This window comes from Falco punctatus, assembly GCF_963210335.1.
Source record: "Falco punctatus genome assembly, chromosome: 15".
NCBI lineage: Eukaryota > Metazoa > Chordata > Aves > Falconiformes > Falconidae > Falco > Falco punctatus.
Window position 1 is genome coordinate 8,642,287 of NC_137595.1, and position 110,247 is coordinate 8,752,533.

Here is a 110,247-nt window from a genome sequence, read left to right on the forward strand (position 1 = left end):
CCCGATTATGTTGTCCACCCACACCGGCATAGTACTGTGCATTATATTTAATATTGAGTTCAGCAACTGTAGCAGATTGTGACAGCTTAATGTCAGATAGTTATATAAAATGTTTAGATTTCCTGTATAGGAGAAGTAGGGTATCACCAAACAATTGGGAATCAACTGCTCTCCACCAGGTGTTGAATACTCCAGGGTGGCATCTGAGTGAAACATCAGGTGTTGAGCTGAAACTGGAATTTAGCTGAAAGAAACCCGTTACTTGCCTTGAATTGCACTAGAGGTGAGGAGTTGATGCACCAAAGTTCAGCTAGCAGCATAGATCCCAAGGGATTAGAGCTGACAACATGAAATCTGAGGCTCGGTTTATTCTGTCACTGGATCATTTTGTATGGCAGGATAGAGGACCTGAACTGATACCCCTCTGTGTAAGAGAGAATCCAGAGGACTGGAGGCTCTTGAGCTATGAGATGCTCCCAACAGTTGGTTTGAGGGATGATTCAGGTACAAAGGGCAAAACAACAGACCTCCCAAACCATATTCAAACCTCCTGAGCCAACATGTGCCCCAGATGAAAGCGACCTCAGCAAGTGACAAGAGCTTAAAATTCTGTTTGCTCCTGGTACTTCATATGCTGTTTATTCCAAACTGGACATGGATTCATATATCTCAACCTGAATGCTCGGTCTGATGCTTCACACTTTAGAAGCCCAAATTACCTGGAAACACAGACACGTTTCCCCTTCTCTCTAATAGGCACAGTACATACGTCTAACCCAGCTCACAGCAGCATGAAATTCTCCTTGGTTTTCTCTTTCTACTGAGAGATTGTATTTTTCCCAGCTTTCTGCCTTCTTGGGAGAATCTGGAAGAAGGCAGCTCCTTTGTTTCTCCCAGTTCTTCCTACAGTCCTTGTATTACTGCAGGTTTTAGCTAGTTGGCCAGGTCCTCTCTTCATGGATCATAAGATTATGTCTTAGTCAGTCGTTAGGAGGTGAAAAATAATTTGAAAAAGCACAAAAATAACATTCTTTAGACCCAATAAACCCCTGAAGGACAGATAGTATGTTTCAAATACGCAATTTGTTTAGGATGGTAGCGTTTCAGTGTTTCTGTTCATCAGGTTTGTGTGCTCTCATTAGTATCGTGGGTAGAAACCAGGCAAGAGAAAACACACTGTGTTTTTAACACACATTCCGATAGTTTTCAGTTGTGCAAATCCAGCTGAAAAGGAGGAGAATGGCATCATTATTCCAAACAGTAAACAACTCTAAAGCGTTATTTTAGAGCTCTGTCTTCTGGTGCAAAGAGAAAAGCAATTTGGGTAATTCTGACTATTGTTTCAAGTACCAAGCTTCACAGAAAATGTTTCTTCTGAACTCCATGTTGAAAAAAAAAAAAAAAAAGCTAGTACAATACTCAAGAGCCTATCATTTAGCTGTATTTTTAATGCAAATTTTCTGTCTTAATGCAGTGTGACTGCTGACTTAAGTCATTTCCATGTGCTGCATAGTGTCACCCACTCAGGAAGATCTCTTTTGGAATCATTTGCTCTGCACCAAGCCAAAATATGTAGAAAACAGCCAAAATCTTAACTGCCTTTAAAGAAATCGACTTGCCAGAATTGTCATTATTTTCTGTAGCATATTTTTGTGATTTCAGTATGCATTGGTCATAAAGCTTTGTAGCTAGAGTGCTAGGAACACAAAACTGATCTACACTGAACTACAGCTATAGTAGCTAGCCTGGGTTTTGGGGGATTGTTTTAACCCACTTTCTTAAGTCATTATTTGTATAATTTCTGCATAGAACTATTTAGTTGTCTTTATTCTTCTTTTATGTCTCAAACCAATTTTCGACCCTTGCTTTGATTGTCTCTCTCAGCAATTTCGCCATCTGTTTATTGCTGACTGATCTATCTTTCTGTCTCTCCATTGAGCGAACTGACGTTGATGTTCCTCGGGTGTTATCGGTAGAGGGATACCGAAGAGCTTGTCTATCCTAGTCCTTAATTTTGGTAGACTTTGTTGCGTTATCTTCTCTTATGAAAGGCTTTTATCAGATTAAGATTCCTTCTATGGATGAGCTTGATTGCTCTCCACGTGCCCAAACTGTTCAGCACAAAGCAGGACTCTGCGGTGGGGTCACCACGGGTACATTCCTCTTCTCCCTGGGGGCAGAAAACAGTTTTTAAGTCGAACGGTCTGCCCAGATCAATGCAAATCTTTCCCTTCCAGCAAATCTCAGTAGCCTTCCTTTTAGGTTGTCTTCTTTTGACATGAAGATGAAGGAAGGCTTTTTGTTCCTCCATCAAGAAGTCCTTTAACAATTCTGGCTTATAAACTAGACACTGCAGTTATAACTAGGATTACGTTATCTGAAATATCTTTTTTTTTTTTCTTTTCCCCTAGTGTTTTTTGAACTGGCTTTGCCACCTTTGTGTTGGGAAGAGGACTTACTGCTCTGGAGACAACATTCTTAGGGATGGGTGTGCGTAATTGCCTTGTTTCTGACTTGCACCTGTGTTGCAGCTTTAGTGTCCTCTCTTTAAACCGAAATTGCCAATAGCATGACAAATAATGGCAAGAGGAGGGGACAAAGAGCATCACAGCTCATGTCAATGAAATAGTAAGAATGAAACTTTTATCTGACAGCCATTTAATCGGCTGTAGGCCTTGTGTGAGTGTTCCCAATCCATTTTCAAGTTCTTAGGAAGGCAAGTATGAAATGGGAAAGCCTGAATGCGCACCTGGAGTGAGCGTCGGTGGCAGAGACAGTGCTCTATGTTTAGAGCAAATTACTAGCGCATCCAGGGCTGTTTCCAGTTCTGCTCTGTCCTACTGAGAGAACAAGAATGAGTCATTTTTATGGGCTACATCTGAGTCCCTGCTTAAACAGAGAGACCACCACCTGCCCACCTCGCCAGGCATCCATTCCAGAGCCGTGTCAGGCAATGGGAGGGAGGCTGCGTGAGGCACTGCCCACGCTGGATTTCTTCACTCATGAGTACAAGAGCTTGGTTTTGGTGTCTGCCAATCTGATGTTTTTCACCACTGAATGGGAACGTCTTCCCTATCCTGTATTTTGATTTTTTACCATTGCCCAGTGTCCTTCTGTTGGAGACAAAATAACTACTGAGCTGCTAAAAGGGAAGATACCTTTTTAGGACAGTTTAATGAGAACTTTCTTGGCTGTGTCACATTCATAGCAGAGTGTAACCATTCATTGTCAAAGACTACCCATTTAGGAGAAAAAACTACATGAGCTTATTACGGTTTTATCTCTCTATCACCTGTGTGGAGCTGATTCTACAGCGGGGGCAGAGGGAGTTCTGCAGGCACTCGGACTCAGGGCATCGGATCTTGCAGTGATGTTTGATTGGAACTGCATCCCTGTGTTTTGGAACTGAAGATGAGCTATCCAGTTACACTTTCAGATGCTACAAGACTTACCAGCATGTCTGGGAGCAAAAATAACACCATCCCAGCCCTCAGTGGTACCAAGGTGAGATGGAAGGTCAGCTTGGATGAGCTGTCAGGAGCAGCATTTGGTGATACAGCAACAAGATAGGTATCTTGGTTAAAATCTAGGAAAATAGTTTCTGATTTTGTTACAATGCCTAAATCCAGACTATTCAGTGGAGTTGGTGGGACTCGGTCTGTCTGTGATGGGATCTCAAATGCTGTCATTAATCAGTGGCTCCAAATACCTTTTATCCTGTTTCTCCATTCTTGTGTCCTTTCCAGCCTCCTTTTCCAAGGGTTTCCTCAGCCAGCTTCAGTATGGGAATGGCCAGTGAAACTGGTGTCATTTCTCGGAAAAGAGAGAAGAATAAACACTGGAATGTATCCTTGAATTTCTTCTGTTAAAGGAACAATCAGGCAATGAAATAATATAGCAAGCATAATTCTTTTGGGTATCCTTGAAACTCTCAATGATACATTTAATTTAGAACCATTAGAGTGCCATTACATGCTAAATACTTTCTGATACCTAAAAGCACAGAGTATTGTGCATTAAGACTTAACAATCATCTTATGCAATAGGTAATTATCTTCCCAGTATTTTGATTTTCAATCTCAAATAATTTTCCATAATGATGTTTCTTTCATTGTGCCAATAATAACTGCCTGCTAAATTTAGAAAGAATTATGCATGTTGGGTGTCAGTATTGCTAACATGTATTGCTAACCACTCTTGTAGATTCATAAACTGTCAGAAGAAAACTTAAACAAGATGACCTTAAATAAGATGTCCAAGAGGACAAACTGTCATCCTCTGTAATATTTATCTATCACATGGTTATCAAAGCGCTGTACGTACACTGAGCTAGAAGGCAGCTTTAGTCACTTGTCCATGCAGAGACATGAAGAGTCCCCAGGGATCCTTGAGTGAGCTGCCCAGACCTTGAATCTGCATCCACTGACCTGGTACAAAAGGTGGTGGAGCTTTGTGCCAGTCTAAATAGCAAGATGGGAGTGGGGAGGATTTTGCCCGAGTCACCACAGCTGCTGCAGTGATTTTACTATCACTTTTTATTTCTTTTGCATCATCTAACCCATTGTTAACAACCCACTGAGACCTGACATTGAATAATTGTCTTTGTAGATAAATATACTCTCAGAAATCCTTCTTTCACTGGTTTAAAAAAGAGCACGCATTTCCTGGTGTATGTATTCCTAAAAATAAGCAATCTAGGAGTAAATGAGAACGACTTAGAAATCAAAGGAGCCTAGAGATTGCTGCTTTCTCAGAGGGCGAGCAGAGTCAACTGATACAATCAAAGCCGTGGGGAGGAGGATGCGTTTGCACCGGCAACACACCGCTGCCCATCAGGTCACGTTCAAGCCGGAGCCGTGGAAGCTGTTCCCATCACTTAAAATTATTAGGATGTGACTCAGAAGCGCATAGCAATTTTTTATTAGATTTGTCTTTGTGTGTGTCCTCTCCCTGTGAAAACCATCAATGCACAATTCTGTGACAGAACGTCAGCAGAGATAGTGTTGGAGAAGAGCAAATGTAATGGTGCCGGCGTGGAAGATATTATTTCAGCCGAAAGAAAATTACATGTCTTCATTCTGGCTGACAGCCTAAACAATGCCATGCTTGAAACATAAATGATACACTGTTTAGCTGGAAAAGCCATTAGGCCTTCTCAAAACAAATAGCGCTTTGCATTTTACGTAAGTCAGTTGACAGGTCTTTAAAAATTTACTTCCAGATTTTGCTTTCTGAAAAAAAAAATCAATAGCAAGAACGGCAACCTGGCATTGCTCTGCACTGTGCAGCTTGCTCTTCTTCCCGCTGCTACACCTCTGAAGCAGGAAACACACTGACAGATTTGCCCAAGAAATGGCATTTCCAGCCATTTCTCGGCAGCCTGAGAAGTCTTAATTTTTCCAGCACTTTCCTGACTGCTTGTTCAGCTTTTATCCAAATCTTTGTTGCCTCTAATCACTTTATAATGTTATGAGAGCTTTAGCAACAACTTTAGAAGATCAGGGTACATTTTGTCTTTTATCAGGAATGTAATAAAATAATTACAGCATGCAAGGGACAAGGCCAGGCCTGTGTTGCTCTCGTATTGATCCTCTTTTGCTGCCTTTTCATTTTAAATTAGAGTAATAGAAAACAGAGTTGGGAAGACTTTCAGCAGGTCTTCCAGTCCATCCTTTACCCTAAGGCAAAATCAACTTTACTTATACCAGTGCTGGCAGATATTTGTCTTATCACTATGGGTGTTTTTCAAGACCTGCAGCGATGGCAATTCCATGTGCTGTGTGGACCACTTATTCCTTAAAATTAGAAATTGTTACCTAATGTCTAAATTTAAGCCTATTACCTTCTGTCCTGTAAAGCCTATGCAGAAAGAATGACCGCATGAAGGACAGCGAGGTTCAAAGCGGTGCGGTACAGAAAGAGGCAGGGTCAGGCTGGCCATCCACGTAGACTTAGCAATGCCACAGCAGAGACAAAGTGGTGTAAAATGCACTCAGGGGAGGACTAAAGCTCCAGTTCCTCTAAAAACCTCTGCAACCTCCTTCTTTACCCTGCTGGGGTGTGCAGCAGCCAGGTTGGGGGTGCAGGGGGGGTGTCAGGCATAGCTTTGGCATGCTGCACCATGGCACAGCATGGCATGCTGCTCATTGCAAAGCAGGGAAAAATTATATTCAGCAGCAGATTATGGAACAGAGAGTTTGCTAATGAAAATAAAGAATACAAGCAGAAGATGATAGTTCAAGTGTCCAACATACAGAACTGTATATTAAATTTCTTTCTTATTGAAAGCAATTTCAAGTTAGAAACAAGTGGGTATGAAGTGGAACTTGTTTGCATATTTTTAATGCCAACATTTCTCCCCAAAAGCCAAGGAACTGAAGGTGATCTGTCTAACTTCAAGTAATCTGGCTGTAGCTACTGTACATTGAAATATTAATCTTTTTCCACTAATTGCTGTGTGGGAGTTATTCACAGAATGAAAGAACCTTTTGTATTTGCTATTGTACATACCAGTTCCGTTATATTTTTTTACTTCTCTGTCATCTGTACAGGTTAGTATTTCACTATATTAGCAATCACAAAAAATCTTTACTTGAATGATACAGAGAAAGGCATTCAAAACTGAAACTAGGATTCAGTTGAGCAGGCAAGTTACCTATTCAAACACATTTGCTGAAAGCAAGCCCCTCTTTAGTAGGAAAGTCTCTCTTGAGTTAGGAAATGGAGTTTACCTCCTGCTGTATTCACAGCAAAGTATTACTAAAGGGCAGGCTTCTTAATCGCCACCCCCAAAGTTGGTAGGATCTTATCTGCTGTTTTTTTGCTGTGGATTTTTTTTTTTTTTTTTTGCAGGACGGATAATCTGAAACGTATATTGCATACACAGATACCCATTAGAGGTAGGGGTTTCAGTTTTCTTGTTTCCACATTCCATTTGAAAGTACTGGGCAATATTTTCAAACATTTAGATAAACATCTACATCTCTTTAGAGATCTAAATCCAAATCAGCAGTGCCAGCATGTCTGAAAATAAAAACATACAACTGAAAGGAACATCTTGGAAAGCCGAGACCAATTTCTTAATCTGTAAGTTGATCAAAGTCCATCTCAGAAAAAGTAAGGGAAGATACTGATTGAGGAACCTAGACATCCATGCCTGAGACGGTCACCCAGCAGGCTCAAAAATATGACCTGAAACTCAATATTATGGGTGTGTTAGGTTCTGAGGATAAGTATAAGATTAAGAAGGGAGCAGAGGGCTGGCAGGAAGGTGTAAAGAGGAAAAAAAGAGGACAAACTATGAGAAGGACTAATGATGGGGAAGAGAATGTTTCCAGTCTCTGTTAAACGTGAGGGCTAGTCTTGGAATCACAGGGGGACTGAATCCTTACGTGACCAGTACTGCCACTCCAGTGAAGCCTAGAGAGCTGAATCTTGGGACATTTTAGCTGCGTAATTGTGTTCAGAGTGGCGATTGTAACATTAGAAGTAAGTATTTAGATCAATGTTTATTTCTACATGCCACAAAAGAGAACAAACATTATCTAATCAGAAGAAAACAAATTCAGTATCAATGAAAGAATCTTGCTTGCTGTGGATAGTGCAGCCCCGTGTCCATGGGTAGTATTCTTTGCGAACAAGGATGTTTGGTCTCACCATCTTCTGGAGGTACAGCACTGGGGTTGTAATGAACTTCAGCTATGGAAAAGAATTAGGAAAAAGATTCCATTATAATAATATCAGTTAATATATTTAGAAAGAAACTTGTCTGTGCAGAACTCACTGATTTAACGTCTTTGGGGAAATAACAGAAATCAGTCTGTTTCTGACCGCAAGCAGGAATGTTTGGTGCTTAGGTCAGGATTCCTATAAAGACATTCCTTTTTCAGAACATGGGTCTGCAACAATTTCTCCATCTTAGAAGGCAAAACATCCTGCTGGGATTCTTCTGGATTAAACAGGCTGAAGCAGGTCCTGTTCATCTTTCTGTAATCCTCAAGACCTCTTCTCTTTTGGGAATGCAGGAGAGAGACTATGGTGCTCCCTAACTGGAAGCAGGTCCCTGAGAATGACAGCCAGCCAGCCCAGGCAGGGCATCTCGCAGGTGCCTAAGGTGGGAGCTGAGCAGGGTCCCCTTCCTGCCAGAGAAGAGCCGTACCAGGATCTTAAGGGCTTTCTTACTTCCCTTAGTACAGCAACAGCCATCTGCAGTGTGGTCATTAACCCCAAACTGGAGGCTGGCACAGACAAAGCAGCAAAAAGTTTCCCATTTCTCTCCACTGGTTGGGATTTGACAATCGCCGTATGGAACCCATGCATTCTAGCCCATGCAGCGCATGCTGTTTTTCTTACTGATCCTAAAATGTATATCCGGACAAGTCCTGGGATGGAAATCTGAACCACTGAAAGTTGAACTTGTTCCATTAGAATTTAGACTCCACGAGGCCTGGGATGGTGATATGTGGTTTAAAGGCTTTGGTGTAGATCCAACAGTTGCACCTGACCCACTCCAGTCTGAAATCAGAACGGAAGGCACAGGAATGAAGTTCTGTATGGGTGTCACATCTCAAACCACTAGGAAGCAGGGAAGAGAAGGGTCTGTGCTTGCTTCTTGTGTTGTCCTTGTACCTACCCTGAAGCCGTGGGTCTCCGTGCAGCACAATACACAGTTCCTGCTGGTAATTTTGACACTGGCTCTGTCCCAGTTGTGCCAGTGGGGCTGGATACCAGCAATTCAGTCTTCTGTTTCCCCTTTTGGGACCCAGTCTAGTAATACTAACTTGGATAAGGTCACAGCGAAGAAGACAGGAGGTACACAGAGGAGCAGTGTGGCAGCCTTACCTTTATTTTTTTTATATTACCCTTATTGTACCATACAGCATCGCGCTGGCTCATGGTCAAGGGGGGATACTCTATGTGCTACTTGGAACATTCTTGCTGAATTCCCCCTGTGCAAATGGAAAGCTACATATTCCCCAGCAGTACACAATGCACAGGACTACTGTGTGCAGGACACAGGTGTTAACACAGCATTTTTAGTCTGGTTTCCTAAAAAGATTAAACCAACGGATCTAGCTTCTCCTTTGTTATACCCATTCATAATGTCAACTAATTTTGATAGCCATGCAGAGGTACTGAAGTTATTAATTTCTTCCACGTTTCTGTGAAAAATCAACATCACTGGGTAGCCCAGAATAAGCCATAGCACATGTTATTTCTTGCTGAGCTGGTAGACAGCAGAATCTTAGAGTAATTCAGGTTGGAAGGGACTTTTGGCAGTCTTCACTCCAACCTGCTGCCTAGAGTTGGATCAGGTTGGCCAGGCATCTGTCCAGCTGAATTTCGACTCTCCAAGGAGAGAGACTTTCCCCACTGCCTCTCTGGACCAGTATTTAGCTACCCTCATTGCTAAAAAAAAATATTTCCTTATAATAATGGGAATTTCCATAGCTGCAACTTGTGTCCATTGCCTCTTGTTTTCTTGCCATGCGCCTCTGAGAAGAGTCTGTCTTTTCTCTATAATCACCCCTCAGATAGTCAAAACCAGTGATTACACCTCCCTTCTTCCCAGGCTGAGCAAACCCGGGTCTTGTGCATAAAAAATAGATACTAGTATGTCCAATATCCTGCATAAATTTCTGAATCTCAGCTTTATGAAGACTGGAAGGCCACCAAAAATATAGCTCACATAAGGGAACACAGAATGGCACGTGAGAACTGAATTAGAGACCAAACTGAAATATTTTTTAGAAATCTACATTTTCTACTGCAGGCTGTCACCCCATCATCGTATCATATAAGCAATTAATGGAAGAGGATAAAGACCTGTTAAAGAACAGTACAGAAGGGGCATTGAGGGGAGTATTATTTCTTTACTGTAGAAAAAAATGTAACACCAGCAGCAGGCAAAGACCTAGGAGCCAAGCTACGCAAAACCTCTCAGTGCTTACCAGAATAATTACTCAGATGAAATCTTCCCCAGAAAAAGTGCACTCGGCACTGCTTCACTACTTCTTCCTTCATTAGGCAGTGAAACACAAAGATGAAGAGCCCTAAAGAAGAAAGAATTTATATTCACAGGTTTTCTGGTCAATTCTCCGACCTGTTATCCCTTTTCTAAACCCGTATGCCTCTCCGTTACCGGTACGTTAGTGTGGGCAGAGGGTGGTCCCTGGGCTGCTGTCGCCTTGGCCCAGAATTGCACTGAGCCCGTTGTGCATACGGAAGGGTAAGAGCTTTCTGCAGATTTTCTCTAAGAATAATCTGCAAGTCACCGTAGATGCTATCAACCATTTTTATGCCCCGGTGAAAAGGATTGTGCCGGCTGCAGAAAAGATGCATTTATTGGGACCCATGTTCCAAAGGCATGAATTCGTGTCTTTAATAGCGCATCTATCACAGCAACGCTATCCAAGCAACACTGTTACCCCACTGTAATGGAGCTTTCCCATTAAAATAGTTAAACACTTAAAATAGTTAACACGACAGCTGTATGAGCACTCCTCTTCCCCCATGTTTCAATTACACGATGTTACAAATTTATTTCTATTCCACGGCCCAAAACTCTTGTATTTATAGCAGTACTCCATTCAGAAATTACCTTGCAAGGTGTTAAAAATGCTGAAGAGATACAAGAAAAATATCCTCACTGCTCCCCAGGCAAAAAAGGCAAAGCCCCAAGTTAAGCCCAAAAGGAACATCAAGCTGAAAGCACTTTTGAGATCTTGGAGAAAACCCCCTCTCCAGAGCCTGGATCTCTTGTGTGTCCTTGATTTCATGGAGCGGATTTGGAGGAGAACAGTGATGAACATGGCTGTATTCATCAAAAACACTAAGACGACATAGGCTACGACGGAGATGTAAAACACTATGTTCTCCTGAATCCAGCAACTGCAAGAAAGGGAGGTATATATTCCATAAGGAGTTTTGCGAGCAGTGAAGCTAATGAAGTCTGGTTTCCAAAACAGGTGTCCCGTATGGTTCTCCAGTACCTAGTAAGGGGCATTCCCTAATGTCCATTACTTTCCCTCAGTGAGGACATTCATAGAATCTGTCCACTTGCCTTTTTTATGGATGTTATAGAAATTCAGTAACTTTGAGACTTTAATATCTCTGTCAAATTCAGATAAACTCGACAATTGTTTCACAACTTAATAATGTATACACACAAAGACACACTGCCTTAGGAAAACCAAGTTAAATACAACATAATTAGGAATCTAAGTAACAGTATAGCACAGAGATGAACACTGGTTAGCTTTTCCTCAGACATAAATTAGTGAGTTCTACTGCCTTTTTGCTAAAGGTGAGTAACAATTTTCCCACTGAGGTGTGTTTTGCCTCTCTGATGGGACAGAATTCAAATTTTGCAGGTAATCTTCACCAGCAAGTCATCAGATTGCAGAAAGCAGGTGAAAAAATGGAAGCATTCGTTGCTATAAAACCCTTTTTAAAAAGGATAAAGGAATGCAGTGTTTTCCCACTGGAAAAGAGAGGAGGTTGAGATGATTTAAATAAAAGAATTTGAAACGATGAAGACAGTTATCAGAATTTACATTAAAAAAAACAATATGAAAAATACTAGAGCAATTATTCTGCCTTTCGGTTTTACCAGAAGTCTAGAACATGCAGGAGCATATACAATTGGACTGAGTTAATGTCATGTAAAGAAAGAGGTTTTCCAGAAGGTAAAAATTGAGTTGACTGGCAGAAGCTTTCCCTGCCCTCAAGCCTGGTCCACTGATGTGAGAGTTACTCCATGTAGTAGTCATACATCCAAAATAATCCAGTGAACCAGAACCACTAAACAGAGGGTTTAAGATGGGGGAGAAAAGATAAAAGCAAGAGAGAAGTTGTTGCCTTCTGGTTATTTCTTGTATCTTTGAGATACTCTGGTGACCATCAAAAAGCTTAAGGTATTATACTTACAAATTGGTGAATGGATTGCTCTCAGAACGTGATCTATTGCCATAGAAGTCTTTATTTATGAGGAGCACAATAGTAATTACAATAGCTGGTATTCCTAATATGGAAGGCAAGAGAAAAATAAATATTTAGATTAAAAAGAAAAAACGGAGAATATGGAAAGATGTCAGATAATCTCTGATGAGTGATTACAACAGGCATGTACATTTTAGGGTCAGACTCTAACCCCTAGAGCTCCTTCTGAAATGAATGTAACGAAATGTGTGGCATGGCAGGTTTAATCTCCTTATTTATGTAAATTACAAATGAGTAGGCATAAAAATATCTGTGTTTGCAAAATGTTTGTGAGTGTTCAAACATCTCCAGAAGGGATCCAATCTGGTAAAATAAAACCAGCTGATTATTACAAAAAGCAGAGTGTCAAAAGATAAGCAGACCACAGCATTTTGTGTTAAGACCTGATAGAGAAAGACTTTTGCAGAGTATTTTAGCAGTCTTCCCTTCCATTCATTTCCCATTTCCCATATTTCTTTCAGTTCTGGCTTTTCTGTTGAACGGCTGCTGCCAACACCACCATCACGGATGGCTGCCCCGGGTACAGTTGTGTGCGCCATCAGATATAAGGACAGAGATAATGATATATGCTGCATACCACTCAAAAGCCTAACCCCCCCCCCCCCTTGAAACAGCACCTAATGGTGACCCAAAAAACACAGACCAAATTCTGCTCTGGGTCAGTGCCTCTGATAACACCTTTTCTAACATCTGAGCCAGCATTTGGGATCTTTTTTGTTACATTTCTCCCAAACAAGAAGAAATCTACTTACCCCAGCCAGCAATACAGCATTTTAGCACGTACATTGGGATGTAAACATTGAACACTTTTACAAGAGCCAAGTAAAAGTGAACAGACTCCAGCCACATCCACGTGAAAGCTGCAAGAAGGAAATAGTGAAGGAGCACGGCCACAGCGATACAGACACCTGGCTGGTTGTATGAGGACAGCCAGGAGTTGGTGAGGAAGACCATGTTCAGCATCAGCAGTGCGGTACAGAGATTGAGCAGGATTTTTGAAGGATTGTCTCTCCGCAGCTTTCTAAAAAGATGAGGAAAGGCCACAAGGTTATCATTGCATGAGTTGCTCACTAAAGCAAAGCAGCACAAATACGTATTTGTCATATTATAAATTGGCTTCTTGTGTTTTGAGTTGTGTCTACATTAGTGTTTTATATCACATCCCTAGTGTGTTTTTGAAGCAGATCTCCCAGCCTGAAAAAGCAGAGCTTCTACATACACAGAGACCTGCAAAGTTTTTCACGTTTGGTGGAGGAAAGACAGAGTTCACATCATCTTTTTACTACTGCATCAACTATTATTGTTGTTGCGATATTACTGGATTATGGAAGCACCCACAGTTACCTGAGTCTAGGACCCCATCGTGCCAGGAGCTACTGGCACATACAGTATAAAATGAAACCTTTCCAAAAGGACAAAACACAAGACCAAGAGAAAAGTTTTTCTATTTTACTGTTGATATCATCCAATGTACAGCCTATATACAGGGAATATTGCAGATTCTTGAAATGATACCTTACCCATGTCTATGGGTAAATTTATGAAATGACAGAAATTTAGGAACACTGAAGTTGCTGAGCGGTTCAGACTTGTGCTTGTATTGAAGCCTGAGCATTTGAATCCCTCTTACTTCACCACGCTCACAGGTCACAAAATAAAGCACCGTTTGTCACTGTCAGGTCTCAGTCTTCCCTCCTGTGCATCACAGCATCAAATACTACCAGCCATTCTGACAGCTGCTGCGATTTCATTATTGGGAAAATATTAAAAGCAGTATAAGAAAAACAGTCAGACTTACTCAAGGGTTAGGTATGTCGCCAGTGTTATACCCAAAAATAGGGAAGAAGCACCACATCCTGCGTAGCTTATCAGAGTTAATACACGATCATGTGTGATGTCTATCTCTGTCTGGGACAGGTCCTATGTTACAAGATAAAGAATCACAGTTATCTGCCATAGCAGGTAAAGAAAATTGCATCCCACATTTTCACACTGATAAATAAATTGATTCCTGTTCGGCTTACTGCTACTTTTGGAGGGTTTCCATTAATATTTTTGTGTGTTTCTTACTGTATAGTCCTACAGAATAACCAGTGAAAATGCGCAATATTTAAAGTACCCAGTGATAAGTTGTGAAGCCAGAAAAGCTGTACTTTGGAAACCACAAATTCAACAAGGATTCCAGGATCTTGCCAGAATTATTCCACTGGGAACTCACTTTGTAGAAGAAAGTCTACTTTGTTTCAATGGCAGCTGCCACACTTGGGAGCTGCACAAACCTGCTAAATATCTTGGAGCGTGGGAGGATCCGCCACATCCAGAAAGCATCCCTCTGCAAAAATCAGCTGGGAGGATGGGCCCTGCTTCTCCACAGCTGCTGCCAGCCGGAATACCGAGAGAATTTTGTTGTTCTCTGCCACAGTTTCTCTTCTATTTGATGAAACTTCGAAGCTCAGACTAGTAACCTACATCGCTGATGTACTATTGATGGTGCTGTTGTACTCATAACTGGGGTGATCACTGAAGTGGCGGTGCAGAAAAGGTGCGAGCCTGAATTCAGACCGAATTCTCTTTGCTTGAATGGAAACATTAACAAGTTGTCTGAAATCTCTAGCATCTAAATTCCTTCCTGCCAAAGTCCCATCTTTACTCCCAGGGAGGGCTCGCGTGCCTCGCTGGAGCGGGGTAGTGCTGGCCTCCTGGGGAGGCTGCACCAGCATCCCGGGGCAAATGGATGGCTCTGTCCCATCGTGCCGGTTGTATCCTGCTGGGATTAGACAGCTTTAATCTACTCCGTTTGCTTTGAATTTGCCTATCGCCTTGCATTTGTTGCAGCCCAGTCTCAGGCAGTCATCTCATTTTTTAACATACGACTTTTAGAGGCAGTTTTCTCTGTATTACAGAGAAATCAGAGATGATAGCTAATGACATCTCCCATATTTATATAAAACTTCCCTCTCTGATGAAGCGTAGATAAAACTTTCAAAAAGATGTAATGTCATTAGTTGCCACTGGCAGGTAATAAATTTAACACAGTATTTCCAGCACAGCAAATAACACATTAATTTTGATTAAGTTACATTGCAAAGAAGTACAAACTACATCTGTAAAATGAATTTGCCTTGAAGCAAGTGACATTTAGAGGACTTTATACCATAAAAATTATTATAACTGTTATGTTTGTTATTACTGGTTTTGGCAAAATTGCAGCTATCTAACAGCTTGCATAGATGTGAATTTCCCATCTCTCCCCAAAACCAGTGATGACTTTGTTTAGTGCCACGGGACATTTTTGGAGATGATTCACAGAGCACTTACCAGTAGGACTCCAAAATGGGTAAGATGGTTACAAAAACAGATTGTGTAATTCATATCTGTATATTCCATTTCACACCCCGATGTATTCCAACCACCCAATCCATCTGTGTAATAGAGAAAAAGGGATTTTTAAGCAGAGTTAGTCATGCTCAGTCATTTATAGCTCTGCAGCATGCAGGATGTGTGAACATGAGCTCAAGTTAGCACAGATTGCAGGGTCATTTAGCAGCACACAAGCGAAATTTCACACAGGAACACATCTTACATGGTTGCCTGAGAACCTCAAAACTTGGATAAAAGCCTTTGGTGGAATGAAGAAATATTTAAAGTCATTTACATGCCTGCACACAGAGAAAGCAAGAAGGTAAGGAAGAGTGCGCTGGACTAGATTACACTGCAGGATGTGGAAACACAGAAGGCAAGAAATATTTACAAGGCAGAGGATTTGTTTAGGCAGAGTGTAGCACTGAAAAAGCCAGATCTTCCCTGGTAAGATTAGATTTATGACCCTATTTATGTGGTGTGCATGACACATTCAGAAGCTAAGATCCTGATTTTGTTTTTTAAAAAAATTCTAACACTTTAATTGCAGAGAAATCCTCTCCTACGTGTTCCAAGTTAACCCAATACACAATTGTCTTTCTGTGTCTGTTGACTACCTGAGCCATATTCAAGACTTGGCCACAGCAAAGCCCCCACTGACTTCCCTGAAGTAGCTGTGAGAAGTCATCTGACATTTCATTGCATTCCTGCTTTTTTCTTAGCCTAAACCTTCTTATTCATGTAGATGCCCCACTGTACAGCGCCACACATCTATCCCCTAGTGAAAACACCGATTGCTGAGGTATCAACATCAACAAAAATCAGTAACACAGACTCAACAGGACAGCCTCAATTTTCAAGCTGCAATGCCCAGGACCCAAAGGCTCTGTGGTGCTGGTGATAGAGAAGCGTGGCAGCTCTGTAAATAACACTTACTGTTCTTCCAAAAGTCCCAAAAGACGCAGTGCACTGCTGCATTACCCTGCAAGCAGACAAAAAGGAGGCTGTGACATTTGTTCAGTATGTCTGTATGCTGTCTGCACTTGCAGACGGTGCATCTTGCTTGTAATCGGGGTTTTATAGCTGTGGCAGTTTGATTTGATTTCCTCTGTGCTGCTGGACCAGAAAGCCCATGAACGTCTGCGATTACTGCATGGTGGTGTGGTGCCGCAGAGGGTCTGCGGGTCACTGGAGGTGTCAGCAGTTCAAGGGCAGCTGGGCACCAGATGTGGTACTGGCCATCTCATCCATGGCACTGAAAACCAGCAGAGGTTCCCAATTTTTACTTCCCCTTTACCAAGAGAAATCCTGGAAGTCAGTGAGTTTCCCAGTTTTACCAGTCTTTTTTGTAGTCTTTTAAGGAGAGCAGAGAATCTGACACATTGTCCAGCCTAGACCAATTCCTATGTCTGATCTCATTGGCTTCATGTGGTACCTGAGAGGTCACGCCAAATGACTGGTGAAATTCAGAAGTTATGACTAAGACCTAGAATAACAACCTGAGATTTTATACAGTAAAAAACCCTACAATTCTCAACACAAGACAACCTTTATTTTACAATTTCAGTGTTTCCTCTGCATCTCTGAAACCAGGCAGGGAAGACACCTAAGAGATGAACAGATTTAAGTAAGTATTCAATGCAGTGTTTTCTCTTGGGGACATTATAGTTTATTACTCATAATGCTGCAGCAAACTTTCCTAAGGCATAGATTCATCTTCTTTTATTATTATTGTATTACTAATGAAGTTTAATAAAGTGCAGAGTTTACAGAAAGCCACCCTAACAGATAAGCTGTTAAGATATGTGATCTGTAGACTGTCAAATATAATTAGGCAGAGAGTCAAAGATGTAGGTTAGGATGATATCTCATTAAATATTTAATTAGGATATTCTTAAAAGGTCAAGGAGAAAAATCTGAGAGGTGCCAGATGGTCTGGTGGAGTAAAAATGACAGAAGAGAGGCGCAATCTAGAAGAAATTTCTGGGTATATATTATTTGCTAGAACTGCATGGAAAGAGCATATTCCCATAAAAGCAGCATTTTCAAGCTCTCATTAACTTGAACTTTAATTATATTCATCTCAGTGAATAATTTTGTTCTGCCCAAGGTTTGAAATATATTGGTGTGGAGGCTGGACCATAAATATTGGCAGCACAAAAATGCTAAGGTGGCACTCTGTGGACAACATTGACCCATGCCCATTTAAAAATAATTTAAGGTAGATTTTAGTTTTGAAACATAACTTTGAAACAAAACAAAGGAGTTTTGAAAACATCTGTGCAATGTTTTGATTTTTTTTTTTTGAAATCTACCTCTTTTGGTGACTAAAACAATTTGCTGAGTTTGGAGCAACTACAAATCATTTCACTCGCATCCAAAACCTGCCATTTTTAAGCAAATAAACTATTCCTTGAAAAAAAATTGTCCAGACCAAAACAAGGAAACAAAGAAAATGAACTTTGCTGCTAAGCACGGATTTAGAGTGGAGGCCCAAGCTTTTCTAACCTGCAGGAATTAAACACTGAGATCTGTGTGGTCTGTCAATGTTTTGGTTGATATGTCTTCGAGAGGTCAGACAGGAAAATGTTTTAATCTTATTTATGCTGTTGCCGGTTTATTGTCAGGCTAAGTGAAACAGGCTGTACTTCAACACATCTCTGATGAAATGAACACATCCTACCGTATTTTGGTCTATGTGCTGAAGAGTAATTGTCACAGGCTCGTTAAGGTTCTGAACTGATGCATTCTCAATGCTGGCACTCACAACGTAAGTATTCAACCTCCCCTTTGTTAAACTGTCATCCTGCAGTGGAAAAATACACACATGCAAAAAGACTCCAAGCTCTTCTTCCCTGCTTCCCTTTTTTAAAATTGTATTTATCTGAAAAAACGATCAGCTAAACACCATGGGATGCCTCGTGTAATTTAGCTACTTGCTACTTCATTAGAAAATGTAGTTAGCTGCAAATTCAGCGACAGTCTCCACATCAGCTGAAGCAGAACAGTTTCAGATGCATCAGCTGGATTGAGAAAGCTCTATAATCGTTTCAGTACATCAAAACATCCAGTTGTACATCATTAAGCTCATTAGACAGTAGACACAATTGTGAATGCTTCTTCTGCGTGAAAAGCATTGCTCAGCACACTGTATGCTTCGTCACACCAAAAGAAATGTCTCTTTTAAATTACACTCACCCACCCCCCAAGTAAAGAAAATATAGCAAGCACTAGAATAGTCCTAAATGCTGCGTATCAGTGCTGCTATTGTTTTAATGGAGACATAAATCTTGAAATTATTTTCATGATATTTGACACGTACTATGCATGTTCCTTAAGTGAGAGCTTACTATCAGAGGAAGACTAGGGTGCGTTCTTTTCCTACAGAACAGAAGTATTAGAACGTCTGCTACAGAAAATGAACAAAAAGTCTAAGGTCCACAGGCACCTCTCAGAGCATCCTTGCTACAGAGAAGGTTTTGCTGCCTGGGTACATTTTCCCTGCACATGCCTTAGTGCTCCATCAGTCTGATGCTAAATGTGCCCAGAACCGATGACACTATTGGGATTTTTCTTCTGTACACACTAAGAACAGCCGAACTGATAATTGCTGTGTTAGCATTCGTTAGGAGTTGTAGTTACCACAAAGAGTGAAGTAGCGCCAAAAAACTTAAACTGGATCTTTGAATGCTTGTCTGGGTCAGCGTGCTCGATCCCTAGGAATTTCTTCAGTGATTTTGGCAAAAACACCGAGGCCATGGCCTTTTTGAATGGGTTTTCTTGAACACTGATCTGCAGGAGAAAGAGATGGCATGCTCAGAGCTGCCTTCCTCGGTCAAAGACACAACAGCACAAAAATAACAGAAGGATTGTCTGGTTCAGTCATACTTTGCTCTCACCTTGAGATCCATGCCTCTGTTGTAGGAGGTAACGCCAAAGGCCAGCCCTCCAAACACGTTGGGATCTGGGTGCATCACCAGCAAAGCCAAGGAGGTGGTTATAACAGACGCCTGTCTTTCTGTGTAGGTCACCTTGTAGCCTATCTCTTCAGTTGTCTTCAGGATACTTTACCAAGAGCAGCATCGAGAAAGAAAAAAGAAAAAGAAACATCTCTTGAAACGCTCTCCTAGCTTCATAATATGCATCCAGGAGATAACCAGCTAAAAACCTCTGCTCTGATTTATGATCATAAGAAGTAATCACTGGAGTGGAATCTGTCCATTTTGGGGTAGATAGCATTTTTTCTGGCAATTGTTCTCTTGTCAAGTGATGGCAAGCAGTTGAGTTAGCATGTTTCAGTAGGCTGGAAGCCTGGCAGGTGGGAGAAACCCTCCTGCGGGGACAGCACAAGGTGGTTCTGGGAAGACCTGAGGCAATATTCACACCCAGTCAAATACGGTATTTCATCTGGAAGGCAGTAGCGTGTAAAACCTACTAATTTGCTTATTTGCAATCATCTAATTGTACCCTCAGGTAAAATATCAGAGCCAAAATAATTCACTCTGCAAGGGACCTCTGGAGGTCTGTCCTCCCACTCCCCACCTCCTCCGGGCAGGGCACGCTTTAAAGCTAGGTCAGTTGCTCAGGGTCTTCTTATCCAGTAAAGCTCTGAATACCTCTGAGGATGGAGATTTCACAGGCTTTCTGGGCCCTGCTTTCGGTGGGGTTTTAGTCTAAGTAGAGAGAAAAGGCTCCAATGTAAAGAAAGCAGCAAATTAGGGTTGTTTAATGCTCACGGGTATTAAGAGTCAGAGACAGCTCTGTGTCTTGCCTGGCCTCCCGGCAGGCTACTCAGCAGCATGCAAGAATGGGTAATACTTTGCTGAAAATGTGCAAGACAGCTGGCCCCAACAGGCTAAAGGAAAACCTTCCCGGCCTTCTTTGGGCCGGTGTTATCTTCATGCATCGTCATCGTCAGCTGCCCTAGAGCCACCAAGTCTGGAGTTCAACTTTCCCAAATTATCTGGGATCCCAAATCTCTACTGAGGCCTGAAAGAAGGAGCATAATAGCTCTTGTGAGGATGTCATTCTAGCACTTGTCAGGTATCACCACAGCGGCTGTGCTCTCCTCGGTTTTAAAGTAGGGTCTGATTTACAGAAAAGTTTAAATACCCAAGACTCTCTGCCCACTAAAGTTGTGAAGACATCGTTATTACAACTTGTACATTCCAACTCCATCTCCGTTAAGGATCAGGAATCCAGGGCCTATGAGAATATCATCCTTGTCCCTAAAACCTTACATTTCACAGGAGGAGCTTTCAAAGTAATGGATATTTCACTTAAAAAACCCCACAGCCTATTTGGGAAGGCAGAGGTGTTGAGTGCTGGCAGCTATCACAGCCCCCACTCCCCACGCTGCAGTGCAGTAGACTTTGAAGAGGGAGCACACAGCCAGAAGGATCACGATGCTTTCTCCCTGACAGATTTGCTAAGCTATTTCTGTCTACTCCTCCTTGCGGACTCCTGACTTCGGAAAGGCAATGCAGAGTTGTTCAGTGCAAAGAACTGGGCCATTGCATAGGCTGCGCCCCACCTAGAACTTCAGTGGAAAGCTTTTCTCGCTTTTAATATTTCTTATTTTAATAGTTCTTATTAAAATATCGTTTGACGTTACGTGAAACAGAAAATTGCAGATGGGCACAGTCTTTCAGATGAGAGATGCCGAAAGGCTTTTCAATATGATGAACACAGCATCTCTCACGCTGCTGGCTAGCGTTGGTCCGTGCAAAGCAGAATAATCTTTCCCCTTTGGAGCCTCAGGCCGTGTGGTGAGAAGTGGGTGAGCTGTCAGGCCCAAATCAGAACTGGGCAAACCCCGTGTACTTGCATTTGCCTTTGTAAAGGCTGGCAGTAGTTTTCTGAGCAGTGCTCTGCTCAGCAACAGAAGCCAGGCATTTCAAAAACAGGTAGTTGAGTTACCTTTAAGATCTCAAAGGAGAGAGATGCTTTTAAAGTTATCTGGCAACCTCGATTTTACCATGTGTGAGAACTGCATAATGGATGTAGGATCCTAAACGTAGATTTTGAAGTCTAACACTGAATAGCTATGTTTGAAAAATCTGTATCAGCACAGGTACAGCACCCCAGCCTGGTGTGCTGGCAGAAGCTGGTGGGTCTCCAGGCTGACCTGCCAACAGATCTTACTGCTGAGCTGCAAAGATCACCTCTGAGATGAGACGGCATCTAGGCAGCCTGCCCGCTCTGCCTCCAGGCTGCAGTGCCCACAGAGAACAACTCTCTGATGGTGACTTCTGCAGGACTGGGACTGCTAAAAGCACCTTTGACAGCACAAAAAACAATTTCTACTGCCAAGAACCTCAAACATGTTTAAGGTCCAAGCACAGAAATTGCTAACTCTTGTGGTGATAGTTTAATAGACTGAATGAATTACTCCATGGTGCCGTTTTAGCTTAGGAAGCCACTTCTGGGCAAGTTATCTTACTTACCTATTGGTCATTTTTCTAATGTTCTGATCTTTTTCTTGCAGCAAAATATAGTTTAGTATAGACAATATAGTCTCTGCAAGTGTCATGCTCATATCTGCAAGCCTTGTGATATCAGAAATTTTACTTGCAATGATTTCTAATTCTTCCATATGCAGTGTTGCATCTGGCAAGAGGTATAAAATATGCTGTACAACATCTTGTGCATTCTCTAAAAAAAAAAAAATAGATTATTTATGTGGCATAGCTATATAGCTACATGTCTCTATTGTAAAGCAAGGAGTTAGTTTGCTTCTCCTCTCTTCCTATATAGTCATAATGCTTCTAATCTATTTCAAAATTATGTCTTAAAAATAAGTCAATAAGCCCTCAAAATGTCAATGAAACGGGCAAAAACTTCAAAATAAAATCTGGATATTTCAGATTGTATTTTAAAGGAAGAAATAAACGTACCTCTCATAAGAATATTAACACCTGCGTTTGAGTTACAAAGGTTATCTGTAAATAATATTTAGTTTTAACTTTGGTCATGTTTACAAGCATTTGTGAATTCAAAATTCCGTAAGATCTGTCCTTGTCCCCAAATGCTGCTTAACTGGTATAGCAGCAGAAGCAAATTCTGAATGGTATAGTTTGAAAGATTGTATTTGCCATTCATTGTCTCATCATCCTTCTATAATTTTTTTATAGACACAGAGTTTTACACCCTGGGAGTCAGACAGACTGTATGCAACTGCAGATATCCTTCAATGATCTATTATTTGATGCCACTGCTGAGTAGGTGGAGTATTGGTTTTGTTCACCATTCAAACCACTGGCACTATTTGGCATAGCTTAAAACAGATACAATCAGGTGGTAAACATCCCCTTCGAGCTTATATGGTACAGCACAAACTTTTTAATTCCATACACTGATTTGTGCTTCTTTGTATGAGATATTATGAACTACTTCGATGTGGTAACAGAGTATAGACAAGCAAAACCTGTCACATCATTCATTGGTTATTTACTTAGTTCTAAATCTAAGTGTAGAATTTAAGATAAGCCTTCAAAGAGAAAGCTAGAGAATTTTGAAGTTCATTCAGAATTAATCTACATTAAAAACACTTTAAGATGACTGGTCAAGTAGGATGCATATAAAATAACTGTATCACTTCAGTTCTTCACATGTCCAACATAAGCATTACCCAAATATAGCTATTTTTACTTTGATTCACTGTATCACTAAAGTATCTGGTGCCTTACCTTCTGTTATTGTGATATCATGGAAGTCTAAAATATTATTTGGAAGTTCTTCCAGTAATTTACATTCGGTCATATTTGGTTTCTTCCAAAAAGCTTGCTCGAGTTCAATATTAATTGCACTGAAAAATGAAAACAGTCTACATTGTTACAAGAAAAAAAGATATAATGCTCCTCATATTTTCCATTCAGTAGCTAAGAACGTAATTAATTAGCCCAATTTTGAAAACTGCAAGTCAGATCTGACTTAGACTCATTTAGCAGAGTGGGGGCAGAGCCCAAGTGCCAGAGCAACCTGAAGTGCATCTAGAGGTACTGGAGGGCAGAGCCATGAAGGGATTGCACAAAAAGCTATGGCAAATCTGTTTCCCCTCCCTGCGCAAGTCGGCTTCCTGTTGTGCTGCCTTGCACTTGCGGCAGGTGATGGAAACGATGCAACATTCCTGTTCCCTGCAGCCCATGCTGGACGGGCTCTGTATACTCTGCATCCTCCTTGGCACGGCACTGCTGTGTGCCACGACAGTCTACCATCTGGTTTCCCATCACACAAAGCCTGGCACTCCCTCCTGTTTCCCCTGCAAGAACCAAAACGCGATGATCTCATCCCTCACCAGCTCCTCTGAGCAGACTGCGCGGGGTTTTTCCTGCAGCTGACCTCCACTTTGGTAGCTGGGCTTGTTAGCGGCCAGGAATAATTCCCCTTGGAGGCTGTGTGTGAAAAGCTTTCTGGACAATCCATTAGTGCTGAGGAAGAAATACATAAGCTCTTTAAAAAGATTTAATAGTCAAAAAAAAAAAAAAAAAAAAAAAAGAAAAAAAGACACACCCACCCCCCAACACCCAGGGACCGGGCTGTTCTCTGGACCTCCCTTTCTGATGGGAATAAGCTGTAAATTGCAGACTGGATAGGAATATTTTACCAGTTTACTGGCTGCAAGAAAACTTTTTGTTTAAATATTTCATCAAACAAAAGAGGAAAAGATTGTAGAAAAGCAGACAAGATCAGGTAAAGTGTTAGCTTCCCAGAATCACAAGCTGTTCTTAAGGACAGGCTCCTCTAATCTATCTGAAGGTGCTTTCACCCTGCCCCTCATTATTCCATCAGTGTTTTTCCTCCAGGCTTGTAGTTTTCTTGTCTGCAGCTGATCTTTTGTAAGTCTTTGGTATAAAATGTGGTTTTGAATTTCAGGTACAGGCTGTTAGCTCTTCTCTCTGGCTTACTTCTGTATTTTAAGGAGCGACAGAGACTATAACCGAGCCAATGAAGAGATTAGTTGCCATTTGAGCCAACGTGCACTGGTGTTAAGCGAATGTCAGCAGTGGGTTTGGGGCTGGTGCTTGGATCCAGTCTCCCTCGACAGCCAGGCTCTGGGGCACCGGCTGTGAGCAGGGACTCTGGGGTTTGCAGCCGTGTCAGCCTGACCTTGCCATCACTGCAAGCCTTGGGATTCAACTTTTTGATCTGGCTGTCACTGCATGACGTTCTACAGCTTGTGCATCAGATGAGGTCAGGCTGGCTGCCTGTGAGGATGTTTTCTAGCCCAGCATCCCCACAAAATTTAAATTTGATAAAACACTTGCAGCCAGAATTACAAAACATGTCATTTCCAATGAGGTTTTAATGAAGGATTACCTATGGACCTGACAGCCACATCTTCAGGTTTCACATGTAAAGATAACAGTCCCTCTTCATAAGTGTCATTCAACAACTGTTTGATCTTGAAACTTAGCCCTTCTTGTGTTTCAAGTGATGTGGCCTTTATAATGGCCTTACAGATGCAGCTACAAATATAATAGATACACAAACAAGGCTGCCATATTAGTTACATTTCACAATTTTAAGTGGCTACAAAATTAAGGAGTAAGCCAGAAAATTATATTGAATTGGATAATTGATGTTGGTATTTTCTTCACCATAAAGTGCAGTCCTATGGCAAATGTCACTAAATGCCACTTGTTATAGCTGGAAATGTTTTCTAAAGTAAAATTATTGGGAATACATTTAAAATACATAAATAAAAAAAATATTATAGTTTCATAGTAAATACCTCGGAAGGTTTCCTAATAATTTTATCTTAGCAAAGGAACATCTCTGTCACAAGTAAGCATTTTCAACCACTTTTTAAAGTTTGAAGCGAGCTAGTCATAGAACGATGAGGTAGGTGCTTGAGTACCCCTGTGTCCACACAGCAGTGACAGACTCCAAGGCTCCCTGGAAAACTGAGATTTAACTAACTGCATTCAGTATCTCCACTGGATTCCAGCTCTTTCTTCTCAAAATAACTGTTCTTCTGGATAACTATGTTTGCTGACTTTAGGAGGTTTGGAAAGAATGTATCATTCTTGGTGTGGCTTCAGACATGGCAGAAAGGTGCAAGAAGCCAGGTCTTGGTTGTGGGTGGAGCACCTCAACGGACCTCTAATTTAATTTCCTTGGGGCTGTGATGTTTCAAGTGTTTCCAGCTCACTCCTGTCTCTGCCAATTTGTTGCCCACTCAGCATTGCCTTTGTAAACCATTTGCAACCCCTTGAAGGTGATGGGAACCCAGGTCCCCCTCCTTTTCTGGCCTGAGGTCGGAAGGCAGTTAGGATTCCCTGCAGAAGAGGTGCAGGATTCATCCTGGCAGCCTTCTCGGGCACTGTCCGCTCACTGTTCTGGCCCCAGTGAGGGATACTGCTCACAGCCAGCTCTTCTAGTGCAGCACAAACCTCCTGGTTTGCCGTGGAAGCACTCTGAGCTTCCCAAGATATGGGGGATGAGAGGGAAGCCTTGCATGCTCAAATACTTTCCCCAAATCAAGCATTATTGTGGCTTTAACTCCACGTGTGCTTTTCTGATTTACACAACTAAAGGTTCCGCAGTGATTCTGAAACTAAAACAGCTGAGGAGGGATACAATTCCTCCTTATCCTGTAAGTGACATCAACTATGGAAACCCAGAACATAACCATGGGTCTTACCGCTGTGACATCTGCTTTACTTTCATCTTCAGTTCACATGGAAAGACACAAAAAGTCAGAAGCTGGTTAGAATCAACTGGCACAAGTTGGATTTTAAGGAAAGCAAACAGCAGAAACTCATTGCGCTCATTAAAATAGAGCCTATTGCCTTAAATGTTATTGGGACCTGACTCTCTCCGTTTCACAGTACTTCCAGGGGTACATCATGGTAAAACAGAACATCATGGTGCATTGATGCTGCCTCATGCAGAGAGCAGAGCGGATCTGTACAGTCAATGAGTGTGCTCACCAGAAGGCTACTGCAAAGTAGACTGCCTGCAGATGGTGCTGGGCACATCCAGCACTCCTTTGTCTGCACAGAACACACCAATATCTATGGGGACACAGTGGCTCTGCAGCCCAACTGTTTACATGGGACACACCTACCAGACTGTAGGTCAAAATTTAATCATGTCAACAAAACATAAAAGTATCAAGCATTTAGATTGTGCAACTACTATACCCTCTATGCAGAGATAAGGAAAAGTAAGTTTTAAAATCAGAAAATAACAAGTTACATACATGAGCCCTCTTATAGGCACTGTTTTGTGGATAATTACCCCTGCAAGCAAAAGAGAGTAGAATAATTATTGCATAGTAGGCATATAAATATAACATGCCCCATTCTGCTGTCACCTAAAAAAATAAATCAATCATGCAACCACAATAAGCCAGACCTTGCAGCAGAGAAGTTATCTTGAATTCAGCATAGGTATATCCACATCAATTGCCAAGACCAAGTGCTGTAACCGATATGCACCCTGCCAAAAAACGCTTCTTCCAGAATGGGACCCACCCTTCTCTTACGGTTTTCCGAATCAGACTGACCTCATGTAAACAGTGCCGTGTGTTACTGTATTGTCACTTGTAAAGCAAGCAGTAACTGTGGAAGTCAGAAAAGAAAGTAGGACGTTGAAATATGCATCAATTAACAAAACTCCACATCTGCACAAGTGATACATTTATGAATTGCTAAATATCCCTCTCAGCTGCTCACAGTTCGGATATGAATACAGCTGGATTGGGCTAAAAGGTATGAAACAGAGGAGTCTTGTGCAAAACATGTTGTTTCCGAGCAGAGTTTTGGAACTGTAATATGCTTTCATTAAGCACTGCCACACAAAAGCCAGCGTGTACCTACTTCCACGAACTAGACAGCCCGCAGCAGTCTGCGACCCTCGCTCTGTGGATGGATGTGACCCCATGGCTCCTTTGCACTCACACGCCATCGCCGAAACAGGGCTTCAGAGCTACTAATGTGAATGATCCCTGCAGGTACCAGCGCTCTGCCCTACTTTCCATGTCCTGCAAGTACCAATTTTTTGTACTTTTGGAATTGCCAGGAGGGCTCACCGGATACATCCGCCCTCCTGACTCATTGCTCACACACTGCAGAGGCAGCGAGGTTTAACCTTCACCACGAAACAATAGATCTGGCCAAAGATCTCAGTTTGGCACCAGCTACTTGCCTTGCATTATGCAGGATATATATATCCAGGTGAATGAACCCAGTAAAAAAAAAGTGGGTGTTCCATGTGATCGCAGTTGTACAGATCTGGAGGTTTGGTTTACACCCTTGTCAGGGGACTGGTCAGTTGTGAAACGAGTATTTGGAACCTGGCTGCAATTTCGCTCAAAGGACAGAGGGTCAAGGTGATGCCACTGTACAGCCAGAGGCTTGCTTACCTGACTTTAAAGTCTGTCACAACAAATTCTTCTCCAGTAAATATGACATTAAACTGGAAAGAAAACAACATTTTCATTAACTTGATTTATTGATATTTTTATCTAGACCTGCTTGTAAATTTAGAATTGTCATCAAAATTCTAAATCCCGGTGAAAACGGCTAAAAATTTTTGCAAAATGTCAACACTCTTCCCTTCCTTCAGAATTTCATTTTATCCTGTTAAAAATGCGTTGGATAGCACGATTCTGAAATGCCACAATATTGTTACATAGATACTCCTTTCTGTGTTGTCCTATCAGCTTGCATTCTGCACCAGCTGTCCTCATCATCTGATACTTGCGAGAAACACATGAGAATGAGAAAAGCAAGCTACTCACCCAGTTTTCAAGAAGCTTCCTTGCATCATAGTGATCAGGGGGTCTCTCAGTTTTGTAGAAAAGAGAGAAGTTCATGTCAACATTAAAGAAGCTGACTGTAAGAAGAAAGCATAAGTAAGATGCATCCGGTAGTTTGCACGGAAGGTGCCTGCACCCCATTCCCATCTCCTCACCCTCTGCTGAACCCCAGCTGTGCTTCCCATTCCCATGGGGTCACCAAGGCTCTTTGGGAAACCCCAGACTCCAAGTGTCCAAGTCTAGATCACCGCTACATTGCTAGGAATCTTATGAAAGAGCCTAAGGGCCCAAACACGTGGTCATCACAGTTTAACAAACAAGTTGTGGTTCGTGCTGGTGGGTGCACCCAACTTGGCTTTTACTGCCTGCCAAGAGAGCACAGGGGGAGACAGGAGGGTCTGCTGACATACAACACTTTGCTAAGCAGCAATAGCTTAGATATATGTGACCGAGTCTTAAATTGTCACGTGCGTGGTGTCAGTGATGATCACGTCAGCATTTAAGACAGCCATTTAGCACTTACGTGGAACGGTACCATTGGCGCTACTGGTTGGAGGTCCATTGGTACTACTGGTTGGAGGTAAGGGAGGCAGCGTGGGAGCCCTTGTTGACGATGCTTCACCCGAGCCTGCTGAAAAGAACATTACAAAGCCTAAGAATCCGCAGTGGCAAAAGCATGAGGAAGAGCATAGTCCAGGCGTGAGAGAGGTGCGAGTCCTTCAGCAAAGGTCATCATAAGAAAGAGCTGCTGCTGTTCCAGGGACCTCTGCAGGGTGAAAATACACCTGCGTGTAGGGCTGGGGGGTTATTTCTCCAGGGGTAATTACAGCATAACAAGGGAGAAAACAGAATTTGCAAAGTTTAGATCACAAGGAAGACCAGAGTTCATGCAACGCTATCTTTTTTCATTGCTTGTGTTGAAGAGCGGTTATGTTTCTGTTCCCTTCTTGCTCATGTAGCCTGTGCCAGCCTTCAGGAAAAGGCATTTGTCAAATGCTGAACACGAACAGGTTAACATGCAGTAATGCATGTGAGATGAGCATTGATAATCATGGTCTCTGGCTTAATGATAACCTGGCATAAGGATTCCCATTATAAATGCTGGCTGCTCTGCCTGCTGTTTTCAAAGTAAAGAATTCCAAGAATTTGTTTGTAGCTAATTTTCCTTGAAGTGAATCACCTTGTCAAACCAGATAGGAGTTTTACATTTCACATGCAATCTGCCACATCACCAGGCAGACAGGGACAAAAACGGGTGATGTTTGTCACATGTACTACAGAAAATTGCAGTGAACCGAATCACCGTGTAACAATACAGACCTCAGTGTTGAAAGGTAAGCAGGATCACAACATTTTGCTCTAGAGGTACCATTTCCTTGCTATGCTGGTAATTTGTGTTTTTTCCTTCACTCACATGACTGTCAGAGGCTTGACATTCTAGCTCTGACTAAGAGAAATAAATTTAACATATGAATACAAAGCCAAATGTCTATGAACACTGTTGGAAATAAGTAGGATAAGGCCACGCTTCATAAAACATTGTTTTCTCTACTGTAGTTCAAGGTAAGGAGAATCATTCACACTTAAAATGTAACAGCCCGTCTCTGACCCATTCAAATCAATGGCAATACATCCACAGAGAATAACAGAAACAGGGGCTGTTACCAACTTGAAGCCTCCTATTTTTATCCTAAATAGCTTCAAATTAGTTTGTGAAGTTGAAAGGACAGATGAAGTCAAAAGCCCCTTCTGAACAGGCACACTACAGTACACAAGCATCTGCTTCCCAGACAAACTAAGCCACAGGCTGTGCACTCAGCACAAAGTCAAACCGGAGCACGAGGACAGTAAATCTAGCAGAAGTCCAGCTCTGAGTTGTCTCTCCTAGATTTGCTTTTGTAGACTAAGCTCAGACGCTTCAGTCTTCGTCTCAGACCTTCAGCCTCCAAAATACTCCTCCAAGGTGCCAGTCTGTGCTTTGGTGTCATCTCATGCTCTAGGAAACAGTAGCTTCACCCCCCCCAGCACCATCAGCAGAGACAGCACGCTTAAACCTGGCAGAGAGCTGAGCCAGGAGGCTCCTCCACACCTGGAGGCAGCGGCGTGGGAAGCAGGAAAGATGCACGGGCTCTTCCAAAGATCAAACTGTCCAGTGATCTGCTTTTGCAGAGCAGTGCTCTTTATAGCACAGCCTCTGCTGCTCCCAGGGCATACAGAAAGCTGTAAAAATAGCAAGCTTGCTTTTCCCGTGATGCTTGATGAATCTTAGGTTTTCATTTGGATGTCTCTCCTTTTTACTTGGGCCTTTTGCTTCTTAGATAGTATTAAACTGTTGGAAAAAAAGAGGACTAATTTACTCGGCTTCACTCTTCCACTAAAAAACACTAGCAAGTCCAGGAGCAAGCTGCCACCTCACCATTTCAAACCTGCTGCCTGCAGTAGGTCAGAAACATGACCCGATATAATGGATATTTGCTGATTCTTTATTTGGAAAAGATCCGCAGGCTCAGATCATATAGCTGCAAGACAGACCTAGATATTCAATACACAGACCTCCTACCAATAGCTGCTAACGCTTTTAGACATACACATGAATATGCAGAAAACAAGAAGCCAGAAGTATCTACTAAATTAAAAGCAAAAACCTAGAAATGAAAGAGAACAACTCCTTGAAAGAAAACAGAAGGACCTGAAAGTAAGGGGATGTGCTTTTTCCTACAGCACCCATGCATGCCAAGCCCTCCCCATCCTCACAACACATACTACCGTGAGAATACAATGAGCAAAACCTGGAGTACCTGACTCCCAGTGCTGCAGACAGGCAGATACTCCAGCATCCCCAGTGCCTTTCATCCCACAGCTTAAAATTCTAGGGGAAACCTCTATGCCTTCCTGTGGTGTGAACGGCAGAGATGGATTCTGCACGCACCACTGCGATGCTACAAATAATTAGTCCCTGGTTTCAAGCAGATAGAAAACGAGTGTCTTGTTATAAGCTTTTTTTAAGAACTGCTGTCATAGAGGCAGTGTGATGAGAACACAGAAGGGCCAACGCTGTGCAGACATGCCCTAGCACTAGAATAAATTCTTTTCTCCTTCCTTACAGAACTACAGACATGATATTAGGCTATGATTTAGCAAGCCATAAACCAAACTATTTGCACACCCAGCGTTTAACTTGTCCTCCTGACTGTTACAGTGCTGTAGATCCTCTCCAGAGGATAGGAGGAATCTGCACATAGCTGGGTGATTACAGGCTCCGCTCTGTTCCTGTTGTTACCAGTGTGATGTTTCAAAAACCATTGCCTCGGGGGTGATGTACGATTATCATCCAGTGTCAGTCAGGATGAATCAGAAAAATCTGCTAGGGAAAAAAAGATAATAGAGAAATGGCCAAACAAAACCCGAACGCATTCTAATCAGAAATGTAAATCACAATGCTGTTTTCATCTCCTGACAAATGAAGCATAGTTACAACTTCACAGATTTTAATTTATTTCTCTTTCTCATTATCACCTGAAGAAATGAAATATCTGTTTATTCTCACACGTCAAGGATCATTACCAGCAGGCAGGTGTGGGACTAGACACCTGCATCCTGTAACTTAATTTGCTTTAATTAACATGCATGTAATTCCATTCACGAAATGAGGGCTAAGGCGTGATGACAGATGAGATCTGAAGCTAGAAAAATACTGTACCACTGACATTTTTAAAGTCCTAGTTATGGATTTTGATTTGATAATTTAATAAATGGAGGTTTTGGCATCCTGTAAATATGTATGGTTTCCAATAGAAAAGCAGCAAAAATTAGACCAACCTATAAGAGAACTATAATAAATACATTTCTTTATTATTAGCAGTCATTTTCAGATATTGTCTATTCATCCCTCTCCCAGATTATTTAAAATTAAGAAAAAAAATCAGTGTGTGGGTGAGGTAGGGGGAGGAAGAGAGGAAGACTGTGAGTCAGTGAGAGGATGAGAACATGCACTTTTACTTCTACACTTCTAGCAAAGGCTGGTAAAGAAAAGGATCATCTTCAAGAACTCCAGGGAAAAAAGCAAAGGCAGAACAATAACTTTACTCCTGTTATTAAGCAAAGCCAGTGCAATTATAATCCCTTATAAATGACAATTATATCCCTTCTAAAATGTTAACACACCCTCTTAAGGCTGCTTCCTGCTACATTCATATGAAAAGCTTCACTCGCTTTGCCTAAAATGAGCCCTGGCTTTTCAAAAGTAACTTAAGGTTTCCAAAACAAAGCAGGTTGCCCAACTTCCCAGCACAATTGCACAAACTGCCAGCCGTCAAGGCGGACCAAGCAATGCACAGGTCTATAAACAACACATATAAACACAAGAAGCAAACCTTGCAACTAGCAGTTGTTATAGGGCGTAAGTAACGACGTGAGACGTGACATTAGCATTGAAACGGCACTTCCCTGTGATATTTCATTACACAGCAGCACTTCGGCACAACTATTTCTTACACGCATGCGCCAGACGTCCCCATGTAAACTCAGTATGTATGACCCGATATGGACAATCCACACGAACTACAACCGAGCGCAGCTTCCCCTGTCTGACAGACATAAATCTCAGTATGTATTTATGCCACTCACTGTTATCCCTACCTAGTGCATTGTCAGTACATCTCTGCGCAACAGCTAGCTCACGCATCTCAGTTAATTATAGGAAGGAGTAGATTTATAGTGGAAGCAAAGGTCTTGCCAAGGTCTGGCACATGACGGATTCTCAAACCCGATGAAATTTTATGAACATGGCTGTAACTAGGACTTCAAAACAGTCATCTTGGTTATTGCTCTTGGGAAAACACCAGACTCCAGTAACCCTTCTCCCAATATGGAATGCAATGTGGACCCAGCGGTTCTTGGCACCATAGGCAAGAGTAGCCTCAGCGCCTGCTGGTGTAGTTCATCACTTGTGAGACACTCTACTGCTTCTCCTTGCTCCCTTTGAATATTTGGGCCAATGTTTTCCAGACTGAATGTCCAATACAGGCTGCACTGGAGAATCTGAACTAGAGGAAATCACCTGGTTCTTGGGGACTGCTTTAGAGGGAAAAAGTGTTTTGACCATTGAAAGCCTCTCTCTAACGTGCTTTGTCTCACTAAAAAGCTGCTCAAATTCATCCAGGTTATTGTTTCTGAAAAATCAAAATCCAGGAACACCGAATGGAGACGTTGATTTTAGGTACTAAACTTCTCATCAGCAAACATGACTGAGCTGCTCACAACTCCTTGCCAAGCCAAGCACATGCCTTCCCCACAGAGCGAGTGGGCCCAAGGGCCAAAGTGTTAATTGGAAAAGGGAAACTGAGCCTTCCTGCCCCCTCATCATCAGATCATGTGTGTCGTCCCCCCCAGTCAGGGACCCAAGCGAGGAAATAGCTCGGGCAACAGGCGGTGCAGGAAGAGGACTGCCGGGACAAAGGCAGCGGGGCAGGGAGCCAAGAGCAGACGGGAAGGTTGTAACTCACAGCAACTGTCATTAGTGCCCCAGTTCTGTGGTGCAGAGCGAGGGGCTGTGCAGTGAGGGGTGTGTGTGGGGGGAAAATCCATCTGAGCACAGGTTTCGGCAGCAGCTGGTGGTTTCCTGATGCTCTTCTCATTGCCTCGGGCCCTGGTTCAATGAAACCTGGGAGCAGGAGATGGGAAAGCGCAGTGGGAACTGAAGTCAGCAGGTGCTGCGCTTGATGGAGACATGCTGACTGATGGGGTACTCCTTGAATTCTCAAGGTGGACACCAAAAACGTCCTGTTACTTCAAACTGGGCCCCTGCTTTCCCTGTGAAGCCATCAGCTTACTGACAATTAGTGAAGCTGCGCTCACTATTATTGTGGGGCACTTAAATATCGTAGCTTGTCATTAGTTTTACACAAGTCAGTCAGTCAGTCAATCTTGGTCCTCTGTTTTAATACTGTGTACTTTAAATACTGTGTAGTACATACAGACATCAGGATTGGATGATAAGGTAACCTAAACCACTGCTAAGGTGCTTTTCAATGAAGCAGTATCTAGGGCACACAACAGACAGGATTCCTGCAGAAAAGTGATTGCTATCATCTGACTAATGGCTCTAGTTAAAAATATTGGAAGAAAATTTCTGCATCCAACTGACCTTGCTGAGTGCCGGGCAGGTTGGTGCTCCGGCAGAAGGATGAGCCACTAGGAGGTTCATCTAAAAGATGTCACCTGCCAGCAGCCTGCAAGGGAGTTCAGCGGCAGAGCCTGCCAGCCTCCCCTCACCCACCACCTGTGCATCTGCTTCCAGAAGAGCCTGTGTGGGGTGAGCAGGCGATGTGTGCGTGGCTGCAGCTGGGCCCACTCCTGGCCTCAACCACAACAGCAGCGACTTGGAGGCTATTAGACAATCCCTGTGTCCTGAGCAGTGCAGGGTTCCCTCCTCTCTGGGTGTGATCCCCAGCAACACACAAGCTCCAAGGAGACAAAATATTGCAAAGACTCACCACAGTGCAGGTGATGGTCCGCAACGGGAGTGATGCTGCTGAAGTTCCAGTACTCTTCCTTCCAGCTGACAGTATTGCCCATGGCGCACTCCAGCAGCTCTTCCTGACCCATCACATGGTCCCACATTTGGAAGTAGTACAAGCTACCAACGAAGCTGCTGCTTACCTGCACAATAAAGCCATTTTTTCTTTTGTGCAGATGACCCAGCACCAGGCTACCCTTGGGTTTCAGGCACTCAGCGCTGCCAATGCTTTCAGTGTGCACGAGATTACCATTGCAATAGACCTCCAGCAGATGTTTCCTGGTGTCCCACAAGAAGCACACGCTATACCACACAAAAAGGGCCAGATCGATCTCAATGTCTCGTCTGGTGCCGAAAAGATACAGTCTCAACTGCTTGTCTTCTCCAGAGAGTCCGAGCTCTATGTCATTTATGTCAGCGGAGGCGTTGTTGGCGTCATAGGAAAAGGCTGCCCAAGAGCTGACATTTGCAGTCCGGTTTAGGTCAATGCATACCGTGAACTGACATAGCTGAGGGATGCTGAAGTTGACTAGAGACACGTACTTATCATTCCTTCCCAGTAAATCCAGTCTTTCTCCATGCAGGTAACGTGCTTCTGTAAGCAAACGACATTAGGAAAGAGGGTAAAGAAGGGAAATAAAATGTCACTTCCAAAGAAAAAGCTGCAATGTGACCTCATTCAAGTACTTCCCTGAATGTTGCTATTTCTAGTTTCTACTGCCTCAGAAATTTAATTCTGAGGCCAAGCACACTACCAGTAAAGAGAAGAGTTTCATTCTGCAAAGGAACAGTTGAAGTCCCCAAGACATGCCAAGTAGGAATCAATACTGAATTCAGGTCTAGGGTCCACATGGCCCGGTGTCAGTATGGGTGTCTGGTGCAAAGGTCTGGGTTCAGCACGCTCTGGGTAAAGAGCTGTTTGCAGGTTTGGCTCCCAGATGACATATCACACCCCCAACCTGCAGTTTTTAGTTCAAGCTTTCTGCTAAAAATAAAAATCATGAAGACTGTCCTTTTCTCAGGCTCAATACTTTGTTTGGGCATCTTTTTTCTTCATTACTTTAAATTATTTCATTATATCTTTACAACCTACTTAAAAGGTTTTGCTGACAGAGACAACCTCCCTGAGTAATACTAACCGCAGACCTACACAGGCAGTGAGTAACTTGCTCACATGTGGCCCCATCTCTGACTTCAGAGTAGCAGAGTAGTAGCTGCAATAGCTCTAACTCAGCCAGCCTCCATCCCTGGAGCAGTTTGGCAGGGGCACCAGCGATGTGAAGGGTATTTCCCTCCGCTTGTCTGGGTTTTGCACTCCGGGTTAAGTGTCTTGTATATCTGGACAGGAGGCAGCACAGCGCAACACTAAGACACGTACCTCCATTCTGGCTCCTGAATTTACCACAGCCTCCTACTCCATGAGTGCCACCGCAATCACCACCAGCTGCAACAACGTCCCTTTCCCAGGCACGGACCCCTGTGACCACGCACAAAGCCACGGAGCAGCACTGCTCCACAGGCAGCACATTTAGGCAGCAGCACATGGTCACCAAAGGCAGGAGCCAATCTTCCCACCAGCTCCATCCACCAACACCAGAGTGTTTCTTTTTAGGGGGGGAGGTGGCCCCACATGCACCAGCAGAATGGTAATTAATCACACTCAAATTGTGAGGCAGGCCCCTCCTGCACAGGTGACCTGCATCTCTAATTTGCCATTACACTCATGTGTTTCCATGTGCTTCACTGATTCAGGATATATTTCTTCTAGATAAGAATTACCATTATGTTGAGTCTTTTATAAGCACATGTAGGGGCTTTTTCCTCAAATGAATTTAAATTTTTCCAAACTTGATTGCCAGCCAAGCAAATCAGGCATTACAAATCCCCCTAAGTCTAACCTGACCAATAAATCTCCAGCGACTATTTGCACTTCTAGTAAAGGTCATACACATCGTGGATTGCAAAAGTAGCTGGCACTTCTCCCCATCTGCTTCACATGCTCCAAATTGGAGGCAAGTAGGAAATGATCTATCTGCAGAGTCTAATTCTCTGTAGGTGACCAGGAGTGGTGCATTGCTGTCCCAGCATAACCTTGTGCACTTGAAATGTAAAGAGAACATTTCTATTACGCGTAACACTGCTGTCTTTCATGTCTGTCTCAGCAATAAAATCAGCTCCACTGAGCATCTCGGTGTGTTGCGGAGCGTGCACTCACATCCTGGTCTAGCTTCCACCACTGCAACTCCACTAAGATAGTGGTTTGCACCCAAAATAATTATTTTCCCCTTGAGTGGGAGTGCGTAGGACTCGGAACAGCAGTGTATAACATCATTCGGTGGAGGGCCCTGGGTGGGATGAGAGTTCAGTTCCTCTGCACTAACACGCCAGCCTCTGCCTTAGTGGGAGAAAGCCCTTGCACATGACATCACATGGCCGGTGTTGGGGCTGCAGGAGAAGATCCGTGATGGAGCTTTAGGAGATGCAGAGAGGTGGGTGTAGCTACTCAATTATAGCTCGAGCAGTGAGTAATTCATTACAGCACAAGAAAATGCAGCAGCCGTCTTCAGCCCTACTTTCCAGCAGCTGCAGGGCCCCAAAAGGGTAAGAAGCCAGTTCCCATGGGTTTCTCCAAGGGATGGGAATCCCTGTGGGACGTACGATCGGCAGAACTGGCACCCATTCCACAAGTGACCAGAACACCATTGCACCTCTGCTGAGACATCCTGAGAAATCACCCTTTCAGGGGTCAAGCCTCCCACTGTCTTACAGCAGCTGGATTGGGAACCTGCTGCCAAAGCTGAGAAGGTGGGTACCTTTGGCAAGACCCAGACGTTAAATCAGTCTTTTTATTATGCAGGCTGTACTTGGAAAGAGCTTATTTTTTCCTCGACTGCACTGCGCTCTGGAAGTGACCCCAGTGCTACAGGGTGCATTTTAGAAGCATGAATTATCTCTGTGCCCTGTATTGTTCTCGAGGAGAAGCCGAAGGAAGAAATAATAATAAAAAAAACCCCAACACAGAACTAATTATTGTTTTGCTGGGATTTATGGTGGAGAAAGGGTATTGAGTGTGTTCATGAAGCACAGCTTACAGTGTTTGACTCAGGGCCTGAATTATTACTGGGTAACTTGGTTCTCCCAGTAGCTTCGTGCTTTTCCCAGAACACCATGAAGTGAGTAAATGCACAGCTCTTACTGTACAGCGACCAACATAAAACTCATGAAAACTGTACAGAACTGCAGGAAGACACCCAGGAAGGAAACAATGGAAAATGGCAAAGCCTAGAGGCTTTTCACCTCCCAACATGGACAACAGCTGTGATGCAACCAAAACCTGCCATTTCACTCCTTGCCATATTTTCTCGTTTGTACTGACTCATCTGTGCTCCAGACTGAACCAGCATCCCAGGAGAGGGTGCGCATCATGCCCAGACCTGTAGGTCTGCAGGCCAACATATGCTCAGGGATGCACAAGGACCCCAGTACCAGCTGCAGCGAGAAGGGAGAGGTCCAGAGCAAGAATAACTGCTGCACTGGAGCCGAATGAGAGGAAAGTGGGCTCCTGTATAGATATACTGTGTGTGCACAAAGCAGGAAACCAGCAGACATCCCCTGGGCTGGGGGATGCCCAGAGCCCACTGGCAGCACCATCCCTGTGGTTAATCCTGAGGGGTATTACTGTACCTGCCAGGAGGAAAAGACGAGCAGCAACCATCAAGATGTAAAGAGCCTTGTCAGAAGAGCAGTGTCCAGGGCCACACATGAGCCTCTTCATTCTTCAAGCATGTTCTGAAAGCAAGATGTTGGTGAGCACCCCCCTACTACACAGCTGGCTGAGAAATTCACACTGCTCCTGCAGTTTGCTGAAATGGCATTCACAGCACAGGAGCCCAGAAGTCCTCACTCCCCACGACCAAGCTGAGTCACCAGATCAGTAGTCTCTGTGAAGGTCACAGCTACACAAACCCTCTGGTTCCTGCTGGTTTCTAAAAGCGATGAGCTTCCCACAATTACACTGTGTGTGTTTTGTCCATCTCTCACAATCTGCAAACCTGTTGGCAACTTTCAGCCTGCTTTGACAAAAGGAGTCCATGTCCGAAGTGGTGACGTTCCCACAAACGTGGGGAAAACAAGAAGGCCGGTGAGGTCAAGTTGGATGTGCTGACCCACGGTCATACCCCACAGGCTTTTCTGGGATGGCAGCAGACAGGGCGAGAGCGTGCGGAGAAAGAGGACACAAGGCTGCTCACGGACAGCACAGTCAAAAAAAGTGTTTGTTCTCACCACTGGGCTTTGTCTACAGACAAACTTTCATCAGTTTAATTAAGCCCTGGGAACATACTTGTAATTGGGAAGGGCTAGTTCCAGGGTGTAAGCATACACTGAACCCTTAAAGCAAAATCCAAATCTGCCACTCTAAATTCAAAGGAGTTTGTCCTATTTTGTGCTTCAGTTTGATTGAAGTTGCTTCAAAGATGACTGCAGCTAAAGCAGAGCAACGGAGTGGACAGAGAGCCTCGACGCCCGAGACGCCCCGCCTGCCCCCCGTGCCCTGCACACTCCCCCGTGCTCTGCTGTCTCTACTCACTTCACCAGCTATCGAAGGCGAGGGCTTATTCTTGGTTTAGGAGCACACTGCGTTAAATCTTCAGCTACTGAGGAGATACATGGAATGGCTGTAAGGGTGGACGAGGTCCTTAGATTGTCTAAGCGGCCCAGGAGCCGCCTGGCTTCACATCAGCCATCAGCCCTCCCCGGGGGCTCCCCACCGAGGGTTACTGCACTCACCACTGGCAAAATGGAAACTGTCCCTTTGTGCCCAGACATGTAAAATAAACATCAGACAATTATCAAAAAACCTGAACTAGTAAAGCTCACTCCGTTTCCTTTTAGAACTGCGCTTTACAACACTTAGGGAGTTAGGGAATGTCATCCGGTTTTCCATTTACTGCTGTGACAACAAATCTCTTCTCCCAGCCTTCTCCTTTATTACTCCAGAAATTATTTGCTGACTCTTGCAGTACCATTTAAGGAACAAATCATCATGCTTCCAGCCTGTGGTACCTAAGCAGGACTTGTTACATATTTCGGATGATTCATCCTTTCTCCTAAAAACAACATAGTCATTAAAAGGTGCTGCTTAAAAACTCACCTCCCTGTGTAGCACAGAAATGAAGGCAGATTTTTACCAGGTGCTCCACACTATTTCTTCTGCCAGATGCCAGAAGACCAGTGAAGAGAAATATGAAGAGAAAATCAGGTGGGATGCTGTGATGTTTTCAGTGGTTCAGGCAATGAAGAGCGAGTGATTTCTGTTCTGAACTCACATTTCTTAGGTCCTGGAAAACCTGCTGTGACAACAAATCTCTGCTCCCAACCTTGTCCTTTATTACCCCAGCAATGATTTGTTGACTTTTGCAATAACATTTAAGAAACAAACCATTATGCTCCCAGCCTCTGTTATGTCACAGGGTTTTATTAAGCTTTGTCCAGAGCAAAGTCCACATCATGGTGCATTATAAAGCATAAATTAGAAAGAAGCAGCTGACCTGAAGAGCTCCCCTTCTTTCTCATTCAAAAGTGACTTCAACTAAAGAACAAGAGGTTGCAATTTTCCCACAACAGCTGTCTAGCCTCTGTTTGTAGTGTATAGCACTATAATGTAAAGATCAACCAGTATCTTTCTTCCCTCCTGCAAGAAATTGATCACTTATTGTCAGTTATATAATTTTTTAAATTCTATATTTATAAATCAGTTATATAATTGTAAAAGTATTAAATATTGCTTGCTACTGAGAAAGACTTTGTGCGTTGAGATTAAGGAGGGAGTGGCGCGAGGAAAAGATGGTCCTGCGCAACTGTCACTTTGGCTAGCTAGAGGTTAAGTCTTGAATTTTGTGAGTTAGGTCCAGAGGGATGAAGTGACTTGCACAGAGCCCTGGAGGGCTTGCTCCTCTCTCCTGCGGGAGTGTGATCATATATATTTTGGCAGTGGCTCCCAGCAGTTCAGCTCCCTCACTGGAGACAGCTTGAACCTCCCAAGACTGCTTAACATTGCAGTTCATCCTGCTCCTCCAGATGCTCTAGTCTCCAAGCAAGATGGAATTGTCCCCGTCTTCTGCTTTTCTAAAGAATCTAGCCATCCCTCTTCACCTTCTTCCTGACAGATCTGTTTCCTCCTCTTGGTTACCCCCGTATAAACTCCAGACTTCAGGTTTCTCCCCTAAGAGCTACAACATCACCCCTTAGCCAAAGTGCTTCATACCTCAGGAACGCCTCCCCTGCCTTGCCTTCTCACTGTGCACCAGCACAGAATCCCTCAGAGCCAAGCAGCCATGGCCCAGCAACCTCTAGCCACAGCCAGCAGGTTTCTTCTGTTTCTCTTGTGGGCAGATCATATTCATGGAAATTGCTAGGCATGCCCTGCTTGCCTCATGAAACCCATGATGCATCGTTTCGAGTATTCACATGAACTCTTGCATGGAGAGCCTTTCTTCAGGCAGGGGACTGATCAGGGCATTTCAAGGGTGGGTGCTTCAGAAGTCATCTTTTTGTCCCCATCAGCATTTTGTACCCATTAAACCACTATCGTGGCATCACGGTGTGGAAGGAGTTTTTACTGCCACCCCTGAGCAACTATTGAGAAGGTTTAGCTGTTCCCTTTCTGTACTTCCTCCATCTTCTCTCTGTTCCCCTGGTTTTCAGTTTAGTTTGGTGCTGGTAATTATTCAACACAAGTTGTTTATCAGCTTCACCAGAGATTATTGCAAAGGGTCTGGCATGCCGTGGGAGGGCATCTCCTCTTTAATGCTAAGCCACAGCAAAGCCTGACCTAACGGCCAGCACACCGCATCCACTGCTGCTCAAAACTTCCCCGAGAAGTTTTAGAAGAGGACACTTGGGACTCAGAGCAGAAAAACCCTGTGATTAAGGAGTACAATGAAATGAAGAGAAGCAGAAAACGAAGAGAGAACGCATTCAGACTGACTAGAACCATTCAGATAAAAAGAAATTTTGCTTTACTTTGGATGTGCGAAGATTTTTGCCAGGAGGTTGCTATGGTGACTTTTCAGCTCTCCCAAAACTCCTCGTACTGTAATTACATCTCAAAGCCTGTGAGCTGTGAATCTTTGATTCTTTGGAGGAAGAATGTGGGTGGCTGACTCTTCAGGATGTTTTTCAACCAGCCATTTTTATTCTAAAGTAACACAAAAAGATTCATATACATGTGCCTTTAACAGCTGCTTACAGTTTCTATGAAACCTTCTGGCCTTGCTGGCTGCCATCCTCCCGAGACCTTCTTGAATAATTTTTAACTAAAAGGCTCCCTTTTCAGATCACCTCAGTCCTGCATTATGCATCAGCGAAGGTTATTTAGAGGATGTTTAGCTCCCAGTTGGACTGAGCTTTCTTTATACCACCAGACATTTAAATGTGGTCCTTAAACTAAAACATGCATAATGATGGGAATATTTTCACATTTCCTCAGCTTTTGTTGTTTACTTCAGTTGTCACTGACTGAGCGCTGAAAGCACAGGGTCTGTGCAAATATCCCTCACATTTTCTCATCAATGCACCTACCCAGTTCTGCGCATAGCGCACCATTAAAAAAGAGTTAAGGCCAGAAATACATACCCTTCGAATCAGGAACAATCCGACCGCTGTTGTTCGAAATAAACAGTATAAAAATATTTAACAGCAAGTGGACCCAGTGTTAAGTTTCAACATACAATTGTTATTCTTTTTCTTCAAAACAGAAGCATCGGGGTGCCTTGCACGGCCACACAGCACAGAGACCTGGCTGCACGGGGCGGCTGGCCGAGCCGGGGGGGCTGGCACTGCCCTCTGGACACTGAGCTGTACATAGCGTGCTTGGTCATTAATAATCCTGCAAATTTTATTGTAAAGTATTAGATTAATTCACTAAATAAGGGCAGGGAAAGATAGCAGACTGTTAATCTTCTCTTTCAGAAACCTTGCAAGACGTAACTATTACCAAGTATTTTCTGAGAGAGCTGACAGCTAGCCCATTTATCACAAATTGGTTTTAGTACAAAATTGACTTTTTTCATTCCTTTATTAAGTTCAAAGCTGGGAGAAAATCTTTTTGACCATGATTTATTGAATCCTGTAGTAGGTATTTTAGAAGCCTGGGTAAAATACTTATGAAGCTGTAGGCGTTCAAGAAATACAACTTAGAGAATACAACCACACCTTCAGATTTACTCGGGTCCTTTGCTCCAGGCTGATTCTAGAATGACATATGGTTTGTTCTGTCAAAATATCAAAATATCCCAAGCAGCTATTTTTAGAAGGAAAAAAAAATTTCTACATTAATTTTTTTAAAAAAGACTGATACCTTTAAAATTCAAATTGGACCAAACATTTTGAGTGACCCAAAAGAATGTGTTCTGAAACATGCTTTCCTTTTTCTTTCTTGGTTGTGTTTCAACATGGGAAGTAGTAGAAATTTTAATGAAATTACAATCCTGTCCCGTCCCGTCCCCCCGAGCAGTTATCAATGGTTCCTGGAAGAAACCTAGCGTCAGCAAACCTTTTGCACCTTGTTTACCGCAGTCTGCTGTGCCATCACCTCGTGTTGCCTTTCTACATGGCAGAAACGCTGCGTGAACTTCCAGAACACGATGTTCCGCAGGATCGCTGCCGCTCTCTTTCCCTTCCCCGGTGCCTTGGCTCCGCTGTTTCAGCAGAGTTGCCTGGGCAGGGGCGTTTGCGTGTCTGTCCGTGCAGTCCTCACCGGGGAAAACACGTCCCAGTTGTTTATCCGCTTGCATCTAGCTCATTGCCATGCAATTGCTGAGATGCTACTACCACTTTGCTCACCAGATATTACAGCTGGAGCACTGGGAGCAGTGTGCAGCTGCCTACACGTGCTGACCCATGTAACCACATATGAGCAGTATCTATTTGCTCTTAGCAGCCCTTACTTTTTTTCTCCATTTTTTCTCCATGACCAAAAAAGACACAATCACATCTGGACATCCGTTTTGCAGCTGTTCTTGGTCTTGCTCCACCTCTGAAATCCTCCCAGGTCCCAGGAACCCCAGCTGGTGTCCAGGCATTGAGCTCAGGGCTATTCCTCTCCCCCCAGCCAAGCACCTTTCCAAACACTTGCACCAGGGGCATGGCCACAGCATGCTGCATCTCATGTGAGGTTCCTGGTGGCTCCCTGTCAGGTGGAGTGGCTCACCTGGCCTTTCACCTGTCAAAAATACTGCATCACCCCCAAGGATCAAGCCTCACCAAAATTTCTCACGGCAAATTAAGTGGAGAACCTTCTGCATGACCCATGAATCTCTCTGCAGCACCTGGCAGGTGGTTCATCGATCCAGTCTGCTGCTGTTACAACCACAACACGTAACTGCTGGGATGGAAAGCGTTACTTCCATGCAACACACCTACACGCCACTCCCTGGCTTAATGGCCCCAGCGAGACTGCCACACGGAGATGGACACAAATTACAATGTCAATCTCATAACTGATTTTATTCGTAGTGTCACCTCCTAGTCCTCTGGAATTATGGATTATGAATATTGCCTTGAAAGCAATTTGATGTTATGAGACTTTGGAACTGGACCTTTATGGCATAAGTGGTTAATATTGTATTAGACTCACATTGTGGGACATTTAAGTAACGGAAGAGGAAAGAGGAGGGAAGCTGATGTAGGTGTGAGTGGCTGGTGGCTGTGGTGGGAGTTTAAAGATTGGGAGAAAGATTTGTAGCAAAACTTGCGTGAAATGAAAAGGCAGATACTAAAATGACCTGTTTAAACCTGGCTGGTCTCCACAACAAGGTACAATTAAAGACCCCAGAACTGCTCTGAGAGAGCTAGCTCAGCTGCACTGCTCTGCACGAGCTGATTTACCACAGTGCTGTCTGGAGCACGGGACAGCTAAGTCCCAAGCATATCCAAAAGGGTAATGTGAGTCTCTAAAAGGGACTCGTACACAATCCCCCCACTTCTGCCGCAGCAGTCTTCACCACTGTGAAGTGCTGGATTACATTTAGCTGCCCTGGATGAAGCCAGCTTTGCCCTAGGGGCTCCCCCCGCTCCCCAGGAGAAGGTGATGCTCAGATACACACAGACCGGCCAGGGGAGCGGACTGACGGGCACAGGGCTTTGGACTTGGTGAGCTGCAGTGAATACTCCCCACTTTCCCCCACTTCTTCAATTTTCCTCACTGGAATCTCAATCCCAGGTGTCTGCCTACCAGGCAATAAGAAGCAGCAGTGGTTCTTTCTGCTACAAAAGAAACTTAATTAATAAATACACCCTGCGATGCTGCAGAACTCTGTGACTTCCAACTTTGGCTTGAGAAGCATGAAAAGTAGGTCATCAGAGTAAGGGTTCAGCCTAACTATGCCTCTTACTAGGTGAGCACACCAAAGATGCACAACAAATAGCAGAAGGACCTCCAGCCACATACCATAATGGTTATGCAGATAAGCCACCAACACAGGTTTTTCTTTTTTAAGGTACTTGTGACAAATAGGAGGAACTATTTCTTAGGAAATTTCATTCATACCTTATTCTGAGCAAGTTCTTGTCCTTCCTTTGTCAAAAGTGTAATCGTTATAGCCAAGAAAAGGCATGCAAGGTCTTAATTACACTGGGTGAAATGTAAAGAATTTAATTTAATGACTATTAAAGAAGTGACAGATATCCACTGACTTCGGTGGCGAGACAGTTTATTCCTCACACACTCGGAGCTGAACTCTGGCAGACTGATGCATGCAGATGTTTGCAAATCATGGGCTGACTGGGGACCACTGGATGTCACTGTTGCCCCACACAAGTTTTGCTGATGGGCCTTTTCCTGGGCACACAGCAGGTGGCTCTTGCAAAGAAAATGCTGTCATTGAAGCAAGAGTAAAAGCAGCAGCATAAAAAGAAGGGAGCTGCTTACTTTTCAAAAGCAGCATTAAAAGAAAGAGTAGAATTGCAAGAAATGGGGATTGAATTTTGCTCAGCTTTCATTGCTGTCCTCCAAGGGTGACGTCAACTCATCTCCTTGGGGTCTGCAGCAGCGTGAGCTCAGAGCCCAGGCACACACACAGTCCTGCAGAAGGTATCATGTGCCAAGCTGACACATGCTGGAACGAGACACGGATTGTGTCCCTGTCAGCTACGTGTTACTGCTTAATGTATGAGCCCAAGAGACCGAAAAGGCTGTTAGGCACGGCTCACAGCGCGCTGTGATCCATCTGCAGAACAGGAGAGCTGGTCTGCAGCATCAGTTAGTCCTCTGCCTCTCCTTCAGCTCCTTTTAAAATATGGTCCTGTCCAGATCCTGGGCAGATGTACAGTGCAGGAACAAACCCGGAAAAACAAACATAACAAGAATACTGTCCCGTGGTTAATAATTTCCACTGCCATTCTTCCACAAGCCAGAAACACCTTCTGGAAGAAAGGTAAGAACTGTAAGCTTACTTCCTTACAGGGCTCAGGTATTTCTTAAAGTTATCTTTAAAATCGTTTGTGCCAGTGAGAGAGAGTCCCTCTTGTGCAAGACCACCACAATTCCAAACCAGAGATTTGGCCCTGTGCCTTTAATGTGTGCCAGGTTACACTTCAAATTCCCCCTTCCTTGGTAAAATCTTAGTGATATTCATGTAAATATGATGGAGTAATGGTCCTCATCTGAGCTTAATACTGCTGTCCGGGCAGCAGTTCAGAAAGACAGGGACCTCCATAACAGTCTGTAGAAGGAGCTTCCTTCAGGTTGCTGAGGTCTGATTCTTCTCTCTGACTTTTCCATGCCTGGTGGTTGTGGTTTCAGGAAAAACAATCCCCTGCTTCAAATTTTGCATTGGACCATTTGCATTGGAAACATGCCCTGGTCCCACTTTCTGGCTGCTCCTCCCCATGCGCAACGGGACTTTCCCTGCTGCCCTTTTCATTCAGGCTGTTCCACCAAGTGTGCAGAAGGGCACTTCTGATCAGTGGTCTTCTCAAACAGGGTTCACGATGGGATTCCTAAATTCTCCCACATTTGCAGCTTCCCTCAATGCATGTGAATGGAGGAAAACGCTGATCCGAAGGTTCCTGATACATGCGCCTACATTTAGAAATTACTTAAAGGCTGGAAACTCACTGTTCGTAACTTGAGGATTTCTGCATTGTTATGGTGCTGCTAGCCAAAAATATGAAAACCCTGGGTAGTCTTGAGAGCCACCAAAACTGGGCGGTTCAGCAGTGATAAAAGACTAAAAATTTCAGACATCCAGCTGGGGCTGAAAAGACACAAAAGCAACAGGAAGAAATCTTATTCCATAATAGCCTGTGGATATACGGCTACAGATGTGGAAGACAGAGCTGCACAGCAGTGGCGGTATTTCCTCCACAGCCACTGCATCCAGCTGGGGAGTCAGAGCTGCCTGAGCGATGCAAACTATTCTGCTAGGAAAGTACAGATGACACAGAAACTCAAATAGATAAGTGTCATAGCCAAGATTTTTTCCACAGCCTGAATTCAGTGTTTCACTCATCGCTGCTTTTCTCATTCCCTGTGGCTGGGGAATTTCTTAAAGTGATAATAGCATTTTCCCGAGACATGAACTAAAACCCTGTAAGAGTTTTACAGTTAAACATAATAGGATGAGATTCATAACTTATGTAAATGGATATAAATTTCTCCCTCTGCTTATGCGAGATCTGGCTGTGCAATCAGGGACCCAAAACACAGGGACTGTTACCAGCTAACAGGACAGTGCGCTGGCACATCAGCCTTTGGTACCCCCAGGACAACTGAGCTGCTAAGAGCCAACAGCCCTTCTCTAACATGTCTTATAGGCTATGATTTATCACTAGATTTTATTTTATTTTATTACCAAGCAATGCTGGGAGTCTTTTCACTTAGGCTCTTGCTCACCAGAGAGAAATGTGGTTTACCCATTAATTATGGGTACTAGATGTGAGTGGGAGGAAGAGCTTTCGTTTTCTCTCCATTCCAGATTAACATTCCATATGTTGACTACATATGTCTGGTGAGATGGAAAAACAGTGATGCAGAGGTAAAGCCTGGTAGATCGAAACACTCTCCGTGGCCTGCCTTGAAGATGCTGGTGATTCTGGTGCACTTCTCATGCAGATAGTGTGCACCACACATACAAATTCTGCCAGCAGATCCCAGTGACTCCTCATTTCATGAGCTGAAAAAACAAGCCATGTCTTTTCCCTCCAGAAATTCCTCCAAGCTGAGGTTGCAAGTGGCCTTCAAAGGGAGAAAATGAAGATGGTACCCTATTCTAAGATGGACAGATAGAAGCCGGAGTGGTTGGTTGTTCTTCAACTCTATCTCAAGCCATCCTTCACCATCACGCAGGGAAAAGGGGCCCAGGGGCAGGTCAGCAGGAGGGATGATGTCCTGGCTGCCAGAGGGCTTCCTGCCCTGCCTGCAATATCCAGACCACCGTCACAACAACGCTCATGTCACCAGTTTTTGCTGAGGGTAGAAATGGGTTTGTCCTATGGCTGACCATCTGTTTTATCGCTGCTACCACAAGGCAAACCTTAGGCAATTCAGTGGTTTGATCCAAACGTGTAAGTGCATCCTGATGCCATCCGCACTCTGCTCAGAAAGTGTTGATTGGGAATTTCATGAGACACCCCTTTAACTCTTTTAATTCCTCTGTAAATAGGCAACTGCCTTTACTTAGCAACTGCCTGACTCATTTCCTCTCTGAGCAATCCGCTGGGTTCACCCTGCAGTACTTGCAGTACTTCCTCTTCACATTTTCTACATCTTCTGATATTTTTTCCTTTTTTAGCTGAGGCAGGCCGTTAAAAATAGCAACAGGATTGTACTGTGTGTTTGTAAAATCAATACTACCACCCCAGAGATCTCCTCAGGCCCTTTCTCAGAATCATTCCCTTTTCAGTTTTATAATTATTGTTAAATCTTGAGGCATGAGAAAGAATTCATTTTAGTAGTCTTAAAGAAAATAAAAATCTTTATGAACATATCAACTTCTTCAATATAATTCAGATTTATGTTTTTAAATACTTCTGAAATAATATTGACATTAACGATCCCACCAGAGTAGGAAAAACAGACTTAAGGGATGAAAGCTTTTTGCTATCTTTTTATTTTCACCACGTGCCTAGAGCATACGCTAGTTTTTGATGCGCTTTCCTATACTAGTTTAAGTATCACCTAGAACTGGCCTAATACAGACTACAGACTTTTTTTTTTTTTTTTCTTGTAAAGAGATACCAAAATTTCAGTGTGTGAAAGCCCAAACCCTTTAACTGCTCAGGGGAACAAGCTGTGCTGTGCCAATCAAGACCATTTCAAAGGGGGAGAAATCAGCCCTGCTTTTAGGTAAAGAAGTAGTTTGGGATTTATCAGCTGTGGTAGCATTGCTTTAAGAAAAAGGTGAGCCTGTCCCATTTCAGAGCAAGGGCTATGCTCAGACTACGGAAAATAAAGCTTAAATCTGAGACTTCCCCATGCATCCAGTAAAATGTCCTTTCTGAAACCAGAAATGCTCAACAGCTAGTGACATGCTATTGCCACCCATGCTGGCAGAACCCCAGCCTGCACTGTCCCTGGGTCTAACCCATCCTCTGGGAATGGTCAAGGAGGCACCTCTTCCAGGAGCACCCCATTCAGCCTGGCACTGCTCTGGGCAGAAATGAGCCGCAGCTGAAAGGGTGTCTGAAACTTCTGGGGCGTGGGAGATGCTTAAATCTAAACCTCAGTCTGAACTCTGACCTTTGCAGCCCCTCCGAACATTACATCTGCTCTGCTCGGGGAATTTGGGAGCCAGAACTAGCTTTTAATTGTGCTCTCCCGGCTCACTTCTAATTGAATTTTGCTTTAACGCTTGTACATGAGAAGGAGTGGTAATTGAAGGGGAGGGGACCCTGCTCAAGTCAGAAGTGTGTATGTTCAGCTGATTTATAGCAGGTAATAACCAGGGCCGCACTGGGTTGTTCCCGTTGGGAAGAGAGGCTGAAGGCAAAAGTCAGATATTTACAATACTGTGCCTTGTTTTCTTGAACACAGAAGAAGAAAACCAAGCAGGGCTTCTCCTACTCACCATTCCCAAATCGGGGTCATTAGCATGGCCTATGCCCAAGGCAGTCTGTCCTCCTGTTACTTCAGGAGTCCATTAGATGACTCCTTTTCTCACTGACACGCAAACCACCCAGCTTGCCCCACATCCTCTAGCCTTTACCTTTGCAAGCGCAAGCTCTGACATGCAGCCCATTGCTTTGGCTGGGAAACCAAAGAGAAACATCAACCCTTAGCTGTCATTTCAGAAATAGGTGGTAATTGGTCTTTCTATTCAGTTTCCAAGAGCACAGTGGGAAGCGAACCGCCAGCTTTAACTGAGTCTGCACCCTTCACCGCACATGAAGCATTCATAATTCCCTATTTATGCCGTTCTGCCACAGCCTGCTGGAGATAAATTCCAGATCAGATGCTACATAGTATCCTTCTGTGCTGTATCCTGCATTTAGTCACTCCACACAGGCTTGCACCTTATTTCATGTGTTAAACCACGCAGTGTGTTCAGGTGAATGGTTTCTTAAGAGGTGTACTGCATCAAAGGCTTTTAAGGGAAATTGTCCCATGAGGGCGGGATGAAATCTGAATGCAGAATACAGCTTTGTGCTTGTACCACTTCTCTCTGGAAATGAGGTATTTGTCAGAAAAGCAGCAAACAGGCATGAGTAGTTCTCTCTATATTTCTGCAGGTGGCACCAAGCATTTAGCTCTGGATATATTTGTTCTTTTCAAAAGCTATTTTGAATATCTAAAAGATGCTCTCTGTGCTGTTCTATGAACTGTTCCTGCATCACAACCTATATACTAGAATTATGCATAGACAAAGCCATAGGGTCTGTTTTGATCCTCATCCCTAGATGGTGGTGACATTGGCTACATCTCACTGAAGTGATGCAACACTTCTTCCACCAGCTGTAAGTCCCATCTCTCTGTTCTGTACCAGTCCGTGCTCCTATCTGCAGGATTTTGGGGTGTTTTTTTTACAACCTCATAAGCCTCATTTAATATTTCAAATTCTTAAATTATTTTTTTGTTGTTGTTTCAGGCCCTCATTCCTCTGCTTTGCTTCTACAAGACGGTCTCCAGAAGGAGTACTCCCTGGCCGATGACCACCACAGCCATGCGTGGCTGCGATGTGTCAGCTGGTGGAGAAGTTTCATGGTGCAACCTGCTTTGCCACAGCTTCTCCCTCCATCCAGAGTGAAGCGGATCAAAACTCCACGTTTACATTAGCCAAGAAAAGGAGTGAAGGGCACAGGGGGAGGAACGATGAAAACAATGCAGCCTTCCCTCTTGAATAGCTACCTATGCAATATGAGGCACACAGAGGTAGCAAAACCACATTATAAAGGCATTTAAAGGCAAGGCTGTTGTGCCGCACTGTGCAGAGCCTCTTGCAGCAAAATATCCTGCTCATCTGCACACCCTCCAGGGGCTGCACAGCACATGGCCCCTCTCCAGCTCTGAGACCCCACGTGCCAGGCCCAGCTGGTCAGTGGTTCACCCATCAATCCTTGTTGTTTCTGGGATTGCGGTGGGAACCGAGGTGTGAGGCATAGATAGCCCCAGCCAGGAGGAAGACTGGACAGAAGCCAGTGGCATGAGCAAGTATGGGGTTACAGCTGAGGCAAGCCAACAGCTTGCTGCACCCAGGGAGGGGGTATCACTAACTAGTCCCCTATCCCCAGCCCCGCAGTCCCACCCACGCCTTGCACCATCCACCCAGCCTTGCTTGGGCTGCTGCGGGAAGCTGTGCCCTCACACCCCGTCCACAGGGCCACTTGTCTGCCCACTGAGTCCTGCAGAGCCACCACAGGGCTGGTCCCACAGGGCCAGGGCATCCTTCCCTTTGAGCAGCGAGGGCTGCACAGCCCCGTGTCAGACCGCACCAGAGTCCTGCTCCACGATAGCTCTGGCTAACCCGCACGCCCACGCCGATTCAGTGACCCAGGGAAGGACCCAGTACTAAAAGTGGACCCTGGTCAAGAAATACAAACTAAGTATCAATATTCCTAACTGTTTGCCATCACTATAAAACTTCAGTGCCACAAGCTCTCAGATTTGCAAATTTTAAGCTCCTCCACAGCTAGGCCGGGTGCTTTGAGTTTTTGAGGCTCAGTCGGGGATTATCAGTCTTTGCCAGTTACCTTTTTGGGTGCTCCTTCACACAGATGGCCTGACTGGCTGCATTGTGTCAGAACCAGATTGCATTTCACTGCAGCCTTTTGGAGCTGTTACTCTATCCCCAGGCTGACATATCTCCCATACTTGCGTGCAAAGCAGAGAGAGACAGTTTAGTGGCCCGAGCCCAAAAACGTTATGACTTATTAGTTTAGCAATGCCTTTTATTTACCATGGGCAGCACTGGCCAAAGAGCAAAGTGAGGAAGTCAGAGTCATCTTTGTCTCCAATGTATCAAAATAAAAGAAAGTCTATAGCACTGTACAGTCACACCCAGAGCAACCAGGAGCTGCTGGTCACTGGAGGAAATAAATGGAGATAGATGATGCTATACCTGTCCTATCCTCCTCCAGTCCCACCCTAAAAAGTACTCCGCCTTGAGAGGATTGTACGTAGGTTTGGCACTACACCCACTACTGTTATATTTGACAGCGATTTGCACTATTCTTGATTTTCTTAGCTGGGCTATCCATGTTCTCAAGGTACGTACACTGTAAATTGAGAACCGATGAAGATTTTCCTTAATTTCCTTGTGTCATGGGGACACCAAGTCCTGGATTATTTCACTTAGGAAACATTTCTGGCCTACAGCCGAGTGTGCTGCTGTGTACTGGAGCATGTACTTGTTACAAATATGTTATAGAAACATTATAATACTTAAAAGGTAGATAGTGTCTTATAATTTCAAAGCACTGTGTAACCACTAATTAAGGTTCACGGCATCGCCTTCAAGCAGATAAGGAACCACCACTGAAAAGTAAATAGCAGCCAATGCTTATTACCCTGAGGTCTGAACTACAGTAGTTATTTTTCCAGGTGTGGAACAGCAAAATAATTGAGTTTGCTCAGATGCCGCTGCACAATAATAACTGGAAAATGTCAGTATTTAAATGGAAACTTCAAATGGAAACCCCCCACCCCCATCCACTCTCCTACCCACTCACCAGCAGAAGCTGCACAGCTGAAGCGCTACCACAACAGGGCTTGTCAGAACTTCTTTTCACACGAGTTACACAGCCCCGATACCGCCCTGACTCAGCGGGGTGCAGGCTGGCGGAAAACCATGTCCCCAGGAACCCCCTGCGAAAAGACAAGGCTACAGACCTGGTGGGCTGAGCAGGTCGTTGTCATACTAAGAAGAAGAACCAGTGTTGCTGGTGGAAAGCAAGCACCTCATGCTCAGCCCTACCGAGGCACTGGGTGTTTCTTTCTTTTTCATTTCCAATAGCAGAGCAAGCTTCAAAGGGCTCCTGCGTGAGCAGCCTGCTTTGATCCACTGCTAAAACACCTTGAAATTAGGCATCTCAGATGCCAAAGCAGGCGCTGCATCACCACAGTAAGGCAAAGGAGAATCTTAAGGGCTTTTCGAACGTCTCTCCCTGTTGCTTCTTCACTGCACAAACCATGCAACCTCAGCAACACGCTTGCAGCTGATTCTATACACATATGGGTATTATCACCGTGTTCACAGTAATTTATATTAGGCCACTTACCACAGGATTTCAAACCACTTGGGTCTCACCAAATGCGAAAGCAGAAGTCATGGCAAATAAACTGGTAGAAACTCTATTAGCAATTCTATGACCTGTGCTAATAGCAGTCATACTGAAAGCCATTAACTCCCAGAAAACAAGAGCCCTAGAGGTTTCTGTTAGCTTGGTAAAAGGGTTGGAGTGTATCAAAACTGAAGAGTTTGCCTTGCAAAGCTCACTGAGTATGTGCTCAATGCTTTACCGAAACTGTTTTGCTGGTTACTGGGTGTTCAGGTGGTTGGTGGCTGTCGTGTGTGGTTTACTGTACATGGGTACGGGAAAGAACTGCAATGGGTACTCTGGAGGGTTCTTCTGGAGTTAATATAATTTATATCATCACCCAGCATTTCACAAAATATATCTAAAGGATTCCCACATACTGTTCCTAGGGTTCGTTTATGTCAGAAATATACAAATGTTTCGCTAGTTTGGCCCTTAAATTCCTAGAAGAAAGAAATCTCATTGTCCTTGCCAAGGATGTAAAGCTAGAAGGTAACAGACTGGACAGAGTGGATTTCTCGGAGGGCTATAACCCTGCGTGTTGCTGAATTCATGGCCCACAGCATCAATTTACTCATCATGATGCACTTACCTATTATTTTACACTCACAGCGCTTTGAAGAACTGAGGCAGTGCTCATTACAGGCAGCGACACTGGAGGCCTAATTGCAGAGTATACCACTGATTACATTTGAGGGGGGTGTAATAACTGATTGGCTGTGCATGCAAAGTGGAACTGGCATACTTTTAGCATCTGCATGATTTGTATCTCTGACTTAGAGAACTCCAGTTACTGTAGACAAGCCTCACATATATCACCTTCACACAATCCAGTCAGGGATATCTTGTTACCTGCCTTGATCATTTTATAATAGGAGTTTTGATTAATTAATTACCTTTTTCATAAATGGAGCACATGCCCTTTTTCTGTGGTGGAAAGACTACTTCTGTTGCAGCTCACAGCTGTATTTTGACAATGCGTTCTGCTAGGAAAACTCTTTGCTCAATGATCTCCCCAAAGAGCAAAGCGCTCCTTGCTTTATTGCTTCAGAGCTGAAATGCTTCCCTTAGATTTTAATCCTGAAGACTTCCCAAAACTTGACATTAAATCAAAAGGAATCATGGAATGGTTAACTTTTGAGGAAGAGACGACTAGAAAATGCTCAAGGAGAAACATCTGGCTTTTCTCTTCCTGCTCCATGCCGTCATTCAGAGCTTTAAATGAAGAGTAACCCAAATGGGAAAGCATGAAGCCTGCTTATGACAGATGCTAGTGATTTGCTATGGCTATCCCTGCAATGCAAGGCACAGTTTCAAAAATAAATGGCACTGCTGTGATTCTGTAGCAACCTCACAAAACAACCCTGCCAGGCAGGGAAACTGGCCACAGATGGGCTGATGCTTGTGTTTTAAAGCTGTCGGGTCCAAATCCAGCCACTTATCACTCCTTCCAGACTCTGAGGTCCTCAGTAGCACAGTTCTTATTGGGCTAGTGTTTACCAAGAGCTGTCTAACGGGTCCAAAATTGGCTTTTGGGTTAAAATAAAAAAAAAAAAAAAAGTGGAAAAAGAGATTTTTGTTTGGATAAAGTGAGCAGAAGTCTGATCAGAATCTGACCCTGCATCTCTCACTGTGTGTGCATGGATGTGTGGGTGCAGGGAGGCAGAGGAAATATGTGAGAGAAGTCATAAAAGCTCCTAGATAATGCTTCTAAAGTATTTCTAAGCCATTGCACAAGCAACAATATACAGAGACTTAAATTCAGACACAAGGGACCTATTTTACGTGGACAGAAGAATACTCATGTGGAATACGCTTACAAAGAAGCTTCTTTAGGCAAAACAAACAAACAAACACTGGAGTCATTTATCTCCTTGCCCTCTTTTTGTGCTGGAATACAGGAGCTTCACAGTGTTACAGTCTAAAACCGTGGCAGGGGCCTCCCGCTGCCCCTGCTGAGTTCATCTGCAGAATCCCACTTCAGTTCGTTCAGCTGGTCAGGAGTAGAGGGCCCATTTCATGGGAGGACAAGGTAGGGTCTATGGCAAAGCAGCCTTTGGGACCAGGGTCTTTCCAAGCCGTGTAAGAAGCCAGTGGGAATCGCCAAAGCAGCAATCTCCAAGCCAAAACAGGAAGGAACACCACAGATTTCTGTAACAGCTATACAGCTAGAGCCTCTTCTCTAAATACTTTTCTTACAAAAAGGAACTACTTTGTGTTTGCCCAAGCGTTATTTCAGTATGAAATTGTTTTTTAAAAACTGATGAAGTAATCCAAAAGCTAAAAATCTTTCTTGATGCTGCTGAATAGGACCCATGTTCAGTTCAATACCACATATTGGACTTGGAAAGGTTGGATTAATTGAATGGGGAGAGGCAAATTCAGCAGCAGAATTAACAGATTGTAACTCCCAGACAAGAAATGGAGCCACAGCTTCTAAACAGTGTGAATGCAGCCAGCACCTATCTGTGCCAGACATGCATATGGTCTTTTATTGTGCAGCCCTAACAGCATCCATCTCTCACATGAGCATCTTTGGCCTCTGACAGAGAGGAAAGCAAATCTGACGTATGACTTGCTAGTGCCCACTCCCATGTGTAGGGGAAGGGTCCCCTTAGAAGCTGCTTGAAACAGCAGCTAGATGGCATTGGGATAAAGGAGGGATTTTCAGGGAAGCAAATCCCAAAATACTGCAGGGAATTGAAATTTGGATTAAATTAGCTCCAGCTATTAAGTGCATTAATAAAATCGTTATTGGATTTTTGAGTTTTGGTGGATTTTTGCTGTTGCTGCTGAAAAGCAGTTTCTTCCTCCTCTTCCCCTTTGTGAGTGGGGTAGTGTAACTGTCATGGCCAAGGTTCTTCTTGGCTGGAATTTGCTTTGCTTTGGCGTGGGAACAGCTGGGCAAAAAGATACACATTGCTTATACCGAAGCTGCACAGGGAATCACAACAATGTAATGAGGCTATTAAATGTAGGCCTGCCAAGATATCTAGGAAGAGCAGGTAGCAATATGAAGCACAAGGTCTACACAGAGCTTGGGAAACAGGAGCTGTTTCTGACTGCAGGCAGAGCTTGAAACTCCAAGCAAACATCTTACAACAATCTCGGAAAGCAAAGACTTCAGACAAAGCTTCTGCCCTTGCACTAAGAACCTTCCCCATCATCACTACAACCCGCTCTTTATTTTTGCTTTTTCCAAAAGCAGTGAGGCAGTTCTCAGGGACTCTCCTCTGCTCTGCCAAGGAGCTTTGCACATAATAAACCCAGCATGACTGACTGCTCTTCTTTTTTGTCCAAGGAGACTTCTTTGAAAACTGATCTTTCAAAAGAAGCCACCTTTGAGCTGTCAGAAAGAAAAACATCTAAGCAGCATTGAGTTACTGAGAAATACTTTCATGCTCAGATAACTGAAAAATTATTCTGTATTCTCAAATTTCCCGCAAGGACTCACTTCTAGACAGGGATCAATCAGAAGGATATTTAGATTATTACACAGATTTGAGGAGTCTTCTAAGAGTCTTCAAAAAATATCCCCTCAGTCAGATGCGCAGCACTGTTAGTGTGATACTGTAACTCCACAACGGTGTTTTATCTCAACACCACTTGGAACAATACAATATTCATAAAATGCCACTGCTGGAATATATTATCTCATCAGCACATGATGATAAGATTAAATTGTTTAGCGTTAGAAGTGATAAGGATTACCGTATTAGCGTTTAGCTTGTTGGAATTGTATTACTTAGTGCCATTGACAGTAATCACATCAAAATTCTGGATAATTTCAGATGATTCAGTAATACCTACCAGATTGTGCTGTAAGCAAAGGGAAATGCTGGAATCTTCACAGCCAGTGCAGCATTTGTACAATGACTCAATGTGATGGGATTTGTACCTTAAGAAAATTGACTGAGCTGATTCACCTTAATCTTTTCCTTGGGAAATGTACTGCTCCAAATCACAGCAGGTCATGACAAAAACAAGTAAGAAAAATATTATAAAAATTAGCCAGCTGCTCTACAGATCCTGCAACAAATTCTGGACCAGATTTGGCCTCTCTGGGGCAGGGAGTAGCCTGCTGCCATCTCTGTTTAGCCACTTCTACTGTAGGCTCCCAGACACTGTGGCAATACAAATAAAAACCGATGACAGCATTAGGTGTTTACACATGCAGTGAGCACTTGAGCACAGAGCATCTCAGTTTAGTTGAACAGATGCAGCTCTTACACACAGTGTTTAAGCAGTCATTTTCACAAAATTGGCCCAAAAGCGCTAGCTTTTATTTTTCACCATTATTTGTTTACTGCCTTCAGTGTGCTCAACCTACCAGACACACACACACACGCATATACACATAAATACAGTAACGGTCAACCTCAGGGAGAGCTTCTGCTTGATGGAAAGCCATCGAATAAATAAGTACATACATAAACACTGAAAAGACAAGAGATGGTGAGAACAGGCTTCCATATCCCTATTTTGACCCCAGCAATAACTAAAATGTGGATGTGAATACGTATGCTAAGGCAACACATAGGTGTTACTCTGTGAAATGAGAACTAGTGGGCTTGCACAGGATTACAGAGAGGAAAGGAGCGGACTTGTTTCCACATGTATTACATGTGTATGTTCTTTCTCGCTTTATTCCTTTTTGTATAAATGGGTCTCCTGTCCTTACAGAACTATTATACGGCAAAGGATGATCTAAGATACAGAACTGGTGTCATGCAGTGAAGTGTCAAACCTTTTCTGCCAGCTGCCCAAGGTAGCCACACGATCACAGTGTCTTCCCATTTTCCCTTGGACTCATTTATCTTTTGTCACTGCTTAGTATACTCTATCTAAATTTAGAAGGCAGTTCTGCAATCCTTGCACTGAACAATACTTGTTCTGGCCAACAGTCCCAAAACCCACAAGCAGGAATTGTAGAATCATGGAATCACAGAGCCAGAAGAGACCTCAAGAGGTCATGCAGTCCTTTCTCCTGCCCTCTGATCAGACCTGACTTTCTGGGCCGACACTCGTTCAGCCAAAGGTCACCCATGCTGGAGTTTTACCACTTCCCTGGCAATCCATTCCACCATGCTTCCCTATCCCTACCTGACAATGTTTTCCTTAAAATGAAACATTAATCTTCCCTGATTAAAATCAAGTCTATTGTCTTCTATTCACTCTGTTTCAGTCAAGGAAAGCAGATTATCACCCCTCACTTGCCTCTTCTTTTAGACTAAAATAAATTTCCCAATTCTTTAATTTTCCTCATTCGTCTTCTCATAATTTTTGCTGACTTCCTCTAGATCTTCCCCAGTTGGCTTGTATCTTCTAGGGCAGTAGTCCTGCTGATGCTTCACCATCGCTGAACTGAGTGGAGGATCGCCGTATGTCCAAGAGGCTACCCTTCTGTCCATGCTCTCAGGCAGGGCACTTCCCTTTTCACAATACCATTGCACTGTTGACTCATGCTCAGCTTGTGACATGATTATTTTCTGCTCTATCTGCTATTTAGCAAGCTGCTCTCTGCCTTGTCTTTCTGCAATTAATTATTCCTGTCTAAATGTTTTATCTTGCATCAGTCCCTATTTATCCTCGTTTCTCCTGGACTATATTGCCAACTTTCAAACTAATTGCGAATTCTAAGCTTGCTCTCTAACATATTAACAGTGCATACAAATGTTATAGAAATTCCTTCCGTTCCATCATCCAGGTAACTAATAAATATACTGGACCAAGGACAAACTAAAAGCTTGATTCTGTATCTCCTGTATTAAGCAATACTGACTGATAATTTTACATCTAAGGAGTTATTCACCCAGATAAATAGAAGTCAGCTTGAGACAGGACTGAGAAATGAGGTATAGATACATTAGTAACACAGACTGTTGCAGGTACTTTACCCAGCAGGAGAGTAATAAAAAAGAATGTGCAGTTAAAGCCCATTTGGAAAAAAGATTGGACGGCTACAGTAATTTTCATGCCACCAATTTTCTTTCCATCAGCCCTGGCAGTTACATTCACCACAGGAAACCCACTATAACCTGTCACAATACATGCCTTACACTTTTGGATTTAGAACATTTTGAAATACTTTTTCACCATTTTTCAAGATCCTATGGATGGATATATATATACACACACACACAGATACATCTAATTTCCTTGGTTTAGCTCTTATTCAGCGAGACACTGACATAAACAAAGTTGAATACACATGAACATTTCACCATTAGATACTTCAATGATCAAAGCTATAAGGATCTGTAGGCTCACAGAAAATCTGGGGGCTGTTTTTCTGAACTAGAATATAAAAATTGTTATACCAGATTTCAGACTAAATCCAGTCAAGCACAACATCTAATATTGTGTAACACTGGATACTTTAGGAAACAGAGTAAGAAATAGATTAATGGGTGGGTGTTCCTTCCTTGACATCCCATCCTCCCCCGATCTACCAATGACTTAACTATTTTCCTAACTAGCTGCTTTTATTTTTTTTTTTTGCATGTGCAAGTCACATGTGCAAGCTTCTACTTGACTAATTTCAGCTACTATTAATTTTGACTAATTTCAGTATTTGTTAAACTGAAATGGATAGTATAAAACCCCTGGAATCTCAAATTGCATGCAGTGCCAGGGCTCTATTGATTTTCATCTCGTAATGCAAATATGCAGCCATCAGTGATTTGGCCTGAAACAATTTTGAAAGATTTGTCAGAAACTATCACATGAAAACTAAAACGACAGAAGAAATGACTGTAAACTTAAATTATTCAGTTTTCCACAGGGACAGTGGAAAAAAGGACAGTCTTTAGAGGATTAGAATAAATTGGCTACTGCAATCAAATCTGCAAATGCTGCAGAATTGATTGGAAGTGCTGCTGAAGCCACGCAAGGTCAAAATTTTAATGAAGTTCCACTAAAAATGCATAAGCAGTAATTGCATGACTGAACTGAAAATCTGAGAAACAAGGTTAAACAGGAAATAAGATGGAAGTTACAGTTACAATTGCTGCTGCATTAGCTCAAACATTCCTAAATGGCTCATCATAGAAAAAGATAACACATTTTCCACATTGGGACAGATTTTCTCAGCTCAGTTCCTGTGTGTCTAAAGATAAAAGATATGTATATGAAGGAGTATGTATATGTATGGAGAGCAGAATGGGACAATGCTCCACTTCTACCTCAAGAGTCCTTTTATCTCTCATGAATTTGTATGTGCTTGGCCTTTTTATTTTAAGTTTACAGCTTCCACTGTCCCACCATAAATATCCTGAGTGTGCAACACTAGGTTTATTTCCCTTCCTGTAGTTTATACCTTCTGCACTGAAGCTTTGCATGTGCAGAATATCAGACGCGTTAAATTGCAAGCACTGAGGCCACTTGTATATGTGTCTGTCAAAAGAACAGAAAATACCATTTCATTTGAAAATTAATTTTAGCTGCCCATTCCATTTGAAAGTGTTGCCTTCAGTAGAGCGATTGCTCCTGTGCCAAGTGTCTCATTTCTCTCAAAGGAACAAAAAAATGGATAAATAGACATTGACTCCTTTTATTGCACAGTGTGTTAAGGAAAATCTGTAAGCGAAGGAAAATATTTGTAACCTAATGAAAATTCAAAGGCACCCCAAAACATTCATGAGAATTTTACTTTTGCAGATTCGGAAAAGTACGGCCTTGTAACTACACATTACTTATTGAGCTTGCAAAAACATAAAAATTACATTCTATTAGGCAGTTTGACCATTTTTTTTGTACCACACCTATTGTACATTATGCTGTAGAGAATCAATATAAACCATTTTGGTGATATTTTCTGGTAGCTGTTGATGAAAAGAAGATGGAAAAAGACCTGGATATGGAACAAGGAGTCAAGAAAGCCGGGCTGGGTTTTTTTGCTGTGCTGCTTTGTTCATGACATAACTAGAGACTTTGATTTCAGTGACTCAGTTTTCTCATCTGGAAAATGAGGATAACATCTGAGTGTCTCCCGGTGGAATGGTGACATTTAATTTCAGCATGTGTATAAAGGACATTGAAATTGCTACATGACAAGGTATTATTACTACATATTATAAACACAAACTTGGGAAATTTGGCACCGCATGTTTCGTTTTTTTTCACCCTTTAGCTGCCCTTTTGTTTTAAATAATAATAATTGGCATTCTAGTAACACTGAGAGGAAACAACAGACAAAGGATTCTCTGTACACACATGCGAAAGTGGGGAAAGCCAATATAAGAAACAAGAAACAAAGAACAGGGCAAGTCTGTGGTCTGTTATATTCAAGTTAAAATGGAGTCTTGCTCTGAGTTCTTGTAAAGTTCCTTTTTACTCTTTTGAAACACGACATGATCTTACTGCTACTTTTTCCTGGATTCTTCCCGTTCATGGGATAAATCTTTGGCCTGCTGACAGGTAAACTTTCCATTTATGATTCAGATGGAGTTTTCTGCACAAGGTCCAGCCTACTCTTTAATACGGCCACAGATGCTGTTTTAGCCTCACTCTTCCCAAAGCATAAACCCAGAGGCAAAATGAGAAGAGGCTATTCCAGAATTCATTGATAACCAACTAGACAGCTGACAAATTCAAGTTAACATAGAACAGTATCTGGGAATTCATTCGATGGGGTTTCAGTAAGTTTTTTCCTGACTGGCTGGACCACTTCACCCTTAACCACACTCTTCTTTTGGGAACGCGTACACCAACAGGGGTACTTGAAACACGGGACTCAGCTCCCAGCCCTGTGCCAAGCCAGCGAGCGCTCCGTTACACAGGCGTGCAATTCAACTCGTGGATCTGTCTGCTGCTTTCCTGTGAACTGGTGAACCTAAATTTCCACAGGACTGATAAACAGAGGATGGGCTTTACCTTTAGCCCACGGGCTGCTCAAGCTAGCAGGCTGTCTGCAGCATCGGCAGCTCCAGCCCGTGCGAGCGCTGCCTGCGTTCTACCGCTTCAGGCCAACGCGGCGTTCGCTGCAGCAGGGAACTCTGCCGACGCACTCTCATCCTCTCCAGGTGAGATGAAATTTTGGGTCAGCATCTGGAAACATAGCCCGCTTTCCCCTCTGCTTCAGCCTCTTTGCTGGAAGGTGAGTTTACAGGCGGACCGTTTGTAATGGCAGGGCAGCGCGGGCAGCTGGCCCAGAGGTGTCCCTCTGATTGCTCCCGCTCCGGAGGCCATTCCTCACCATTCACGGTGGGATAAATCTGCAGCTGTGGGGCCATAAATGCCCCGCGGGCCGGTTACTGAGCTGGCCCTGCCGGCCCGGTGCGCAGGCCGCGGCCTGGGGTGCTGGCTCCCCCTCAGGGCCGGGCCCACGGGCCCACTCCCGTGGAGCGCCGGTTCCTAAGGGCCTCGACGCCGCTTCCCTCGGCCGCCGCCACCTGCCGCCCCAGGCGGGACCCCTGCGGGGCGGGCCGAGGGGCAGCACCGCAGCTCGGTACGCCCCGGCGCGGCCCCCAAAGCCCCGCCCGCCGCCCGGCCCGGCCCGGCCCTGCCCCGCGGCGGCGCTGGCGGGCGGTGCGGAGCCTGCGCACTGCGCTCCCGCGTCCCCTTCTGCCCGGCCGCCAGTCGCGCGTCCCGGCGCTGAAGATGGCGGAGGGCGGCGGCGGCGCGGCCCCCCCCTCCTGCTCTTCCTCCTCCTCCTCCTCCTTGAAGGGGCTGCGGGAGCAGATGGGTGAGAGCGGGCAGCGCGGCCCCGGGAGGGGACGGAAAGGTGGTGGGGGAGGGGCGTCTGTCCCGGCGGGGGCCGTCTGGGGACCCCCGTGATGTGGTGGCCCAAGGGCACGGCCCGCCGCTGGGGCCGGGTCGTGTGTCCCCCCCCCCGGTGGCCTTCCGCCCCGCAGTGGCCCGGCCCCTCCCCGGGCGCGGGGCAGCGGCAGCGGGGCGGCGCAGGCCGGCGGGCTTTGTGTCCGGCTGGCGGCGGGCTGAGGAGCGGCTCCCCCCGCGCCGCCCGGCCCCGGCCCCGCTCCCCGGGGCTGTGAGGCGGCCGAGCGCCCCTGCCCCCCGCCCCCCCCGGGCGGTAACTGCTGACTTGGGACCTCCGGCAGCTTGTGGCAGCAGCGGGGCGGGCTGCGGCACCGCTCCGTGACACCGAGCGGCCGGGTTTCACCCGTTTCTTGACGGTCTCAACTTGTCGGTTCCTCCGGTGGCTCCTGGCGGCTGCTGCCGGTGCCTTGTCCCGGCGATGTGGCCGGTGGCTGCTCAGATTCCCAAGTCGGGGACGCTCTGCGGCATTGATTCCTAATCAGAGATCGGATAATGCCTCAGTCATTTTAATTACTTGAGGTTTTTTTTTTAATCTTTTTTTTTTTCTTTTCATTTTTGAACCGGTGTTTTAAGGCTAAAGAGACTCTGTGTTGGTTTTGGCCTTGGGTGTGTTTGTGTGCCTAGTTATAGTTGAGATTCTTAATATCGTACCCTAAAATGAGTATTGTGCATGCATGATGTATGTTCCAAGCATACTTCCATGGCACATCTCCACATCAGCTTTGTGGGTGAGCCATTAGAAAAGGTAAACATTTTCTTATCCCAGACAAAAAATAAATAAGGGAAGGAGAATTGTGGTTTGATCTAAACTAACTAACTTGGACCGAGTACAAAAACTACTCACTTGATTGTTTTCAATGTACCTGGGTAATTAAATAAAGAAGAGTACTGGCAAAAAGTCCTGGATGCACAACTTTAATCTGGCAGTCTTTCTTCTGCAGTGTGCTCTGTGTCAGAAATATTACTTAATTACTTTTTATTTCTCTTTCAAAATTAAGACAACTTAGCACTCCAGAAGGATAACAATCAGCCAAAAGATAGTGCTTTTCATCTGCACAGACCACATCTACTTGATCCTTATCCTTCCTGCTGGAATTGCTGAGTTTTCTTTTGAGTATTGGATGCACTTACGCTGTGGCTCCAAAGTTTTTTCTAAAGAGGGGCACCCACATTTGCTGACAGCTGTCATGACCTAGATTTAGTCCCAGAACCAGAGGTGAAATCTTCCTTGAACCAGGCAGCTCCATCTCCCTTTAGATGTGCACATGTTCTAATATGCATGTCATGTTAAAAAAAAAAAACACCAAAACAAAATACACCAACCAAACACTCAAAAAAAAAAAAAAACCAACCAAACCCAACTAGATCCTAGAAAGGCTAGACCATGAATTTTTTTCCCTGAGGGGTTAGAAGTCACTGAACCAGAATCTAAACTTCAGTTTACATAGAATGCATTTCTAGCAGTTACATGCTGGAAGATGAACTCATTGCTAATGTGGATTGAAGCAATGCTGCCTGTGAGTGTTGGGGCCACTGCAGTTCTGCTCCTGACTTCTTGTCAGTAGCACTCCCACGCTCTCTGGGGAAAGCAAATGATGTTTAGAAACCATCCTTGCAATCCGGTGGTCAGCAGTGGAATTTGCAAGATAATTGCTGCTGCATTTGCTGCTTTTGGAGAAGTTGTGAGCAGCAGCAATCGAGCCTGATACTGCAGCTGCTTGGAGAACAATGTAGAAAAAAAAAAAAAAAAGAGCAGGAAGAAACTGCACCCCCATGCTACCGTTTGGCAGCTTTGGAGAGGGACATAACTTTCTGCCTTTCTGAGCTCAGTTGGCTGCGTAGAGAGCTTCTCAGTTCCAAAATGCCTGCTAACTAGAATGCTTGCACCCAGTTTCTGCTGGTCTGTGGGCAGTTAGGCACTTCACAGTCTTAATCAATCTGGAGAACAAACATCTGTACAGTACAAAATACGGTGCCATGCACCTTCAGGCATTTATCAGTGAACTTCTGGTTGAGAATTTCATGTTTAAGGGCAGTAAATATGAATGAGCAGTGTCTTGCTGAGAAAACACAGCTCTTTCTAGTAGTTTGGCTAGGAGCTGTATGTATACCTTCTGTATAGTTACCTTTTGCATAGGTTTCTGCGTGGGTCCTTATTACAGGACGCTGCTGGGTTCCTGTTCTCTGCCTCTGCTCTCTATTACCAGCCTCTTGATACTGGTGTGATCTGTGGCTGATTGGTGCTTGTTAATTATTTTAGGCCTTGAAAGTGTAGAATCTTACAGTGCCACTTCTGTACCATTGTGGTAAGTTTAAAGAGAACATTTTTCTTGCCAATTCAAGCTAGCGTTGAGGCAAGGAAAAGGTGTTTCTCTTTCTTTGCGTATCAACTGTAATTAAGACTCTGCAGGCCAAATCATGCCTGCTGTTGAGTTCTGCAATTCCTTTGCAATAATTTTCTGCCCTTACACACTTGTCCAATCTTATTTCCCTTAGGTGGACTACAAAAAGCAGATTTTGCTACTACAACTAGAAGCTAGTTAATGTTTCTGTCAATGATGCATGAACATAACATCAGAATTAATTGTGACATGTACAGCAGTGCATAAATAGCAGTTGCTTACTCCATTCTTGTGATCCGTGCTTGCTGCTGTCATCCTTCAGGGATGAAGAGGAATTTTTGCTCCTATTCTAATACCATAAGCACTGCTGAGCTTGTTAAGGTTTGAGAAGAGTGGAATAGTCAGTTACTTGTGGTTTACCCAGTAAGGGAGGTTTTTCTTGAGTCGTGTGAATAATCAGAATAAAAATACATATAATTCAAGCAGCTGTAGCCTACATTTATTGTTTTATCTTCATTTTGACTGAAATACTAGAATCTCCTATCCTGTCTTGTAGTATCAGTGGTAGAGAATGTGTATTTGCTTTTGCCGGAGCTCAGCTGCACTGTTGCTAGGATTTTCCCCTAGTGTATTGAATCACTGTTCTGAAGGTTGTTCGAAACAGTACATTAAAATGCTAGATGTATACTTTCCCTTCCAAGACCTACATGATCTTTTGGGAAACCTGTCTCGGGACATGTGAAAAAAATAAAGTGCCTTTTCAAGAAATCTAGCTGCAGGCATAATTCCCATGACCTGCATGGCCAAGCCCAGTTTGGTCAGAAGCTGTCTAATAAAATAACAACTTCATTCTGTCTAATCAGTTGTTTCTCTCTGTATAAGTGACACTGACTTGTCCATCTTGCCTGGAGCACAGTTCCTAGTAACTTTTTTACCAATGTATATACACAGAATTGCAATGAAAATAAGCATCTAATATCTATTAATGAAGCATCGTTGCTCAAGCAAGTAGTCAGGAGCATGTGCAGATTTGTCTGGTCCCTAGGTAATAGTTATAAAACGTAACTTAAGTACACAAGTTTGTACCAACACCTATGGAAGTACTAGAGAGTGCCATGGCAGAGTCTCACAACAGAAGATGGCGAGTGCTGTCTAGAGAAAATAGTGATTCAGAAGTGTGCATCTATCAGCTGATGAATTGACCTCTGCGTCAGAGCTGCCTGCTGGAAGAGAAAGTATTTACTTTTGCATTTGCCTCTTGAAAACTTGGGTTTTACAGAGTGTTCGTGAGTAGAGGTGGGCTTCAAAACTTGTCTGGGAAGCTGCAAGACCAGGAGACTATTCCTTTGCCAGGTTTCTGATAGCATGCGTGTGCTACAGTGAAAGCATCTTGAGCATTCAGTTGTCTGTCTTGGTGGTTTTTGTACATATGACTCGTACGTATTCCATCTGTGGAGCAAAGGTGGCCCAGTGACTGGGGCATTCACCTGGCATTCATGAGGTCTGGCTTCAGTTTCTTGTTTTGTCAGACTCCTAGTAACTTTGGAGAAGGTCTTTAAGATTTTTCTTTTTTCCCCTGCGTGGAAGTAGTACTACACCGCTTTACAGAGAGAGTGCAAGGTGATAAATGCAAAGAACTGCACAGAAATTGGATTTCACGTAGATCCCAGTGGCGAGAGAGAACATTCCCAAGTCAGGCTGAGAACTTAATGTAATTGTAATGGCTATGAGTCTTAATTTCATTTTCTTCTTGTTCACGGAAATGCAATAGCACAGAGTAGGGGTAATTTCATGCTGATTCATAAAGATGTATGCTATGTATTAGGTGCTTAACATTTTGAAGATTGCTTCCAGTTGTAAGTGGTTTATAAAAAAGGTTTTATTCTAAGTTTAAATTCTTGAGTTTTCTCCAAGTGCATTCAAAAAAAAATCCTCCTTGCTGTAAAGCAAAAAAATAAAAAGGTGCATATACAGCATATTTTTTTACTTTCTTATGCAGAATGTTCCATTTTCTACATATGTCTTCATGTGTCAAAATTATAAAAGATAAATTTGGTTTCCATGCTTCAGTTCAGATGGAAGCATTAAACAAATAATGATTTGCAAGGATCTTAACTCTAGTGGTGTGAGCACAGAGATACTGTGGCTTGTACTATCCCTAACTGTGTGTAGCCTTAAAATGTGACTAGAATTTTAAGGACTGCTGCTTCTTGTGTTTTTCAAAAAGAAATCAGTTAGGAATATTTAAAGTACTGATAGGCTATTGTTAATTTTTAGCTCTTAAAAGTGGTAAGAGAGTTAAGAAAAGCAGCATTGTGTTACTGTGAGACAAACGGAAGAAATACTCTGATTAGTCCTAATTGTAGGGGTGTCAAATGCTGTCGTCTTTAAACTTGATTAAATAATTGGAGATGCTTGCAGTCCTATTGTAAAAGGATACCCTGAAAAATAAAATTCTGAGCATGCAACTCCAGTGACTTCTGTGGATATGATTGATCAAATGACTGGTCATATTTTAAAAACAGACTGGGGACTTCAAATTCCTGGTCTGCCACAAATAAATTAGCGTCGTTTAGCTTCCAATTACACAGCTTACAACCAGGTACTTCTTAGTGGATGATATGCTTTTGTTGTGTTTGCATGTGCCTGTCCAATAATTAAAACTGTTTTAGATGCTGGCGATTAACTTGTTTGGAGTATGGGATTCATGGAATAAAAATCCAATGTTGCTCAAACTGTTTTCGTTTGAAAGAGAAGCCTCAGCTGCCCGGCATAATGCCTCAGCCACCCACCCTATATGCCTGTGGTGTTCACAGTGTACATAAATGGACACGAGCATCTGCTTTTAAGGAAGGATGGCCTAGTTGCTTGACATTTGTTTTCTTCTAAATTATTTTTATTTTCCAGTCAGTTTGGAACTTCTGCTTTCTAGGTGAAGGATCTGCAGCTGAAGTTGCCTTTGAAGAATACAGTTACCACTGTGCTCAGAATACCTCTGTCCTTCCTCATGGTGTTTTTGCCTTCATAATGCCCAGGGAACTTTTAAAATACTGTTTTATAAGTACTTAATTGGCTCTTAATTTACAGACACCCTCCGCTGCTTAAATGCACTGACCTGAATCTTGGGAGGGAGCAAAGATACTGTAGTGGCGTGTGAATTGCCTTCTCTGAGCAAGTGGTTTAAAGCTTCCAAGTGTTAAAATTCCTCTCCCAAGTCTGAGAGGGATTGTCTACAAGAATATAGAAACCCTGTAGAAATCTTTATACTCAAAGAATATAATTCAATAGAACACAATAGATCAACACAGTATTGATCAGTGATACATAAGTTGCGTTCTGGACATTCAAAACCAAGGTCAGTCATCTCCATAGCAGATCAGTGAGTATCACCTTACTTTCAGATTTCTCTGAAAGACTTTCTGCCACTGGGTAATGAATTAAGCAAAAACATAGTTTCTTTATTGGTCTCATTTGCCCTTTTATCCTGCTTGGTTTTTTTTTTTTTACACCCGTTTGTCATTTTTCATTTAGCCATTCTTTAAGCTCTTTGGGGCAGGAACTGATTACTTTCCACTTTCAGTGGGATGCCTCAGAGCTTCTATTATTTTAAATAGTTAAGCATACAATTTTAAGAAAACTTGTAGTTTAATTCCTTTTACTTTTTATAGCACTGTGTTCTGCTTTAGATGGTGGTTTGCTGCATTAAACGCCCTGTGGACCTGTCAGTGTCTTAGAGCACTGTTCTGGAGTGATTTGATTTGAATCTGGAGGCTGGTCTCTGAGGGTAAATGCCAGCACAGTCATGCTGCTTCTGAAGCAGAAAGAGTGAATGGGCTCTGAAGTTGCATCAAGTGTAAAAGGCAAAAGCAGTAGTTTTCACTGCTATCATGTAAAGGAGCTATTATCCTTCCATCTGAAGAAAGCTCAAAATGGTGTTTTCACAGGGTTTGTCTCAAGTTCGTTGTGACTTGCAGTGCTAGGCAGTGTTCTTCACTGGCATTGTTTGGGCTGGGTGTATTAAACAATAGCCAGTCTGCAAACGAGAGGACAAAAGCATTTACACAAGAGCATGCTTGGAGCAAGCAAAAGAAACCAAACTGCTCAGAAGGGGGAAAGGAGCGGATAGAAGCTAGCTGATTTCCAGCATTGGGGATAGTACAATATAAAAGAAAGAAATAATACAACGTGGAACACAGGTGTGAAAGAGGAGAACAGAGTAAAAGTTTATTTTGAAGTGGCTTTTTGCAGTGGCTATGCAGGAGTGTGACCAGCAGTCAGTTTAAGGCAGCCTCCAGAGCTGGAGGAGTAAAGCAGAGAGCACTGATTTCGGTCTGTCCAGCTTTTGCCAGCACTTCAGCTAGAAAAATCATAGGAACTAAACTGCTCCCAGCAGGTAGAAGTGGGACTGCTCTGACATCTGTTAAGCCATTCCAGTGTGAGGGACAAAGCATGCACTCCTGAGGCATCGGAAAGTGTTATTAAAGAAAATTATCTGTGCAGCAGAGTAGTACTCTGTGTTTAAAACTCCGCCACTTTACCTTTTTGGTCCTTCTGTAGCTCTTAAACTAGCATCTGGTTCTGTCAGGTTTGGAGTGTTTAATCTGTATACACCTATATGTAAGTATTTAACTTAAGTCACATAACTGCTAAATTTCACAATGAATCCACGTGAAATTATGTAAGGGCATATAAACTGCTTTTATTTTAGTCCAGTGTATTAGGATACTTTGGAATTTCTGCTATGCAGAAACAGGTAAATTACTGATTTCTGTTACACTTGGGAAGGTTCACAAGGGACTTTTAGTCATAGTTTATTGCATCAGCATTGCAGTCAGCGTCCAATCTGTCTTTTAAAAAAATCGCTCAAGGTGGATGAAAGCAATTTCTGTTTTGCAGTTGGTGAGAAGAGTTTATAGTTGCCAACCCACAGGAACTGTGCAGAAACATTCTCTTTACATCTAAAATGCAGCTTTAATGTATTCTGGTGGAGAATTTTACAGATTACACATACCTTAGTTCCTTGCTCTTTCACTGAGAAACACGAGTGCACCAACCTTTCCAAAGCTGGCTTCCCTGTGGCTGTGTCTTACTAAGACTGTGCCTCTAGACAGCAAAGACAAGACAGCAATGAATGGCTGTTTGCTAAAGAACATGAATGGGACTGTAAAGCTTGTATATCCTTTATGCAGGAAGCATCAGCTCTGAAGAGAGGTCATTGTGCAGGTGAGCTTGGTAAGCACGATGCAATAAACAGATTAATAACTAATGCCAGGTAGAACAGGGAAGCAATCTGAGTTGCGAATGTGTGAATTGGAGAAGTGTCATCTTTGGAGGGCCTTTTTGTACAAATAGTGTTAGCATTATCAAAAGACATGTGAAAGATTGTGTTCTTTTAAAGAAAAGGGTGACAAGTGGGTCATGCAGAATGAAAAAGCTTTTCACGTTTCTTTGGGAAGGTAAGGAAGAACCATGGGGAAGAAGAGAGTGGCAAAGGGGAAAGTGAAGGCAACAGAAAGCCAGTAAGTAGGTGAGAGTAGAGAGTCCACTCTAGTTCATTTCTTTTTTTCAAGTGGTGAATAACATACCTTACTAGTAAAGAACCCCAAATTGTGAAGCTGAGTGTCTTTCCAGAGAAAGGGGTGGATTTAGCTTGTCAGCCCTGTGTACAGAGTACAGGCAGTGCTTCTTACCCACCTTACGATGGCTTCTGCAAGAGTTAGTGGCATCTTTTTCCTCTTCAAGCATTGTGCTGGCAGTTGCTTTTCCCATTAAGTAGAGAAATGTAAGTCTTGGCTGAGCAATGTGAGTAAGGTTAAAATAAGAGAATACAAGCGACAGCAGTAATCAGTAAGACTCCATAGGAGATACGTTCACAGTATGTATCGCTAGCGTTTGGACCAAGGGTGGTACTCATCTGATATGGCTGTTGGACAATGTTACAGCATCTCTGACGGTAGAAAGTTTTAGAGGTGACTGCCGATTTTTGTAAGGACAAACTTGGATTCCTTGGTCTGTGTCAGTATTATATGCAAGTTTGGCTTAGCTTATGTGCTTCCCCTAGGGAAAAGTGTACAGGGATCAACCCACAAATTAACTAGCAGCCTTCTCTGATTGTGATCAAGGCTGAATGAATACAGTAACATGTCTTTGAGATTGCTTCAGCTGTATCTTTGTAGGTTTCCTTTTAAGAAATAAGTAGTGTTTTGTTAATTATGTGTATAATTTTTTGTAATGTTTCCAGCTCTTAATCTGAGTGTGGATGCTTAAGGATAAGTAAAAACATATTCTTGCAAGTATGTCTCAAATACTTCCTTGTGGAGCTGCTAACTCATAGACTACAAAGGAATGCTTCTGTCAAGAGTTTTCCAGTGGGATCGATACTTGTGATGAACTGAAGAAATCATCCTAAACTGCCTTGAACATTGGGAAGAAAACCATGTTATTGTACAGAATTAACTGCAGAAATGGGCTTAAGGGGAGGAAAGCATATAAAGGTAAGAAAATAGGTATCCCGTGCAGGGAATAAGTATAAAACAGAAGTCTGGAATAAGGATAAGGCAACAGGAAGTCTTATGGCCTGCTGAAGCTGAGAGACAGTGTGCATTGCTTTCTGGAGATCCGTGTGCTTCCCATCTGGTGACTGCCCAGACAAAACAGGAGAACCATCTGCCTTCCAGCTGGTCCGTCAGAAGGTGCCTACTGGGAGGCTCATGTGTTGCTTGTGGAGCCTGTCAGTCCTTGCAGCCCAAAGATGGGACATCAGGATCACTGGGGGAAGACAGGGAAAAGAGGAATGCATGCAGAGAGGGCTTTTCTGTTCATCATTAGGAACTTTGTGTTGTCTACCAGTTTTTGTGAGGGTGCATCCTTCTTCTGATGTCCTTTGAACAAGGAGTAATGGTGTAAAACCAATACCCAATTTTAAAACATCTAACGTATGATCTTGCATCTGTTGGTCTTAATTAATGAGTGGAAATCAGCTTAAAAGACAGTGTGCAGAAATCTCAAATTTGAGTGCTGACTTCCCTCGACTTTCCTGAAAGCAGGTACAAAAATTATTGAAAGAAAAAGGATCTGAACAGTGTGACTTAGAAGGATTACTATCTGCTAGAGAAACAGTAGCTGTTTGTAGTGGAGCAAGACTAAAATGGTATCTTGCAGATTTGACCTGGTTTGCTATAAAATCAGTTGGTTTTCTGTGAAGTTCACTTTTAGTTTATGGATTGCTTGTTGGCTTCTTGTTACCTGCTTTAAGCATTTATGAAAACACTTTGATTCATAACAATGCTTAACATTCAGGAGACCTCCTAACTTTTGTTTCAAAGGCTTGGGCTGGGATTTGTTTGTTTGTTTGCTTTGCATAATGAGTCATTAAATCTGAAGAACCAGAAGGATTGCTGTGAAAGTTGGCACATTCTGATCTCCCACCCGGGAAGGGAAGAGTGAGCAGGGCAGCATCTGACTGTGTCTCGGGTACCAGGAGAGGATGGAAGCCCGAAACCTCGCTAGGTAAAGGGATGGAGCTGGTTCACTCCCTAATGAGGTTTACTAAGAACAGCAACTGTATGAGTCCTTGGATAGTCTTGGCAGGGGCCAAGGGTATTAACTCGGTGCAAGGATTGAAATAGAAATCAAGTTTTATTTTTAGCAGCAGTCTCTTCAGGGCATATTGGAAACCTGATCGGTGAAGGGAAGTACCGTCATGCTCAGTACAAGGGAGGCACCTCTGTACCTGCGCCGTTAGCGTGATCGTGAGCTGGAAGGGGAAGTTGGGAGAGTTGCCTTTATCTGGCATGTTGCTTCCCACCTGGTGCTTGCCGTGGTTTGGTTTATCCACGATATGCTTGGGCAGACGCATAGTGCTAAATGGTGAGGAGGGTGCAGAAGGAGAATGGCTTCCCAAATTACCTGTCCATTTTATGTTCCAAATAGCCCTATTTTATTATGCATGAACACAGATATTATTGGCCACATGTGTGGCTTGTACTTCTACTGATTTTAGCTGAAATATTTAAGGTAGTCTACTGTAAAATAAGCACAGCTGATCACATTATGCTGATCACAGATTAATAGTTGTGAAGGCCTTTAGTGACTACAGTGGGAGGGGAAGCTCAGAAATGAGAAGTAATTTGTCTCTAAGAGGATTTTTTTTTTTTCTCCGGGAAGCTGGCTGAATGTGTCTGTGAAGACACCCCCCAGTAATGCAGCACGTGACACAGGCTGTAGTGAAATGGTTGTTAACTGGTTTCCTGTTCTTGGCTATCCTGATTAATTACAGAAGTATTAGGCTTATTTTACAGAGATAGTTAGAGTTTGTGGAAAATTCTTTTCAGTGAAGCTTTTCTCCATAGCAGACTACTACATTCATTATGGAAAACTAGGCAAAAAAATGACAGGCATCTGTGCCAAATAATATTTAAATGTATTAGAAATTAAGATTTCTTTTATCATACTAGGGCAAAATAAAATTGTATTTTTTTAAAGGTTGCAGGGTAGGATAGTATGCAATTAATTTTCTCTTACTGAGGTAGAATGTGGGTTTTGAAAGTTACAGTTTCATACTGTAAATTTACCATAAAATTGACAAGGGCTGTAAAACCTGTCTGTTGACCTGAGACTGGGTGAAATTGAGCTCACGCATCTTGGGGACGCATGTCATGTGATGGCTGTGTCCCTTTTAATAGCCTTTTGTTCAAATCCCCCGTTCACCTTAAATGTAATAATGGCTTTAAACTGAGAGCGGGAAGATTTAGATTAGATATTGGGAAGAAATTCTTCCCTGTGAGGGTGGTGAGGCGCTGGCACGGGCTGCCCAGAGCAGCTGTGGATGCCCCATCCCTGGCAGGGCTCAAGGCCAGGCTGGACGGGGCTGGGGGCAACCTGGGCTGGTGGAAGGTGGCCCTGCCCATGGCGGGGGTTGGAGCTGGGTGGTCTTTAAGGTCCCTTCCAACCCAAACCATTCTGTGATTCTGTGAATTTTAGCTTCCTGTTAGTTAAATGGATTGCTTTTCTGTAACACAGAAATGCATTCCTAATGCCTTTAAATCTGCTACTTTCAAATTTGTAAGCATGTTGTTTCTATGCAAATAATGAAGTCTTGAAGCACTGAACATAAATATTTTTAAGTGACGTACAAAAAAAGCCCCTGACGTGTAAAATCCTTTGGCTAAGTATTTCTGGACTTTTTTCATCTCTGTGTCCTTTGCAAACTGTACTGTTTCTGTAACCCACTTTCCTGTTCTATAGAAACTCAAGGAATTTTTTGCAACTTTAATTAATTAGGATGAACTAATTGCTTTGCAGATATGACACATTTTTTAAATGAGTGCCTTCTAATCATGAACATTACTCAAGTGTTTGTTTATTTTTTTAAATGAATAAATACATAATCCCCTACATGCATTGTGACTGGTTTGTTAAGCAAGATTCTGATGATGATATTTCTGCAAGTAAAATAAGATGATTGTTCTGCCAGTTTAAATTGCAGTTTGCTTCTTACTATAACTTGGTTACAGAAACTTCGATGTTTCAGCTTTGAGAGCCGAGGCAAAATTCCAGTGTTTGGTCTTAACTAAACCTGGTGTAGGCGTAGGGTGAATTTATTCTGTTGGGCTCATTTCCCAGCTGCGCTGGGATGGATTGGCTCAGTCTGCCTGTGTGCCCGCTGTCTCTCCTCCCTTGCTGATGGAGACTGAAGAAAAGGTGCAGCTGGGTTTCTGTATTTGTCTTAACTTGAAATGATACCTGAAGAAGCTTGTGTTCTTTCAGCCTTTGTGATCCACAGTGTCATTGGATATAAATGCGCTCGTTCTATATTCTTCCTCTTGGAAAAACTTGCAATAGACTGGTTTTCCTGAGGCTGTTTCAACATCTAATTGTGTTGAGAATATATAATTTTGTTGTTCTCCACTTCATGAATTTTTGGGCTAGATTCCCATCCACATGACATGCAGCGGTGTACAAAATCAGTTTTTTGACTGACTTTTGGTCTACATAGTGAAATTACAGCGAGCCCTTTTTTAGCTGTTCTCTTTACCAATTGGTAATCTTACCGTGTCGCGGTATATCTGGTCTCTGACTTGTTTGAAAAGAGCCTCAGAGATGTATGGGATGGAACTGAGGAAGACTTTTGTTTGGTGCTGCAATGAAAAATTAATTCAAGACATGGCAACAGCTGCGGGTGACAATTTAGACTTGCTGAATAAGTATTGTAATCGGCATTTATCACTGACATCACATGGGATTAAACACTTTGAGGTGATTGTTCTTGGGCACAGCCTTAGGGAGGGTTATTACCATGACACAACTAGTTGTCATGGCAATGCATGGAGAAGAGGGAGACTTTTCCTTCCTCCTTTGCATTCTGCACTACTCTATTAAAGGGAAGCCTGAGATCATTGGCAAAGCTGTCGTCGTCTTTTTTTAAATGTAACACCAAATTCTGCTATTCGTCCTTTGCGTTATGGTTGAAATCACAGCATGTTATGCATTACTTCTGTGGATTGCCTTTATGTTTAAAAGGGGCATCAACTTCTGCTTTCTTATATTTGCTTGATTGTGTGGTGTGTTCTCTTGCTTCCCCTGAAGTTGGGTGTTTCTGGAAGAACCAAGTTTATCATCCCGTATCTGTCAACCAAGGTGAGAAAAAGGTGTCGCTGCTGTATAAGGACGCTCCTGTTCAAAGCTGTGCAGGAAAATGGGCTAATACTGTCTTACAGGTTGCCCTGCCTGCTTTTCCTGTAAGGCTTCACCTTCACACCCTAAAAGGTGATTAGTTAAAGTGAAAGTTGATACAGAAATAAAGAAAATCTGTGGAAAGTGATACAGTAAATTAGTTTCCTGACTTCTTAATGGGTTTCGTTATTTAGTGAAATTAATATTGCTAGCATTTAGTTTCTGTATGATTAACTGGGAGTCGTAGCCCTGCCGCTCACTGTGCTCACCTTGGTGAAACTCGAGTAAGGTGAATGGGTCTCTGCACAAGTGCTCAAATTACTGTTTTAGAATCCAATTTATAATTAAAATTTATTTTTGAAGATCCAGTTTTAGAAGTACATTGTAAGCATCCCTTAATGGTTTACTTTATGCAGCTAATCCACTTTCTGTTTCATGTCCTGAACTAATGAAAGGTCTTCATAAACCTTTCCTTGCTTGGGTCTCACCAGAGTATGACTCTACTGGTGCTGATCAGCTGTTACATATATGTGTTCAGCCCACAAATAGTGTATGCTGGCAAAGAGTTTTTATTATTAAGTGTAAGTCAGACTCATAATTTTGCTAAATGTTGTTTTTCCTTCTTAGAAAAGTTGTTGAAGTCCTATTTGTTTGGAACTCTATGGTCCTTTACCACACATTTTAAAAAATAAGGTTTTGTAACTTGTTTTCACAGAGAGAAGTTGTGCCAGGTTTGAAGTCTTATTCAATGAGTTTGCTTTTTTTTTCTTGCAAGTTGAGCAGTCCCAAGTTAGTTATTCAATAAAAGTATCTGCAACCTCGGATAGAATTTTATGTGTTTATTTGAAGTATTGGTTAAGTCTTGGTTGTAGAGATTTTCTTAATATGGTACCATTCTTTCTCACAGTTGCTGCAGCCCAAGCCATAGCAGAAGAAAGAAGAAGCCAAAGTGGTGTTAGCCCTATTGCAGTCCAGACCTCAATAAATATAAAGACAGCAACTAAACCAGGTATAATTATTGGTCACTGTTGTTAATGAAGTGCCAGGTTCACAAGGGAGAGTTAGTAGGGAATGAATAAAACGGCTTTTTAAAAGAAGTTTGATGCTCTTTTTTCAGGAAGCATCAGAGTGTAAAGCACCTGGTAGATGGTTTGTAGATTCATTGAAGGTCTGGTTTTGATGACAGACTTTTTCTTTTGACTTGCTCAGAGTTCAGTTCATAAAATTGCCTGTATTTTCAGCAGGGTTTTTGTTCTGGTTTTTGAGGGTTATTTTGTGCTCTGGTCAGGTTATCAGTCAGTTCACTTCTTGCTGAAATTCAAGTTTTTATACCTGCAAGGACTTAAGCAGTCTTGGTTCTGCTTAGCCTGCAAACTACCTATCCTGCGGTGCTTTGAATTTGTCATGACAGGTGGACTATCTGTTCTCAGATTGAGTTTTCCTAGATTCCTGTAATTCTTGATCATAGAAATGAATATGTACAAGAATGAGGATCAGAGCTGAATTTGGAATAAATGTATGTTCTCACACATCTGACTTCTGGTCAGGCTTGCTTTTGACTGTGCATGTTGGGCCTTTTAATATTGTGTCTGCTTTCTGCCACACCTACGAAAAATAGTGAACTGGTTGTTGTGAGGGAATGGGAAGGGGCAGGAAGGAAGGAGGGTATTCAGCTTCCTAGGAATTTTTCAGATGATGCCTTTAATCTCTATATAGATTGTGCAGTGCTTTGGTGGTATGTGTGTATCTCAGGAGGTTCTGTTATCCTTTCAATACTAAAAACGTTTGACTTTTAAATTTGAACATTCAAAATAACTGATGATTATGTGTCTTCAATTTTTTTTCTTTTGACAGTGATAGATGGTTCCACTCTAAGAACAGAAGAAAGACAAAGACTGGCCAGGGAGCGTAGAGAAGAGCGGGAAAAGCAACATGGTATTTTCATGTTTCATTTAAAATATAATTTCCTAAAATGTTTGTGATAAGGGAATAACTTATTTTCTTACTCCTTGTTCAGTCATTGGGGTTTTTTCAGCTTCCTGAGGACCAGAGACAAGGTCTGCTCTTGGTCTTGCATCAGTGACTGTCTGCGAACCTGAATGGAGAAGGATTAGATTTGAATTCCAGAGATTTTGGGCTTCTTGAAGCTGTATGTCACTTCTGACCTTCCATTTCTTAGTGACCACCAAGCGAATTTAGCCAATTTCTTACTGAATACCTTAATGAGAACACTGCTGAGAGTAAAAGTTTTAGCTTAGAACTGGTTCCCTGAAGACTGATGTTTGGGGAATGCTGATTCAGAGAAAACCGAAAAAGATTTAGCTAGTTGAATGGCTTGATTGCCTTGAACACTGCTTCCCTTGTTTCCCAGCGCACTGAAATGACTCCTGGATTGAAGTGTCAGCAGTATGCACTTTATCCTAGCAAAGAATCTGGGACCCAGAGAAGAGCGTAAAACTCTTGCCCAGCTTTATGCTGCTTGTGACGTGGATCTGTGCAGCAGGAGAGGAGAGAGTCACAGTATGCCCTGCAGTCCTGTTTCTTGTCTCCCAGCTTGTAAGGAGCACTGTCTCTCTGGCCTGTATGTTTGTTAATAGAAAAGCACAGACACACAGCAGTGGGAATGATTGTGTTATCCTGACATGGAGAGAGGAAAGGACTCAGAAGTGGTTTGGGGACCTTATATATGTAGTAGATACTGCCTGTTCATTTTTGGTGTAATTATCTGGTCTCTTGGTTCATTTTATCTGTCTACCCATGGAAAATACTTCTGTGTATACAACCACGAGCTTTTTTTCACAGGACTTGAAGCTTCCTCTTAAACCGTACACAGCTGTTCCTAGGTGGAGGCTGTGGAGAGTAGTGACATAACAATTACGAACTCAAAAGCAGTAACTGTGGGGTTTTCCCATCTTGTCACTCAGTGCTTTAAATCTTTTCATTGTATCTTGTTCCAAAAAAAATGAAAATCGCAGCATAGAAAATTCTGTCTTGTGATACTCAACTTACTGCTTGCTTATAAAAACTTCGCTATTATGATGGCAAGAAAAGTATGTGCCTAACATAGGGTATATGCATATCCTGACATTGCTGTCTAGACAGTAAAGTCTGATGGCAGGAAAGGTTCTAATTCCAGCCTAACCTGAGGACAGAATTAAAGACTCCTCTGTCGTCAAGTGCAGCATCATCCAGCTCTGCAGGCTAATCTTGCTGTATCTTTCAGCTTTGAGTGGTGGGAATTCTGCTTGGTAGTCTCTTTCCTGTAAGTTGCATTGTCATGTCAATGAATAGTTAAGTTTGATTTTCATTTTTTCCTAAAAATTTACAGCTGCCAAAGAGACACAAATCCTTGAAAAGGAGAGAAAAGCAAAACTCCAATATGAAAAACAGTTAGAAGAAAGGCAGAGAAAGCTAAAAGAACAGAAGCAGAAAGAGGAACAACGGAGGGCAGCAGTAGAAGAAAAGAGAAAACAAAAAATAGAGGAGGAAAAGGTACTACATATCTAAGTTCTGCAGTTTTAAAGAAATTCCTACATTGTTTTCCTACGTTACCATGCTCTGAAGTGCTGTGAAATAGAAAGTTACAGAAGTGGTAAACGTATTGGAACATAAAAATATTTTCCACATTTCTACAGTGGGCTATATAGACACATGTCCTCCTTCCTCACCCCAGGCCTAGCTTTAGCTATACCCGAGGCACTCAGGACTTCAGGAGCTGTGGCTGTTGCTTGGCTACTGGTTGTTTTTCATATGAGCAAAGACCTCACCCCATATTCCTACATTTCTAGGTTTCTTTTGGTGCACTTTGTAGATTCTGTTTGTAAACACCTGGGTAACAGGTGTTAGAGTTTTCTTATTTCTGTGTTTTGCTTACTGAGAGCCCCACGGTGGCCTAAGAGGCTTGTGTTCTTTCAGTTCTTCAAAATTACGATTTGTTACTCTATGTTGAGCAGTTGATAATGTTATCTGTGTAGTTAACCATTTGCTGCTTTGAACTGTGTATTGACTGTTTTCACTCGATTCTTTGCCTTTGCTTTGGTTGCACATGGACCAGCAGAGCAGATTTTGAGTTACGGAGCTCATTGCAAATTGATAGAAGCTGAAAGTAGAAATAAATACATGAAGTTCTGCCATCCCTTGTGAAGAGTAAGTCTGTTAGTGCATATTAAATGTGATGCACGTTCTGAAAGGGTACATTTCCAGGGTGTCAGCAGTAAAGGTATGGCATGCATTGGGCTTCCATAAGGTAGTTGTAAGAACTTGCTGTGGGTCATTGTTGAAGAGCCTGCCTGGCGGACTGTTCTGTTGTAGTCCAGCCATTGTTACATTCTCCTAGCAATACATCTTTTTTTACCCTTTTTGACTGGCAGTATTCTACACTGGTGTTTGGTTATCTTTAATCAGCTTCTGGGTGTGTTCAGATTGATATTCCATTTGAACTTCATGGAATAGTTTACATTGCTGGAGAACAAGCAGAAATGTTTGGGTGGGCCTTGACTGCAGTCCAGTGCAGTATCATCTCTTTAAGCAACTACTTGAAGCAAAAAGTGTCCCTTATGCTTCAAGAGGTGTTACCCTAAGCCTGTAGTACATTTATTCATGTAATTTTCAGGATGGTGGATATGTTCAAAGTGGCCACTGGAATGAATAATCAAGGAATACAAAGACTAGCCAATGACTGGCTGGTGTTAACCTTGTCTTTTATTTGGTCCCTGGAGGAAGGTGACCTTGTACGTTGAGAATTACATACGAAGAATCCAGCAAGTGGGAAAATAGCGTGCATTTGACCTGTAAACTTTGTTTTCAACCAGAAGGTGGAAACAGATTGTGACTTTGATACTCTGACATTAGAAGATCATTGCTTTTAAAGAAACTAGGGCAATATTTGCCAGCAAGATACCACCTACAGTTGTAAATTTAGTAGTGCATCAAAAATTACATAGCCTCCAACATTCTTGTTTAGTACTTCAGCCAAGTCTTCCTTGGATAAAGCAGAAGCAGCAGCACAATAGCAAATAAAAAATAGCATGGAAAAAGTAGTTCACTACCTAAGAATCTTGAAGACAGCTAGCTGTGGCTAAGATTGAGACACCTGTCTTCTCACAGTTACTCTTATTCTGTACAGCTGTGCAACTTTGTATGTTGATATCTTGAGCTGATAACTGATGTTCTGTTGTTTGTAAAGTGAAGTTTGTGTCTTTAACTATGACTTTGAAGAATCGCCGTACTGCAGATACCTCTGTGGAAATAGCATCTACAGATTACATAATGTCTGGGTACTTCGGCACCTTAGGTAAACTCTAGTTCAGGTTTCCTTAACAGAGGGGAAACTAGGCTTTATATTACAAACAGAAATTTTTTTTTTTTTTTGTCAGTGAACAGAATCTTTCCTGCAAAGTTTACTTTGTCTGTTATACACTACAATTGTTTTAGTTTGTGTTGTGAAATGGTGTTGAAAGAAGGTGAAAGTCTTGTGTCCTCAAGAGGGAGAAATGTTTGGATAATGAGTCCCCTTGGCATCTTACTGCAATGTATCAGCAGTAAATACTGCTTCAAAAGATCACTTGGGATACAACTGTTCCAGGAGAGAAATTTGTTGTTGATATGTGGAACCTGGCTGAGAAGAAACAGTCTAGTGTGGTTGCAGTTCATCTTCGTGCACAAGAGAGAGGGATCCCCCATTAATAGTTACTAGTCCTGGAGACAGTAGTGAAGGCTTCTTTCAGTCCTCTTTGTCCTGTCAGCAGTGGTTGCTGGGGTCTGGAGTTGGTTGGTCTTTTTTGTAGTTTTTGCCTTCATGTCTCGCTATTTCTGATTTCATCATATCTCTGTTAATGCCAGTATCTGTTAAGACTTGGGTCAGTGTTTGCATAGTTCTCTGAAAATACAAATAACCTTATACTTGGTATGTTATAATGGAGAATTTTTATCACCTTTTAGAAATAACTTCAGAATCTAAGTAGTTTAAAGAGTGAGAAATTAGTTTTGCTCAGATTGGCATTCATCCCTATTTAGAAAGTAAGTAGTGATGTTTGCTGAATAGGAAATCTGTTTGGTGGCTATTTTAAGTAAAGAGTAGAATAGATAATCTGTGCTTTAGCTCAACCTAATCATGTTTGCAGTGTTTTGAAACCATTAATTGCCCTTAACATTCCTTGCATAATAGTTTTTGTACCAAACACTTGTTATCAGGCAGTATAGGTAAACCAGATTTTAAATCATACTGGGAGAAGAAAAAAAATTACATATTTTTGTCTTCTGGCATAGCTGTGCTTTATAGTTATAAGCTTCATAGGGATGTTGTTTGATGATAGGAGCGATATGAAGCAGTTATGCATCGTACCTTGGAACGGAATCAGCGACTGGAAACACGACAGAAGAGATGGTCGTGGGGAGGATCGGTAACTCCAGATTCAGAGAGCAAAACAGGTAAGTAGCACCTTTTCTAGCGTGGCTAAAATCACAGCATATTATGTGTGAACACTGGCAGGTGCAGCGCTATTCCTAGGGACCTGGGCATGCTTTCCTATCTTGGATCTTATAACAGGATCTACAGGTAGCTCGTGAGGAAAGAGTCATATCCATACTTGCCCTGAAATGCTGCTCAGAGCTATTTTTAACTTTGGGAAGAGCTACAGAGAAGCCACAAGGGAAATGCAGCACCTGGCAGCATTGCATTGCCAGCCCCAAACCATCAGATAAAGGGAATCGTAATGCAGAATGTTAAAATAATTGAGTCCTTCAAATGCAGTGCATGTAATGGTGTGCTAGGACTGATGATAAACAGAACAAAAAAAACCTGTTGTACTGTAATGCTACATCTAAAAGATTTTAAACACACCCTTAGAGTTACAGAATGCTAACTGATTATTTGAACAACCGGTAAGGAGATGCGGTGGGTAGTGTCTGAGCTTCTTGGAGGACAGGTTCTATTCTGGATTAGGTGATGCATTTTTAACACTGTTTAATTTGAGCACAGATTTTTTTTTTTTTTTGTATTTCACACAATTAAGTGTTCCTGCTTGTAAACGTTTTGAAATCAGAGCAGCAAATCAGGATTGTAATGGAAGGGATCGTTCCATGCACTACCTAACTGGAAAACACACCCCACCCCCAATAAGTAACTTAACATAAGTTATTGTCCAGAAATGAAATAAAACAAAAAATGCTTCAAGTCAGCCTATCTTCTTAATTGGTGGAATTGTACTGAATGTGATCTAGTAGTCTTCTGTCAGCTTAGTGTGGACTTTTTAGTGTTTGTTTATAACATGTTTGAAAGTGCTTTGATATAAATTATTGTTACGATACCCAGCTTCCCCATTTTTTGGTTAACTTGCATTGTTTGCTATTTGACCTTGTGACTTAGCTTACAAACCTTCTTCTTCTACAGAACAACAGACTGCAGATGAAGGTGGATCTGGTGGTATTGATTTCTAAAATGTCCTTTTTCTGTTTTACACTCACTACTAACCTTTTAAACTTGAGCTCTTGTTTCTCTGAAACTAAGGAAAACCATCTTCTTATAGATCTTTTCCTGGATCTTGGCCAGCCGTGCAACAAATGTGATCCCTAAGTAGAAAGCAGCCCCCCTATGTTTTTAACTATCCCTCCCAGCTAATTAAACTACAGCTTAAGTTGTGGCATCCTGAGGGAATTTTCAGGGAAAGGATATGTGCCTTTGGGTTTTTAAAGATGAGTGGATACAGCATGGGGGAGGAGAATAGAAATTCTTAGTGGCATTTATTTGAATATAAATTAGTTCAGTAGTCTTAAGCTTTTTTTTTTTTTTTAGGGAAATTTCAAACCCTTTCATTGTTTCCTAATTTGCAAAAAGTACGTGGCAGGGCTTGGTCTGTTTTCTTTTTGCTTTATTTTACCAGCAATTGAAGTAACATTTGCAAAATCAAATGATATTTTGCTGAAACTGTGTGAAAAGGAATGAATCCTTTGTTCAGTTTGATACTTTTTCCATGAAGAGTTTTGCAAAATCAGATCTGTCCAATTATCTAAACATAATTCTGTGTATTAAATGTGTTTTCATTGGATTTCTGGCACTTTTCAGTGCACAGACTGAGCCATTCATATAAATGCTTTGGATCACTGGTATATTTGTCAAGGCTACATGGTTAATAAGCAAAATTATTTCTTGTAGCTGGTTTAAGATGATAGCTCTCAGCTGAGGCCTCGCTAAATCTGAATTCTAAAAATCTGTGCATGCTCACAGTGTTACTAATTCAATACAGCTGTCTCGTAATGCTGACAATATGAGACTTGAAAATGCAATGAAAGTCTGACTGAGTATGATTTAACTGCTGTGGCTTATTCTGGCAACACAGCAAAAGCATATGTATTTTATTTAACTTCTCTCTACCCTTCCTCTGCACAGCATGAATCCCTAATTTTCTCCAAAATTAGCCAGTTTGACTGGATTGGTTTACCTGTTTAACATGTGTTCCTTGGATACATATATAAATCCAATTACTGTATTGCACTTTACCGAATGTCATTTAACCTTGAAATGAGGAAATCACATTTGCCTTGCACGTTTAGGAAAGCACTATTTTTTTCTCCTCCATTGTTTTCTACCTTAATTTTAAAGCTAAACTTAATAACAAACGAAAAAAACGTGCTTTGCTCTCTCCTCCAGTCTTGTCTGTACTTCTGATCTAGAGGAAGATTTTCAGTGCTGCTGAAACACATCAAAAATGAAGTGTCTTCCAAAAAACATCTCCCAATGTAATAATACATGCTTAAGCTATACCTTATGCATCATACAGTAACGAGGAGGAGCAGATAAGTTTGGCTACAGTAGATCAATTTGGATAACTTGGCACCACTTTTGAAACAAGTGACTGGAGATAAACAGATAATGCAGTGTTTGACTAGGACATTTGTGCATCCGCTCTGTTTTAAATTTGTGTTTTGATTTGATGTTGAGGTTTCACATGTATAGCTGTTTACCTGGGGTGGATAATGTGAAACCATAATTGGATTTACGCTTGTTGTATTTATTCCTGTTTCAGGATCATTCTTGGCCTTTTACCTTTCTGGGAGCTCCTCACTTAATTGTTACTTAAAATCTACCCAAACCATGTAGGATGCCTAAGTCCAGCTGGCTTTCTAAAAAATCCGTATTTGGACCCTTTCACCTTATGTTTACATAATTGCTGGAAAGACAATGATTACCTGTTTTTTAATACTCTGGAAAATGACAGCCTGTGAGCTTTATGTCATCATGGCTGAGTAGTGCATCTTGTCAAACAGCATACCTAGAGCAAGTTTCAATAGAAATTACTATTTTTCTATCAGCAGTTTCTGTGGCAGATCTGGGTTTAAAAGCTCAGTTTCTTGAAATGAAAACCGTTGGAGGAACAGATTTCACATACTCTTTACATTATTTTAGGACTAAAGGCTTTCTTGTCTATTGTATTGCTGTGCAAAAAAAATATAAAATCAGCTATGTTCTTCCATGAACTGACTGTGTCAACAGTAATATGTAGGAATATTGACTGGTAAAGCAGCATTTGTGGGTGATAGAGGTAGTGTGCCCTGGAAAGGTACCCCCTGTAATTGAACATTTCACTAAGCATCAGCCATTCTGTATTCTGTGCAGAATGTGATTTACTGAGACTGCAGCAAGTACCGCGCTGATGGCCTGAAAGTTAAAAATTGATGAAAGCCCTAGAGTCAAGTGTTACATTAATGACATTGCTGTCAGTGCTAAGATGAAACGTGCAGGGTGTGGGTCTGCCAAAAGAAATGGCAAGGCTGTGTAATAAAGCATCCTTGAGGACAGTCCTTGCAAATGAGGGAGGTTTAGTGATGACTGCTAAGCAAAACTAGATGTTCAGGTGCAACTGTAGTGGAGACATGTGCTATTATAATAGAAATTGGGCTGCCAGAGTCTCTCCTTTCTAAATAAAGAGCTTTGTTGCCCTAGTAGAAATTTGGAAGGAAGTGAGAGATGGATAATCTCATTTTATTTAGCCTAATTTTGTCCAACCTCTGATAGGCGGTGCTGCAGCACCCTCTCTCAGTGAAACTCTGAGAAGCTAAGATTTAGAACTGTTATGTCTCATAATGATTTTCTTAAGATACTGAGTTTCCTGGCTCCTTACCCAACTGCAAGCCTTGCTGCATGGCAATTATATGCTTTCTTTGGCTTTGCTGCTACAGTGTGCTTTCCCCCTTCCATTAAAAAAAAATACAAATGTTTGGTATCACATGGGATTTCGCTGTACGCTTCTTCCACTTCAAATCACTTGATTTGTATGTAAGTATTCAAAACTTTCCCCAAAAGAAGATATTTGAAGTATTTTTTCAAAAGATACTTTGTAAATACCTATATAACTGGACTAACTTATTCAAGAATATCCTGCCTGTCTTCTAAAGGTTTTTTTCCTAGTGAATTGTCCAGACCCTCAAAGTTTGCAGAAGCTATTCTGTGGGTGAGATATGGAAAAAGTTGGAGACCATCTGATTGTATATCTGCAAATTTATTGATCAAAAAAGCATTGATGTCTTAAGATCTTACGCAGTTAATACAAACTGAAGTTTTCTGGAACAAGAAAACTCACATATCAGTATGAATACCCTTTACCAATTCGATTTTTTTTCTGTCAAGACATCAGTTGAGATATTAGGTCATGCCCTCACCACTGCCCACTGAAAAAGAGACGTTTTTCCCCTGAAAAAGAGACGTTTGTTGGGTTTTTTTGTCTGAACGGTCATGTTTAGCCTGTACTTTCTTCTTTTTTGAGTCTTGTAGTAGAAGTTTCTTTACTGAACAGCACAGCCCACCTGCAGAACTTGTAAACCTGCTGGAAAATAATTACTTTGCTCAGCAGTTTATCTCAAGGAAGATCTCATTTTTTGCCCTCAGAGTCTTGGTAGGTTATAGACCAAATCTCAGATTTCATGCAAGTGCAGAAGTGCTAATTTGAACCAAGAGAAATTTGTATGAATCATCTTCATGATGTTTGGAGGCCTTAGACTCACATGCTTGAGTTCAGGCAGGAGCCAGGGAGCAGACACTAGAGGGTAGTCTTTACCTTCACAAAGTCCCAAATGCATGTATTACGCATATAAAACCTCTAAAGGCTGTCTTAGTTATCCCAGTACTCAGACTTCATTCATAAAATAGCTTTTTTTTTTTTTTTCTTGTTATGTCAGGAAAGTATCCACTCAGCTCTTTATTTCTTCAGTAGCCTCAATAGATCCCCCTTTTCCCCTCTTATCCCGTGGAGACTTGGCTCTTGTTCGCTGTGACAAGAGCTTGCCACTTTTGTAGCTTCAGTGCCGAAATCTTTTTCACTTGGTGTGATTTTGCAGGAGGGCCCTAGCTCAGGAAGCCTGGGTTGGGTACGTGTTTCAAAACTACAGTGCAGGGTCAGGGCTGTCCCTAGGAGTCCCTGTGTCCTGGCTCTTGCAATAAGTAGCTGCTACAGCATGCTGGCCAAAGGGAAAAGGTGCTGCCTCGGTGGTGAGTAGTGCTGCTTTTTCCTTTGGGTACTTACGCGCTAATATGCTCACATTAATCATCTTTGCTATCCAGTATGCCAGTAAAATTGATTACTTGTGTTTGATGTATAGAATTCCTTGTATTTATTATGCTAGTCCGCGCTACTTTGTGTGCATTACTGTTTTCTGCTTATTGAGTTTCCAATAGCAACAGGTATATGCTTTTCCAAGGCTTTCACGCTCTGAAGTAGTGTTCATCCTGAAAGCACATTATTTGAAATCAAAAAGTAGATATTTATCTAGAAAACTTGAAATTTTGCCGTGCAGGATGTGGTTTTTATGTGTGTATATGTATGTCCATGTGTATACACGTACAAAAAAAAAACCAACTAATGCCTCTTGTGTCAATTTTTTCAGAAAAGTTGCAAAATTGATAGGAGGCATTAACTTCAGGACTAGCTTTTAGAGAAAAATTGGAAATTTCTAAAATAGTTACAGCAGCCCTTGGGAAGTAATCAAAAAGAAGAATGCTTTCTTGCATTTCCTCAGGACTTGCTTTTATCCCTCCGAAAGCATTTGTTTTGCTTTTGTTAACTAGTGATTGAAAAACGGCTTAGACATTCCGACGTAGAAGGAATGAAGACAGAAATTACTGTTTTTCAGGTTTTGTTGTTACTTTCTTTGTCTCACCAGTCTGGTAACAGCACACAACCTCAGCAGCTTTTGTCTTTACATGTTAGCATGGATTTAAAAATCACTTGTTTGCATACATATGCATAATATCTTAGCATGACTCCACTAAAGTACATGCCTTTTCTGTGCACGTTGCAACTGGTGCTAATTGTATCAAGTCTGTTCAAAGGAAAAAAAATATTAATTCTGTTTCTCATTAAGCAAAACTAGAAATAGCTTTCAGGATGTAATACTTCCGAAGGTAGCTCACAGCAGTGTGCCAAGGTTCTTCCTCAGGTATGAAGATGAATTCTAAAGTAAGCGCTTCTTCACACAGCCAGCAAGCGGTCCACCTCCACAGCAAACCTCAAACAGACAGAAGCTGTCATGAATAAACGGTTGTCATCATCTGCAGCGCTTTTAAATGCTTCTGATCGAAGTAAGTGTTTGTGTGTCTGCTGGTAGCAGGTGTACTGCTTAACTGTTACTTGGGGAGGAGACAGGAGTGGAATGATGCTCCTTTTCCTCCCTTGCTGTGTAGCTGACTTGATATTTTGATCTCAGATACATTTCATGCAATTTGTTAATCCAGCTTGACTGTTGAGGGCTTTGACCCAGTTGATGTGATCTCTGTTAGAGGAGAAGAGTAACGGTAAAAATTGCTGGTTTTTTATTTTTTATTTCTGTAATCATTTTACTGAAGTCAAATCTTGGTGAATGATTGATTCACAAATCATTTCATGTCATCTTTACGGGTTTGCATGCCTTAAATCACACCCTAAAATTTCAGCAAAATAGAAATAGTACAAAAGTAGCGTTTGCCTTTTTCTGTTAGACAGTTTCAGTCATTTGATTGCCTGTGGAAAGGAAAAAATCAACTTAGTTTTGACATCTTTGTGTTGTGCCAGCCCTGTACTCTATAGACACACACTTCCTTTTAATGTTAGAATTCTGCTTTAGGTAGAGAAGGATGCATGAAAACCCCCTGACACCTGTGAGAGTTTTTTGGGTGGGAGGAGGTTGCTTTGTTTTGATCTGGAGTTCTAGTATGATTGTAGCCAGAGCGTGCAGCTGACATGGTTTCCTAGACCAATAAATTGGTGTAATCTTGACACTGCTACTCAAATTATGCATTTCTTAAACGGTTAGTACATGCCACTGCTTGCAGGCATTCTGGATTACTTACTGTGCCAATGACTACCAAGAAATAGAAATGGCATGGAAGTCAACTATTTCTTTAATTTTATTTTTTTAAGGGTTTCTGAGAATGTTTGCACTCTAGAATAGAAATCATCTACCAATTTCTGTGGCTTCCAGTCTCATTTTGAATTACAATTTTGGGGTGGATAAAGCTCCTGACTGCAGCGTGTCATGTTTAAAATGTGTCCCACACAACTAGTCTTAACAGGGATGTAGAGAATGACATAGATCTCTGGTTTTCCCACTGTCTGATAAACCTGTACGTGTGAGTCTCCTCTCTGCCACCTCCCCTTTGCCCCGTCTGGATACATTCTGTAAATCATGGCAATCTACCTTTTCCAAATAAAAACCCAAACAAATTATGAGACACAAGGAATTTTCCTAATCTACTTGTTAAGAAAAATAAAAATTATTTGCATGAGCACATATCATCTTGATTTAGCCTGAGATTTCCTTGTGGGGAATCTCCCCAGTGTTTCATAGGAGCCTGCCTGTATCCCAAATGTATTTTTGTTTTGGTTTGGGTGGTTGGTTTGTTTTTTTTTCCAAAATGAAAAACTTTAATAAGCTAAATGTAAATGTAATGTAAAACCAAGTTCAGCTAGGTCTATGCTGCAGTATTCTGTCGGTCTGCAGCCTTTGATCAGATGAGCTGTGCTAGAGGAATCCCTAACGTGGACACAGCTAACGGTGATTTTGCTGGTTCATGTCGGAAGGTGATGCAGCAGAAAAGCTTGTACTCATACTCTGTATGCCTGCTAGGGAATTCAGTAAATATATCTGTACTGGCAGGGTTCTGAGTCACTGGAGACTGCTTGTGATTTAAAATTATATTTATATATAATGTGTCTGCAGGGTTCAGCTCTAAACATGAGTCAGAAACAGGGCTGTAAAGTACAAATTAAGGCACTAACAAAGGAAGTCACTAATTATCAACTAATTGGGATTGCTTTCAAACTTACTATCATACCTTGAAATCCTTTGTGAATCCTTGTTTGCTTTGGAGGCAGAATTCTCAAGTGGCCTGAAATACAAGAAGTTTGGACAGGACTCGAACTGATCCACGTGGTCAGAATGTAGAGGTGGACTGACTGGTTTAAATCACTACAGCAAATTAGAGCAGGTCTGTGCTTTTGATCTGGCATTCAAAAAGAATTGGATGTTTCATAAAAGATGGCTAAATTCAGATGACAGAAAATACAGTCACAGAATTAACCAGCTTCCTTCTGCTGTGCATAATGTGTGCCTGGGAAGGTGGAGGAGCAGAATGCGGAAATGGGAGGAAGATGCTTGGCTCTGGATCAGTGGAGTATTTCATCAACTGTGTTCGGTGTTAATTCTGAACTTACTCTCACTCATACGGAATGTGAGCAGTGGCCTTTTTTAGTATTATTTATTGATTTTTAAAAGGTGCACAAGAATGGCCTTGGTAAGGTCAAACACGAAGCCTATTGAGGCTGGCATCCTGCTGCTATGATCAGTAACGTACAGGAATATAAGAAATAATGCTTTATTTCTTATATATATATATAGAGAGAGAATAATTCTTCCCTGATCCAGTTTTCCTGCGTCTGAAGGATTCATACTATAAAGTGACTTAATTATTCATCTGTATCTTAGGGAAGTGTTGGAGGAGACTTCTAAGCTTTTCAACGTAATTAATCCATACGCTTTCACTTGCAGGTACCACAAAGAGAAGCGCCTCATTAAACAGACTGAATAACAAAGTTCCTCTACATTCTCAGCAGTCAGCCCTCAAAGGTTCACAGGTGGAACAGAAAGGTGCTAGAAACCAATTTGTTTTGGAGGAATGGGAGGCAGTAAATGGGAAAATTGAAGCTGACTTTAAACCATGTCCCAGTTTCATGATAAATGTTTTTACTCAGGCCTTCACTGCTGTGCATGTAGTCTGTGCACTGTGGCATAAATAGTTCTGTGCACTGCAGTGCCAGATATTGGGTAACTGGGTCTATAAACCAGGGTTTTCCCTCTGAAAAGTGGAAGGGTGGGGGGCCGAATAGAAAAATGGCAGCCAAACTATTGAGCTCAAGAAAAAAAAAGTGCTTCGTCATGATAGATCAGTGGATTTAGCTGATTGGCAAAAGCAAAGCATGGGAATGGCAGTTTAGAAAATCATACATATTTATATCTTGTTAAAAATAATCTTCCTTACGCTTGGTCTCTAGGAGGAACAGAAAAGAAGAGGAGCACATCTTTGAATAGAATGAGTAGTAAACCCCAGTCCTCTCCAGAACTAGAAAAAGTGAAAAAGGAAGAAAAAACAGGTGGTTGTTTCATAAAGCTGAATATTTCTTTTTAAAGCCATTCATAGTAAAGTTTGGATAGGCTTAATTTCACTAGTTTCCTTGGGGAACTTAAAGTTTTAGGACTTCTAATGGCTTTTTCATTACCCAGTGGTAAAGATAAAATTGTAAGGGGTAAAAGGTTAAATCTCGCCCTTTGGACAAAAAAGAAATCCTGTAAGAAGGACTTTGACTTTGTTAAATGGCACTGTAAGTAGATAGCAAAATGTCTCTCCACTTAAGAGAGCGACGTATTTGATAACTGGTAGGTTTAAATGTAAGATACAGTAAAAATGTCACTGGTATGTTCACTACTTAGTTAAATCTTACCTTTCCTTTCTTAAGCTCTCTTTCATTATTCAGTTTAAAAGCAACTTCTCTGTTCCTGCTGCTGGCCTAAACTTTGTGCATGCAAATGAGGGAAGAAACCTGTTCTCACTTAAGTCTCTTTTGGTCTGTGTATTCTCCCCTAGGTTACAAATAACCTCTTTTCTAGGAACTCTTCCTAAAGCTGAAGACTAGCAACTTTTCTAATGTGTTTTTCCCCTTATGAGTTAATAATTCTGAAACTTTCCATTTTAGCAACTATTGCCAACAGTGGAAATTATATTCTGCTTCAACGTCTTCCCTGTATGGGAACCTGATGGGTGTTGTCCATGTGAATTTGTGTGTGCAAATGATGCCTGACAATAACCTTTTGCTTTGACTTGCAAGTCTTCTGTTTATTATGTCAGAACAGCCTTTCCCGCATAGAGAATATAGCTCTGAAGAGCTGGGTCAAAAACTTTTCGTACTTTGACCGACTTCAGCATTCATCTGTTGTATGCATGCCAATCTTTGCGCATTAAAATGATCAGTATTAAGCAAGCCAAGGAGAAGAAGCGCAACGTAAGAGATTGCAATGTTTAACCCTTCCGTGCTTTTAGTTTGGATTTCCCTCTCCATGACTTCAGTATTTTTCTTCCAAAACTGTTGATTTGCAACAATGCTCACAGTCTTCCTTTGCTTTGTGCTTCTTGTCTTTTTCATTATATGATTTCATGTTGGATCCTTTTTGGTTTGTTCCCATCATTTAGCTCGTCGCTCTCAGCTCAGTCCTCTGGACAGTAGCGTAATCAGTCGCCTCCTCGCCCCCACACAGGCATCCTTAGCTAGGAGTAAAAGTGCTGCTACATTATCGGCTGATGGACAAGATCCCTCAGGTAACAGGAGGGCAGCAAAGCCTGAAAGTTTAATGCGGTTGCTTTTCAAGCAAGGACTTACATGATGGTTGCTAACTGTGCTACACTTCAGTGTGAATCAGACAGTTAATATGGGGTTATGTATAATATTACTTATCCAGACTTTTCTTTGGTCAGTAATAACCAATTCATATATTATGTTACATGTTTACAAACCCACAGAATAATACTGGCTTTTAAACTCCAGTGCCAGTTAACTTGCTCTGCAGAGAACCAGATGCTGGTGTTCGCTTTGGGTTTTGTCTGTGGTTTGGTTTTTGGGGTTTTTTTGTTGGATTTTTGTTTTTGGTTTGTTGTTTTTATTTTAACTGACAGAGATCTGCATTTGAGCGTTCCCTCAAATGAATCTGAGACTGGTCAGAGAACAGTGCTAGGAACTGAAAGGGGAAAACCCCAAACAAACATGTAATTTCAAAGGAGGCTGAAAGGAATAAGTGCAAAGCCTAATGTTCTTTAGGGGGAGAAATTCTTAAGAGGAACATGACAAAAGGGTTATCAACATAAAGACAGGGAGCCCTGAGCTGGCTTTGCTGAGGCTGATTGTAGAAGTAGAGGCATACTAGAAGGAGAAGGTACTGTAGAGAAACGCTGGCTGGCTCAAGCAATTTTATATTGGTCCAGACTGAGCTGATAAGCCCACACTGTGGCTTAACCTAGTACCAGCGCAGGAATCTCTGCATCATGGGCAAGTCCTGGCTGCATCCCATATATGTCTTATAATTGTTATAGGTTGTAAAAATGCCCCAGTAAATACATAACCTGGAACCAATGTGGAGTCCTTTCTCCTCTCTTGCCTTACAACTTGCATTCCCAGTTTTGCTTTTTTCCTCTTTAAGTATGTTACTCCATCTTTATTTTTTATCTTCTGCCACTTAATGTGGTCCTTGATGACATTTCTACACTGCTCCCCTTGTGTAATAATCAGTTTTCACTTTTTTGGTTTGTAGTCAATGGTCATATTTTTGCACACCTATCTATGTGCTGCTTTTATTTTACCATGAATATTGCAGTTCATGTCATGTGGGGAAATACCATCTTTTTCACTGTTACTGACAGCATGTGACTTATTCACTATTGCTGATTTAAACGTAACTTTTACATTTTTTATCAGTTCACTTAGAGGTACTTTCTTCATTTCAGTAGAAACGTACCTGTGCTATTGCACAAACTATGCACAAACAGAATGCAGTTCTCCTTGCACAAATGCTGTAGATATAAAAATAAAATGTATTTTCCATTAAGTTACAAAATTAGGTGCTAGCATCTGTCACAATTTATTCAGTCTACAGAAAAATCCAGTATCCAGTTTCAGAAGTAGATTTTTACATCTATGTATGCTTATCCATCTATAATTATGTTACTGAAAAAAAGTAATTAGAAGATCCAGTTTCCATCTTATGTGTGAAGAGATTGACACTTCAGGTAGGAAAAGTACTTTAGTTTAACAGTTGACCTTTTTCTCCTGATAGGTTTCCTTTACACCACCTATTTTGATTTGTTAATGTGGATAAAGGGCACACACAGTAATAAAGAGGTCAGAGAGGGAAAGCAGAATAAAATAATGTCACACAAATGCTTATTTCACCACAGAAGTTTGTAAAGTAATGCTCACGTTCCTAATGTAATTCTGCTTTATAAATACTCTTTGAAAAGAAGGAAGATTTCCTCCTTAAGTATGAGGGAAGCACGCTTAAAATTTGAACCTGTCATGAGGAACTTGTAAAGAAAGATGCTAAGCCATTAAAACTCAAGTATTTGGGATTAGATGCAGCTTAACTAAAATTGAAGTAACACTGGTGTATTGCAAATTCAGGCATTTTTTGGAAAAGCATTTTATTTTTATCTGCTCCAGACTGCTGCTTTCAGAATGGTTTTATTCTTGGTGCTGTTGCTTCCAAAGTACTAATCATGTGGTGGTGGTGTCTGTGTCCGTGACCCATTGCAACGTGCACTGCCTGTAGTGTTTCTCTGTACAGTTTCTAACACACACAATCTTTCTTTCTCTCTTTCTCCCTCTTCCTTTTCTCCTGTTCTTATGCTGTGCACTTGGTTCTCGTTTTGTCTTGTCAAATTCCTAACTTTTATAGAATCTCACCTCTGTCCTCGTTCAGCTTCAGCCAGTTCCATCAGTTCCCCAGTCCCAACTCCTAAAGTGCCCGTGCGCAGCCGTAGCATCGACAGATTGAAGTCCTCTGTATCTTCATCTGATGCGAGTTCACCAGATTCAACCCAGGTTTGTTGAAAATCCACAGGAATTAGGTTTGTATTAACTGGGGGGGGATTTGAAACGGCTCAGGATGGAATCCTGTTTCAGCAGTTTCCTTGTTTATTGAAATGTTCAATAGCCTTTGCTTAAAAAACACATATTGAAATCCAGTTGGGATTTTTGTGGTCCTTGATCTCTCTGGTGTCCTAAAGGCATATTGTTTGCTGCTTATGGTTCCCAAAGTTTAATTTAGGTAAATGTACTAACTGGGTCTGAGTTTTGGAACATAAAAGAAATGTACATCTTGTTGAGAAGTTGTGTGTTTGTCGGGGTGGTGGCTCCTCTATCTGTAATGTATTCTAGAGAGTGAGCATGGTTTTGGTTTTATGTATCTTAGAAATCAGAGACAGAAAAACCGTCCCCCGGTTCTGGTTTAAGACGCCCTCCCTCACCATCTGTGTCTGCCCGTAGAAGATCCCCCTCTCCTGCTAATTTGGTGAAGCGTCCTCCATCACCTTCTACAGTTAGGTGAGCATCCAGGCTAAGTATCTGCTTTTATTCAGAACAAAATGAAGTATACTTCCTCCCTCGACAGCTGTGCTGTTAGAGTTTGGATGAGCTACACTGTGCCGTGTTTATATGCATAAGGACTTCATTTTTGGTCCGATTTCCCTTTTCCACGGTAGGGATACAGCTCTTACTTGAACCTTTGTCTCTTCTGTGCAGACAAAATACACCCTCGTTTTCTGTACAGACTGTGCACTAAAACGAACAGGAAGCACGTGAGCTTCAGAATAAGCTGATCTGTCTATATTAGTAGGAAATTTCTTGGATTGGAATTGCAGGGTTCATCCTTGATGTGGAGTAAATGGGGGTCTAGGCTACCAGACCTGTTTTGATGTTAGCCCACAAGTAGTGAGGCCAGGTGCCCAGGGTATATTGGAATCCTGTATTTGATTTTTTGTGAGGAAGGCACCAGTAGTCTGTGGGTGGATTTATTTTTAAAAGCAAGGTATGTAAATGTAAACTAACCAAAGTAGACTGCTGTCCACTGAAAACTGAATTTTTCAGTGTTAGCCCTGAGAAATATTCTTTATTCCAACAGACAGAAGACTCGCCCACCTTCGCCTAGCGTGTCAAAACAAAGGCCACCATCTCCTACTCCAGTCTCTAAATCTGTACCTGTCCAACGTCCACCTCTCACACCAGGTGTTATAAACATTACCAAAAAGAAAACTGAAGCAGAGAGCAAACCAAAGGATAAGAGCACAGAAGGAACAGGACAAGAGCAAGGTGTTTCACCAGCCTTGGACAAGGATGCAGTAGCAGCTAGCACAAAGACCAAAGAAGGTGAGTGTTTCTCAGTGACTCATGCACTTTTATTCAGGACATCTCCAGTGTGTGCTAGGACTGCTGAAATAATTTCTTCATGAGGCAGACCGCTGGACAGTAGGATGCTTTAAGGCAGAAGCTGTTCATTGCTGATTATTTATACAATAATTTTATGTGGTATGACTTTCGGGAGTGGATTTTAGTGCAGCAGTCAGTTTGTTTGACTTGCAGATTTAAGTCAGGAGCTTTCAATATTACTGCTTGTACTGTAGTTTTAAGAAAAGCAGAAATCCAACCACGGTAGCTGAGGGAGCTACTAGATTAAGTTTGCAATGTCAGTAGTTAAACTATGCAAAGGTCTTTTAGTTCAGTTGGTAGTTCTTAAAATCGCTTGTGTAGAGACCTGCTTGGAGGAAGAAATCAGCTACTGCTGCATCACAGGCTGAGGGCCAATTTTCGCAGAGCTAGAAGGCTGCCTCGGTTTCAGTTCCAGTGAATGTACAGTCAGTGCTGCCTCAGGAAAAAGTGGTCAGTTCACAGGTCACACTGAGAAATTATGATGGTGTATTAAGGAGAGCCATATACATCAGCAGTTAGTCTCCTAGTCCTCTTCATTGTGCCAAGTAAGCACAGCCTCCGTCCCTCTTACCGGAAGAATGCCATCTGCCATCTCCAGAACAGAATCTAGGAGAGCCTTCTGATGAGGTCTGACAGGCACTTCTCTGTGGAGAAGGACTTAGGGGAGACTTAACAGGAAAAGGAGGGATCTCTGGAATTTAAGCTACAGCCGGTGGGCAGTGCTGGGGGTGAAAATCCTTCAGACACAAGGTAAGTGGGAACATATGCTTGCTGCACGTTACCGCATGTACGGTTCCTGTTGTGCATTCCTCAGCTGCTGCAGTTGTCTGTTATTTCTGAGGCTCTTCCTCGCACTGCTCAATGTTGGATGTGAAATAGTCAGCTGAAGAACTCATGTGTGGTACAGTTCTTTGAGCATGTGTTCCTCTAGAAGGAAGCCTGGATGTCATCGTCAAATGTGGATGTTTGTATGAAGTTGCACATCAGTCTTCAGTGTCACGTCATTTATCTTCGCAGTCAGAATGTCTGTCCCTCGATGTGCTGCGTTACTGTGATAAATGTCTTGCATGCCTCAGAGGGGGCATAATCGATTGTGATCAGCGTTATCGATTGGTTGAAATCTCCGTTACAACGTGTCCTATTTCTGTAGCTTCCAGTTGTTCTGGAACAAGAACACCTGTCCTTGTTCTTTGGATGCCTCACCCGTCTCCTCTCTACACTGACTTCTGGAACTGTATTAACCTAGTTTATCTGATTCCACTTTATTTTATTGCTAATCTGCAAGCTAGTCATCTTTGTAGTGACTCATACTGGGGCTGGGCGAAGCTATTTTTCTTTGACGCATGAAAGATAAGGAAAACAGTGGACATGTTCTTCAACATAGAGATGATTTAATTTATGTCTTTGAATGTTTTGGTACACTGCAATATTGCTAAGTGAGGCAAAAGTCTTTGTTCTTTAAAAAAAAAAAAAAGCTTTCAGTTTTCGAAGCAATTTTCATTTTACACATCCGTGTAGGCAACTCACCCTGTAAGTTGGTGCAATACCATATTCCAGACAGCTTCTGAAGTCAGAGTGCACCAGTGAATGGCATGAGGCAAATCAGTCTCTGGGTCTTGTAGGTTCAGCCTTATTTTAGCTTTGTGCACCTTTATCTTCATACCATCTCTTCTCCTTCAAGTTGAACTTGATTGCCCATTGTTGACAGACAGCAATCAAGTTTTTGTCTCAGTTTTTGTGTCTTCTTACTAAAATATACTGTTCTGCAGTAAAACACTTTTTATTTTTCAGTGACTTGGAGCAGTTGTCATTTCTGGCAGCAGCCTTTCGCAGCTTCTCTGAGAGTTAAAAGGCTTGTTTCAACTTAAAGCATAAGAAGTGCTCCTTCATGAGCTCTCACCTTATGCATGATGATAGGTAATAAACTATCATGGAGCCTCACATTTTTGTATCTGGGTAGCGAAGGCTTTGGAATATGATCCCTAGATTAATTGTGAATAAATGGCTTGCCTAGAAATGTGTTCGAATCTTCCCGCCATCCAACTAACAGTACATTTCACAATTGTTCTGAGATACTTCTCTTGCCTGTTTCCCTCTTCCCCCTTCCTCACCAAAAAGTTCCTGGAGAAAAAGACCGTTCTTATCAAGAATGGCAGTGGGAGTATAAGGAAGATAGAGCTGAGTGTAAAATGCTGGAAGAATCTTCTTAAGGCATGTTAGTGATCATGTTGGGAAGTCCCATGTCCTTACCTGTGGAAACAGACTGTACAAGGGGTGCATGGACACAGAAGCACTATTGAAGTAACCATATGGAAAACATCAGCAAAGCTTCAAAAGTGAAAATGCAGTGCGAAGGTCCCCCATAGACCTGACATCTCCTACCCTTTCTTTTTATGCCCCCTGTTCTTTCCATATCTGCGGTGTTCTGAAATTGTGACTAATTCTCTTCTATCATTTTCAATACCAGATATTCATCGTATTTCAATCTGTCATTATCACATTATAACCCTATAACCTAAAAGCCTAAAACCTTTAGGCTTCTTGCTAAGGATTAAGTTGTCTTATTTAGGTTCAGTTTTGAGTTCCATTTAGATTGAACCTGACATTAAATGTCAACAAATTTTCATACACCTGAGATTCCAGTAGCATTAAAATAGGAGGACCGCTGCACGGGTTGCTGTGCAGGTGCACAGTAGAAGATGGCCTGTGCTGTAAAAAGGGACTAGTCTAAACTGGCAAGACATTCAAGAGGTAGAGGGGAAGAAAGGCGTTTTGATTTCTTCATGGTTGTATACTGGCAGCACTAAATGAAACCTCCCTACTTTAAATTTTAAAAGTTGCAGAATATAGGAGGAAAAGCACGTGCAAGTCATGAGCGGGCGGATCCTGCTAATGGTCCTTGTAACTGCAGAGTGGTCTGTCCTGCTCAGGGAGGAAGATTCCTTTTGACTGAGTTCAAATTTGGAACTGTCATGGCTTATTCTTGTTTATACCAAAGTGACTGCATTTTTGCCCAAATCAGAAGCAATGCATGTTCTGGGGACATGCTTCTTTTTCAGCATGGGTAAATCTAAATATTAGAAAACTTCTCTGTGACTGCACTCCCATCAGTGCTGGAATGCTTTTCCTAGGACTGCAGGAGCAATTTTTATGCGCGAAACAGTGCCATGATTCAGCTGCTGAGGGTTCACTCTGTGTAATTATGCCCTACAGCTGCAAGCAGTGATTACGTGTCCATGGGGCTTAAGCAGCTTTTCAGGTATTTAAAGTTCGTAATGATGGCATTGTGTTTTGAATTGATTTGTCTTTAGGTCAGAAGCAAAATAACCAATCAAACCCTGATGTCATTGTTCATTAAGATTGCCTTGACTTGAAGGCTTTATAAATGTTAAGCAAACATGTAAGTGCTGATTTGTGAAATATCAGAAGGAAGGGCAGGCTCTCACCAACGCTATGATGCTGTTGCTCTATGGACATCAAGAGCAAATCTTTAAATATCGAGATGCTGAGTTCTTAAGTTACATTCAAACAGTAATATTTCTAGAGTGGGAATAACTGATAAAAATCAGAGTTCTTTCAATATACATTGAGAGCCACTGGATGACAAGGAGTGTTGTTTTTTCCCTAATGTTAATTTATAATAATAGTATCTCTGATGTTCTGACACCGTAACACCAGGCAGGACATGAAGAAACATAAGCTGCAGGACTGTCAAATATCTACTAACTTAGTGGCTGGAGCTGTTTTAATCTCCATGTAAATTGGAAATTGATTTGTTGCTAAAATGTGTAGAAATACGGTATTACTGAAGTCATCAGTATGTGCCTTCAGGGCCAGATAAAATGGTGATTATTTGCACCATAAGAAACTCTATAAATGTAAAGGCATGAATATTAATGTTATGATACGAGAAATCAAAAAAACTAATATTTCTTCTTTAGGGCTATGTGTGTTCAGTTTTATTAGAAGGTAGATATGTGTACGAAGTTAAGTGTATATCCTAAAGCAGGTTTGGTTTTGGGTTGGTTTTTTTTTTCATTTTTTTTAAATGTTTTTAAGTGTTATGGAATAAATATCTCTTTTCAGAATCGTGTTTCTAAGTACTGTGGTAATTGGAGAATAACTTATCGCCTGGAATATGACTGGATCAGTGTAGTTGAAATGAGTTGGTTTTATTTCAGTGTCAGTGAGATGTTGTGGCTCTCATCTCTTTAGGACTCCCCTTTGGCTCTTGTGGGCCGTTAGATCCAGGGCATATTCACTGAGTGACGAGTACTGATCAAAAAGATAGTGGGTGAGCTGAGCAGAAGAAAGATCCCACCTCATAGTGATAATGTCTTTCTTAATTTTAAGTTACTAGGGCTTTTTAACAGCAGTTTCTTTTAACCTTTGCAGAATCAGGTAGCAAAACAGTAGCAGGGACCACCACAGCTGAAGAAGCTGCTAAAATCTTGGCAGAGAAACGACGTCTAGCACGGGAGCAAAGAGAGCGTGAAGACCAAGAAAGAATTCAGAGACAGGAAGAGGAAAGGTAACAATTCAGGAGAAGGAAGGAGTGCTTTCAGTGGTGGGGTCTGCTTGGAGTGGACGCTATGGCTGTACATGTTTCCTAAGATTTACAGAAACTTAAATTTAAGCTTAATGCAGTTCCTGAAGCAGAGACGGGCACTACACCATCTGAGTTGGGACAGGTTGCTGTGTGTATCGTTAATCTATATCTCAGTAGATATGTAACGCATGATCCCTGTGCAAATCACAGCTGTTTTTTCCTTCCAGTCACCAGTGGTGCTTCTATTTCAAAACTAGAGTGTGCTTTTTACACCACTTTGTGTTTGGTTTGTGTGTGTTTGTCTTGAAGTAGTCAGCCTCTATGTATTGAACTTTCCATTGAACTCGGGCAGTAGTTTGATGGTACATTACACCTCCTGTTAGTGAGCCAAAATCTGGATCAGAAATGGTGCAGCCAAGTAATTCAAAGTAAGATACCGCTGTGCGTTTGGTTCACTACATAGAAGTTGTTAAAATAAATTATTAACTTTGTGCTGACTAACTTTATTCCAGATCAGGGTTCACCTGTCTGTGCTTCTGTGAATGCAATGGAACATCAGATTGTTGACTGTTTCCACTCATAGGTCTAAAACTGTCATAAATTTGCATATAGTCTGCTATAGATGTTTTAATCAGAAATATGTCGTCAGATCTGTTGTGCATGTCTGCGTGATCTGGAGCGTACACCTCCAGTATATCTCCAGAATTCAGACTATAGAAGAAACAGTCTTTTAGGAAATCCAACTGGATTTGGTTGGCAGGTGATTAAAAGCCTCATTCATGTCATGGATGCAGGTGGCATTTATTAGATAGTTGTCATTTAATCCAGTTCTCAGTCAATTGGTGCAACCAGCCTTGGTCTTGACTTACTTGACAAAGACCGTTTATGTAGTTGTAGAGACTTTCTTCCAAGTTATTCTGCTTTTTCCTTTGACTGGTCTGGGTGGTGGCATTTGTAAATCCACACCAGGAAGTATCTTTATGCAGGTTTTTTGTGATTGGATAACTTAAAACTTTCTTGCTTTCCTAATCTGTCTCATGTGCATACACACTTGTAAAGAAACAAATACCCAGTCGGTAATCTGTGTCTTGGAAACACTAGGATCAGAGAGGAAGAAATGGCCAAGAGAGCAACTGAGGAGAAGGCACGACGGGAGGAGGAGTTCCGCAAGCAGGAGGAAGAAAAGAGACTGGCTTATGAAGAACAACAAAGACAGGCTGAAGAAGAGAGGATCCGCCGGGAGCAGGAAGAGCAGGAAAAACTCGCAGAGCTTCAACACCAGGTCTGCTTATCTGTAGGCTCCAACTGTGTTCCTCACACAAGCTGCTGACATGTTTTCGAGGGGGTTGTCTTTGATTTTTCTTCACAGAACAGTTTTGACAAATCTTTGTCAGGAATGATGTAAAGCAGAGTTCATCCTGTCTGAGATGGATTTCAGAATGTCTTGAAGTCCTTTCCTTGCCCTAGTCTATGTTGTGGGGTTGGTTTTTTCCAGCATTTAATAAATTCATGTGCGGGGCAGAAGCATATTTTGGAAAATTTTTTTGCCATCTGGGATGCTATTTTGCATATGTAAAGTATTTGTACTGAGCCCACTTCACCAGCTTACTGCTACGGATTATAAAGAAGGGGTCTGTCTGGAAGGTGATTTGGCTTGCTCTGATTTCTTTAAGAGGAAGATCGGTAGTGTTTCGGAGTCCATTTTTCTGGTTACTAGTTTTCTACAGCTGCTGTCTGTGTACTTTACTAAAGGCATCCTTCCAGCTGAAGGAAGCTGTTTTGCAGAAAGTGGACTTTCTTTAAATGAGATTAATTTTGAAAATAAAAGCAGATTACATTCTTTGTGTTAAAAGAGCTGTATCTTATGGATACCATTGACATGGGTCTGAACATTTCTTTAAAAGCTTATTTAGGTTTGTAACAGTTACTCAGAGTGTTAACTATGCTCCTGTCGTCTTTCCAGTCATACTGGAACAGTTCTTCCAGTGTAGAAGGAACAGAAGATACTCAGCACCAAGTATCTTGGTAGTAATACCTGACTGCCAAGGCTTCTAAGTTAATCTTGCCGCATTTGGAATTCAGTTGCGGTCTAGTTCATAAATTTTCCTTAGACAAATCTTCGTCCTGAAGTATAGTTTGAATCCTGAGTAGTTCAACAGCATTCAAAAAATTTGCATAATGACAGTATAGCCTTGTGCATAGTTTTTCTTTTCAGATCAGTTTCTGAATGTCGTAGTAATATATATTTCATGTCAGTAGCTGGGTAGTTGGCATTTAGCTGCAATGTATGGTTAATATTAATAGCGGTTGTCTGGTGTTCCTGTCTGTGTTGAACCAGAATTTCTGTAACAGCTCTGCTTTTGACTTTTGAGAAGGAGTTGTGCACTGGGTGCTTTCTTCTTTTTGTCCTACCTTCAGAGAGAAGAAGCTGAAGCAAAAGCTCAAGAAGAGGCTGAAAGACAGCGGCTGGAAAGAGAGAGAATTATGCAGCAAAATATGCAGGAAAGGCTTGAAAGAAAAAAGGTACGCTGTTTTGAAAGCGGGGAGTTTCTCAGCCTGGGGTAGTGGTTGAAGTGTTAAACTGCACAGGCAAATGGTCTCAGATGCATTTAATTAGAAGTAGTGTGTATGTTTTAAAAAAAGCTGAATCTAGCTTGTAAGCTTTAAAAACAGCGAATAAAGTAGTAAATTTATGAAATATGAAAATTTATTGTGATGAAAATTCAAACGAGGATCCTGAAATACAAAGCTCTGTATGTCATTTTAAATATTTTCCCTGTTTTAACAGAGAATTGAAGAAATTATGAAAAGAACACGAAAATCAGATCAAAATGAATCCAAGGTACTTTTTTGTTTGGATCTTTATGACAGAATAGGCCCTTCCCAGAGAAGGCTTTGCCTTGTATCCTGTCTTCCTCTGTTACCCTTACACAAACTGGCTTCCACGTGAAGTGCAAAGTTCTGGTGCACCAGAATAATTCTCAGTAGCTTCCCATTGCACACACATTCTTCTGCTTTGCTTGTTCTGACAAAAAAAATCTTCGATGCATTTTTGTTCAAGGCATATAGAAACAATGTGATCTGGCGTTACCACTTGCAGGTTGGTTTAAAAAACCCACCAGGTAGTAAACTATGCATTCTACTGGGGCTATTTTTCCCCAGAAAACTTCAGTTCCTGGCTTCACCTGTTTGCTTAAAGCAAGTCTTGCATGCCTCTTGGATTGCTACAGTAAATGGGATATATTTTTGTTAGTGACCTAGAGTTTGTGGTAAATTATGTATATATTGAGGAATAGTTGTTCTTCTCCGAACATTTGAAGACCCAAGTCTTCATATAGCTGAAAATCATAAATATTTAGCACATACCTTGGAGAAATGAGGGGGAAAGGAACTCAGGAATAGTTCATAGGTAGGTGATAGAAGTGGGTCCCACACGTTTACGGGCCCTGACTCAGCAGAGTGTGTGTCGCTGGGTGACCTGGTCGTCTGTTAGCCGTTGGGCTAGTGTGGCCTCACTGCTGGGCACGGAACAGTCCTGTGTGGGAGCTGTGATTTCACCGATTTGTGGAACACTGGAGGGTAGTGACTTATTTCAAATAACTCTCTGGCAATTCAGTTGCAGAATGAAGGGAAATCTGCCTCTGAGGCTATGGAAGGAGAGGATATTGAAGAGGAGGAAGAGCTGGGTCTTGAGAAGCCTGATCAACAAGGTAAGCAAACTTGATCAAAAGTCAGGTCTACGTGGCCATCAGTGTCTCAGTGATGTTTAAGCATTGTTAAAAAAGTCGCTCATGTAATAGCGATGTGATGGTCTGAGACACAAGTCCCAGGAATGCTAGGGGGGCTCTCTGCTTTAACAGAGTAGATCATTGCCTGTTCTGTACCACAAGAGACAGTCGAAATGATTACAGAAATAATTTGAGTGTGAAATGAAGGCAGAATGCTTTCATTTTACAAGTGTATTTTTAAAGATGGAAAACACATTTCATGTCATTATAGGCAGCTTGTCTGTAGAGAAATGGATCTGTTGAAGCCAAGTGCCTCGAGTTTTGGCTAGAAGAGGTCATTTTGGCACTTGTATTTTATTCATTTAGAATAGCAATTCTGTTACTGAAGATTTATTTATTTATTTTCTTTCTTCCCTCCCCCCCGCCCCCTTTCAGGAAAGCTAAATGGCGTTGACTTACTTGAGGAAGCCAAGGGGGAGGCAGAGGGTTGTTTAGAGACCACGCATAGTTTGAACTCTACAGAATCTGAGGAACAAGATGTGTCAGAGTTGAAGGCCAGTGAAGTGTTTATGAATGGAGGCGATTTGAAAAGTGATGAGGGGTCTTTACTTGTTACTGAATTAAAGGATTCCAGGTGAGTCTGTGTTGGTGGCTGCTTTACTGTCAGATCAATTACACAAGAAATCTCTCTCAGTTTAAATTAAATTTAGTGCTGTATGTAGCATTGCCTCAAATTTTGCGCCCCACTAGCTTTGTGGTATTTCTCTGGCTTGCTCCAGGCATGTGGTGTGTGTGTGCTGTCAGTTTATGGCTTCACACGGAGGCAGTTAGTTCAGGAGAGTTGTTTAGATGGCACCGTGTTAACAGTACTGGCTTTGCTAAGAAGTGAGACCCACAGCCAGCAACATGGCAGTGTTATTTATAAAGAATGGTATTGGCTTGAAATATTTTCCCTTGCAATGGCTAGTGGTTCTCTTCATTAACAAACATTAAACACGAGGGAGAGGAACAACACTGAAAAGGAAGAATAACCTACAAAAAGCTCTAGAACAGTTTCAGTTGCACTGAAACACCAGATACAACACAAAAGCCTCCCTTAATGGGATTATTTTTTTTTAGTCTTTCAAATTTTATCTTTTTGAATATAAAGCATTTCCGTCTACTACTGGAAAATCTGTCCTCTGATGCTTGCTCCATTTGCTCATCTAAATGCTAATCATTTAGCACTGTGAACTCTTTTTTTTAAAGTGAAGGTGAATTAATACCGTTCCTCCAGTCATGGAATATAGTGACATTGTCATGGTTTTTTAAGAACGAATGAAAATTGATCACTCTGATTTAGGTTTAGGTTTCGAGTCCATTTTAAATATTGCTAGTCTTCTGAGGCTCAGTTTTGTGTTTTAAAAAGTCCTAGCTGGAGAAGAAAGGAAAAGTGCACAGTACTGAAATAGGAGATTTGATGGTGCAGGACTTTAAAGTTGTTGCTTGCTTCTACCAAATTTCTGGAGCCAGATCTTACCTGAGAGCTATTAGTATAGTAAAGGTGGCTATATGTTGGCGAGTTGTTCTTCCCCGTTGGCTCTTGGAGGTCCTGCATGGCAGATGGAGGAGCTTGTCTGGGAACGCCCTTCAGGATATTCAGTGCTTTGCAAAGTATGCAGACTGCTAATTGGCTGGCCTGTAATCAAGCTAAAGGTTAAACATGTAGAAATTGTAATACAAGTATCCATTCTCTTTTTTTTTTTTCTAGCCACCCTGCAAAAGAAATGGTTATTGATGACTCAGTGAAGTTGGGTGTTAATGAAGCTGATCGTACAATTGAACTTATCCAGAATCTTAATGGAAAGTCTGGTTCGTGGACTTTTGAGGAGTTTATTGACATTGGAGTACATTCCAAGTCAGCCAAACTAAGCTCGGACAGCGTCTCTGCTGGTAACTGTAATCAAAACTTGAATGATGCTGCTACACTACCTTCTAGTCCAAAATTGGCTTTTGAGGAAGATGGTGCAGTGAATTCATTGACCAAACCTATAGATGCTTCATCAGGTAATCCAAGCTGATTTCCCTGTCTGTCTCTTCCTCTGGCTAGGTAATTAACTTCCTTGCATTTTACTCTCCTTGCCTTAACTACAGCTTATTTTCAGGGCACTTTTTCCAATGTGTAGGCTGGAGGGAAGGCTCTTTCTTTAGTGCTTGTAGCTTGAATTCTGTCAAAAGGAGTCACCAACTGATGCCTTTTTAGGGACTTGCTGTAGACAGCAGCTAAGACTTGACATTAGGGCTCTTCCAAAGACAGAGCTGAGCCCCTGTGAAGCTCCTGTATCTCTTACCAGCGCTCAAACCCATCTGTTGTATTTTAAGCTTCTTCTGAGATATCTTAAAAAGGCACGTGTTACTTTTGAAGATGCTAACAGTTTAAAAGGTGTCTGATGTAACTCTACAGACAAGACCTTTCCAATCCTATGCGCATTCTGTAACTTTTTGATGCTGACCTGCATGGTCTTACAAGGTCTCTTCAGGCTCTGGCAAGGTATTAGCTGTCCTCTCTACTTACTGTAGAATAGTCTTTCACTTCACTGAGGGGGGTAACACCAACCTTAAATTCCACAGACGGTTGTGTTACATTTTGGGAGGAGTAAGAAAGCTGCATACAAAATATACTGAATTTTTTGAAAGAAGCGGGGCTGCATCTGAAGCCACGTATACTTGAGAAGCCGAACCCTGATGCAGTACAGCATGGCATGTCAGAGAGGCTTCAGTAAGGTAGTTTCTGTAAGACTGAACTTGTCTGGTGTTGGAGCTAAACCCCAAATGGACATACTCACAGCAGGAGATCTCTTTCCGTGAGGTAAATGGCTGTGTAAACAGTTGAAATGAATGGTAGTGGAAAAAACCAAGACTTGCTCTCCACATTTTCTTTAAATGATGTGTAGCACTTTTGTTGATTAAAGTGTAGCACTTTTCTAGACTGAACTGTTTCCCGAGTCTCCTCTGTCACTCTGCGTCTTGTGAATTTTAGTCCCATGGAAATAGCCTTATCGAGACTTTCCTTGAGGACTCGACTAACCGGGGCCATGGTAATGGACAGATTTAATGTGACACTGCTGATCACGTTTTGGTCTGATCAAAATAATTAACTTTTTAGTGAAGAAAGTGTTGCCTTTTAATTTTGAACTTGAAAATGTTTAGACATAATATGGTTTAAGAATTCTGTACGTAACTTTGAAAACTAATAATTGTATAAAAAAAAAAGAAAAGCTACTGCACTGATTTTTGAGCCCTAAGTAACCAAGTGGTTCTGCGCTCACTCGCTGGATGTAGATTCTGACAGTGACGATAGACATATGTGGCATACACACAGTTATGATGGCTAAATGTTTTCTTCTCTTTGCTCTTTGGACAGAACTGTGAACACTAGAGACCTGGAAATATGATTGCACTTCAGTAATCCAGTGTTTTATCAAGTATCGAAGGCCTTGTTTTGAAAAGCTGCTTGTTTACCTTTATCCATCTTCAAGTTTGCAAAAAAAAAAAAAAAACCCAAAAAAACCCCCAAACCACCGGGGGAGGGATGACAGACTTCTAATTTGCACCTTGAAACCTTTCAGGGAATCTGCTGTGCTGATGTTCCTTTTCCATTCGTTTATCTAATTGTTAGAGAAGATGTCATTGTTCAGATATCACTTGTTTCCCTTTTACAGACTTTACAGTAGCCCATTAGAGTCTATTTGTGTTGGTATCGTGTACAGCAGCGTGCCACTGGAGGCTCCCCACTTAGCTACTGGCCAGGTTTTGCATATTTCTGAGATGGCACTTGATGAAATAGAAGACTCATTCAGTGTGTGTTAAAGCTGCTCTTGCTTGTTGGTTCTTGTTCTATTTAAAAACGGAAAATTAAGTATCTTCGGTTTTGAACGGAGAAGAAAAATTAGCAATTTTCTAATGTGATAAGATTGGCAGTTTCAAAATGCAGTATTGTACCATCACTAAAATGTTTTAATCTATTGGCAGACATCAAAACATTCTACAGCATGTGCACTAATATATTACCAAAATGTTGAGTACCTAGATGTCTGTCATAGTGAAGTTCAACATGTCACGCTTTTAAAAATGTTTTCTTTTTGAATTACTTATTTAAATATATCTACACTTACAGAAGTATTATTTTATTGTGTACATAACAGTATTAGGCCACTGAAGTCATGTTTTGTTCATGTTAATTATTCTAAGTGTTCTTGTTCTAGCTTTGTAACGGTGGCTGCAAGCTGCATATGTATCTCCCTTCTCCTAAAGCCTGCATTAAGTAATCTATTTAACCTAAACTTGCCTGCTCTTTACAGCATGAAGAGATTAACTAAGCGTCTCCTGAAAATTGCTACTAAAAGTAATAATGCGGTTTTGTTCTTATGTCTCCTGTAACAAATATATTGGTTAAGTGATTACTTTAAAGAATAGATGTCTCAAATCCTGCTAAAAACCATTGGCTGATACTTCAGGTCAAATGAATCATCCAAATGGCAGCTGTGTTTTCAGTGGTTAAATGCAAATGGTTTTGCTGGAACTAAACGTGTTCTTTCCTGGACATCGCAGTTACAATAGGAAACCCTCAGCCCTCTTACTCTTGCTGTTCACTATTCAGAATACAGTAGAACTGTTTTAGACTTTAGAGCAGTGCCTTAGGTAAAAGGAAAAATGTATTTTTGTATGATAGCTCTTTCATTCTGGCAGAGACAATCATTCTAACAAAAAAATGCCAATATTTTTTTTCTGTGCTGATGATATTTGTTGGATGGTCTGTTACAGCTCTATGTAAATATGTGCGCACTGTTAAATAAACTTTGCATTTGAACAATGCTTTATTTCTGTAATGCTAAACATTACCTTACTAGGAGTCTCCAACCCCTTGCCGTGCTGACCTGCTTTGAGATGTACTCTGGTACTGCTCTAACTACTCCACATTGCAGATTCCCAGAACTAGCAGCCTCTTTGGCAGCTGCATTTGTGTGGCTGGGAAGGTATTTGTACTAACACCTTCAGACCTTGCTGCGTTTGTATATGCCGATGATGTGTTCGTAACTGTTGAATTCTTTAACTTGCTTTTCACCGTAAGCCTGTGCCTTGTAGTACCAGCTTCTTTTTGTTCTAACGGTAAGTGGAGCAGTGACTATCTGCCTGCCTTTTGTTTTTCTTGCAAGGGTTCTTTGTTTCAGGGAGGTGCTTGTGAACAAAGGGAATGACTGGAACAGCATCCAGTTGATAGCCGTTTCTGTATTTCACAACTGTAGGGAA

General features: G+C 42.1%; 2 protein-coding genes across 12 annotated transcripts; one reads left to right on the top strand and one right to left on the bottom strand.

The window, feature by feature from the left end:
- Positions 1-4,238: 4,238 nt before the first annotated feature.
- On the bottom strand, positions 4,239-62,844 carry ADGRG4 (adhesion G protein-coupled receptor G4). Its single transcript, XM_080366087.1, has 23 exons — positions 52,809-62,844; positions 38,328-39,994; positions 34,621-35,238; positions 28,650-28,754; positions 28,109-28,203; positions 27,731-27,783; positions 26,567-26,606; positions 26,006-26,031; positions 24,679-24,827; positions 23,657-23,789; positions 23,049-23,167; positions 21,807-22,014; positions 19,260-19,425; positions 19,003-19,152; positions 18,044-18,166; positions 16,297-16,342; positions 15,319-15,422; positions 13,799-13,920; positions 12,753-13,021; positions 11,929-12,022; positions 10,601-10,890; positions 9,951-10,052; positions 4,239-7,698 (listed from the first exon to the last, which is right to left on the bottom strand). Exons 2-23 carry the CDS (start codon positions 38,416-38,418, stop codon positions 7,571-7,573), a joined length of 3,231 nt encoding a protein of 1,076 aa, XP_080222213.1. The 5' UTR covers positions 38,419-39,994; positions 52,809-62,844; the 3' UTR covers positions 4,239-7,570.
- Positions 62,845-62,923: 79 nt separating this feature from the next.
- Positions 62,924-109,810, top strand: MAP7D3 (MAP7 domain containing 3). Of its 11 annotated transcripts, XM_080366094.1 has the most exons (21): positions 62,924-63,081; positions 77,097-77,198; positions 78,044-78,124; positions 79,518-79,681; positions 82,504-82,618; positions 83,580-83,612; positions 88,659-88,760; positions 91,205-91,303; positions 91,708-91,806; positions 92,901-93,026; positions 95,153-95,298; positions 95,669-95,799; positions 96,377-96,621; positions 101,077-101,212; positions 102,332-102,512; positions 103,649-103,753; positions 104,019-104,072; positions 104,847-104,940; positions 105,394-105,592; positions 106,709-107,004; positions 108,362-109,810. In XM_080366094.1, the coding sequence occupies exons 1-21, from the start codon at positions 62,997-62,999 to the stop codon at positions 108,367-108,369; spliced, it is 2,601 nt and encodes an 866-aa protein (XP_080222220.1). In that variant the 5' UTR covers positions 62,924-62,996; the 3' UTR covers positions 108,370-109,810. The 11 variants fall into 11 exon arrangements, with proteins under 11 accessions (XP_080222220.1, XP_080222217.1, XP_080222222.1 ...); XM_080366091.1 differs by lacking the exon at positions 108,362-109,810 and having other exon boundaries at positions 106,709-107,931; XM_080366096.1 differs by lacking the exon at positions 108,362-109,810 and having other exon boundaries at positions 95,177-95,298; positions 106,709-107,931.
- The last annotated feature ends 437 nt before the right edge of the window (positions 109,811-110,247 follow it).

Excerpts from the sequence above, each read along its gene's own strand:
- ADGRG4 (XM_080366087.1), bottom strand. The coding sequence starts at position 38,418 with ATGAAGAGGCTCATGTGTGGCCCTGGACACTGCTCTTCTGACAAGGCT. Across the intron at positions 15,423-16,296 it reads TTGGGACTTTTGGAAGAACA|ATGGATTGGGTGGTTGGAAT; the intron begins GTAAGTGTTATT and ends TCTATTACACAG. Across the intron at positions 10,891-11,928 it reads AGCAATCCATTCACCAATTT|TTGCTGGATTCAGGAGAACA; the intron begins GTAAGTATAATA and ends CCTTTCTTGCAG.
- MAP7D3 (XM_080366091.1), top strand. The coding sequence starts at position 62,997 with ATGGCGGAGGGCGGCGGCGGCGCGGCCCCCCCCTCCTGCTCTTCCTCC. Across the intron at positions 95,299-95,668 it reads GTTCACCAGATTCAACCCAG|AAATCAGAGACAGAAAAACC; the intron begins GTTTGTTGAAAA and ends TATGTATCTTAG. Across the intron at positions 104,073-104,846 it reads CAGATCAAAATGAATCCAAG|TTGCAGAATGAAGGGAAATC; the intron begins GTACTTTTTTGT and ends CTGGCAATTCAG.